The sequence below is a fragment of the Engystomops pustulosus genome, chromosome 3 (assembly GCF_040894005.1).
Source record: "Engystomops pustulosus chromosome 3, aEngPut4.maternal, whole genome shotgun sequence".
In the NCBI taxonomy this organism is placed as follows: Eukaryota; Metazoa; Chordata; class Amphibia; order Anura; family Leptodactylidae; genus Engystomops; species Engystomops pustulosus.
Genome location: NC_092413.1, coordinates 194,926,522 through 195,049,386, shown reverse-complemented (window position 1 = coordinate 195,049,386; position 122,865 = coordinate 194,926,522). Strand labels below are relative to the sequence as shown.

Genomic DNA, 122,865 nt, shown 5'->3' with positions numbered 1-122,865 from the left:
CTCGCTCACCACCCTTTGCTCCCCGCTCAGCTCGCTCACCACCCCCCGCTCCGCTCGCTCACCCCCCCCCGCCCGAAACATGCACCCGCCAACCCCCCCCCCCCTTCCCGGCCGAATAAGCAACAACCAACCGACTCCCCCCCCCTGGCGAAAAAGCACTGGCAAGACCCCCGCCTGAACAAACAGGCACCCGGTCAACCCTAACAGGTAAGTATATACATATGTGTTTTTCTGTGTGTGTATATGTGTATATACAGTGTATATACAGTGTATATATGTATATACAGTGTATTTATGCATCTACTGTGTATATATTCATCTACTGTGGATATATATGTATATACTGTGTATATATGCATCTACTGTGTATATATATGTATATACTGTGTATTTATGCATCTACTGTGTATATATATGTATATACTGTGTATTTATGCATCTACTGTGTATATATATATGTATATACTGTGTATTTATGCATCTACTGTGTATATATATATGTATATACTGTGTATTTATGCATCTACTGTGTATATATATATGTATATACTGTGTATTTATGCATCTACTGTGTATATATATATGTATATACTGTGTATTTATGCATCTACTGTGTATATATATATGTATATACTGTGTATTTATGCATCTACTGTGTATATATATATGTATATACTGTGTATTTATGCATCTACTGTGTATATATATATGTATATACTGTGTATTTATGCATCTACTGTGTATATATATATGTATATACTGTGTTTATACACGCATATATGTGTGTACATATATGTGTGTACATATATGTGAATGATGTGGTTTTTGTATATACTGTGTATTTGGAATGTATGTATATACTCTATATATATACATATATATATGTTTTGTGCTGTCGCCGCTGTATGTAGCTGTGTTACTGGGGATGAGGCGGCTGTATGTAGCTGTGTTACTGGGGGTGAGGCGGATGTATGTAGCGGTGTTACTGGGGGCGAGGCAGCTGTATGTAGCTGTGTTACTGGGGACGAGGCGGCTGTATGTAGCTGTGTTACTGGGGGCGAGGCAGCTGTATGTAGCTGTGTTACTGGGGATGAGGCGGCTGTATGTAGCTTAGTTACTTGGGGGCGAGGCGGCTGTATATAGCTGTGTTACTGGGGGGGAGGCGGCTGTATGTAGCTGTGTTACTGGAGATGAAGCGGCTGTATGTAGCTGTGTTACTGGGGGCGAGGCGGCTGTATGTAGCTGTGTTACTGGGGTGAGGCGGCTGTATGTAGCAGTGTTACTGGGGTGAGGCGGCTGTATGTAGCTGTGTTACTGCTGGGATAGTGGAAAGGAAGCAGGAGGACGTGTGTGTACGCTACACTTAGTGGGGGCCTCCACCAGATTTTGCGCCCAAGGGCCCCCACCAACCTTAATCCGGCCCTGATCTTATACCACATAAAACAATTAACTTCTGCCTTGCCAGGCAGGATCTACCACTGCAATGTTCCCTTGTGTCCTATAAGGACTATGTAGTGTGATGTAGTGACATGCTGTGGGACGTATTCGCAACCACCGCTCTGCCTTGCATCGGTGAGGGTGTTGCATGTGCAACTAGAACAGTTTTACCTCAGACACTTCTGATAAGTCCTGCTGCAAAATGAACTGTGATTGCTTCTATTATTGATGTGGAATCTGATGGCGCAATATAAATAAAAGTTATGATTACTATTGAAAGCATTCAGCCTGAACGTATGGAGAATATTTCCTCATCCACATAGCAAGACATTCCCAACATAAGTTAGACAATCCATGATGACAATCCCTGTGGTACACACTTGTACACTGAGTATTTCAGATGATATTCATTGGAATGCACTTTAGCTGCTGCAAGAATGAAACTATATGGCGGCGGCGCACAGCGTCCTCTGCTCAGTATAACAGAGCGCTTGCAGTCCCTCCCGCCTCCAGTAGATGGCGGCAGCGCACAGCGTCCTCTGCTTCGAATAACAAGGCGCTTGTAGTTCCTCCCGCCTCCAGTAGATGGCGGCGGCGCACAGCGCCCTCTGCTCAGTATAATAGAGCGCTTGCAGTACCTCCCGCCTCCAGTAGATGGCAGCGACGCACAGCGTCCTCTGCTTCGTATAACAAGGCGCTTGCAGTTCTTCCCGCCTCCAGTAGATGGCGGCGGCGCACAGCGTCCTCTGCTTCGTATAACAAGGCGCTTGTAGTTCCTCCCGCCTCCAGTAGATGGCGGCGGAGCACAGCGTCCTCTGCTTCGTGTAACAGAGCGCTGCGCTTGCAGTTCCTCCCACCTCCAGTAGATGGCGCACGGTGCGGGCTCCTTATAGCCGGGCGCAGGGTGCAGGAATGTGCAGAGTGCGGGCTGTGTGGGCGCGGGCAGGACGTGCCTCCTCTCTCCCTCCATTATATATATATGCCCTCTCCCCTCCCTCAGTGAGCTGCCAGCATGGAGCTCTGCAGAGGCTTGTGGCTGCTCCTCGGGGTCTTCCTGGCCTCCCCCCAGCAGAGCCTCTCCTGCCCCAGCCGCTGCCTCTGCTTCCGGACCACGGTGCGATGTATGCATCTGATGCTGGAGACCGTGCCCGCTGTGCCCCCCCAGACCACCATCCTGTAAGTACCGGGGGATGGGCAGGGTCCTGCGGGAAAAGTGTTACACTGGTGTCCAGCAACTTTCCTAAACTCCTTTGTGTCCTGGTTTTTAAGATCTCTGCTTGCTTTCCATTAACTGGTTGTACTTTATCATATCATTGTTTCCAGTCTTGCAGCAGCTGTATCAATGCTTTGTGATCCCAAATACAAAGGATTCTGTTGCTACTTCGTTACAGTGTGTCAGTTTTGTGTCTACAGTAATTGTCTGGACTTCATACAGTTGTTTCAATACTTTGTGATCCAAATACAAAGGACTATGTTACTACTTTGTTACAGTGTGTCAGTTTGGCTGTACAGTATTTGTCTGGGCTCCACACAGCTGTATCACTGCATTGCAATCTGAATACAAAGGAATCTGTTACTACTTCGTTTCAGTGTGTCATTTTGGGTGTACAGTAAGTGTCTGGACTTCATACAGTTGTTTCAATACTTTGTGATCCGAATACAAAGGATTCTGTTACTACTCTGTTACAGTGTGTCAGTTTTGGGTGTACATTGTTTCTGGACTTTATACAGTTGTATCAATGCTTTGGTGTTTCGAATACAAAATAATCTGTTTCTACTTTGTTACAGTGTGTCAGTTTTGTGTGTACAGTAAGTGTCTCTACTTCATACAGTTGTATCAATGCTTTGCGATCCGAATACAAAGCATTCTGTTACTACTTCGTTACAGTGTGTCAGTTTTCTGTGTACAGTAAGAGTTTGGACTTCATACAGTTGCATCAATGCTTTGCAATCCAAATACAAAGGATTCTGTTACTACTTCGTTACAGTGTGTCAGTTTTGGGTGTACAGTAAGTGTCTGGCCTATACACGACTGTATTGATGCTTAGCAATCTGAATACAAAGTAATCTGTTACTACCTCGTTACAGTGTGTCAGTTTTGGCTGCACAGTAAGTGTCTGGACTCCATGCAGAAGTTATTGGGTTTTGTTCACATGACCGCAGACGATTCTCATCGCGGAGTATTAGACCCGGAGATTTATTTCTGTGTTCTCCATCTGTAAAAATAAATAGTGGAACATGGACGCATTTTGTGCTTCTCGGATAAAACAAGAGTTACAGGAGCGTTTAGGGCTTATTCACACGACCCATCCATTTCTTTTCTCTGTTTTTCAAAGATCACATATTGAGCCTTTATTTTCTATGAGTTTTTTCACGTCCATTTTTATTTTCCAACTGATCTGTGGAAAAAACATGTAGAGCCTGATTTTTATTTTCACGTTTTGTGGATCGCGGACAACAATAGAAGTCTTTAGGTGCGCAGAAAATGGACGTTATATGCCGTCCGACTATTGATAAACCATCTGTTTTATTTATTATTGCGGATGTGAAAAAAAAAAAACCCGGAACAACTGAATGCTGAACGGACATGACGGAAACGGATGCGGATATATAAAACGTAAACGCAATGGATACGCCTGCATGTATAAGCCCTTAGGTTTAGGTATTCTCCATGACCACAGTAGTAGGGGGGTCGGGACTCCCATAACATGTCCTGTGACGCTGACCTAAGGCCGGGGTCTCGCCCTGGAGCGGAGATTCCTAGGAATGTGTAATTCCGACTGTTTGATGCATTAACCTGTTCTTATTCCTATAGTAACACCGCTAGGATAAAGCGTGCCACAAGGTCACTCCACTTATTATAACAATACGATTTTGCAGTTCAAGAACCTCCCGTAATTCTGTCTCCTCTTAAAGGAAATCGATCATCAAAATACATCATGAAAAACCAAGGACACTGTGACTGTGGTAATCTTCTTATATTTGTCATCCTCCGTCTCATTCCTTCTAAAATCAACTTGTAAAATTACATGAGATTCATAGGCTGTTGCACTGAACAAAACATGGGTCACCCCCCCCCCCCCTGCTCTCTTCCACTTCCCTCTACCTATGTAATCTAGCAGCAGCGGGAGGGGAGACCTGCTCTGCTTATTGTAACAACCTGTGAAGCTACAGCACGGAGGGGCGCTGGTAACAACTACAGTAGCCTTTCAGGCTCATTAGCATAATTTTAAAAGTTGATCTTAGAAGGAAAGAGGCCATTGATAACAAATGTAAGACACTTGTCACAGTGCCTGCATCTACATCTGGCAGCCACAGATGGGGGGGGGGGGGGGGGCTGCTGTATACAGGCCTCTGGCCAGGTGATTAAGACCCCGGCTTTAGACTTATTACGGAATGTTGTATTCATCTGTGTGCTATATATTTATTTTTTACCTCATTAATTTTAATGGATCCATGAAGATGTTTTTCACGGATCTGTGTGGAGGCTGTAGAAAACTCTGAGCAGGTCCTATTCCTGACAATGTTTGCGTCTGAAATTTTCTCATACAAGTCTATGGGGCCCTCAATGCTACCACAATCATGTGATCCTTGTTGGAGTAGGGACAAGGTTGTGACATCATCTACCAGCCTTTCGCAAAAACGGATGACATCCGGAGCGATTTTGTAGACCTACAGCTTGGCGATGGATCGTAAAAATGTTTTAACAAAACCAGACCATGGGGCCATTGTTTGCATCCTGATGTGCACTAGTTCTGTAAGATGTAACTATAGTATTGCTTAAAGTATAGAGATTGGCTTCTATTTAAAGGTCCATGACTGTAAGCGATGATGATGGGATCCCCAAGACCTGTGGCTTCTGCATGACTTTCCAAAATGTAATAAAACTTGTCATATGTTCATGAATTCTCTATGTATGGATTGTAGTCTTTGTGTCTCTACTTTAGAGGTGGTTTCAGGTACTTGGGTGGGGGAGGGGAGGCAGCGAGGGTTAATACTAAACAGCTGGCACAGCTTGATGGCAGAGATCAGGGTGGGACTGGACTTGATCCTTCTTTTGCCTGGTCCTGTACTTCTTGCTTGTCTCCTTGCTTGCTGACTGTTCTGAAGCCTCATTAATTTTTAACTTCTCGGCCTCCTCTGTGGGGGTGACCCTGTAATAAGACTCTGCCCGGCACAATGAGGAATTCCTTGTGATTTTATGTGAGATGAGGGAGGAGCTCTGTGATAAGTAGGTGAAAGTGATCGGGGATAGCAATGCTGAGCTGTCACTGGAGTGGATTTCACCAAAATAGTTCAAACAATATTATCTACTATCACATTATTATGGTCTCCAGTAGAGCAGAAGAACCATCACATAGACCTTACCCCTCCACAGAGTTATAAAATAATCCTAGAGAATACTTGGGAATTGGCAATGCAAGTTTACAGAAGGTGAAATGTGCTGCAGATCCTGAGCCAAGTGTGCATGTACTCGCTCCATAAATAAATCCTATGCAAGTGCCGGAGATGTTGGGGGCACATTTACTCACCCGGTCCGCGGAGTTCACAGAAAGTGCATTGTCCATGATACTGCACTGTGCAGCGATTCACTAAGATCGTGCGCCCGATATCCTGCATGTGTCGCTTCCCCGCTCAGGTCCGACAGAGTTCACCTTCTTCTTCCCGGTGCATGTAAGTGCTGATCTTTCCAATCCCGCACTCAGTCCGAATCAGTCGGATCATCCAGCGGCACGCTCCCCAATTTGTGTTGCATGGAAGCCAGCGCCGCTGTGCCAAAAACCCAAACGCGTGTGACACTATCTTAGTGCAGGCAGCTTAGCGCAGGTAAATACCTGTCAAAGTCGGGCCAATCCCGAAAACGGTGCAAAGTCTGACGAAAGTGCGATCTGCGATCTGGAGGGGATGTATTATCCTGTGTAGTCTTGGAGACCTCAGACATACACAGGCTGATGTATATAGACACAACCTAGAAGGAGATGTCTCTTACATAGTGAAGTGCGCACAGATGTAGCAGAGCTGGAATCATTCCCTGGGTTTGTATATATTGTTGTCCGGAGTCTGGCCGACCACAGATACAAGTGTCATAGTAACCCTTTCCTATTTACAGCAATAGTCTGCTCCAGGATGAGTGTACACTCCCGGATACTGTCACACATGAGCGTGAGCTCTCCATAAGTAGTAACATGCGGACGTCCCCCACGTATTCCCCAGAGATCCCCCCCCCCTCTGTTATCTTTTACTTTGTGAAATGTGGAAACAACTGTGGATTGTCAGGGTAATGTGACCCGCATCTCACGGGACCCTGGATTTATATTTTCTCATCATTAATCTTTCCTGGAGCTTTATAACTCTATTATGTACACAGATGTAGCAGAGCCGACCGCAGAATACTGCTATAGTAGCGGAGATGGTAGTCTCCTTGATTTACTTCTAGGGATAGTAGTGCCCAGGCTATGCGTTTAGAGATAGTAGTGCCTATGCTGTGCTTCTAGGGATAGTAGTGCCCATGTTACACTATACTTCTAGGGATAGTAGTGCCCATGCTGTGCTTCTAGGGATAGTAGTGCCCATGCCGTACTTCTAGGGATAGTAGTGCCCATGCTGTGCTTCTAGGGGTAGTAGTGCCCATGTTACACTATACTTCTAGGAATAGTAGTGCCCATGTTACACTATATTTCTAGGGATAGTAGTGCCCATGCTGTGCTTCTAGGGATAGCAGTGCCCATGTTACACTATACTTCTAGGGATAGTAGTGCCCATCTTATACTTCTAGGGGTAGTAGTGCCCGTGCTGTACTTCTAGGGGTAGTAGTGCCCGTGCTGTACTTCTAGGGATAGTAGTGCCCATGCTGTGCTTCTAGGGATAGTAGTGCCCATGCTGTGCTTCTAAGGGTAGTAGTGCCCATGTTACACTATACTTCTAGGAATAGTAGTGCCCATGTTACACTATATTTCTAGGGATAGTAGTGCCCATGCTGTGCTTCTAGGGATAGTAGTGCCCATGTTACACTATACTTCTAGGGATAGTAGTGCCCATCTTATACTTCTAGGGGTAGTAGTGCCCATCTTATACTTCTAGGGGTAGTAGTGCCCGTGCTGTACTTCTAGGGATAGTAGTGCCCATGCTGTGCTTCTAGGGATAGTAGTGCCCATGCTGTGCTTCTAGGGGTAGTAGTGCCCATGTTACACTATACTTCTAGGAATAGTAGTGCCCATGTTACACTATATTTCTAGGAATAGTAGTGCCCATGTTACACTATATTTCTAGGGATAGTAGTGCCCAAGTTACACTATACTTCTAGGGATAGTAGTGCCCATCTTATACTTCTAGGGGTAGTAGTGCCCATCTTATACTTCTAGGGGTAGTAGTGCCCGTGCTGTACTTCTAGGGGTAGTAGTGCCCGTGCTGTACTTCTAGGGATAGTAGTGCCCATGCTGTACTTCTAGGGATAGTAGTGCCCATGCTGTGCTTCTAGGGATAGTAGTGCCCATGTAACACTATACTTCTAGGGATAGTAGTGCCCATCTTATATTTCTAGGGGTAGTAGTGCCCGTGCTGTACTTCTAGGGATAGTAGTGCCCATGCTGTGCTTCTAGGGATAGTAGTGCCCATGTTACACTATACTTCTAGGGATAGTAGTGCCCATCTTATACTTCATGGGGTAGTAGTGCCCATCTTATACTTCTAGGGGTAGTAGTGCTCGTGCTGTACTTCTAGGGGTAGTAGTGCCCGTGCTGTACTTCTAGGGATAGTAGTGCCCATGCTGTGCTTCTAGGGATAGTAGTGCCCATGTAACACTATACTTCTAGGGGTAGTAGTGCCCATGTTACACTATACTTCTAGGAATAGTAGTGCCCATGTTACACTATATTTCTAGGGATAGTAGTGCCCATGCTGTGCTTCTAGGGATAGTAGTGCCCATGTTACACTATACTTCTAGGGATAGTAGTGCCCATCTTATACTTCTAGGGGTAGTAGTGCCCGTGCTGTACTTCTAGGGGTAGTAGTGCCCGTGCTGTACTTCTAGGGATAGTAGTGCCCATCTTATATTTCTAGGGGTAGTAGTGCCCGTGCTGTACTTCTAGGGATAGTAGTGCCCATGTTACACTATACTTCTAGGGGTAGTAGTGCCCATGTTACACTATACTTCTAGGGGTAGTAGTGCCCATGTTACACTATACTTCTAGGGATAGTAGTGCCTCCCATGCTGTAATCCTAGGGGTAGTAGTGTCCATGCCGTACTTCTAGGGATAGTAGTGCCCATGTTACACTATATTTCTAGGGGTAGTAGTGCCCATGCCGTACTTCTAGGGATAGTAGTGCCCATGTTACACTATATTTCTAGGGGTAGTAGTGCCCATGTCGTACTTCTAGGGATAGTAGTGCCCATGTTACACTATACTTCTAGGGGTAGTAGTGTCCATGCTGTAATCCTAGGGATAGTAGTGCCCATGTTACACTATACTTCTAGGGGTAGTAGTGTCCATGCTGTAATCCTAGGGATAGTAGTGCCCATGTTACACTATACTTCTAGGGGTAGTAGTGTCCATGCCGTACTTCTAGGGGTAGTAGTGTCCATGCCGTACTTCTAGGGATAGTAGTGTCCATGCCGTGCTTCTAGGGATAGTAGTGCCCGTGCTGTGCTTCTAGGGATCGTAGTGCCCGTGATGTGCTTCTAGGGATAGTAGTGCCTATGCTGTGCTTCTAGGGATAGTAGTGCCCGTGCTGTGCTTCTAGGGATAGTAGTGCCCATGCTGTACTTCTAGGGGTAGTAGTGCCCATGCTGTGCTTCTAGGGATAGTAGTGCCCGTGCTGTGCTTCTAGGGATAGTAGTGCCCATGCTGTACTTCTAGGGGTAGTAGTGCCCATGCTGTGCTTCTAGGGGTAGTAGTGCCCATGCTGTACTTCTAGGGGTAGTAGTGCCCGTGCTGTACTTCTAGGGATAGTAGTGCCCATGCTGTGCTTCTAGGGATAGTAGTGCCCATGTTACACTATACTTCTAGGGATAGTAGTGCCCATCTTATACTTCTAGGGGTAGTAGTGCCCATCTTATACTTCTAGGGGTAGTAGTGCTCGTGCTGTACTTCTAGGGGTAGTAGTGCCCGTGCTGTACTTCTAGGGATAGTAGTGCCCATGCTGTGCTTCTAGGGATAGTAGTGCCCATGTAACACTATACTTCTAGGGATAGTAGTGCCCATCTTATATTTCTAGGGGTAGTAGTGCCCGTGCTGTACTTCTAGGGATAGTAGTGCCCATGTTACACTATACTTCTAGGGGTAGTAGTGCCCATGTTACACTATACTTCTAGGGATAGTAGTGCCTCCCATGCTGTAATCCTAGGGGTAGTAGTGTCCATGCCGTACTTCTAGGGATAGTAGTGCCCATGTTACACTATATTTCTAGGGGTAGTAGTGCCCATGCCGTACTTCTAGGGATAGTAGTGCCCATGTTACACTATATTTCTAGGGGTAGTAGTGCCCATGTCGTACTTCTAGGGATAGTAGTGCCCATGTTACACTATACTTCTAGGGGTAGTAGTGTCCATGCTGTAATCCTAGGGATAGTAGTGCCCATGTTACACTATACTTCTAGGGGTAGTAGTGTCCATGCCGTACTTCTAGGGGTAGTAGTGTCCATGCCGTACTTCTAGGGGTAGTAGTGTCCATGCCGTACTTCTAGGGGTAGTAGTGTCCATGCTGTGCTTCTAGGGATAGTAGTGCCCATGCTGTATTTCTAGGGGTAGTAGTGTCCATGTCGTACTTCTAGGGATAGTAGTGTCCATGCTGTAATCCTAGGGATAGTAGTGCCCATGGTACACTATACTTCTAGGGGTAGTAGTGCCCATAAGTTTGGGCCCGTTCATATTTTCAGCAGCTCTGCACTTTTGCAAATGATCAAGAATGAAAGCTTGTCATCACAACCATCCGCCACCTACATCTCCTTATTATACAGTATGATCCATTATACATTGCCAGAAAGTCCTACACCACATATAGGAGTGCCACACGATACCGCTATATAGTTCAAGAGTAACAGCAGCATAAAGGGCGCAAATGGCCACATGTATAAAGCAGCCTACTGCAATAAGTGCTCCACCAGTCTACCAATAGTTTGACCGTACACAGCTGCAGCCTAATGTGATCATACCTGTGCGTGCATTAGTAGCAGCAAGGCTGTGAAATATTTGAATAGTATTCCAGGATTGTTCCTGGACAGGGAACACTCTGGGAGTCTCCTCCCACTGCCTTTTTCTTTGATCTTTGCTTTCTCTGCTCCCATCTGCTTGCTTCAGAGAATAGATTCCTTATTACAGTGCACCAGAGTTGTCCAAGTCCAGCTACAATACTGGAATATAAATGTATTTTTCACAGTCCTGCTGCTACTCATATAAAACACACATATGGTTACATAGATATCGATGGTCAGCAGCTAACACTCTCTCTGCAGCTTTGTATTGTAACATCTTCTGGTAAGAGCAGTGTGGGGGTGCATATAGTTCCCAGCATCCTCTGCTCTATGGAAATGGATGGGCGCTTCAGCTGTAGCTAGACCTCTGTCAGATGCTTGAACACGCTGTTACAGTGTTTTATTGGGATCTGGGTAGTGCAGCTGGCAGACGGTTCTTACTTCTCCTGGCATTGTTTAATTCCCTACAAATCATAACACACCAGTTTCCTTGCGGAGGAGTTCATGTTCTCCTCAGGATGTGGAACAAAAAACATTTTGGATTTAACCCTCGGGTGGTAACGTGCTGCACATTTCATGAGTGAGAGATGTATGAGGCGTGGATTGCTCTTTGTTCTGTTGTGTGTGTGGTTTTGCTGCTTTCTCAGTATTTTCTTAGATGTAGTAACTCCGGAGCCAAGCGCAGGGATTTATGGAGAGACTGGAGCTGCCTGGAAAATAATGGGGGAAATATTGGATAGAATATAAGTACAGCAGAATATCTTAAAGGTTCATGGCTATGCTCGGGATTTGGATCCATGCCAAAAAGTGCTAGTAGAGAGTCCGGACATAAAACCACTGATCCTAAGGCCCCTTCCACACTAGCTTTTTTCACACGCGAGTTCTGCGCGTCAAAAGCACACGCAGAACTCGCGTGTGAAAAACGCTAGTGTGGAAGGGGCCTTGCATTGCACTCTGTCCCATTGTTTCCAATGGGTCTTTCCTCATTTGCGTTGTTTTTCACGCGCGTGCTTGCGTTTGCTTTGACGCGCGTCAAAATCGCAGCATGCTCTACTTTTGCGTTTCACGTGCGTTTTTCCCGCCCCATTCAAGTCTATGGAGACGCATCAAAAATGCATTGCACTCGCAAGCATTGCAAGTGCAATGCGAGTGCAATGCGTTTTAAATGGATGGGTTGCTAGGTGACATGAATAATTCCCCTGCTCGAGATCGAGCATTTAATTAAAAAAACACAGTGAAGAACAGTGAAGAATAGAATAAAAACAGTGAACACAGTGAACACAGGATCATTTAAGTGAAAAACACAGTAAAGAACACAGTGAAGAATAGATTACAGCACATCCACTTACTTGTCGGGAGATACGCGCGGAACAGTGCGAACAAAATAGCATGTGAAGAACAATATATATGTGTGTAAAGAACACATTGCAGGTGTTTCCATACATCTGCAATGTCTTCTTCACACATATATAGTGTTCTTCACATACTATTTTGTCCGCACCGTTCCGCGCGTATCTCCCGACAAGTAAGCAGATGTGCCTAACATCTGTAATCTATTCTTCACTGTGTTCTTCACTGTGTTTTTCACTTAAATGATCCTGTGTTCACTGTTTTTATTCTATTCTTCACTGTTCTTCACATCTGCTAACTTGTCGGGAGATAATATACGCACGGAACAGTGAAGAATAGATTGCAGATGTTTGCATACATCTGATAACTTATCAGAAGACATTCTTTTTCAATTAAATAAAACATTTTATTCCCGAACCATGGTCCCTTTGAAAAAGTCCCATTGACTTAAAAAACACGCGTGAAAAATACACCGAAAACGCAAAAAAAAAACGCAAACAACACATGCATGAAAAACGCAAAAACGCTAATGACTCCAAGGAAAAATGGAACAAAAACGCAGCCAAAAACGTCAGTTTTTCACGCATTGCACCCTGACGTGAAATGCAACGCTAGTGTGGAAGGGGCCTAAATGAGTATCTACTGAGGGTGTATTTAATGACATTGTAAAAGTTAGCCATGAAAAACATGGGGGCACATTTACTTACCTGTCCAGAGGAGTTCACAGAAAGTGCATTGTCCAACAATAATGCCCTGTGCCACGATTCACTAAGATCGTGCACCCGATATCCTGCATGTGTCGCTTCCCCGCTCAGGTCCGCTGGAGTTCACCATCTTTTTAGTGGCACATGTAAGTGCTTGGGCTTGCGACACAATTTGAAAGTTAAATCCCTATCTCAGTCCGAATCAGTTGGGTCGCCCCCTAAATTGTGCCACATGGAAGCCAGCGCAGCTGTGCCAAAAAAGAGGGTCGCGTGCTACACAATTGCAATGCACCCGCTACTTCAATACCTGTGCAATACATTTTACCATTGAAGAACAGGCACAGTCCGAAAAAAGTGCAGTGCAATGCCTCAGTAAATGTGCCCCATTGATATCTGTGTGGCATCCAAAAAAATTAGTGGCCGGATTGGGGTGGGCTTTTTAATAAAAACTAAACGTATATCACCTCCTCCATCACTCCTGATGTCCATGGTTAATCTAATCCGTGCCCCTGTAAAGAAACCGCTGTGCTCAGGGGAGCTTCTGGCAGGCCGAGGTAGCCGTCCACGACCACCCGTCACCATATCCCAGCGCCTGATGCAATGCTTGGAGATAAGGGGGATGGGAGTGGCCGACCACCTCGGCCAGCCAGAAGATCCCCCGAGCACAGCTTCCGTGCCTCTGTAAACAAACAGGGACACGAATCAGACGGACTGAGGCGCAGGATATCAGGAGCGACGGTGGAGGCGAGTACACATTTATTTTTTTAAAAAGCCCACCCCATACTACTTTTTTTTAAAACTCTTGGACAAACCCTTTTAATGTATCAATTAAAAATCCCATTGACCTCAATGGAAATGTTATATAATCCGTTAGGTTTAGTTTAGGCAGTCATCCGTTTTCCATGTGTGTTTTTTTTTGGACAGGACAAATTACAGTGGCTCCAGTACTTTTCCTCAGTTTGAAAAAAAAATGGATAACAGATACCTGCCTAACTTACCATAACAGATGTATAATATTTACATTGATGTCAATGGGATTTTGAACTGAAATGTTAAACTTCAGTTCTTTATATTCTTTTAACGGATTTGAACGGTAGTGTGAGCTTGGCCCAACGGGTGCAGCAGGAGTGTCTATGAGAGTGCCGAAGATAGCCAAATGTTGTGTGCAGCAGTTTCCTCTCTCTACAAGAACCTTAATCTTTCTAAGACTGAACTTCTTGTCTTTACACTATTTACTCATCAACCTATCCCTGACATCTCCATTTCCTTCAGGGGTATAACCACTCCAAGGCAGCAGGTCCACTGTCTTGGGGTTGCGCTGAACTCTGACCTTGCACTTGTGCCTTTAATATAATCACTTTCACACTCCTGTTGCTTGAACCTCAAAAACATTTCTAGAATCTGTGCTTTCTTGACCACGGAAATCTCTAAAACCTTTATTGTCACTCATCTAAACTACTGTAATTCCCTACTAATCAGTCTCCCACTTGGTAAACTCTCTCCTCTACAATCTATCAATCCTAACGCTACACAGATGCCTATACTCAGTCACCGCACTGGCTGCCCATCACCTTCCATATCCAATTCTAATTAATTGCCGTCATCCACAAAGTTCTGCACAATGCTGCACCTCTACCCTCCTCTCGGGCTATCGCTCAGCTCCTGCTACGATCCACCAGTGATCTTGGATTATCTGGTGGATCGAACCTCTTACTCTTGTTTCCAGGACTCTTCCCGAGCTGCACCTATTCTCTGGAATGCGCTACCTCGAACCATCAGGCTAATACCCAACTACCAAACTTTAAAATATGCCCTAAAAACCCATCTTTTGAGGCAGGCCAAACACATTCCCTAACTGCATATTACTTTCACTAAACCTCCACTGATTTCTCCTCCCATCTGTGAAATCCCTCATCACTTGATACCGTTGAATAGGTTACTCACCCCCTAATCCTCATGTGTCCCATGATTATGTTATTACTCTGTAATGTCTTGTTTTTTTGTATACGTGTCCTATGATGTGGAATAATACTACACTATATAAATAAAGCTTTATTCTTATTTCCAACACTCCCTTACGATTAAATGGACCTGCATTACCCATGCTAGTCCTGTGGTTACTCTTTCGTGAGAATGAGACCCCTGTTCTCTGGATTGTTGAGGGTCCCAGTTGTCTGACCCTCACTGATAAGCTTGTTATACCCTATAATACCCTGGGGCTGAACTACAACACTAACCACAACTAAATGCATCTCTGTGCTTAGTAGACGGCTGCAGCAATCATCCGAATATCAAACAACTGAATGGCAGTGTCACCAGGCAATGACCTCATTTCACCTAACACTTTGCGTTTACCGCATGCGTTTAAAAACGCATTGGAATAGCTGAAGAGTGATCTACCTAATTATACAGCTGTTAACAGGTGTGTTTACAAAGTGCTACTGTAAACACATCGTTAACACATGCGTGGTTAACACATGCGTTTGTTAACGTAATATTAACACATGTGTTAACACAAACGTTAACATTAGCATTTTGTAAACGCAAGTGTTAACAGCTGTTTAATTAGGCAAATCACTCTTCAGCTATTCCAATGCGTTTTTAAACACATGCGGTAAACACAACGTGTGACCGCACCCTGAGGATAGGTGATCAGTAATGAACGAAATTCCAGATGACCTCATTAAGCTATTGCAGACGTCGAGCACAATGGTCGGGGTCCTTTGTATCTCTGGATCATGTTTATGCTTTTGTTCACACATTGCAATATGTTGCCACATCTGTGTTACATCTAATGCTAGTGGATGGGATTTGTTAATCTGGCCGGAGATATGAGATAATTATTGGACAAAACAATTGATGTAGGTTTTTATTTTTTGCATTCTTCAGTCATTCTCTGTTCTGAACCTTTCCAAAATTCAGCTGCTGTTTAACAACTGTATGTCTGTGCTGGACTATAGGGGACCTGGGTCTGCAGATGCAGGGGGTCATTTATTATAACGATTGTGCCAGAATTGTGTTCCTGTTTTGCATTGAGTCGCCACTAGAAGATAGCGCAACTTATTTTCATATGTGTTGCTCCTCAATTCTTACTCTTCTACGATTCTTCTCACATTTTTTTCCCAAGAAGGGGTGTGGCTTATTTTCTACGCTCTCTGCGTCTTATTTATATTTAATTTACACCTATTTGTGGTGCAATAATTGGCGCAATATTGCACAAGCTAAAACCTGGTCTAAAACAAACCCAGAAGAATATTCCAAGGTGTTGAACTTTAAACCAACTCGGACACCATATTCAGCAAACCTAAATCGCGCGTTCATTTGAATGCACAGGGATATCTTAATCTTTTAAAAAAAATTATGTACATTCTTCAGTAAATTGTTGACTTGGTTTCGCCAACTCATCTAATTTGGCTTGTGCTTGGAATTTGCTCTGCCTCCCTCTCCAGGCTACTTCAGTCATCCTGGCCTCTCCTTTAGCATACTTGTTTTAATTTGGACGCACAGCTGGTTCATAAGTGAATTTCCGGATGCGGAACTTGTTCTTCACCATAGATTAGAATGGCTTTTTTTAAAATTTTTCTTGCATCAAAAAACAGTTGCCCAAACATATTTAAAATCGTCAAAATTGATAAATTCTGCCCACAATGTTCTATTTTTACTGCGTTTATTCCTGTTTGTAGCATCCATTTTCCTTTGAAGGTTCTGTGCCCTTGGACAGTACACAGTAATTTTGCCAATAAGCAAGTAGTCTGCATAGAGTCTGGCAATGACTACAGGTGCTGCAGGGTGGCGCTGTGCAGACTTTTTGATGTGGATTGGACAAGGCCATATAGGCGGGTCTTGGACCTGTCTTATAGCCATTGTGCACTGACCAGTGGAAAGTACATTGGAGCCACAACAAACTAATAGTGGACCTGGTCACTAAGGGGAAAGTTGCATCCAGTCAGTGATACTAGAGTGGGAGATCCTGAGGTCTCTTTGGGTGTAAATCATATTCACGTTAACCTACACAGGTCTCGGACCTAGATTGGAACTTCCATATCAGAGTTAAACTAGATGCCCAGGACCAAGACGGTTCATTGTTTATGAGAAACGTTTATGTACAATTTTTATTGTCAGAAAAGTTGAATTTCAAGAGTTTATCTGCACAATCATCTAATTTTAATGGAAGACACTCGAGGAAGGGGGGTGGCAATTACACATTTTTTCTATTGGGCAAAGTCCGTGGAAACCTTTCAGACTGGGAACATGATTGCTCCCTGCTTAAGACCTTACTCTACTGACCAGAATAGATTGCTGCCTTTGCCGACCATGACTTCCCTGAGAGAGCCTGGTGGCTGACAGTAGTGAGTCTCGGTCCTCTTGGCTGATCAAAAGCCATGTTTTCAAAAAGGTCTGATCTTATATGGTCTTGTTGTTGGGGAACCAAATACTCTGACCTCTAGTGATCATAAGAATGGAACCGAGAATTGTCCTGTTTGCATGAAGCTGTGGTCCTTTGGTCCCCATAAATACTGTTAAACTTGTAATGTGGCAACCTATAGAATGATAGGAGCCCTATACTGGCATGTTCACCACCATCCATCCATGCAAATCGTGAGAGAGCTGACTTTCTTAAGGTCCCCCTAACTCTTCAAAAGAGGTTTCTGTAGACCAAACTGATGTTGATGTCACCACCTTATTGAAGGTCAGCAGACAGAATGACACTATCTCCCCTCTGATGTTTCCACCTGATGCTGGTACTTTACAAGTAAGAACTGATGATGGCTATAAAATCATCAAAGACCAGTGTCGGCTATTGTATATCTTGGCCGTGCTTCATATTTACTACTATACGTCATTGTTTCTGCTTTCTTATGAATGGATCCAGTCTCCATGTACAGTAGATAAGGCTAAAGATAAAGTATTCTGATAGTATGGGCTCTTTAATTTACTGCTCAAAGGAAATGATCCCCGTGTGGTCCCTTTGACGATGAAAGTTGAACCCTTTTAGTAGAAGAAGTTGCTAAATAAGCCACCTAGGACAGCTTTGATGTCTAATGAATGGCCTTCAGACTATTATACACTTTAATGACTCCTTAGTCTCTTGGATGTTTTTGGAAACCCTTCATCTAAGCAAACCTAGCGCTTATTTGTTTAATGCCCGGACGCACTGTGGTGTCTAATATCATGTGTCATTGAAACCAAAAGTATTAGACAAATACTGGGAGATGCATCTCATGGCCTCTGGACTTGTGAAGCTGTGAACCAAACACCTCGCTTCATTGTAGATGGTGATCATTGAGTGTGGAGCTTCCCCTGGAGGTGGATTATAAGAGGTCTCATTATTTGTGAGCACCCTTCCTAAATAAGGAACATTACCACAGATTTTGTATCCATTTATCTTTTTTGGGGATTTGACTGTTACAATTTATGCTGTCTTTTGCTACTTTGTAAGGCAGCCCCTCTTACCATGAAGCATGACATAGTGGAGCAGCAATGGCTATATGTTTTCATATGCCTGCAAGGCGACCTTAAAGAGAACCTGTCACCAGAAGTCAGAATTTTTACTTTTGACAGTGTACTATGCAAGGCCTATTCACAACTATGTGACACCTTGATTGACAGCTCGGCTCCCCTCTGTTCCCATAATATCCCCTTCTATAGATTACCTTGCTCTCTGCCAAAAGTCGTCCCAATGCTTGCTCCCTCATTAGCATAATTCTCTGCTCAGCCCCCGGAGCTGATGATTCAATTATTTCCACTTCATGTCAAGTCTCAAGGTGACGTCAGCTCAAAAACCTTGCGCCTGCGCGGTGAGCCGTATACCCCGGCACGTGCGTTGCTCGATGTGCCCAGGCCGCGAACTGCGAATGCCCGAAGTCTCTACGCACTTCAACTAGGCAGCACTCAGGTACGCAAACTACGTACAGAGTTACTTTCTCTGCTTAGTTGGTTGATACACAAAAAGCGTCTGAATCGCGTTAAGGGGTTATATGGGATTGAACTTTTTTTTTTTGACTATCGGACGAATATTTTCTCATTGGATATTCTCCAAATTTCGTATAACTGCTGCTTGTAAAAAGTAATAGAAAATGTGCACAATGGGCAGTATTTGGGATGACTGTGAAGTCCTGTCTGCCCCCATCGGAGATCCATTTTGGAATATATTATGTGCCTTGTGTTCTCCAGTCACCAGTGCAGCTGTTGGTGGCTGAGACAATGATGGGGACGCAGTCATGTGACCATACTGTATGACCTGATAATCCCTGGCACAGCTGTGCAGTCTTATCTGCGGTGGTGCGGTGGTTTTGTGCCTCCTCCGCACATCACATCTGGCGCTGACGTCTTCTCTCTCATGGCACCTGGAATCAGTTGGGTTTCCCTTATGCGTGATGTGACGTGATCCCGGGATCCAGGCTTGTGGCGGATTATTTGCATGTTTAGGCAAACATAAATGATGTGTATATATCATACCAGTAAATATTTCTCCTAATAGGACATGTGGTTTATGTTTGCCTCTATTTATTATGCTGTTCCTGGAGTAGATGGATTCGGGAAGATACTACAGAGAGACTGCAGGCAGCTTAGGCCTCCCTGTATTATTCATGGTCCGTTCTTTAGTTATACAGGCGGTCCCCGGCTTACGTAAAAGATAGGATCAACCGCTTCTCTGAAATTCAATTCATTTTAAGTGCAATGCGGGCTTATTAATGACTATTTTACATAAAATTTTTTAGTATGGAGCGCCATTGTTGGGTAACTGCTATTCGCAATCACCGCTGGTGGTGTCATCACAAAAAGCAGAACCGATCGACTCTAGTCTGGTGTCATTATTTATCTGGTGTCATTATTAATCTGTAAATTAATGTTGGTGATCCGGTGTCTTATCATATAGTTACATAATAATCTGGCCTTCTCTTCTGTTCAATATGCAAATAAGTTTTCCTAAATGTAACAAGTAGACCACACCTCTTTTCCTACCTTGTAAGGCTGCCAACTTACCGTCAAGTATGACTTTCTGGGAAGCCTAATTACAGGATGTGTGATTAAAGCCAAACCAATATATGTATTCCAGAAGGAACAGATTCCCAACTGTAGACAGCGATGTTTCAATCTGATTGGGTCTCCTCAGTACAGCGTAGGGTACTGGTTTGGCTGGGTGAGAGGCTTATGACAAGGGTCAGGTAGCAAAAGGGGCGTAGTTTTCCTTGTTTTATCAAGGAAACTGTATTTGCATATTTCCCAGAATCCCCTAGTAGACCATCAATGACTAAAACTCCTGCAATGCAGCCTTAATTGGTAAAATTTCCGTAAGGAGAACTTGTACCCCCCTGACCCTCCTGCTCTATAACATGCTGCCTGCAGATTGGACACTGTGTCCAATCTGCTACACTCCTCCTGTTCTATAACATGCTGCCTGCAGATAGGACACTGTACAATCTGCTAAGCTCCTCCTGCTTTATAACATGCTGCCTGCAGATAGGACACTCTGTACAATCTGCTCAGCTCCTCCTGCTTTATAACTTCCTGCCTGCAGATTGTACACAGTGTCCTATCTGCTAAGCTCCCCCTGCTCTATAACATGCTGCCTGCAGATAGGACACTAGGTACAATAGGCTCAGCTTCTCCTGCTCTATAACAGCTGTGTCTCAGGATATATGTCTTTTTAATCAATTGTTACAGAGTGTGGGTTAGGATATGAGATGTATCCACTATATATTTTCTTTAATGCCTGTAGTAAAAGGTAATATTAGAAGTGCTTTAAAGGAACTGTTATATTAGTGTAAAGGATTATGTCTATAAATACACCTCCTATGCAGGTGAAGGCCCCATCTCGCTGTAGCTGTATTAGTCGGTGTTGGCACAGAGTCTACAGATGTAGAACATGTATGAACACATATTGGCAGCGGCCGCTTGCTGTGATAGTAGGGGTAGTGTTTGCATTGCCCCGGGGCTGTTATACCTGACATGTATGATGAATAATGTGCATACAAATCCAGCGGAGGAGATGAGGAGCTGTGGAAATGCGTTTGCCAGCTGTCCTGAGGAATGTCTGCCGCTCACATTTTCCAAGAATGTTTCACGTTTCTCTTCCAAGCTATAGGGATGTTTTTGTCAGAGGACATTGCAAAAAAAAAGTCAAATTTTTCTTTTTCTTTAGAATAAAAAAAAAACAACAAAATTGAATTTATTTAGTTAGTTCAGTGGTGGGAGGGTCACAAGATCAAATATCCTTCTTAAATGAGCTCTCCTAAAATATAAACCTAAAGTGGATTCTGTTTTTCTACACCAGTCTAGACCTGGCTAGTAAATCTTCAACTTACCGGTAATCCCAGATGTGTTTATAGTTAAAGAAAGGGTTTTTACTGAAAAAAAGCCCAAATTGCGTTTCATTTTAATAATCATGAAGTTCCAATATTTGATGGAGATCAGACATTACTTATTGTGTTGTGGTCACTGATAATCTTATCATGATTGATGTTTTGTGGAGGATTCCCTATAATATATGTGGATTTTCTTTACTGCAAAGACTAGTAGTGGACCAGGTGGTTAGGGCGGTAGCCCAGGGCCCAAGCCTTCTAAAGGGCCCATGGCCACCCAAACCACTCACCAAATCCATCCACCAAATTTTATACTGAGAAGGACCTTCATCCATGAAATCCACGTACATCTGTTCCTGCTCTCAATATACATGTACATAAGAGCCATTTCTGGACCTTTTGAAGGTCCTCCAAAGGTCCTGAAAATGCAGATTGGAAGCAGCAGAAGGGATGGATCCTCTATTACCAAAGAAGCTGATTCCAGTACCATATGTAAGAAGTGATTCCAGACTTGTAGGGGGTATAATATTCATACAGCCCAGGGCCTATGTTAAGTCTTAACATATGGGGGGGGGGTCACTTTTTTTCAGGAAATGGGACCACATAAGCTGGCCACACAGGGAGTTATGGTGGCGCATGCAAACATACATTTTTGTCTATGAGACAATGACACCAGAACCCATCCCTCCCTCCCACTGGTCCATGGAAAGAATGTGTGCCCACAGCCGGTCCCTGGGCAAAAAAAAGATTGGGGACCACTGCCTTAACCTATGTCCTGCCCCCACAATTGGCCTCTTAAGACCAACTTTTTGAAATATTTTTTTTTGTGGTTGATACTGATAATTATAGTAATATCTGTTTCGGAAGTGGAGAGGTCCGAGGGATTAATAAAACTGAAGCTTTTATAGCAATTATGCAATGCAAGGACACAGTGGGGCAGATTTACTTACCCGGTCCGTTCGCGATCCAGCGGCGCGTTCTCTGCGGTGGATTCGGGTCCGGCCGGGATTCATCAAGGCAGTTCCACCAGGTGGCGATGCTGCGCTGAAGTTCCCTGAAATGCACTGAAGTTCACGATCCTATCCTGGATGAAGGTGAGTGCAAGCTCCGCGACACAATTTCCTTTTTTAAATGCAGCGGTTTTTCCGAATCCGTCTGGTTTTCGTTCAGCCACGCCCCCCGATTTCCGTTGCGTGCATGCCAGCGCCGATGCGCCACAATCCGATCGCGTGCGCCAAAATCCTGGGGCAATTCAGGTACAATCGGCGCAAATCGGAAATATTTGGGTAACACGTCGGGAAAACGCGAATCGGGCCCTTAGTAAATGACCCCCAATGTCATCTGCAGATCATCGCTGCCAAAAATGTTCAAATCTTAAGGAAATCTGCTTGTCCTTAAAGAGAATCCATATTTTGCTCATGTAAAGCTACAGGCAGTTTTAGGTATTGGCCCTGGAGATCTGTGTAGCCATACCTTTTTATGTGTGTGTTGTTAGTAGCAGCAGGACTGTGAAAATTCATTTATATTCCAAGCTTGTAGCTGGACTTGGAGTTCTTATGCACTGGTATGTGAGATCTCTTCGCTAAACTGCTGTACAGACCCTTCCCTCTGCTCTGAGTAAGAGCTGCATCAGTCTTCCCTCTGAATTCTACATCAGTTACTCAGAAGTAAGGGTCTGTGCTGTGATCAGTAAAGAGATCTCACACACTACAGTAGTGCTCGGAGTCCAGCTACAATGCTGGAATGTAAATGCATTTTCATAGCCCTGCTGTTATCAACATCTGCTAGCTCTATCATAAGAGTGAATAAAGCATTGGTCATACAAACGCACTACCACTCTGTTTACACAGCACGAAGAATAGTAAAAATAAAATTACATATGGTAAAAATATGTTTATATTAAAAACCTCAATTCTTTTATGTTGCCTTTTTATATCATTTAGTTTTGCTGGTTTCTGTTGCCCTTTTGCTTTGTTGCTTATATGGTTCCAGGTGAACTCAACTTGGTTTGGGAACTTTTTTCTTTTTTGGGATATGTAATTGGTGCACACATGTCTCCGGTGACTTCATGAGGATTTATCTGATGAGTGGATGGTGTTTATACAGTGAACCTTACTTTGGGATGATGTCAACCTGTAGTGACTGGAATGTATAGTACTGGAGGAAGCCTTGGACCTGTCACGCAGCCAGCTGTAATAACACGTCTCCGGAGCAGGCTTGTCAGCGAGGGCCTCCTTGTACCTATTATTTGGAGCAGTCCATCACAATGTTATGTTAGATTTGCCCGTATCTTTTACAATGAGACCGTTCTATCTGATGGTAATGGAAAGTGAATGACCTGGTTGTAGGTTCCATCAACAAGGGCTGCATAATGTACATACACCTCCTATCTGATAATGAGACCATCCCTGTATGACAGCCATGAAAGTTCTGGTTGTATTTTTTGTTTAACCTGATCATACTAGCTAAAATTTACTTGCCTCTAATTTTGCTGTATTTTTTTTTCATTGCAACTTAATAACATTTTAAAGGGTTTGACTGAACAATTTAGGTTTTGCACCTGGACTGTTGGGTCACACGTATTGGACATGGCTTCAAAAATTCTACAGTGTGTAGTGTTTTATTCCTAATTTTTTTATTTATTTTTTTGTTAAACTGTGAATGCACCAGTTTAGGGGTAGCTGTACACCATACAGATCCCCATACGAGGAAACCAAATCGAAAAAAGTGCTCACTCAAAATCTGCACTAGCTGATAGTTTGCACCTGGACTATTAATGCTTACCTCATACATTATGGTTGTGTCAAGTGGAAAATCTGCATCTAAGGCCGCGGTCACACGTACCGCTAGACGTCCATTCATAACGCGACGCTAGCGCAAAGAGGGAGGTCCTCGGCCCGAACGCACATGCGTTTCCAGAGAAACGCATGCGATCGGCTTAACAATTGCATGCGTTTCCCTGGAAACGCATTTGTGTTCAGGCCGAAGACCCCCCCCCCCCCGTGCGCTAGCGTCACGTTATGACGGACGCCTAGTGGTACGTGTGACCGTGGCCTAAGCCTGAGGCCGGGTTCACACGCATTGTTCAGTTTGCGATTTGAAAGGAGAGGTGACACTTAGCCCGATTGTTGATGCGTTTCCACTGAAATGCTTGCAACCGGGAAGGAAGACCTTGAGGCACACGTATCATAAGTCCTGGCTTTGTCCTTCTGTTTAGTTTTTTTTGGCTTTTCTGCAGGTCAGATGTGTCTTATGTGTCTGTGTTTTCCCTTATTGATCCATGTGGGGTTTGGTTTTAAGTGTATTTCAAAATCAAAAGTCGCTAAATCTCTCCAAATGTCACAATCGGCTCATTTCTAGGCCTGGTAGATTTGCACCAAAATTTGCAACTAAGTTGCAACTTTCACATCTGGATTCAGGCAAAAAAAAATAGACAATGGCGAAGTTTGAAGGGAGACTGGCCTTAGGCGCAAACGAAAATGAGGAAAAATTTTAAAAAAAGGCAAGCCAAAAGTTTGATACATGAGCTCCCATGTGTTTTGCATTGTTTACATGTAGAACATGTGGTGCTTGTTCCTGATCACAAGCATTTAAAGGGGTTATCCGGGTATAAAAATTTACTTAGGGCCAGGCTGGGGAGGGCTATATAAAAATAACAAACTTGTACTTACCACCTCTAGCCCCGCTGATGTCCCGCGCCGCGGTCCATCTCATCTGTGAGCCGGTTTGTTTACAGGGGCACTCTGGGAGCTTCCGGCTGTCCAACACCATCACCCAGCGCTTACAGCGCTGAGAGATAAGGACAGATGGGAGGAGCCGGCCACATCACAGGCCGGAAGCTCAGTGTGCGCAGCTTCTGTGCCCCAGTAAACAAACAGGGGCACGGATCAGATGGACCACCATAAGCAACTTTTTATACCCGGATAACCCCTTTAAGTCGAAACGCATCTGCATTCAGGCCAAGACTTTACCCTCAGCCTTTCCTTCTTAAAACGCCAAACAAACGCTTCGTGTGAACACAGCCGAACCCGGCTTTTCACGGCCCACAAATAATGGTCCTGTGGTTACAGCTTGTGTGTCAGCGGCAGGTGAGCTTAGCTCATATGCCAACTATAATGGGAAAAAAAATAAAGGAATAGGACCAGCTCCATTATTTACAGCCCAGGTAGTGGGATCACGTGTGGCCATGAGTGTGAGCCTATCAAAGTGGTTTTTAACCTCCATCCTATTTATCACCTATGATCTGATTTCATTTACCGATTAAAATCTGTATGAAATCCACATCAATAGATGGCCCTCCGTTCCACCTCTGCAATATTTATCTTCTATCACTATCATCTATCTCTCCTATACAATCCTCCTACAGCCCCATATTACAGATACTTACCTACTACTGTGTGTAACTATAAAGTGTTATTACTGTGCCGGGCTAAAGGAGCCTCTTACTGACTGTGACTGCTCATAAAATAGTTATTTTGGGGCCCCACTTTTAGTTTTGCCCAGGGCCCCACTTTGTCTAAAACCGGCCCTGCTCAGGGATATTGCCGTCATGTAGTGGGGACCCAGCTAGAAACTGTATTTGTATTATATAGAACCAACTCTCTCAAGTGAATGTTTTTTCGTAGTTTTCTGTATGTGACAAGTTTCAGCCAGGAGTTTGCAACTTTTTGGGGCCACCTTTAAAGGACTCCTCTAGATCTTCAGGAAGCTCATTTTGAAGGACATTTCAAGATGTCTGCTACATAAATGTCACTTAGTAGAGCAAATAGCATTAGCGCGCCATTGACCTCATCGTGTCAGTGCATCGGGTGATTATCCTGGGTCTCTTTGAGTAGATTTCATGCTCTGCTCCCCTCTCATTGTGTTCCCTGTGCTGTTGGGTGTTTTGCATTTGCCGCTGTTCTGACCTTGAATGGGAATAAAGTAGACACGGTTTCTGCAGTCTTGCTGGCATCTGCAGAACTTTTGTTCAGAAATTAGAAGAGGGCAGCGGTGGGGTTTGGAAACTTTCGGCAGTTTTTTCCCCCTTGGATCCTGGCAGCATGATGCGTTTTTTCTTTTTATGCAGTTTTAGATAATTATTATATAAGGCGTTTATGTATGTGTTCATGTTTCTGGTCTTTGTATTAGGACTCAGTGCTAAGTGTTCTTGTTTTTTTTTTTTGTATGAAATTTTAAGAAATTAGATATGTTTAATGTTTTTTATTTTCATTTTTTGCAATGGTAACCCATGCTTTTAGGTGCGTGTAAACCTTACATTTACAGCTTAGTCTTAAATCCAATAGATCTGGTGCTGTATAGGAATTGTCTAAAAGAAAACTTGGACAACCCCTATTACCGTTATACCTGTTCTTAAAGGACACCTGTCATCAGGTCTCTGTCACTTGTCCTGTTACTACTACCTGTTGGAGCAGCTCACAAGGATCTATCCCAACCTTAATCTAGTCAATTCAAACATTAACCGTTATAAAATGATCATTTCTTTATTATGTAAATGAGGCTGGTCACATGGTCAGAGGCAGTGATGTCACCCCTGTTACCCCTCCCTTCTCCTCCCCCTGCTCATGTCTGTGTGTAATGTATAGTAAAGCATTGCTGGTGTCTGTGCTGCATCCTCCTATACACAGAGACACAGACATCAGCTACACAAGTACCTGACATGTTCTGCTATAACATAGCTGCCTGGAGCTGTTGTATCTTTCCTATACACACAGGCTGCAGGGGGCGCCAGCACCAGGAAGCACATCATTATACAGCCTAACATCATTATATAGGCTGTCAGTCATGCACTGGGGGTGTGGCTGTGTCTCCCACTCATGAATAAGGTGGACAGCTTGAATATGCTAATGACTCATTGGACATTTTACAGGTCATTTGCATACAGCTTTATGACCTCATTGCTTAGGTTTAGAGGCAGGTAGAGGGACAACGAAGGGATAGAGGCAATGCTTTCTAATGGCAGTTTATGAAAATATATTTAGTTTAGGGGGTTATTTTGCCTGACGGGTTCTCTTTAACAAGACCCCCTCCAGCAATTTGGAAAATGAAAGTTACTGCAACATCCAAGAATGGAACATTGAAGGCTGGTTGTACAAGTATGACTTTTTGTACACGTCTTGACAAACTGACTCTGGGGGGGGGGGGATTTATCAGAGCTTGTATCCCTGGAATCAGGTGTACAAGCCCTGAAATAGGCACAGTTCATGGATTACAGCCACCAATTGCACCTATTTTCCCCTCACAGCCACCTCCACGTTAAAGGGAACCTGTCACCAGGAGACCCATTTTTAGCACTCCCCCAGTCCCCACAGAGCATAGTACATACACTGCCAAAGTTTTTGTATAAAAAATAGGTTTTACAGAAAAAAAATATGTTATATTGTACCTTTCATTAGCATCTGCTGTGTGACTAGGCAGTTGCCAATTGGGAGTGGCTGGAAAGGAGCAGTTCCCCCCACCCTTGGGAAACATGTGACCTTTTCAATTATATGAATAACTCCCCACACTCGGGATTGGCTGTAGAGCAGCAGGGGGCGTCGCTAAGCCCAGTGATGAGTGTTTTCATATTTGAAAAGGTCGCATGGAGTAGCTGAATCCCAAGGGTGGGGGGGGGGGAACTGCACCTTTCCAGACCCTCCTAAAAGGCAACTGCCTAATCACACAGCAGATGCTAATGAAAGGTACAATATAACATATCTTTTTTTCTGTAAAACCAATTTTTAATACAAAAACACTTTGGCAGTGTATGTACTATGCTGTGTGGGGACTGGGGGAGTGCTAAAAATGGGTCTCCTGGTGACAGGTTCCCTTTAAGTGGGCATGCAGGGATGTGAAGAGCAGCATGGCCGGTCACGTAGTGTACCAGTTCCTGGCACAGGGTAAATTTAGTGGGCCAGGTTTGAATTAAGGAAGAAAATAATCTAAGCTCACGGGCAGATCGAAGAACAAGTGTTGGGCGATAGACTGAGAGGAGAGTTGGAGAGTTGAGAAGGTGCAACATTGTGCAGAGCTTTGTGGAACAGGGTGATTAATTTTAGCTGTATTCTGAAGGAGATAGACAGCTAGTGCAGTGACTGGCACAAACTGGAGCGTTTGGCTTGAAAGACGAGCCTGGCTGCTGCATTAAGAATAAATTGTAGAGGAGAGAGTTTAGTGAGTGGAAGAGCGATTAGTAGGGATGAGAGTGAATCAGCGCAATTAGCATTTTAGAGGTTTCAATTGTCCATCCGGCCAGAGCAAGAAACATATTAAATGTATTGTGCAAATGAGAGGTCAGAGTCCAGCACAATCCCTAGACAACGGGCCTGCTACTTTGGGTTATGGTGACATCTTAGCCAGAAATGGAGAGATCAGGGTTGGTTTGTTTAGCAGACGGTGCAAAGACGAGACGTTCCACTGAACATCATTGTTCTACATTGGATGGACACATTGGATTGATCAGATGATCACCTGGGATTACACACTTAGTATGGTGGGGTATAGGCACGGCAGGGGATATATAAGTATAACTCAAAACTATACATGGTTTTCTCGATCCCAACAGAACATGAGGTGCTTCTATGAGGGCTCCTGATGTCCATATGTTCTAATGTGGGTGTATTCAACCTGGCCTGTATAACACTTTCAAATTCTGTAGGGGATTTCTATGCAGCAGTCTCCCCCAGTAACATCTCAGGCAGGTTTACAATAAGGATAACGCCTCTATAGGTAACATCATCATTATATCATAACAATAGTATATCCACGCCTCATATATGCACTGAGCATACCTATAGAACTCTCCATAGACCTCTGAGTCAGTTCCAGGCTAATTCTGCCTATCCAGTAAAAAATCCAGATTTTCAAAGCAGAACTACAATTGCACTTTTTAGTGCTAGACATAGTCCTATAGCTCTGATTACATTCTATTCTCCCCACACCACTTGTAAGCTTGGGACCTGTTCACACAAGAGCGGTGTTACTTATACGTTTATCATTTTAAGGTAGAAGTTTGGCACACAATTATTTTTTTTATTGACCTTCTGATGTTTTTCTGGACTTGCAGTTTGAGCTGTAACTCCCTTGTCTTGCAATGAACTTTATGTTTCATTGTTTTTTATCTTTATTGTTTAATGGCCATGAAGCTTCAGTAAAGCATATCACTAAATGCTCTGACAAGAAGTCGACTCCCATCATGGACTGAAAACAGATAATAAAATGTATCACTTTTATCTTGTTTTATTAGTCTTCACAATAATTGGCGACACGTTTCCATCAAATATAGAAACACTCGGACAGTAAGATTTCCTTTAAAGGAAACCTACCACTTGTAGTGGCAGGTTTCCGATGGCAATACCGGGCACCAGTTCAGGGTGAGCTGGTGCCGGAGCTTATTTTAGTTAGTGTTTTAAACCGCGGTATCGCGGTTTAAAACACTTTTTAAACTTTATAGCCGGCGCAGGCAGGTACGCGCTCGGCGCTTACCGTGCACGCGGCTACATAGGAAGTGAATGAGAGCCGGGTGCACGGTAAGCACCGAGCGCGTACCTGCCTGCGCCGGCTATAACGTTTAAAAAGTGTTTTAAACCGCGATACCGCGGTTTAAAACACTAACTAAAATAAGCTCCGGCACCACCCTGAGCTGGTGCTCGGTATTGCCATCGGAAACCTGCCACTACAAGTGGTAGGTTTCCTTTAAGTCATTCTCCTATCATCACAATCCATCATGATATCCCAGGGACACTTACTCATAGATCCAGGCACCGGGACTGTGGTAATATTTGTATATTTGTTATCTAGGGCCTCCTTCCTTCAAAAATAAAGTTTTATAATTATGCTAATGAGCCGGAAGGGCCTGGATCTATGAGTAAGTGTCCCTGGGATATCATAATTAAATTTGATGGTAGATTTCCTTTACAGAGAACCTCACACAGTACCTTTTAGATGTCTTTATAAATGTCCCAATGATGCTTGAGCTTAGAGCGACTGTTCTTCTAAAAAAATACTTTTATTGATGTCCTCTGTCCCAGTGATGGAGGCAGGATGCTGACATTGCTAACCCAGCCCCCCTCATTAATGAGAGAGACATGTGTCAGTGGACACTCTAGACCAGGGGTCCCCAAACTTTTTACATAGGGGGCCGTTCATTGTCTCTCTCAGACCATTGGAGGGCCGGATAAAAAGCGGTACATGTGACCACATCTGTAATACACTGCCCCCCCCCCCCAATTAATTATTTAATATACTGCACCACCTTGTGAACTATTTTATATATTGGCCCAATGAATTAATTAATTGGGTCAATTAATTATTAAATATGCTGCCCCCCCCTATTAATTACTAGACTGGCCCTTAAAATTAATTATTTCCTATGCTGCCCCTTCACCATTAGTTATTTTATGTGCCCCCCCACCCACCATTAGTTATTTTATGTGCCCCCCCACCCACCATTAGTTCTTTTATGTGCCCCCACCCACCATTAGTTCTTTTATGTGTCCCCCACCCACCATTAGTTATTTTATATGCCCTCCACCCACCATTAGTTATTTTATATGCCCCCACCCACCATTAGTTATTTTATGTGCCCCCCACCCACCCACCATTAGTTATTTTATGTGCCCCCCACCCACCCACCATTAGTTATTTTATATGCCCCCCCTCCCACCATTAGTTATTTTATATGCCCCCCCTCCCACCATTAGTTATTTTATGTGCCCCCACCCACCATTAGTTATTTTATATGCCCCCCCACCCACCATTAGTTATTTTATGTGCCCCCCACCCACCATTAGTTATTTTATGTGCCCCCCACCCACCATTAGTTATTTTATATGCCCCCCCCCACCATTAGTTATTTTATGTGCCCCCACCACCCACCATTAGTTATTTTATGTGCCCCCACCACCCACCATTAGTTATTTTATATGCCCCCCCCCACCATTAGTTATTTTATGTGCCCCCACCACCCACCATTAGTTATTTTATATGCCCCCCCCCACCATTAGTTATTTTATATGCCCCCCCCCCATTAGTTATTTTATGTGCCCCCCCCTCCCCCCACCACCATTAGTTCTTTTATATGCTCCCACCACCCACCGACCATGAATTGTTTCATTATTAGGGCCCCCCAGCCGGCACAATGTTTTAACTGCTGTTTAAAAAAATTTAAAAATCCTATACTTACCTCTGTCTTCTCTCTTCTTGTGCCTGCCGGACAGGAAAAGGTGCGCGGCCGCGTGATGACGTCATCACGCGGCCGCGCATGCAGGTTCAAAGAGCGATGTGCGCCGGGGTTGTCTTCCGGCCACATCGCTCCACCTGCAGTAATAGTGCTCGAGCGGCCGATTCCGACCGCATCGAGCACTATGTTGTGACTGGCAGGAGCTTCCTGTCCGGACGGACGGAGGCTCCTGCCCGACTGCCGAAGTTTGCGGTCCGATGCGACGGGGGCCGCATAGAAACGGTCCGCGGGCCGCATGTGGCCCGCGGGCCGTAGTTTGGGGACCCCTGCTCTAGACCACTGTGGGAGGTGGTACTAGCCGACACCTGGGACCTGTTATCTAAGTGGCCCCTGGTCTTCACCAGAGTTCGCCGCAAAGCGGGACGGACTTGCTGCAGCAGGGTGCCAGGTCGTTTCACAGGTGCGACAAGCCCGTGGTGGCAGCCAAGGTCGAGGTACAGATACAGCGGGCAGTCTCGTAGTAGGATACAGGCATGTAGTCAGGGCAGGCGGCAGAGATACAAGGTCAAAGTTCAAGACCGAGGTCAGCAACCGGAGATCAGCAGAAACGGGAACAAGGAACGGGAAAGCAACAAACCCAGGGCAAAGAAAGCTTTCTCTTCTCACCATAGTTCAAAGATCTGGCAGGGAATCCTGGGAACAGCCGGCCTTTACGGGTCCCCAGAAGTGCCAGCGCCAATCAGCGGTGTGCTGGCCCTTTAAATCTTTGAGTCTCAGCGCGTGCGGGCCCTAGGGAGCGGGGACGGGAGCAGGAGCGTAGAGAAGTGAGTTTGCAGCACCACGGAGAAAGGCATGGGTTTGCCCGCGATCCGTGACAACATGTGACTCTCTGAAGACAATTCCTCAAGGCAACTTTAGGTTGAACACTTAAATAAAAACTATCCTTAAATGGTTCCTTTCTATGGCTGCAATATTAATTTTGGGTGGATTAATTTGCATTCAGTTTTTTGTTTGAATGGATTACTGGTGATGGGAGTCTCAGCTAAACCCACCGTGTAGCCTCAAACATGAGGGCTACATTGAGGCATCACTTCATTTTAGAGCATCATAAAAGCTTAAACCAAATGGAAAATAAACCAAATCTGGAGCACTAGATATTAGTTTTTGTGAAAAAAGGCAGAATACCTTCTTCAGTTTTTCTGTATATGAAGCCTAGAAGTTCTAATGATGAGGTAAAATGAGCTCTAGAGCACGAGAGGAATTTGTGGAATTGCTGGATACAGAAAAACAGTCAATTCTTAAGACTGATTACAACTCAGACTAAACAGAGCTAAATAGAAAAACCCAAAATCTGAGGCCTAAGCTGGCATATTTCCAGGAGTATGTAGGTACTATTAGCTTCATGGGTTTTCATAGCAAAATATTGGCATATGACCCTGCCCCATGCATATTTGAGAAGTTTGCACTGCTAAATACGAGGATATAAAATAAAACTAAAGCTGAGGTTAAAAGGACGGGGGGGGGGGGCCCTCGTTTACTGGACCAAACGATTTGTGGGAATCCAGATGCTCAACGTTATTCATATATGATAGGAGTTTCTTTCCCCCTATGGGATTGCGGTTGTGTACTATAATCATATTTTTATTACCGAACAACATAAGGGCAATTTGTTTTTTTGTTTTTTTTTAGGGTCTAATGCTGACCTAAACTCCAACATAATATACTTGTTGTAGATTTGGCTTCCGGCCTCCTTTAATTTGTAAATTAAAGCCAGGAGTGAATACCAAGTATCATGAAAATATTTTTACATCTTTTCAGTGTAGAAGAAATACTGAGCAGAATACTTCTGTGTGAAACTAGACTAAATCTCCAGGTTTCTTCACCAGAATTGTCTCCACTAGCACCAGCTGTCTTGGTATAAGGTCAAGTACTCAACTAAATGTAAACTAAATGACTAAGCGACATTTCAAAAAACTTATGATATGTTGTAGGGCAGGTAATTTTAAGCCCTTTTGCAATTGGATTAGTTACCACCGAATCTTGCTCCTTCCGCTTGTATTCTGCAGCCTTCCCCCTGTTGTCAGTGACTCCTGATATGGCTGTTGCTAGGCACATTCTGTCTTCACTGAGGAGCTGACTACAGAGGGAGACACACCCCCTCTCCTATCTCTGCTCCAAGCTGTTTACCTCATAGCTCAGTGCTCCAGAACTCAGTCATGTGCAGAGAGAATCTCTAACTAATTTAATAACCACACACCTACACTTATCTCTCCTTCAGCTTTCCCTACACTTGTATGTAAACAAATAATCCACATAGACACAAACTGCAGCCCCCCCTTTCCCCATCACCTCACACTCCACAGCAGGAAATGTCACGAGAGACTCTCCATGTCTTCAAGTTATCCCCTCATGTCCTATGCTTAAGTTTTACATAATTAGGTACACAGATGGAAAGATAGGATATACATAGATGGGTATGTAGAATATAGATAGATATGGTGTTATTGGTCAGCAGTACGTGCTTGTTATAATGTGACAGGAGGCAGGTCCCGCCCCTCCATCTTGCTCCAGAATGATAAGGTTACACTTTAAGTCTTTTGGAACCCAATGGAACCTGTTGCTCAGGCATTGGAGTGAAATGTTTGAACAAGTCTTGATGATCTATTTTTATGGTTGGTTTCCTCTTGCTCTACTGTGCTACTAGTCAAATGGACCCTCTTGATGCTCTTGTGGATTGAAAACATATGTATGAAGCCAATTTTCCTCTGCCTCCTTGACTACAGATTCCATAGCTTCCTCTGTGTAAATGTGATCCGAACTACATACTGTGGGCGTGCGGTGGTCTTTACCACAATCAACTTTGTGATTTAGTGAGTTGCTGTCCAAGCAAATTTGTTTTATTAAACTTGAGTCCATTTGTATAGTTACTTATGCTGTTGATAATATCGGGTTAGGGTTCAGGTTAATATCTACAGCACAGGCCTTTTTTTAACTTTCTGTTCGAAGCCAAGTGTCTAATAAATTCTCCACAAAGGAAAACTTTCGAGCCCTTTTAAGTGCATCCTCCTCTCCACAGAGGTCTCCTCACATAAATCAGTCAACCTCCCAGTTCTCTGTTTCTAAGCTTTTTTTCATTTTCTCATACCAGGAGAAACAAGAAATGAGAAACAAAAATGATGTGTTGTGTTATGATTGCATCAACAAATCTGTAGAATATCACTTCTAAGTGGAGGAGGACTCGTTTCCTGCTTGAGTATATATCGGGGAATGGGGATCTAGTTTCTCACAGTGCAAACATTCCGCAAAATAAAGGACATAAAATGTGTATAAAATTCATCCTAGTGCAGCACGGAGGCTGAGTGGGTAGCACTTCTGCCTTGCAGTGCTGGGATCCTGGGTTCAAGTACCATCCAGGTGAACATCTGCGAGGTTTCTTCCGGTTTCCTAACACTCCAAAACATGGTTGATTAGATTTTGAGCCTCTTGGGGGCAGTGACTGATTTGTCAATGTATAAATAAAGAAATTAGTATTAATTGTGCTTCATCCAAAAAGCTGAATATATTAAGCAGGAATGGTCAATGTACCTGGTCCCTCAGTTCTACTCCACGCGCATGGTGCTCCGTGCCCTACTCTGGTGCGCCGGAACGGATTTTAATATAAAGTATAAATCGGCGATCAGGGGTTTATTGTATTAATGAAAATATGCTCCGGCACCAGCTCACCCTGAGCTGGTGCCATGTATCTGTGGCTTAGAATTACCACTTTTAAGTGGTAGGTTTATTCAGAATAGAAGCATAAAGGAAACCTATCTAAAGCTACATTTACACGAACATATGGGGGACATATATACGGCCGACGTATATACGGCGTATATATATGTCCCCCATACACTTCAATGGCCTCACAGCACTGTACGGGAGCAGTACCGTGCAGCACACAGTCCTATCTTTCTACGGAATACGGCACCGTATGGTGCTCCTCTCCCCGATTCCAATGTATGCCCGCCGTGGGAGTCTGAACCCTATGATCCCCACTGATCATAACAATTCAGGTCCTCTGCACCTATGTCTCAGTGGTCGACCACATGTATGATCATTTATTTTGGACTTTTCTTCAACGGTCTATTTAAAATACATCTACCACCAGGGTTATGGTTTGTAAACTAGGCACACTAAAAACAAGGGCTTAAGAAGATAAAGGAAGAACTGATCCTGACGAGGGGCACACACCATGATGTCATTGCGCTCGGTTTATAAACCTGGTGGAGATGCTCATGAGGTCTCTTATGTTGATCTTTGTAAGACCTCTTCAGGATATAAACCACATTTGGCGCACCCCAAGATGTATGCCTCAACCCAAAGGAGGGTTTATATCTTGGATGGCTGCATTTCTGGAGGACAATGGATCATTAACCACTACCACCATATGTTGCCGTACATGTAGGCCGGTGGTGGCCACTAAGAGAATCATTATTATTGTACAGTGAGAGTTGTCCTATTGGCTTTCCCAACGTGTTGATCTGTTTTGCAAACTGTAGAAATCCTAAAGACGGCTACCCTTCCTATCAGATATATTATAGTTTTTGCTCCTTTGTAGAGTGTCCCTGTGGATCATTCCTTGACTTATTACATATACAGTCTGCAAATTCAAAAAGTTTGGCTTCACCCCACCACATTATTGTGAAGCCTTCAATAACCCGTGGGATTAACAGACTTCCTTTTAGTTTGATGAAAACAAAATTTTTTTCTTGATTTGCCATGACCGGATGCTTTCCACTGGCTCCTGATACAAGATTATATGACTTGCATCTGCAGAGTCATTTTAGGAGGCTCCCCTCCCCCACTGTGGCTGTATATAGAGTTTATAGGTCTGATTTATGGTAGTGAGCCTTGCAGATCAAGAGTCTGCTATGTAACGTTCAGGAGGTAGAATACTGCTTGGTTTCTTCTATAATTTTGACAACGGAGTGTGAATGATATGCCGCAGCTGGCTACTAGCGCACGCTTACATGCAGGTGTCTCTGCAGGTGGGTGAAGATGGGATGTTTATAGTGACGGAAAACATTTTAGGCAGTCTTTTTTTGAACAATTACTAATTTTTCATTTGTAATTGTTCAAAAAAAGTTGGCCTTTTTCTGAAAATAAAAGATACTAATAAGTAGCTATAGTTTAACAAATGGGTAAAATATGGCTAAATATCGAGACTGCCTAAAATGTTGAATGGTGGAGCATTGCCCTCGAGTGAGGTGCTGACTCCTGACTACGCCAGTGAGGGTGATATTGTGACCCGAGTGTGTACATGCCGGGGCATTAACCTGGATTGACTGCGTGTGACTGTGCTGCTGGGTCAGAGCTAGGGATACGTTAGGAGACTGAAGCGGCTGTAGGCTAGAGGACATTGCTGCTTTAGGTGTTTCTCCTATGGATTGTTAGTGGTGATACAACAATCGTATCAATTACAACCAGGTGGGCATTTGGTCTTTGGATTACACGTGCTATGCACCAGGAGTGTGTTCTCTAAAATGTGGTTGAAGCCTCATTCAGAGACTTTGTAACCACCAGGCTAGTTGCCTTATGTAGGACTGGGCTGCAACCATGAGGGCGCTGTCCCACGTTGCGTTTGCAAACGTAGACGCAGACCAAACCACGCCCACCGGGGCGGTCCGCGGTCTGATCGCATCGGTGTTTCTATGGAAACGCCTGCGATCGGGAACGAGCCGCGCAGGCGTTTCCATAGAAAAACACCGATGCGATCGGACCGCGGACCGCCCCGGTGGGCGCGGTTTGGTCTGCGTCTGCGTTTGCGAACGCAACGTGGGACAGCGCCCTTAGGCAAGCTACTTTATTGTGTTTGAAGACTTTGTTTTAGTTCAATTGCTACGCCATCCTAGAGTTGGGATCCGGTTATACCATTCAGTTGGCCAAAAATCCTAGGTATGTCTGACTAAAGGGAAAATAAGAGACTGACTGTCATCTGTGCCTTTTAGTGTGGATCATCCAGATCCTTTCAGTGTGAACTGTGACCTATGGCTGTATATATACATAAATGTTTTATGCAGTGCATACTCTACTATACAGGTAGTCCCTAACTTATAGACCCCTAGCTAGAGACGGACCTATGACCTCTGGTGAAGCTCTCTGGATGCTTTACTTTAGGGTGCAACCACACGTTCAGTTTTTCAGATGAAGTTTTTGATGCCCAAACCAGGAATGGAGTAAAAGTAGGAGGAGGAGCAGCACCTTTCAATTATTTGTTTCAACCCATTATGATCCACACCTGATTTTGGCTCCAAAAACTGCATCTGAAACACTGATAGTGTGGACACACCCTGAGGGTGATGCCACACATGGCGTTTTGAACCCGTTTTTTGGTCCGTTTTTTAAGCAATCCGTTAAACGCATCCGTTTCTGACAGGTTTTACCAATTATCTTAATTGAAACTGGTCAAAAAGGATGCGTTTTAAAAAAATCGCATGCGTTTTTTTAACGCATGTGTCTTTTAACGGACTGCTTACAAACGGACCAAAAAAGGGGTTCAAAACGCCATGTGTGGCATCACCCTTAGTCCCAGGGTGCAGCGATCAGTTGTAAGGAGTCTATAACTATACTGAAGCTTTATTGTTGATCCTTGTTCCTATGATGGCACAAAATGTTCAAAATCCAATTGTCACAAGAAAAAAATTTGTCCGGAGTCACAATTCTAAAATACCAGGCGGTCCCCTACTTGAGGACACCCGACTTGCAGACCACCCCTAGTTAAAGACGGACCCCTCTGCCCACACTCTGGTGAAGTCTCTGGATGTTACTATAGTCCCAGGCTGCAATGATCAGCTGTAAGGTGTCTGTAATGAAGCTTTATTGATAATCCTTGGTCCCATTACAGCAAAATAATTTCGAAACTCTGGGGCAAAAAAACTTTTTGCCTGGATCTACAATTATAAAATATACAGTTTCGACTTAAATACAAATTCCACTTAACAACAAACCTAAAGAACCTATCTTGTACATAACCCTGGAACTGTCTCCTTCATCTTGCTGCTATTGTGGGGCGCTGGTTTCTTGACCTTTTAGGAATACCTCTCCTGTCTCGTATCCCTTCCTTCCATATGCGGAGCCTTTAGAAAGCTCATTGTCTGTGTTATTTTTGTCCATGTTACAGGATATGTCTGAATTTAGCTTATGTTGATAGACAACCTTTTTCTGGTGACTAGGGTTATTTATTAGTGCTTTACGTTTTCATCTCTTGTACTGTTCCTCTGTTATTTTTCCTAACAAAGTTGCTCCACATTTGTTCTGTTATGGGGTATATACCGTTACCAGCTAATACAGAACACGCAAGGAAAGATCCTCTTAAAATGTTACGTCTTTTCATGTGCAGGACCTTGTGTGTATTCCTTCAAAATGGCTGCCCATCCCGTTCACACAAACCGAAATAAATTGTTATAGTATGTGTTAATTTCCAGTCCCGGAAATGCTTTTTCCATCTTTTGTAAAGTCAAGGTTATCGGGGTTAAATTCCCTATAAGATCAGACTGATTACTTTGCCTCCCCTGCCTCTTCCCATCATTAGGGCTTCCTGTTCATCTCCGTCACATGCCCTGAAACCAGATTTCATGAGAATATATTTAGATATTTTCAGCTTAAACCACATGTGTCTGAAGACCTTTTTAGGACTCCTTGAGACCTCTATTTGTGTTTTTCATGTTCAACACCATTGAATGACCTGCTCTTGGGCTTCAAGGAAGCCTTTTCGTCTTTTGGGGGAGGGGAATTTTCTATTGTGTGTTATTGTAGATAATGGCCCACATTTATTAAAGTGTTTGCACCAGTTTTCTGTCTGACTTTGCACTTGAAAGAATGTGCAAACTGCTCTCACATGTATTTATAAAGTGACTGCGCTAGTTTTGTGTCTAACTACACTGTGTCCGGCAAGACAGAAAAATGTGCACCAAAAGGGGCGTGTAAGTTCATAATGGGATCGTGCGCCACAATTCTGTAGCATGATCAAATGTAGCAAAAAAAAAACCAACAATGGTGCACATTTCCCGAGCAGTGCAGGGGACGCCAGATTAATAAAGACCGTGCACAAGTGTCTGGCGCCCCCTGCACGCTCCACAGGTCAACTGCACCTAGTACAGACTGCACTAGTTTTGATAAATGTGGATCAGTGTGTCTACAGAGGTATACACTTATATGTACTAATATATTCTTTTGTCTTGCAGGGATTTGCGGTTTAATAGAATAAAGGATATTCAGCCGGGGGCTTTTCGACATCTGAAGAATCTTAACACTTTGTAAGTATAGCAATTAATATTTATACCCCATCTTCTATACATAGGTCATTAATTTTTATTTTTATTTTTAAATAAGAACTGTGCCATAAGAGTGCTACGGCAGGTTCATTGACTGAATAGCGGAATCTCCTTGGCCAAATTAAACATCATGGTTAGTCCTGTGATATAAAACAATCCCTTTAAATTGGTTGCTTGCTTCAACATACAACCTCCCGTCCTACAGAATAGTATGGCTCAAGATGCACTGCACATGCCAAAGGAACCATCATGTACGTTGGCGTAGAGGATTGTTTGCTAGTAGACTAATGTCAGACGCAAAAGGTCTCTTACAGATTTTCTGTACAAATGAACATGCTGTGGTATTGCCGTGTATATATAGGCGTTTAAGCCGAGGCACCTGATTTTAACACAAAAAACCTATTGACTTGAGTATAAGCCTAGGGTGGGAAATGCATTGGTCACAGCCTCCCCAGTATATAGCCAGGCAGCCCGCCCCTGCCCCCTAGTATATAACCAGTGCCTGCACCCCAGTATATATCCAGTGCTTGCCCCCTTGTATATAGCCAGCAGCTCCCTGCCCAGTTTAAAAAAAAAAAAAAACTCTGCTCACCTTTCCGACGCCCCTGCAGGTTCATTTCTGTCTTCAGCTCCAGCTCCTTCTTCGGGTCCCCGCACGGTGCCGTCACATATACCATGACATTAGCCGCTTGCTGACATCATAGTGTGTGTGCCAATGGCGGCACACACACACTATGATGACGGCTCAAGTATAAGCCGAGTCCGTGCTGAAAAACTCTGCTTATACTCGAGTATATACAGTATATATAAATGATCACAATTCCAACACTAAACTGAAATCTACCATCAAATTCAAGCATGATAAAGTTGATTTTGGAAGGAAGAGGCCATGTATATCAAATATAAGAAGATTACCACAGTCCCAGTACCTGGATCTATGTGTAAGTGCCCCTGTTTTATCTTGATGGATTTTGATGGTAAATTCCCTTTAAAAATTAATCAAATTATGGTTACATACAGAATGTCTATTGTTCCATAAGTAAAAGCTATGCATTTGAGTGTAATAACTCTTCACAATGGCCGATTCAACCAGACGGTTTCTTTCCTTTGCACTCTACCGAGTCGTACTACAAGCCCTAACAGGTGGGATTACTTCCTAGGAGAACCTTCCTATGCGATGGAATTGGCGATCTTCATGCAAACTCCAGTTTCCATGTTGATCTTTTAAGTATTCAAAATCCTCCTGAACCATATGTAGGTGGTGTAAATAAGCTCTGAGAACTGGATGTGTTCTTCAGCATTAGGTCTTTGGGAGCAAATTCTGGGACTTCATCTTCATAAATACAACTTCTTGGACAAGGTTGAAGTCTTTTCAAGTGTCCTCTCACTGATTATGATGAATATCCCTTTAGCTGGACTTCCCAAGCGCTGTAGGTAATCGGAAAGTAATTATTTATATTGGGACTAATAAAAAGATGCAAGACTTGTAGATGAATGTTCTGCAGAGTAAGCAGATGTGTCTTGTGCGCTCATACAGTATTAAGAAATACTTAGATGAACTCCTTTTTTGCCAGAAAATTATTCTTTCTGCTTCCCTCCCCTCATTCTCATGTCAAACTAAATCCTACTCATAAAGAAAGTATGTAAACATCCATAATCAGTGAAGGCAGATTGGCTTTGCTTTCGGGATGTTGCAAAAGTAAATTGTTTTCTACTTTGGGCTTTGTTCACATCTGCTTGAAAGGCTTCTTGAGGATCCTGTATCACCTCATTATAGGTGAATGATGTCCATTGGTGTTGACCATGCCAGGGATCTGGCAGATCCATAAATCCGTTGTGAACACAACCTTGGAGCAATCAAATGTTGTGTTTACCATAAAGATTTACCCCGGGAGATGGTCTACTGCTTTAGACCAGACCCGATGCACCTTCAGTAATTCCATATGAGAAACCTAAACTTAACTTAACCAACACTTTACGAGCCAACCATAACATCACAAAGGTAATTTTCTTTGTGTATTGACTTATTGTCTTTTATTTTTAGGCTTTTAAACAACAATCAAATCAAACGGATCCCAAGTGGAGCTTTTCAAGATCTAGAGAACCTCAAATACCTGTAAGTTGCGCTTCCGTTGGCTTTGGTAAAACTGTGCATTGTAAAGGATTCAGCTTCCAAAAGTTGTACTGACTTGTATTATGCTTTGGAGTTTTGACGGCTGCATCCTGGTGATGAATGGAGTGGTGTACATGAGTGTTTTTTTTTATAATTGAGTATTACAGAACCAAACAAGCGTGCTTGGGCTCGATGAGGATTTAAAATGTGTGACCTTTACCGTATCTTCATTTGGAGGAAACTAATAATGATCAAGAACCATGTGGGAAAATCCAGGGGGAAGAAGAATTTCTGTTCTTCCACATGTCTCTGGGAGGGAAGTGCTTTTGTACAAAAATTTTGTACAATTTATAAAAAGTTCAAGTAGTTCACCTTTAAACCCTTGAGGGATTATGCTATGCCCACTTTTGTAGATGAGAAGACCAAATGAACATGCTACCAAAATAATGTGCAAATCAATCATAAATAAGACGATCACCTGAGAAACCTTAAATCCAGAATGTTTTTTTTTTTTTTTTTTGCTCCATCGCCTTTATAACTTCCCACCCCCCCCCCCCCCACCCCCAATTGCTGTAGAGCTCATTGTTTAGAGCAACCACTGCATTCTGTACTTTATCGGTATGTTGCCGTCTTGTATTTAAGGGGTCATTCATTTTATCAAACTTTTTACATTTTTTTTGTGACTTTTTTTAACAGCACACTGATTTATCATTAAAGGAAACCAACCACTTATATAAAGTAAAATGAAACTAAACGCACTCATCTATTGCCCTTCTTTCCCTGATCCCGGTGTTTCATTAAGCTTGACATGTTGGGATCGCTGAAAAAAAGTTAGGAAAAGCAGCCTGGGCGTGATGTTTGGGGCTTTGGGCTGTTCATTATTCACACCGCCTCCTCACTCATAAATATTCTCCAGTCCAGAGCAGGAGCAGACAAGGGGCTACTTAAATATTTGAGACTTTTCAGATAAAAGTCTCAACAAACCAATAGACTCACTTGCCTCATTTAGCATCTGTCAAGCCTAAATCCTTAGAAAAAAACCCTAAAAACTAGACAAGTGTTTCCAGACTTCCCCCATTGAGTAATGTTCCCCGCCTAGGCGCTTCGCTTTTGCATTTCTTGTGGACGGTTCATGACCCATTAAGGGTTATTTATAATACCCTGGCGCTGGTGCGCAGGTGTTTGACATCCCTGCCACATACACCAAGAGGTTTAGGTGCAGGGTGCTCCATTTCTATGCCAGGTCCTACCTGCCGTAGAAATAATTGCAGTAAAGTCGCTGGCTGCAGCGAGTGCGCCGGCTCCCTTCCCTGCCGGCTGCCCCCCCCTGCATACCCCTCCATTCCCCTTAGGCAATTATTTTCCCTTTTCCACCACCTTCATGCCAAAGTCCTAGCGATATGCTAGCATTTGCGACTATTTTAGTTCTTCTACACCAGTGTTCTGGCACAGAAGTCCTGATAAAATAAGCCCCATTTTTCTTTTTTTTTATTTTGTTATTTAAGTTGTTTTGTGTAGAACGTGAAATATTTAGAGCCGACCATGGCGTAGATCACTTCATTAGGAATTGGAAGGCATAATCCTACTTTAATTCTGCATTTCATGGCCACACAAGTTGAGGTTATCTGTATAATCACCTATAATTGGTTTAACTGTGAATTTGAGTCACATCAAATTCTTAGTTATTACAAACTTCAAAAGCGATTTAACTGTTCATCACAGATTTGTGAAAAAAATATAGAAAATTACACCCATAATTTGTGCTTTCAAATAAAATGAACCATAAATTTACAGTGTGTAACATCCTTTCGAGAGTTTTTTTTCCTCCTAATCGTGTCCAGTTGCAGCTGCTGTCCCTCCGGTTTTGTATGGACAACGTCCAAAGTTTTGATCAGTCACAGACCTACTGATATGGAAGAGTGGAACATGTTGTGGGAGCCAAGGATAACCGGGCAGGAAGTGTGGTTTCTGTTCCCACTACAGTATGAAACTAGGAATACCATTGTGCATGGAATGTAATGTCTCCTTTTTTAAGAACTCCTAGTATGTCCTGTATGTGGGATGGGCGTAAAGCTTGGACTGAAGACTCTCAGTAAAGTAAAAATAAAATTGAGTGCAAATTCTGAGACTCAACCTTGGATGTGCCAGTGGATCTGCAAATGAGGCCCATTATCATGTATTGGGCAATTCTCTCCTATATGTACAGATTTTACACATATTATGGAATATTAAACGGAACAAATTTTCACAAAATAATTAACTGTTGTATTCTTTTCAAACCTCTACTTCCTTTACATGAGGATTTCAGGTGACCGCACCCTAAACAGGCCATAGGCTCTGATTGAAGAACACACGTGGTACATGTTAAGCCTCATCATCCAGAGGGCTCATAGATTTAATAGGCTAAACCTATTTATAGTAAACTTTTTGGACATTACAGTTGGCCTTATAGTCTAATGTACGGTTAAAGGGATTTTCTTGTTAATAAATTTATATTTGGAAGGGTTCTGCAGTAGGCCAGTTCCAAATGCCACTGAAGCCTCCACTTATTCGGCGGCTTCTGAAATTTACTAAAATTGCTCGTTGCAAAATCTTAGAGGTTGTACTAAATTTGATTGTTACCTCCAATCCAAAAGATCTGATTGGTTGGGGTCAGACTGCTGGGAACCCCTTTAATCATGAGAATGACAGTCTTACTAATTGGTGGAACTTGCAGTGGGTAGAGAAAAAAAATCATTGGCTTGGTAGGAGCGACACCAATGTTTGAGAAATGTGCACATAACTTTTCCAGGATAGGATAAGGGAAACATTCTGTCTTGGCTCCTTTGTAAGGCAGCTCCCTTAACATCAAGCATGGCTTTCAAGAAGCCTATTTACATGATGCGAAATAATATCCACACCAGTATAGCTATTCCAGAAGGAGCAGATTCACAACTGTAGACAGCGCTGTTTCAGTGTGTTTTCATCTTTAATACAGCGTAGGGAACTGGTTTAGTTGAGTGAGAGGCTAATAACTAGGACCAGGAAGTAAAAGTTCACCCTAGGGTACACAAACGTCAGCGCGCTGGAGAGGAGGAGGGATAAGCACTCCTCACCCCTTTCCTCTCCATAGAGCAGCGCAGGGCCGACCGATGTCCTATTTTTTGCCGTGCATGGTCACGGGGAGGTGAGACGATGTGTGCTCACTCACCGCACAGTGACCGGGCACCATAGTGAGAACAAGACCCCTGTTTCCATGATGAGTAGGACCCGCTGATCACATTGTTATAGCAGCCAATTGGGTACAACCCCTTAAACGTCATGGTGCAGCTTAACCCCAAGATAGACCCTACTCCCCTGCAATTTATTTTATCTTTTTTTTTTTTTTAAGGTGAGTAAGTCCAATGCAACCAATATGGCCAATGCGGCAACTACTATGTGGTCTTGTCATGATGCCTCTGTCCCTTAAGCATTGTGTGATGGAAGAGTAGTGACAACATCTTTATGTTCTGAGGGCAGAAGGTTCATATCACTGGCATGTTTTTTTTACTCATAGATGTCTATATGATTATATGCAGCAGCTCACGTCTTGGAGAAATGCAGGTGTGACACCAGCCCTACGATAGCAGAATCTCTACCCCAAGGAGCTTACATGCTTCTCCCAGTATCACACATAATAAATGATGGCATGTTTGACTCGATCAGCCTCTTCTACCGTAGGCTTGTTGGTTGACGTGAGGTGTCTGGACCCTCCGGCGTCTTGTCTTGTTGGAACGTGTCAGATATTATTTCTCAGGATGATCATGATGTCGATGAAAGCACTGAGGACTTGTGTGGCTGTGTTATACTGTATTACACGCTTGTTATTTGTGTGTGGCTCATTAAAGCTTTGTGTTCATGTGTTTGATGACTTACATGCCTGTGTTCACATATGTCACGTGTGTGGTCTCATTGCTGTAAAAATGAAGAATTGCACAGCTGGAGGATCAGAGGAGTCACAATCTGAGTTCCATTGAGTCCTAAACCAAACCCAATGCTGAGTTAACAAATTTAATAATAGATCTTTGTGTATATAGCGCCATCATATTCCGCAACGCTTTACAATTGTGGAGTTGTCCATTATAAGAATAAAAATACAAAGTAACCACAAAATAAATTTATCTGTTCATAAGACCGGCTGCTTGAACTTTGGCAGTCATCGGCAAGCATCAGGACACTAATTCGGGCTATGTTGGACACCCCTTAAATACTCATGAATTATCGTCATGACAGACACATTTTTATTGTGGGGACTTGGGCAGCCTTGAGCCCTCTGGGTGCCAGAGGCCTCAGGTGACCTTCAATGTGGCCTATTTGGGGTTTTTCCATTGACGGATACCCTAAAGTAATTTGGAGTGCTTCCATAAATATCAATATTTCCTTTCCTATGCGATCTCTGAACCCAGTCATGGGATATCCTCCAATTTACTTACATATAATTATGATATCATTTTTATGGGCTTCTTCAAATGTACATGTCCACTCCGTCACAAGTTTGTTGAATACCTTTCGCTTAATTCTCAAAAATTCTAAATTTTCATAAGTTGCCTCCCACGGGGTGTAGTTTACGGTATTGTTTCATGTTCATTCTGCTTGTCCTGTGCATCACTACTTATGTGTCTTTACTAATCCCGCTGATTGTTTCTTATTTCAGCTATTTGTACAAGAATGAAATCCAATCCATTGACAGGCAAGCGTTTAAAGGACTTGCCTCTCTAGAGCAACTGTAAGTGTCTTTGTACTGTGTGGTCATGTCTAGTGTCTATGTAACTGCTTAAATAGTCAGTCATTCACATGTTTACCATATATTTTATGTTATCACTTTATCTATTTTATGTTCAGTAGATGTTGTTGCATATTTATTGTATTTTACTTGTTCTTAGACAGTTATAGCTGCATGCTATATTCGGCCATCTAGCTGGATGCCAAAAATACCCCAGAGATTACAATGTTGGATGAAACTAGTATTAGACCGAAATTTTACTCTAGGATAAATGGTGTTCCCCACTTTTTCCACTACCAAAACTTTTGATCACCCTTGGGTGTCCTTGCCATGAATCTAATTAGCCCTATGGTTAGCACCTGGCTTCCAGGACTCAATCCCCAACCCCCAATAATCACATCTTAATATGTGACAAATCCGTCACAGCCTCATTGCAGGTTCTCTGCTCCTACGACACAGTAGAAAAAGTGAATGTTCTAAGGAGCTTGAACTTTCGACTGCTCTAAATGCCCCGAGGGAACCGTGATGTTATGCTTTGCCATCGAGGAACAAAATTCTGATTTTTTTTTTTGATCTTTTAGTCCAAGTCCATTCCGAATTGGAAGTATTAGATGTGTCTGATAACATGAAGGTTTAACCACTGGAACCTCTACCAGTCATGAAAATGGGGGACCTTTCTCCATGATGCTTTCCGAATAGTCCAAAGTACTAGTCCCGTTCTCATTCTTTGAAACAAGATCACTCATTTAGTATTGTATCTAAACACTACAGTATTTAATGAATGAAAAACTTACCCTCCTGTTTCTGACTTTGTTTCATGGGAAATACATGGGGAATACAATCTGAACGCTTACTGTAAGACATTCTTCTGTTCACTTGCTTTAGGCAAGAAATTACAGAAGATTAAAGAACAGGATAATGTACTGCCGTAACCTAATGCCATGACCTCATTCATCTATATTGCACGTTACTGGCACAGAGAAAACCACAACTGACAAAGGAGCCAATTCTTACTATTTCTGTTTATATGTGCATTTCTTTGAGCAATCATTTTATATACAGTTTCCCCTTTGCTGGATATACTGTATAGTATCTGTGTATATGGATTATGTATATTGATTGATTGCCAAATGTTGTCATGGATCAGTACTGGCTGTTAGTATTTGGAAGTTTCTAAGGTGGATAAATTGCCAGTTTAGGGCTGTGATGGTGAACAATTTTAGGAGAGAGACGCTCTTGTGATAGATGGAGATCCTAGCAGCTGGACCGCCACCAATCAGATTGTTATCCCATATCGTGTGGATAGAGGATAACCAGTAATTTATTGCTAACTGTTCTGCCATAACTTTCATTGGTATCTGTGTTCTAAGGACATCATTACCATTAAATAAAGAAGGGGACATCCAAATTTTCATTGTAGCTCCCTTCCATGGCCCCCGAACTTGAAGAATCGCAGGGCTTGGAGCGGAAACTTCAATGATAACCCGAATCTCTCCACTTCTCACTATTCCTACAGTGCAGTGCGCTTAGAGTGGCATGTCCTGGGCTGCAGGAGGTTACCTTGAGTCCTAGTCCTGTCTTGGGTGATGACCTGGACGCCCACAGAGGGCTTTGAGTAGCACCTCTGGCATGCTAGGTTTGCTACCAATGGTTTAGGAGGTCCTTTAATTCGGTAGTTGCAAACATGTGAAGGAAAATTATCATCCAGGACAAAAGTGATGTGGATGGTGTAACAGTAAATATTTCTCCAATTCTCCCTTTAATCTTTGCGATTAGTTGGGATTTAACCTAAGGGACCACTTCACCTTTCCATGATAAGATAATCCCTTCAATGTCTTTTTTGGGGGGATTAGATAGCACCCCATCACTTCCATAAATCATAATCGAGGTGGCCCATAATCTTCTCCGGTGCTGTAGAGATTTCCCGTTTCTGCTGATACGCTTTATGGCTAGGACTCGGGAGTGGAAGCATTACTGACAACTTCTGAATTTAGTGAGTGGTCTAACGTTACTAACCTCTTTGTTACATTTCGGGCAGATTTATGAATGGCTTTGTTGCCCATAGCAACTCCTCACAACACGGCTTTCCTTTTATATTGTGACACTTTTCTTCCCTTATAAATCTCACCCTTGTGACCCACTTGTGAAATCCTCTTTTTAGAGCTATTGTGTATGGATGTCTATTAACTCTTAATGTCGGTCTTCTCTCTTTTACTCTAGTGCTCACTCTGCAGCAAACTGACAACACCTGGTATGGCTGTCCTCCGTTCTTTGTTCGTTCTTTGTTCTTTAGTTTGTTCATAATTCCATCCCTGCTGTTAATCTAATCCTTCCTTTTAATTATCAGTCAGTAGTCAGAGGACATGTGTGCATTGTGCGTTTGTTTTTGTTATTCCTTTTCCAGGTGATTTGTTTAGGGCCTTCAGTTAGAATAGTCATTTTAGCCATATTAGTTGGAACACAGATTTCCCAAAGACTGAGATCTCTCCCAATAGTAGGATAGATTTAGTTTCACTGCAATTTGTCAGGATTACTCAAGACCCTAGATATACATTTAAAGGGGTTGGACACTTTACTTTACGTTTTTTGTATTGTTTAGGGAGCAGGATGTTGGGTCACCTGCCAATATACATCTACCGATAGTTCTGCTCTGCTTTTCTGAAATGTAAAGTCAAGTCCCTGTTCAGAAATGTCTTTTACCTCATCAGCCACCCATTCCTGGGTGCAGATAGTCATGTGATCCTTACTATCCATGACCAATCGCCCTTCCAGGACCTAAAGATGATATTTATGAATACAAGCTTAAGGTCCTACAAGGTTGTTTGGTCATGGACAGTTGGGATCACATGACCTTCCATTTGTGGCCATTTTATGGACAGTAATGTTTGGCAGATGAGTTAAAAATACATTGTTGAATCAAGGGGGGGGGTTACTTTACATGTCAAGGTAGTGGACGGAATGTTTAATAAATTTATAAAAATATTCTTCCCCCCACAGTATACAAAAGTATGATGCATAGTGGCCAACTCTTTTAAGGAAGTTACCAATAAGATGAGCAGTGATGGACACAAACGATACTCCGGTTTCAGGAAGACTGTTAGGATAGTCTGAAAATAAAGGAGATGCAGATAAGAGGGAGGTTAGAGAAGGGTTAATAACTACATAGTTATAACATAGTAACATATTGTGAGGCTTAGTGGTCTCTTAGGGCAACAAATTTGGCATTTTCAAGCAATATTGTGCTAGGTAACACATACCCCCTTGGGGCAACTATGACCTCTCTTTAGTTTACAGATTTTATGATGAGGAGTATTCGAATACATTTTCTAGAAAAAAAATATGCTTCCAGTGCTACCTTAAACCAGGAAGTCTTTTACTCCAAACAGTATAAATGCTGTCTTTGCAGCTCATCAGTACAGTATAGGAAATATTTTGTCTAGGTAAGAGGCCATAGACATAGGTCAGGAATGGAATTGTTCTCCTATGTATATTGCCTTTGCAGAGGTGTTTATACCTTGTATTTAAGATGCCGGGTCCCCTATATTGTATAAGGTCTCCTGATAGACTTGGCTACATTTGCATTTCATTGCCATACATGTATCATATCTACATAATAAGAAGTGTATGACTGTACGGAGTTAATGGTATACAGCTGGGCCGCACGATGAATCAACGTCTCTGGTTTCATGGTTGAACTTGTCATTCTTGTTCGGTTTTTTTTTTCTGTTCCCCTTGGCTACATTATTCTTGTATGAAATTCTCCAGCTCAGCACAGTTACGAGTAGAAACATCGCCAGTCAGCAGTTTTTACAGATTTTTTTTCCAATACAGTATCGGACAATGTATTTTCTTTTTGTCTAGGTATCTGCATTTTAACCACATCGAGACACTAGAACCGGAATCTTTTGATCATCTTCCAAAATTGGAGAGACTGTGAGTCCCCCTTCATAACTGCTTTGAAATGTTACGGGTATAGCTGGGGCTACACGGTGACTTCAGCACTGCTCACATTTTTGACACTAGAACCTTTGCTGGCAACTTCCTCAGGATCACAAAGTTGTTTGGTTTCTTTAACCTTCATTTTTATTACACCCAAGGAATAAAGGAAATCTACCACTTGGATGAAGGATTGTAAACCAAGCACACTTACATGGTAATGTGTGCCCCCTATGACCGTATCTGTTCTTCTTTTAGCTTCTTATGCCCTGGTTTTTACGAAAAAGACTTTAAAATTATGTAGATGAGCATGAGGGGCTCCGGGTTCCATAGATATTATATTGAGCCTGGAGCCCCTCATTCTCATTTGCACAATTTTAAAGCATTTGTTTCGTAAAAACAAGGGCATGAGAAGCTAAAGGAAGAGCAGATGTTGTCACAGAGGGCACACACCAGTATGTAAGTGTGTTTGGTTTACAGTCCTTGATCCAGGTCGTATATTTCCTTTAAACAGCTCTTTATCTAATATTTGTCTAATTCAGACTAGCTTTCAAGTTGTAAAAATTTCTCCGCTCTGATTGGTCAGCACTAGCTATCACTGAAACGGCACTTACTGTAGTGCAGTGGTTCTCAACCTGTGGGTCGTGACCCTGGCGGCGGTCGAATGACCAAAACACAGGGGTCACCTAAAGCCATCGGAGCCATGATTTTATTGCATTTTTTGGCACAAATACAATATTTTTGTATATGGTTTGGGGTCACCGCAACATGAGGAACTGTATTGCGGGGTCACAGCATTAGAAAGGTTGAGAACCACTTCTGTAGTGGAAAACGGACCACATGATTCAAACTCATCCAGCTACAATATCTTACCAGGCGACGCATCGACCCTTAGTCATGCAACAGGTTTCATGGCTGAAGTCACTACGTGGCCCTACCCCAATGATGTCTATACAGATATTTACTCTGGTTTTTATCCCCTTAGGTTTTTACATAATAACCGAATCACTCACCTGGTACCTGGAACTTTTAGTCAGTTGGAATCTATGAAAAGACTGTAAGTATGTGACCAGTATGTCTGTCTGTGTGTGTGTATATGTATATGTGTATATATATATATTAGCTGCTGTAAGCTCTCTGAATCTGGATAACTCTGTATTTTATTGTACGTAATTCCATTGGTTTCAAAGATAAAGGATGATGTTATTTGTGTTTTTACCCCGTACAGTCAAAATGATGTTTGAGAAGGACCTTCACCACTGCTACTTTTCTTTTTTTCCTGTAGCTTCTACTTATTTTGGCCAATAAGTGCCTTAAAGGAAATCTACCATCAAAACCCCCGACACTTACTCGTAGATCCAGGCACTGTGACTGTGGTAATCATCTTATATTTGTTATCCATGACCTCCATCCTTCAAAAATCAACTTTTAAAATTATGCTTATGAGACAGGAGGGCTCTGGAGGCTGTTACCATAGCCCCTCCATGCTCTAGATTCAAAGGCTTTTAAACTGTGCAGGAGCACTACCCCTCCCACTGTGCGAGATTACAGTAGGTATAGTGAGGGAAGGGTGGGTGAGACTTCCCAAAAGAGCCCATGTGTGCCCAATAACATCATTGTAGAAGATGATTTTAGAAGGAAGGAGGCCATGGATAACAAATATAAAAAGATACCACCGTCACGGTGCCTGGATCTATGAGTAAGTGTCACTGGTTTATCATGCTTCATTTTGATGGTAGATTTCCTTTTGGTGCACAATTCTAGACAGCAGCCCTGGACTACCCATCGGATGGTAGAGAGCCGATCAGCAAATTGGATGGCAAAATTAACAGAACTTGTTTTTTCGGATGATGCACGCTAAGGAAATCATACAATTACTGGAAAACCCCTTGAACCCCTGAAAGATTCTATACGACCATCTAATTTCTTACATTTAGCCATAAAGTGGTGTGAACAGAGCTTTATAGTTTATCTTCTCAGTCCTACTACCCTATAGGACTTTACTGTCTGTGTTTTTTGTTTTCTATAATGAAGATTGCCCTATTGTCTTTGGTTCAGGCCGCATCTTCAGAAACCATCATTTACCTGTGTGTGTATGTATATATATACTTGGCATTACTTATATTACTTAGTCCTCTCCTTCTGTAGCGCTTTTTGTTGTTGTTCACATGATGTCATAACATTATTACGGACACCGTGTTGATGGTCTTGTCCATCGTAAACAGGCGATTGGATTCCAACGCTCTTCATTGTGACTGCGAAATCCTTTGGCTGGCGGATCTTCTGAAGATCTACTCAGAATCTGGTAATGCCCAAGCAGCTGCTACTTGTGAGTACCCCCGAAGACTCCAGGGGAGATCTCTATCCACTATTACTCCGGCTGAACTGAACTGTGGTAAGTCATTTGGGAAATAAGTGGGTTTTCTTGTGTGCTGATATGAATAACCTACACATATTCATAAAACAATTTTGGAATTTGTTCCTGGGTCTGAATTATTCTTTTGTAGAATAGGAATTCCATTAGGACATCCCCAGTCCATACTGGTTATCAGGGGTGTAACTACAGAGGTAGCAGCGGCTATAGGGCCCACAGTATCAGGAGGGCCCTGGTATCTGGGGTATTGGATGTGAATTGGGTTTATATATGTTGTGTGTGTGTGTGTGTGTGTGTATATACTGTGTATTTGATGTATGGGTGCATACTGTATGTATGTATGTGTGTGCTATATTGAGCCGTGTGACCATGGTCAGATTTCATGATAAGTTATCACAAGCTAGCTTCAAATCCTGTGCTTGCTGGCCATAGTAGTTGTTCTAGAAGCAGTTTGGTTACATCTAGTTCATGTACAGGCTGTAGATTAACCCAATAAAGTAATAATTTGGAATCCCGCCCACACCAAGCCTGAAACGGTGTAGTCAGGGACCAGCCCATGCGATTCCTCAAGGGAGTAGCACAACCGCCTTGCCACCGGAGCTTTATTTTGCAAATTGCCTGTGAGGTGATCATACAGCAAGGAAAGATTATGCTAGATTTACTTGTCCTATAAAGTATTGTTGGTAGTTTAAGATGAAAAAATGTTGTGATGGCTCCCTATTCAGAGTACTGCTCCATCTGCCATGGCTATGATGTCCATGGCTATGCGGTAACCAATGTAGAGAATATGTGACTACCAGTATTGACATCCAAATTCTAGGAGTTAGACCAACAGCAGTGAGGAATGTAGCACACCGCAATCCCAAGAATCTTAGTGCAGAGTTATGAATAGTTGACCATCTCAGTGTTGGGTTTTTTTTACAACTATGTATTATCCACTAGGGGTTACATACAATGGGTCTAAAATTATCTCCATTTGCAATACAGAACGTCCAAGAATTACATCAGAGCCTCAAGATGTGGATGTTACCTTTGGGAACACTGTGTACTTTACATGTCGAGCTGAAGGCAATCCCAAACCAGAAATCATCTGGCTCCGCAACAAGTATGTTTAATAGAAGACGGCTACAACTTATTGCCAAATGACCCACTTCATCGGCTCCTGTTACTTTTTGTAATTCTTTGTGTGTTTAGATATTGATACAAAGTACAAACTATAATGTTCTGGTCACTGGAAGGTTAACAGTACTAGGAGAAGAGGGTTGCCCACCTGTAGAGTCAGGGCAGGAGCAGAGCGATTTTGGATCGCTGAAACTGAAACTTGTGTCCTCAGCTATTGAGGTTAATAAGATTAACATTTTTCTGATCCTGGATGGGAAATGTGAGCTTTCCGCTATAACTGTTCTTATAATATTAGTAAACTGCACTCATACACATGTATACAAGAGCCATTTCAGGACTTTTGAAGGTCCCTTTAGGGTCCTGAAACCACAGATTGAAAGCAGACAGGATACATTCTTCATTCCCCAAGAAGCGGATCTTGTACAAGATGTAGGAAGTGAATTCCAGACCTGTAAGGACTATAATATTCATACAGCACAGGGCACATAGCAGTCTCAAATGGATTCATACAGAGTAAGAAAAAATTGTGAGTTGGCCGGGGAGGGGGTCGGCACAAAAAAATAAACTTGTACTTGCCTTGTACGATGCTGACGGTGTACCGTGCTGCAGTCCCTCCTGTTTGTTTATAGGGCACATAAGCTCCTCGGGCACACCCACCTGTGCCTCAGGGTGCACCCGGCCTACCAGAAATTCTTGGAGTGGAGCTTCCGTGCCCTGTAAACAAACAGGGAAACGGTACGGAGGGACAACGGAGCGCCGGACAAAACAAGTACAGGTTTATTTTTTTCTTACTCTTGGACAACCCCTTTAATTCGCCCCTGATGAAGTAGCCTGAGGTATAGCCAGTAAACCCTCCAAAACCTCTTCCGCCTGGTCTAACATTCCCTAAGTTAAGTCAGGGCTACGACATGTGCTTCAGCATCAAAATCTACTAAAAAAAAAACTTGTGATTTTGTAGTCTAAGTGTCAGTCATTGGCAGGCAGAGTAGGGTTGTATTTTGGAGCTGTTTTTATGGATGAAGAATGTCTCACAATCCACTCCAAAAAAAACTTTGTCCAGGGCCATATTTACAGCTTATGCTACCTTAGGCACTGGGTGTGGTCATGCCCTCACTAAGGGCCTGTTTATACTCTACAATTATTATAATTATCGTGTTTCTATAAAAAATATTATGATATTTAGTCAGTGTTAATGAAGGGTAAAGTATACAATTAGACTCTGACCCACTCCCTACCCGAAAGGTGTTCCCAGTTCTCTGCACTATGACCCCTCGCCCATACGTTATGAATTGCTCTCTCCTCCAATAGACCATGAATCACTTGGCCCACACTTCTACCGACCATTATATCTATGCATTATAATCTGGACAAGTTTAACAACAAAAATAAATGAATAAATATAATTCTCCTGAGGACAACTAATGACAACTACAGCCCTGACTAGGTCAACCTAAACGCTCATTGCAGAAAACAAATAAAATGTTTTTAATCCAGAAATGAACTGAGCATGAAAGAAGATGCCCGGCTGAACCTCCTGGAAGATGGTACATTAATGATCCAAAACACTCAGGAAACTGACCAGGGAATCTATCAGTGTATGGCCAAGAACGTAGCTGGGGAGGTGAAGACCCATGAGGTCACCCTTCGATACTACGGAGCACCAGGTAAAGCTATGTACCGGTTATGAAAATACTATATTCTATATATGGAGTTAATTTACTTCATTTATATCTGGTTCCTATTCCGTTCAGTTCTTTATGTAATGTTGACAGATGGAATTTTTCATGCTGCTGTTGTATATGTAGAACATAAGTTTATTACTATAAATTTCTAGCTTTTATCTTTCGGAACGTCATAATTGTCTCTTCACTTTGGCCAACGACTAAAACTCCCCCCTACTTCTCTTGGCTCTCAGTTTTGTGGTCTCTGTTAAGCCATGTGTTCTAGTTCCCTGCTGAATAAATCCAAATTTGAGGGTTTTGCCCTGAATAAATTAAAGGGGAGGCCACCAGCCAATCACTGATTGGAGCGGTTACACACCTTAACCAGATATTGGCTGAACAGTCTTTTTTTAGTATTTTCTCTGCTGTACCAAATTATTTAGGGGTGGTAGCTGATTCTTTGTTCAGATAAATTTTGGTATGTGGAACGCTAGTCTTAATAGATTCCCACCACGGTTCTTGCATGTGGTGCCTTCCGGAGAGTTATAAACCATATAATGTAACCCGAGGTAGAGATTGTGGTGTACAGTAGTGATTACTGGTTTCATATTAGAACAAGGCAGCAATTTTATTGAGCTACTGATGCCAAATTACCAAAGAAAGTCCATAAGGTATATGTAGAAGCTGGGATCTATCAATGCTACTCCAGATTACAACTCCTGGTTCCACAAGACATGGCGTTTCACCTCTGTGTACAAAATTCTCTATGGTTGGGTTATTAATGGGCGGAGGACACATGGTTCAGATCACAGTGGTATATCATTGTGATGAGCCAAAACATATGCACTTCAGTAAAATATCATAACTTCTTCAAATGCTTCGCTCGAGCATGTGTTTCGCTTGTTCGGGCTTCCACAGAAGAAGAGGAAACCCAAGGTCAGGCGAGGTGCTTGGCATTTCTATAAAGTTACGATTCCTTTTGGGTGGTGGGAAACCATCAGATGCAGATGTTGGAATCGGGACACTGGAGACATTGATCGATCCTGGAATAAGCTTCTATCTTTGGCTACATTAGAGTGGTGACCCACTTGGATGCCATCCGTTTTATTAGACTTTGAGTCAAGCCTGACTGCTTTTATCTAATTTGTTCATGGAGTTTGTATTTTCTCTTCATGATCCCAACAAAAATGGCAGACCCATTGCCTGTGTGTCTCTATGGCAGTGCTGGACACCAGACTAGGCTTTCATCTAGACAGTGACATTCTACTCCACTCATGTGGATATGGTGATCATCGGGGTCTTCCTCCTACATGATCACTTTAGAGGGATTGGGCCAAGTTATATAGAGCAGTTCTCATTGACTCTTAGAGCTACGAAGAGGTGAACAAAGTGTATACGTACAGAAATGTTCATTTCTTTTTAACTTTCATCCTGAACAGTCGGGCCAAATTTTGTGATTCAACCTCAAAATACAGAAGTTCTGATTGGTGAAAGTGTCACGTTGGAGTGCAGTGCAGTTGGTCAGCCACAGCCAAGAATAACATGGACCAGGGGGGACAGGACACCCCTACCCAGTGATCCTCGCATCACTATCACACCTTCTGGGGGACTCTACATTCAGGAAGTGAACCAAGATGATGCTGGGGAATACACATGTTTTGCATCGAATACTCTGGATACTATTCACTCAACTGCTTACATCATAGTCCAAGGTAAGTGCTCAATTGTAGACAATAAAAAGTGAAAAAAAATTATATTTTTAAAAAATTTTGGTTGGGGTTTGATTTTCTTGGTCTTCCCTTGTGTTTTTTTTTTTTTTTTTAATCCCTAATATTTATCAGATGACCCATACATATTGTGGAAACCAATTTGGGAATAGTTGTTTAATGAGCTATTTCATCTTGGATTCCCCACACATGTGTAAGCGCACATTGACCACAGGATATTATGCCTTTTCATTGACATATTCTGCATGTCCAGTCCTTATTTTTTGGATATCTTCAGTTATATGGGAATTGTTACACTCTCGTTTTAATGATCAAACACTCCACCAAATCGGAAAACATGGTCCCATCCTTTTTCCTTGAGGTGTTTTGAGGTGGCTTTTTTAATCTCCCCATCAGGTCTCTGCCTACTTCATGGAAGCTTTTTGTAAGTTGTAAAAAAATTCCCCCTCAATGGTACAAGCTCATATAAGCGGGAAGGCATATTACAAATTGCTTCCCCGTAGAAGTCAAAGGCCATTTTAGAAAATACCCAATGATTAGATGAAAAACCAAAGGAGACCCCGAAGCAGAACATTGGGAATGTTGACCATTTATACCCTTATGTTGTGTCAGATTTTGTCCTTGTAAAAACCATAGCATTGGAACATGTGCCAAGTATCTAACTTGGAACAGCAGTGACACTGCTACATCTGGATCTCTCCGAACATGGCTACTCTTGTGTAATTGTGTCCGCATTTGTATGTTTAGTTGTCTAATACAGACACGCTTAGTGTGCAGTATAACAGCTGTGAGGTCCGTGTCCAGGATGAGCTGTCCCACCGAATCGCAGTCTTGTTTTCATCAATGTCCTCCCCTCACCTTAAGTGCTTTCAAATAATCTGACTCCCACGTGGGCCAGCTGGCTGCTCTCCACTTTTACAATCAACAAGACCTCCCTCCATATGGGACTGTTACTTCCTTCTCTTAGTCGAAATCTGAAGTTATGATGAGCTTAGTTAGGATCCTCTGACCCAAAAACTGACTGTGCAGCAAAGATCATGTCTGATAAGTTGTAACGATGGAGTTAAAAATGTTCTTCTCATCCCTGCTACTCCCTTTTCAAAGTGACCTTTGTCATTTATTACAATGGTCACAATATATACAGTCAAATGAGAATATATATACTAAATTTGTATTAGCAGGGTGACAACGCCCCCATGCTTGTGCAGACAAAAGAGTTGCACCAGGGATGTAGACTCCCCACTTATAACACATAAAAGTCAACCAACTGAAGAGAAAAAGGGAGGGAAAAATGAAGACTAAAAAACCGTAAGATAATGATGAAAAAAGTGCACAGCTTTATTAGGTTACAAAGTGTTAGATAAAAACATGTGTCTAAAAAACAGATTGGAAATAGGCTACAGGAGACAGAAGTTCATATAAACCAGGGGCCAGAGATACAGGCAATATATATCACATCATGAAGGGCGTGTTAGTAACACAAACATTGCGCAATAGTAGTATGTATGCCCAAAAGCATTAACAATAATAAGATGTTACTAGCAGCATCTGCAACCTCACATGGGTTCATAACAAGTTTTCAGTAATTGCATAATAGCAGTATGTATACCCAAAGGAGAAAGGTTAACAATAGTAAGATGATATTGGCATAAGTATCATTCGGTGACTAGAAAGTCATTAACCCTATATAATATACATCGCTAAAGATGCCAAGCCTGTGCTCATAGCTACCTGGTCACTAGGAAATGCCCCAACGCGCGTTTCAACCCGCCGGTCTTTCTCAAGGAGAAGGAGACCGGCGGGTTGAAACGCGCGTTGGGGCATTTCCTAGTGACCAGGTAGCTATGAGCACAGGCTTGGCATCTTTAGCGATGTATATTATATAGGGTTAAGGACTTTCTAGTCACCGAATGATACTTATGCCAATATCATCTTACTATTGTTAACCTTTCTCCTTTGGGTATACATACTGCTATTATGCAATTACTGAAAACTTGTTATGAACCCATGTGAGGTTGCAGATGCTGCTAGTAACATCTTATTATTGTTAATGCTTTTGGGCATACATACTACTATTGTGCAATGTTTGTGTTACTAACACGCCCTTCATGATGTGATATATATTGCCTGTATCTCTGGCCCCTGGTTTATATGAACTTCTGTCTCCTGTAGCCTATTTCCAATCTGTTTTTTAGACACATGTTTTTATCTAACACTTTGTAACCTAATAAAGCTGTGCACTTTTTTCATCATTATCTTACGGTTTTTTAGTCTTCATTTTTCCCTCCCTTTTTCTCTTCAGTTGGTTGACTTTTACATTTATTACAATGGTGTAGGGTCAGTTAGTTTTCCAGTAATTAGTTCTTTAAAAAAAAATCTAATTTGACCATAATTCTGATGTTAACCTTCAAGGGAGTTAATTGTTCCCGAATCTTCACCAAGTAAGAGCTGTTTCGGACACGTTAATACGTTTTCTAAGCCAACAGACATTTTCGAGAAATAGAGTTGCATGTGTATAACATTTTTGTAAGTGCTCTAGGGGTTTGGCTACAACTTCTTGTGCTCCCATTTTCTTCTCTCCACATCTTCTAGGCTGCAACTACAGACATGGCCATCCCCATAGTGCACCGAAAAAAAAGATAATTTGCCTATGGTTATTTCGGAGCAGATAAACAGATTTATGGCAGGATAATTGCCGAATGATTCATCGTTCTTTGTGCAATGATTTTACGTTGACAGAAAAACATGTCTTAATTTAGCAGGACAATGACTTGTGTAAATGGAAATCTTCCTAGCAAGAACAGAAATGGGGGGAAAACATAATTATTGTCCAATATAAAAGCAAGTCTAACAGTTTGACTTATTGTCGATCCATATTTATTTCGGGGGATTTATCTGCACCTATTTCTTTTCAGCTGTCCCACAGTTCACGGTTGTTCCTCAGGACCGCAATGTCTTTGAAGGCCACACCGTAGACTTCCATTGTGAAGCACAAGGAAACCCACAGCCAATAATTGCATGGACCAAAGGAGGTAAGAAGAAAGCCATAATGGGGAGATATCAGATGTTTGTCGTACAGGCTATCCAGTATACTAGACAATCTATACTACACATTTGCTTTGGTTGATACCAAAAACATTGTAGTCCTTTTTGTTGGCAACGGAAATGGATGCATGAGCTGTTCATGCAAAAGAAAAAACTTGTTGGGCTGACCATTATCTTGTCTGATTACGCTACAACTATGGTTGCTGTCAACTTTGGTTGAGAAGCCTATGTATCTACCATCAAAATCCAGCATGATAAATCAGAGACACTTGCTCGTAGATCCAGGCACCGAGACTGTGGTAATCTTGTATTTGTAATTTAAAATTCTGCTAAGGAGCCTGTAGGGCTCTATTCTACGTTACCAAAACGACTCCTTGCTGTAGCTTCACAGGTTATTACCCAATCTACCCCGCCCCTGCTCAGCACTTCACACCTCCCTCTGCTTGCTGTGATGTCATGGTTGCAGGCAGTTTTACCACTCAGTGGGAGAGGGATGTGCTCCTGTATAGTGTAACAGCCTGTGAAGCTACATCAAGGAAGGTGACCACACAAATATAAGAAGATAACAACAGTCATAGTGCCTGGAATAAGTGCATGAGTAGTGCATGCGTTAGTGTCCCTAATTTATCATGATGTATTTAAGGTTAGATTTCTTTTAGAGTGGAAAGGAGAAAGGCACTACCACTTTCTTGTGGCAGAGTGTAATCATCTTGAGAACAAAACGATCAGGTAGATTAAATTTTATATGCCCGATCCTTTTGTTCTCTTCCTGGTCCTTTCCTTCTGACATTTGCTGCCTGGCCCGAGAATCAGGTGGACCCCACATACATTTGATGGTCAGGTAAATCCACCAAAATGTTCAGATTTGGCCACTCACCTCTGTTTAACGCTGTGCTCCCCTCGCAGGAATGGATGGCCTGTTTGAGTGTCTGGTTAAATGTATATTTAAGTTTTTTGCACTATTTCCCAGTAAAGATTAGTAAAATAAAAATATATCAGTAAGGAGTCCGCAAGAAAATGACCCTCTATAGTCAGAATGATACAAGTTTGGAAGCGGCAAAGTAAAAGAATGCAAAGTGTTTGTAGGGAATCTGGAGTGCGGCTCATGTGTACCAGCCCGCGCCTTCCACCGACCACAACTCATTTATCACTTCTCATTTCTTCAAGTACATACATGGATATTTGCAAAGAGCTTTTAAATAAACCTCTATATGAACAGAACATTGTGCAAGATATAGTATGTAAGAAGTTCTTTTGAGTTCAGAAAGTTTTTATTACTTAGATGAGCTGTTTGGTTAGGTTGTTAGGCTCAGTTCACACTTTGCCCAGGCCATGTATATGGGTTGATGGAACCTATACACAGCTTTTACTCCACAAAACTACCTGCCTCCTCAGGTAGGATGTTAAATATCCTCTCTATACTTTCCCTTTTTGCTTAATCTCATCCCTTTACATCTAAAAAAATATTATAGATGAAGCGGAGAAGAGCCACTATTTGCCTGAAATGAGTCTGAAGGAGGGGCGTCACTTCAGAGGTCTACCTTGATCTCTCTTGTAGCTAGAACCATTCGTTTTATATCATACTAAAGATATAAAGAATATCATGTTTCAAATCACATCAGGTTTGAGGTTCTGTGAGCTGGTGACGGTATCCCTTTCGGTGACTATGGATTTAAATAATTTGGAGAGAAATAGTTACCCTTTTTTACCCCTTTATCACTTCCATATGGCTATGTATATGTCATATTTGCATTTACCCTGTGCAGATACTGCGTGTATAGAGGTCCAGCTATATCTTCTGAACAGTGACACCTATACCATTAAGTTGTCAAGCAGCTGAACACCTTCCAGATCCTGTTTCTTTCATGACCCAGTGTGGTGGCATCATCCCAAAAATCTATTAATATGTAAATTGGTTGTTTAATGTCAAGGACTTTGAGATTTTAAAACTGAAGTCAAGCTCTCAGAAAGCCCCCTTCTCTGTTATTGACAGTCCTGCATCCAGGGACATCACTAACCAGATCTCCTGCAGTCTGATGCATGATTTTAATCACAGAGGAGGAGGCCTTCAGAGCTCCCAACCTTGACTCCAGTGTTAAACTCTCCGCCTCCTTGACTTTCTACAACCAATTTACATCTCACTTCAAAGTTGAATCTTTGGATGATGCCACCACACTGGGCCATGAGACAAACAGAAACTAGACGGTTCAAGCAAATAAAGACAAGAGATAGCGGCACTCACCCAGTAATCTTCTTTATTCTGCTTAATGCATGTGACAGGGAGGTGCAGCACAAGAAGGACTTCGGCGACGGGCCGTTTCGCGCACTCCTGCGCTTCGTCAAGCCGTATGGGGGACGCCGGTGGAGGCGGGATTAAATACCTCCTCCTCCTGACGTCACCCATAGAAGAATCATGTGATTAGGAAAGTCATGTGATTAAACGAAAACAAAGGCAAACAAAGAGTATGTGTAGAGGCGTGGGCGGTGCCCGCCCAGGATCGTCAGCTGACCGGTCACGGTGTGGGCGTCGCCATGACGCGTCAACCTCTCTCAAGCGCCCACAATGAAGGGAAAGTAATGGGTAAGTGACTATTAATATCACATAATTAAAAACGATTTCTTTGAAGTGTGACGTATCAAAAGGGGAGTTACAATAAACAAAATAGTTTGCAATACATCTTATGTAGCAGCTAGCAGACTAAAGAAAAACTGCCATATCGTTTTTATCATTCAGTCCTGCCGGACCTTCAGCTTCAGTTTTGAGGATCCATCGAGCCTCACATCGGAGTAGTTCCCTATGTCTATCTCCCCCATTGGTATTCACTGGTACCCTTTCTATGCCCGCAAAAGACAATACTTTGGGGTTACCCGCATGCTTAGTGTGAACATGTTGTATTAATCTTGGAGATCCTTTGCCCGTAGTTATAGACCGGAGGTGCTCCCTAAACCTGATATATAAAGGTCTGATGGTCTTTCCTATGTAGAATCGTCTACATGGACAGAAAATGACGTAGACTACGTAGTCTGTTTTGCAGCTAATGAAGTGTTTCACGGTAGTTGTCACCCCTCCTATCAGGAGATTTTTGTCCCTTATGTGAAATTTACAAAAGTTACAGTGGTGGCACGGGAAATTACCCTGCGGGGTAGTCTTATCTAGCCATGTAGTTCTGTCGTCTCCAAATCTACTTCTAACAAGGAGGTTTTTCAAAGTGGGGTTACGTCTGAAGGCCTCTATAGGTCTATTGGCCGTGAGTGTTCTAAGTTCTGGGTCTCTTTCTAATATATTCCAGTTTTTCTGGATGGCTTTACGGATATTGGTCTCGTTAGGTCCGAAATCGAAGGTGAACGTAAACCTGTTTCCCCCCTGTTCCTTATTATGACCTTTGTAAATCAGTTGCCTCCTCTCTAGGCGTGAGGCCCTCTCAAAGGCCTTACCGATAATCTCATCTGGGTACCCTCTGGCCCTAAGTCTGTCCCTAAGTTCCACTGCTTGTTTCAAAAAGGATTGGTATGTGTCGTTGATGCGTCTTAAACGGACAAATTGGCCGTAGGGAATGGCTCTCTTTACGTGGTCTGGATGGGCACTATCGTAGTGCAGTAGAGCGTTAGTAGCTGTGGATTCATCCAAGTAAGTGGCTTCCGCAAATCCACAGCTACTAACGCTCTACTGCACTACGATAGTGCCCATCCAGACCACGTAAAGAGAGCCATTCCCTACGGCCAATTTGTCCGTTTAAGACGCATCAACGACACATACCAATCCTTTTTGAAACAAGCAGTGGAACTTAGGGACAGACTTAGGGCCAGAGGGTACCCAGATGAGATTATTGGTAAGGCCTTTGAGAGGGCCTCACGCCTAGAGAGGAGGCAACTGATTTACAAAGGTCATAATAAGGAACAGGGGGGAAACAGGTTTACGTTCACCTTCGATTTCGGACCTAACGAGACCAATATCCGTAAAGCCATCCAGAAAAACTGGAATATATTAGAAAGAGACCCAGAACTTAGAACACTCACGGCCAATAGACCTATAGTGGCCTTCAGACGTAACCCCACTTTGAAAAACCTCCTTGTTAGAAGTAGATTTGGAGACGACAGAACTACATGGCTAGATAAGACTACCCCGCACGGTAATTTCCCGTGCCACCACTGTAACTTTTGTAAATTTCACATAAGGGACAAAAATCTCCTGATAGGAGGGGTGACAACTACCGTGAAACACTTCATTAGCTGCAAAACAGACTACGTAGTCTACGTCATTTTCTGTCCATGTAGACGATTCTACATAGGAAAGACCATCAGACCTTTATATATCAGGTTTAGGGAGCACCTCCGGTCTATAACTACGGGCAAAGGATCTCCAAGATTAATACAACACGTTCACACTAAGCATGCGGTTAACCCCAAAGTATTGTCTTTTGCGGGCATAGAAAGGGTACCAGTGAATACCAATGGGGGAGATAGACATAGGGAACTACTCCGATGTGAGGCTCGATGGATCCTCAAAACTGAAGCTGAAGGTCCGGCAGGACTGAATGATAAAAACGATATGGCAGTTTTTCTTTAGTCTGCTAGCTGCTACATAAGATGTATTGCAAACTATTTTGTTTATTGTAACTCCCCTTTTGATACGTCACACTTCAAAGAAATCGTTTTTAATTATGTGATATTAATAGTCACTTACCCATTACTTTCCCTTCATTGTGGGCGCTTGAGAGAGGTTGACGCGTCATGGCGACGCCCACACCGTGACCGGTCAGCTGACGGTCCCGGGCGGGCACCGCCCACGCCTCTACACATACTCTTTGTTTGCCTTTGTTTTCGTTTAATCACATGACTTTCCTAATCACATGATTCTTCTATGGGTGACGTCAGGAGGAGGAGGTATTTAATCCCGCCTCCACCGGCGTCCCCCATACGGCTTGACGAAGCACAGGAGTGCGCGAAACGGCCCGTCGACGAAGTCCTTCTTGTGCTGCACCTCCCTGTCACATGCATTAAGCAGAATAAAGAAGATTACTGGGTGAGTGCCGCTATCTCTTGTCTTTATTTGCTTGAAATATCTACCTAGTGTAACGGCAGAGCACCACCCGCACAGTCTCTCCCACCCGGTATCAAGTTGCGTGTCAACCATCTTCTTACCAATCATCCACGTTTAGGTCTGGCAGTGCCGACATCCTAGTCGGGCGAGTTGGGAATCCCCGGCATCCTACCTCTACAATTGATATTGTGCTGCTTCACAATATTCTGGTAGTGGTTTACTAGGGCAACTGCTGATGACAGGTTATCTTTAAAGAAGAGATTTTCCTTTTTTAATGTGACAGAAGGTGTTTGAAGTGTCCTCGCCTCCAGTCTGTCAGCTGAAATCAGAATGGAGAAGGAACTGCAGGGAGACAAAGCTGGCTGCAGAAGTACATGCACCCTCTGCATCTGTATCTGAATTCAAAGAATTATACCACATACCACAAGTCTGACATATTTTGTTGAATGTTTACTTAACTTTACTACTACTTAAAAAAAATAATAATAATGAGGAAATTTCCAAAAACACTGCCAATTCTATATAAAAACATAATTAATAAAAAATAAGGAAAAGTCTCAAATATCATGTATTTTAATTGTAACGATTTACTCTCCGAATATTATTGTATACTTCTATCCATGAAGAAGTTGTGCTTTGTTTTTCTATCCTTTTTCCTAATCCCTTAGAGATTAACATCAAATAAACTTTCCCGAGACGCTTATTTGGATAAGATATCAGTGTTTATTGGATAATGACTGTGTTCCTTGTTAGGAAACCAGCTGTCTGTTGACAGAAGACATCAAGTCTTACCCACTGGGACCCTGCGGATATTGCGCGTTGCTCTACATGACCAGGGACAGTACGAGTGTCAGGCTGTGAATATCGTGGGATCTAGAAGTACCTCGGCCCAGCTGATCGTACAGGCTAGAGGTAAGAGATGCTATCAAGTACAAGGCACTATGTATAACTATGTATATTTTCGAAGCCCTTGTTGTATTGCATGTAACAGCAGGACACATGCTTGACCTGCTGCTCTCTTCAGTTAGTGAGAACGGGCCCCTTTTATTTTGAACGGCAGGGGACAATTCTCAATATTACAGGGGGTCCCAACATGGGAGCTATCACCAATCCGATGGTTATCCCTTATCCTGTGGAAACGAAGAGGTTTTCCGACCAAACAAGTTAAGCCTTATCCACAGGATACGGCCCAACTTGCTGATAGATGAGGATCTCAGTGAGGAGACCCCCACAGATCTCTAGAACATGGGATCTTAGGTGCTTTCCTCCCTGAGATGAATAGAGCACATAAGGGGTTCGACGGAGGGGCCTCAGGTCCCATTGGACCCCTCGTTCTCATGATCTGTGGGTTCTTGTAACACAGACCCCCACACATCAGCAAGGGAGGCCCTATTAACTTGTTTGGTGGGAAAACCCCTTTAACCGGTTAAGGACCGGGCCCTTTCCTGTTTTTTCATTTCCATTTTTCACTCCCCACCTTCAAAAATCTATAACTTTTTTATTTTTACATGTAAAGAGCTGTGTGATGGCTTGTTTTCTGCGTAACAAATTGTACTTCATAGTGACGGTATTGAATATTGACAGGTCTGCTTTATTCTTTGGGTTGGTACGATTACGGGGATACCAAATTTGTATAGGTTTTATAATGTTTTCATACATTTACAAAAATTAAAACCTCCTGTACTACATTTTTTTTTTGATTTTTGCCATCTTTTGGCGCTAATAACTTTTTTATACTTTGTTGTACGGAGCTGTGGATGTGGATGTGACATTTGATAATATTTTCAATGATATCATTTTTAGGACTGTACGACCTTTTGATCGCTTGTTATAGATTTTTTTTATATTTTTCAAAATGGCAAAAAAGTGCCATTTTCGACTTTGGGCGCTATTTTGCGTTATGGGCTTAAACGCATTGAAAAACCGTTAATATATTTTGATATATCGGGCATTTTCGGACGCGGCGATACCTAATGTGTTTTATGATTTTTACTGTTTATTTATACTTATGTCAGTTCTAGGGAAAGGGGGGTGATTTGAATTTTTAGGTTTTTTTATTATAATTTTTTTTTCTTTTTTAGCTTTTTTTTTTAATTTTTCGTTTTACTATTTTTCAGACTCCCTAGGGTACTTTAACCCTAGGTTGTCTGATCGATCCTATCATATACTGCCATACTACAGTATGGCAGTATATGGGGATTTTCCTCCTCATTCATTACAATGTGCTATCAGCACATTGTAATGAAGGGGTTAAAACGATTAGCCTCGGGTCTTCGGAAGACCCGAGGCTACCATGGAGACGGATCGCCGCTCCCCAATGACGTCACGTTTGAGGCTGCCAGCAGCAATCGCTGTGATAACACCCGCGATCGGTGCTAGCACCGGTAAGTCTTTGCTGCAATATGCAGCAAAGACTTGCTGGCTATGGAGAGGGCTCAGCCAGTGAGCCCTCTCCATGCAGTGGCACCCGACCGCCACCGTGAATACACGGCGGGCGGTCGTGAACCAGTTAAGGGGTGTTCCAGGAATAAACATAATTAATATCCAAATGTGTCATTAAAATAAATATAAGCTAATATGTAATTTGTTGTTAAATAAAATTTAGCTCACCTTAGCAGGAAAATGTTGTAGACGCTATAATGAAGAATTAAAATGCTACTGGCCCTTTACTCCACTGGGAGAAAGTCAACAAACATTAGACACAGGGCTAAAATGGCTGCTTGTCACATGTCCTGCACCTGTCTTGGCAGGTCATGTGATCACTATATTTGGCTGTAGATGGTTGGTTATAGTGGGTTTGATGTCACTGAGGGGACAGCCCCTTTCACGATTAGGGGGCAGGGCCATCATGAAGGGGCAGAGAAGCCTCCGATATCAAGGACGGGACTGGATGTGCAGGGGGAATGGACAATAGTGATTATTGAGTCTGGATGCACAAGAGGGGTGTATTTGGGACTGCAGTTAGAAAGCTGGAGGGAGCATTTACATGGGACTGCATGTTTGGAGGCTGGAGGGAATGTTGTTGAACTTTAATGCCAAACTTTTCCTATTGAAAAGTGGCACTGTTTTTGGATGAAAATGCAAACTAACCTTTGAAGATAACAATCCCCACTTTGTCGGATGAAATGTATATGAATATTCTAGAGTCCCAACTAACGGTGTCCCCCTTCTGCAAACAACAAAATAATACAACTTTTCTTCCTACATCAATGCTACCTAATTCCAGCTAGAATACATAGAACGGGGTGAATTCTGACTTCTGAATGTAATGCTCCATATGGAGACTTTTGGCATATGGTGTGGATGTGCCTGACTGCCCAATCCTAATGGGAATTTGTGACGTCCCTCCTGCCTGATGTGCTGGGCATTCTGGTACCGCAGACCCCTGAATTGTGTTTGCTGGGGGTGATGGATGACGAGATGTGGCGGCATCATATCTGGAAATTTTTGAGGAAATCTCTATTTCTGGTTAGGAAGGAATTGGCATTGCGATGGATGGTCATCTCAGTGATCCCATTTAATTGTTAAGTCTACAAAAGCATTTGATCCCCCGACAAATTTCCTAAAGTATGGGGACTATCTTTGACTCGTTGCTTGTTAGATTCATTTATTAATCAGGTTAATGCTTTGGTGAACATTTAACATCTTTCTGCTAGACTTGGTGAGATGCAGTGAGGAAGTGCTGAGGTCTTGGCGTGTCACACTGTTTTGTTTTTCTCTCTTATATACAGTATACTGGGTTAGAGTGATTTGTATACCCCTTTGATAATGCCTTGGCATGACTCTACCAATTATTATAAGTCATCATAACTGATAGCAAAGTCTGATTCTGTTCCGTGAGATCATATTCTTTTGTGTACTTACCACCACTCACCAGACCCACCAAAAATTTGCTGCATGTGGATTTACATTTGCCAAAAAAACATTAAACATATGAGATAAATAGTTTAGCAATTTGAACCGATTTCATCATTTTATTATTTCCACTGTGCTCCAGACTTGGAATAAATGATATTTACCAGCTCCAAGTTTTTCCCGCAATAGAGATCATCTAAGTTGGGCCAAGAAACAGCTGCTGTGGTAAATGATTCCCACATAGCCACGGAGTGCCGAGGATGTCTAGGAATCTCTAGATTGTAGATGGCTTCATTCCTAGTGCACATACTGGAGCAGTGATCTTACAAATGTTTAACCTTATCCCCATAAAGTGTGTGATGTACTATTCCTTCATGGTAGTGGAAGGGTGTGTGAAGACGGCAGCATCTAATTTTGCTACCATTTTGAAACTAATTTCTGCCAACCCAAGAACGCCAAATAACACAACAATTGGTTCCATGACAGTCAGGAGCCTATCAGAGGCTCCGACCTATCGGGGGCTCCACGAGGTGTAGTAGAAATGCAGTAAATTCACAATATTCTGCAAGTAATGAGTGTATATTGTAGCGCCCCTCCTCTCTCTAGGGTCTGAGACAGTAAGGCTGCATTCACACGAACGAACTAACTGAAAAATGTACACAATGGTGCACAAACCTCACTTTGTAGCCTGCTATAATGTACTTTGTCTAGATAAGTTATACCTGTACTTTTATTCAATGAAAATGTGGGCTAGGATTTGCCACAGGATTATTTTTTCCCCACTAAATGTTTTTTGTTGTTTTACCAGTGACCCCTGTTTTCGCTACTGTCCCCAGTGACATGACTGCTGAGGTTGGGACTGAAGTTCACATACCTTGCAGTTCCCAAGGAGACCCTCTGCCTGTTATAACCTGGAACAAGGTAACCCAATATTGTATACATAGAAGGGGGAATTTATCAGTCCAGTTTTTTTAGTTTTTAACACTTTTATGACTAGTACAACTTATAAAGCCCAGCCTCTGGGAAAGGGGTAAGGTCTCTGGAAAAAGGGAGTGGCCTTGTGGCAAAAAGTCTGTGCCCCCAAAAATGAATTGGCGCACCCACTAGACCAACTAAAAAAAGGTGCAAAGTAGGACTTGCTGCACCAGAATTATCATCTTGGCGACACATTGATAAATTTACCCCAGACTCTCCAAAGCTGAGATCTTTTGCTCCCTTTTAAATTGTAGGACACCCCCTGCCAGATATGATGTTGATGACCGATCCTTCAAACTATTGTGTTTATTGCGTCTTTACCTCAGCGCAGTATGTGGAGCTGTTGCTGTCCTAGACTGATCTGTTATTTGTGACCTATCAGAAGAATTTGTGATCAGTACCAAAATCCTGGAAAACAAACCCCTTAAATGCCCATCCAATTAAATTGAAATCTGAATCGGGGAAGCAAAAACATTTTTCAGTGGGGAGTCTTGTTTATCCTCTCTAGTAGGGGCCCCATTTTGCTGGCCCCTTTGGTCAACCTGATATGAATGACCCCCCCCCCCCTGTTTTCTTGTTATAGGATGGCATACAAGTTACTGAAAGTGGAAAGTTCCATATCAGCCCAAACGGCTATTTGGCTATCCGTGATGTTGGCCCAGCAGACCAAGGCAGATATGAATGCGTTGCAAGAAATAGTATAGGCTATTCTGCCGCAAGCATGGTCCTGTCTGTGACAGGTAAGACACTCTTCATACTGTTTCACTTTAGGTGCCCCACCATGTGCGTAGTGTCTAATTCCATCTGGAATAAGATGGCCTCTTCTGTGCAAAATAATAGAGAGATGGCCATCAATTGGGATTAGTAGGAGCTCACTGTGCTATACCAGTTCTTTAAAGGGGTTGTCCAAGAGCGTAAAAACCCATTGGTTGCGGGAGAGGGCTTGTTAAAAAATAAAATTTTACTTGCCTCCACGCTCCCTCCTGGCATCCTACGCTGCCATCTCTTCAGCACGGAAGCCGAGCTGTGTTCAGGGTCGTGGCTGGCCACCTTGGCCGTCCGGAAGCTGGACACAACGCGGCTTCCATGCCCCTGTTTGTTTACATGGGGCACAGAGCGGAGAAATGGCAGCAGGGGGCGCGGGAGGGACCCTGTAGGTAGGTAAATGTTTGTTTAATTTTTTTTAACCAGCCACCAGTGGGTTTTTTTACGCTTTCGGGCAACCCCTTTAAGTCCCATATGCGGGATGCTGCCACTGCAATCCTTGCCTGCACCCACCTGATCAACTTCTAGATGTCACAGCATTCAGACAAGCAGTGAAACTTTTTCATCCCTTATCACACTTAACCCAATTTAACTAAAGGCTACATGTTGGCCACGTGACTGAATATGAGGTGAAAGGACATCTCGGAGCATCAGTGAAGCCTAAACATTGGGGTTATGAGATGTTGGCTCCTTAGTAATCTGATATTGGGGACTTTTTCTAATGATGGGACATCAGTATTAACAAGAAAAAACTCCTTTAATTATTACTATTTCTTTCTGGAATAAAAAGGGTGGATTTTATATTCAAAATTTTTTTTTTTTTTTTTTTTTTTTTCGAAAACATTACTACACAGTTATGGTAGGACCTTAGGCCCACATCCAGCATGACATGATACCTGGTTCTGAGAGGGAAATCCAAGTGTTACTCACTGTTGCTGTACATCTCCGTCTTGTTCTATAATATAGGAATGAAATACTGTCTTTAGCCTCAGGGCGCTGTCCTTTTGTTGTAGTTTTTAATGCTTTTAGTAATTGCTTAAGTTTACGTTGACTGACAGATGCACCTGGAGGTAATGAGGCCTCCATAGAGAATTTGTTCAACTTTGATCTTTTAGCTTTTTAGGGATGGTTAACTTTATATGAACTTGTAGAAGCTGTTGGTTGTTATAGGCTGGTTACACCAAGTACGACCTACAAGACATCAAAAAACATGATGTGGGATTAAGTCAAGCCAGTATATTCCTGGTGTTAAGAAAAACCTATTTTTAGCATTCAGGTTTATAACAAGTGACTCCTCCCCTGATGCTGCCACCCATTTTGCTGCAGGTAGTGCTGCCTGAGGCAAGTGTCTCAACTCACCTCATGGATGGAGGACCCCTTCCTGTAGCAAGTCTAATATCAAACAGTAGTACCTGCCTCCTATGTGCCACCCTATACAGAACTATTTGTAATATAATTGGAAACCGCATGACACACGGACCTTGCTACCGTAGTGGCTCATTATTCGGTCACAATTTTGGGCCTACTGGAGCTTTGGTTTAACAGTCAGACCTTGATAATGGTTTTTGCTTTTCCAATTTTTTTCAATATTCTCAATTATTATTGTTGTTTTCTTTCTTTAAGTTCCTGAAGTCAGCCGTACCGGCGACCCCTTTGTTACGGTATCGATTAATGAAGCCATCGCCACAATTGACAGAGCGATAAATTCCACCAGGTCGCATTTATTTGACAGGTATTGTTTTTTTTACTTCACAGCAATGTTTATACGGTCTCCCACAATGAAGTTAGACCACATTACCCCTGCAGTCTCTTGTAGTATACAGAAGCGCTGCCAGGAATACATTGTTTACATTTCTAGACTGGCATCAGCGTGGTACGAGCTACAAAGACTTTCCCAAATAAGGCCTCCCTGTTGCTGGCACTTGTGCCTGTATTCAAATACTCGGACGTTGCTGCCAGATTTACTAGGTGACTAAGGATTTCATTATACCTAGTGATGGAAAAAGCAACAAGTCAAGGCCATCATCATGTCATACCTCACCCAGGCTGCAGTACATTTATTAAAGTCCACACACTGCCAGTGCTTTATAGCTACCAGGGTGGAAGGGGCTTGAGGCAGTAAACTTAGGCCATTTTATTGTCACCTAGTAATGAGAACCAAATACGTGCAATGTAAATATCACACATTTTGCCACATAGAGCAGAGGGTCCTTGTGCATCAACTACATCGCCCATACGCTTTATGGGGAATCCACAACCGGAAGTAGAGCTGCCTCTGCCCGGATCTGTAATTTAATAATTCTGGAATCTAACTTGTTATAAACTTTATTTTAGTAATATGTAAATTAACTGCAGAGGCTACTGGGGCGTGTACTAGCCTGGCCGGCCACTGGGAGCTAAGACTACTCCACGCCCCAGTAGCCTCTGCAGTTAATTTACATATTACTATAATAATGTTTATAACAAGTTAGGTTAGGTTCCAGGATTATTAAATTACAGATCCCAGACAGCAGGAGGAACTGGTACATTCCTCATGGTAGGTTTCCTTTAAGGAGAATCCCGTTATCAACAAACGATGATAAGGCACCTCCTGTACCTCCTGGTGGAGCATGACACTGTTTTCAGACTGATCCTAAAAGTCCACAACAAAGTACATTATAAATGAGGGTAAAATCTAAAAACTGTAGCTCAGCAAACTTCTCCCTCTTTCACCAAATAGATTTAGCATAAGGTTTTTTCTTATAGCGTCAAAATTCCAATTGAATGGTGGCCTGTTTTGTTTTTTTTTTAGACAATCCTGCCATGCATTTTTTCTCCTTTATTTGATCTCACCTTATTTGATCCACAATCCTTGGAGTTCCTTTTCTAGAGGAAGTAATAAGAGCACCTATCATAGCTGTAGATTGAAGTAAAAATCTTTTTAATATACTTTACTCACACTTTTTTTTTAGTTTCAAGAAAACTTTATTGAAAGAGCAAAAAGACGCCGTACAATAGAACAGGTGAAACATATGGCCCTCGCATGGGGAACAAATCTAAAACCATCTCATTGTATTACTCACATTTGGTTTTGTATAAAATTATTATTATTATTTTATAAAATCCTTGCATGCGGTACGTTCAGCATCCCACACTCCCAACCCTGTGTAAGAAGCGGTTGTGCGATAGTCCTACATAACAGAAACACGTACTACTGACCAGCCAAAACATTGGACATACACATCCTACAAGCAGAGCACAGAGGATGGACAGTTTTGTGCAGTTTTTTGCTCGTGAATCATTTGAAATGTATTTTTCCTTTTCTTTCAGCCGTCCCCGTTCTCCAAATGATCTGCTGGCCCTCTTCAGATATCCCAGAGATCCGTACACAGTGGAACAAGCAAGAGCTGGGGAAATCTTTGAGCGAACCCTCCAGCTTATACAAGACCATGTTCAGAGTGGTTTGATGGTTGACCTCAATGGAACCAGTAAGTATTTCTTTAGCCAAGTAGGTATCGTTACTTTCAAGTTCTCTTCTTAAAAGGAACCTGTCACCACCTTTTTCACAAATTCAGCTGATGAAAGTTTTCCCATGGAGCCCTAGTAACACAATGCCAACCTCCCTTTACCTAAAAAATGTTTGCCTCACAATCCCATAAAATGTACTTTGTGCCAGATCGAGCATTGAGTTACCTCAACCGAGTCCAGTGGCCCCTCCCATTCTCGCTACTTTATACTCCACCCCATAGGAGGTTACCATTGTGTTAATTGGGCTCTGTGAGAACCTGTCACTAACTGAATTTGTGAAAAAGATGTTGACGGGTTCCCTTTAAGGTAGAGTCACTGAACCAATAACTGTTCCTCCCAATCAGACCATACACATGAACACTTGGTTTTGCTAAGCATGTATGTGCTTTCAAAGTCTTATTGGGAGGGGCAGCAGGTGCAAAACACTGTTGGTGGCCTTTTTCCCTACAGAACTAGCGATCAGGTATGATGTTTTAAATGCTTAAAGGACACCTGTCATCAGGTCTCTGTCACTAGTCCTGTCACTACTACCAGTTGGAGCAGTACTAATTTCATACATTAATCATTATAAAATCATCTATTCTTTATCATGTAAATGAGGCTGGTCACATGGTCAGAGGCAGTGATGTCACCCCTGTTACCCCTCCCCTCTCCTCCCCCTGCTCATGTCTGTGTGTAATGTATAGTAAAGCATTGCTAGTGTGTGTGCTGCATCTGCTGACATGCTGCATCCTCCTAATACACAGAGACACAGACATCAGCTACACAAGTACCTGACATGTTCTGCTATAACATGGCTGCCTGGAGCTGTTGTATCTCTCCTATACACACACAGGCTGCAGGAGGCGTGGCCACCAGCAAACACATGGAGCAGCCATTACATGGAGCAGCTGTCAGTCAATCACTGGGGGTGTGGCTGTACCTCCCACTCATGAATAAGCTGGACAGCTTGAATATGCTAATGACTCATTGGACATTTCACAGGTCATTTGCATACAGCTTTAGGACCTCATTGCTTAGGTTTACAGACACGTAGAGAGACAATGAGGGGATAGAGGCAATGCTCTCTAATGGCAGTTTATGAAAATATATTTAGTTTAGGGGGTTATTTTGCATGACGGGTTCTCTTTAAGTGATTGCACACATAAGAAGGACACATACAAAAGAAATTGGTCTATCATGTAGATTTTGGTTGGACTAAATTAAACCTATACGGAGATCTCACCCTCTCTTTATGTGAAAACATGCATACTCGGCTAGGCGTGTGTATGTGGTTCGCAGGTTGTGGTTGTCTACTATGATCGTGCAAGCAACATCCAAGATCTATGGCCACTTTTTAGGTTACCTTTGATTCTTTTGTCTTTGCTTTGTCACTGGTATTGAAATGGATATGAAGACTCTTTCAAGTTAACCTTTTGACTAGAGTAGCGCAAATTTTGGAAATTTTTTATTTTTTTTTTTCTTGAACAAGTACATGGCAGAAGCCAGAAAATATTGTAGTGATTAGTTGATCATTTCTGGGATAGATTTTTCCAATGTTACACTTTTTTTCTTTTATTGCTTTTTAGGTTATCACTACAATGATCTGGTATCACCTCATTACCTGAACCTAATTGCCAATCTCTCAGGATGTAGAGCTCATAGACGGATAAATAATTGCACAAATATGTGCTTCCATCAGAAGTACAGAACCCACGACGGCACCTGCAATAACCTCCAGCATCCCATGTGGGGAGCATCTTTGACCGCTTTTGAGCGTTTGATAAAATCTGTGTATGAAAATGGATTTAATTTACCAAGGGGCGTCTATTTTGATAGATTATATAATGGACACCCTCTTCCTCTGCCACGGACAGTCTCTACGACTCTGATTGGAACTCATACAGTGACTCCAGATGAACAATTTACTCACATGCTAATGCAGTGGGGACAGTTCCTTGATCATGACCTGGACTCTACAGTAGTTGCACTAAGCCAGGCCAGGTTTTCTGATGGCCAGGATTGCAGTTCAGTCTGTACCAATGATGCCCCATGCTTCCCTGTCATGATTCCACCGAATGATCCCCGTGTCCGAAACAATGCTCGTTGTATGTTCTTTGTGCGTTCCAGTCCAGTTTGTGGAAGTGGAATGACCTCCTTGCTCATGAACTCTGTCTATCCTCGAGAACAGATGAACCAGTTGACTTCTTACATTGATGCTTCTAACGTCTATGGAAGTTCGGATCATGAAGCCCAAGAGATCAGAGATTCAGCAAGTCACAGAGGCCTTTTAAAACAGGGAATCGTTCAACGGTCTGGGAAACCTCTTCTACCTTTTGCAAGCGGTCCTCCAACTGAGTGTATGAGGGATGAGAATGAAAGTCCTATCCCGTGCTTCTTGGCAGGTGACTTTCGAGCTAATGAACAGCTCGGTCTGACCAGCATGCACACGGTGTGGTTTAGGGAACACAATCGCATTGCTGCTGAATTACTCAGATTAAACCCTCATTGGGATGGTGACACCATCTACCATGAGACTCGCAAGATAGTTGGAGCTGAAATGCAACATATTACCTATGCCCATTGGCTGCCAAAAATATTTGGTGAAGTTGGGATGAAAATGCTTGGAGAGTACAAGGGTTACGACCCAAGTGTGAACGCAGGGATTCTGAATGAGTTTGCAACAGCCGCCTTCAGATTTGGCCACACGCTTATCAACCCTATTCTTTACCGACTGGATGAAAACTTTCAGCCTATTCCTCAAGGTCATTTACCTCTACACAAGGCCTTCTTCTCTCCGTATAGGATTGTAAACGAAGGTGGCATTGATCCTCTTCTTCGAGGTCTTATTGGGGTTGCAGGCAAAATGCGTGTCCCCTCCCAGCTGTTAAATACAGAATTGACAGAAAAACTCTTCTCTATGGCACATGCTGTGGCGCTGGATTTGGCAGCAATCAACATTCAGCGTGGACGTGACCATGGGATACCGCCTTACCATGACTTTAGGGTATTCTGTAATCTCTCCTCTGTGCACACTTTTGATGATCTGAGGAATGAAATCAAGAATCCAGATGTTATTGAGAAGCTGAGAAGGTAAGATCCTTCTAAAATATCATCACTGATCACATCCTGGACAGGGAGCAAGCAATATGTGTGAACTGCTATAAGGTTTTGGCTGTTGGCCATTAGTTAGTGCCTTATTACCGTTTGCCAACATGGCATCTGTGTATTTTTTTCAAGTGATGATTTTTCTTTGATGTTTCTAGGTTATATGGCTCCCCACTAAATATTGATCTTTTCCCTGCACTCATGGCGGAAGACATCATTCCCGGTAGCAGGCTGGGGCCTACACTGATGTGCCTGCTAACTACTCAATTCCGAAATTTAAGGGATGGTGATAGGTAAGAATAAGTTACTACCATTGGTTTTTTTAATGATTTTTTATTTTTGTAGCCCAGGTTCCTACATTTAAAAGTAATGGGACCTGTCTGCTCTTGTGACTTGTGTGATTTAGTACACGCTTGCATGTATCCCTTATGAAGGTTTAGGCATTAGAATTTACAGACGACTCCTAGTTACAGACAGACCTCTGGATGCTGGTAATATACTGTACTTTAGGACCAGGTTGCAATGATCACCTGTTAGGCCTTAAACACGCTGCCGTTTGCTCAGCATGGCCCGTGGAGAAGGGAGGGGGAGTGAGCGTACCTCACCCCTCCCCTCTCCATTTAAAGACGATTGGCCAGCCGGCTCGATCACGATGCAGTGAGACACAATGTCCTCACTACACTGTGGCCGGGTTCCATAGACTTCTGTTGTGACCATGATCTGGATGCAGTTGTGGCCACAGTTACAGCAGTGTAAATAGGGAATAAGAGCTATGAAATGTGTCTACAATGCAGCTTTACTGTTAAAGGGAGAAGGCTAGCTGACAAACGGCTACAGATGGCTAATGAGTGTCAATGAAAGAATTGCTTATTTTGACATCGTGCAGTGCTAGACAAAAGTTTTTATACTTTACAATTGTACCTTAATTGACACCTGGGTGTTACCAGCTGCAGGTCTGTCCCTACAAATTCTTACCCTGTCTGTTCAGTGTTGACCATGTCCGACCCTTACATGTGTGTACGAGACTTGATTGATGTTTGTTTTGTTGTATTAGGTTCTGGCATGAGAATCCTGGCGTCTTCACCCCGGCTCAGCTAACCCAAATCAAGCAGACCTCCCTGGCCAGAGTCCTGTGTGACAATGGAGATAACATCACCAAAGTGCAGCCAGATGTGTTCAGAGTAGCAGAGTTCCCACATGGTTACATTAGCTGTAAGCAGATCCCCCACATGGACCTGCGGCTCTGGAAGGATTGCTGTGAAGGTATGAGCTAAAACACGGATATTAGTTAATGAGCTTCAATTTTTTTTTCTTTAAACTTGATTCTGCTTGAAGAGAACCTGTAGTCATGGCAATATTGGACACTAAACATCCTCTTATGTGGTTTAGTATCCCACATCACCCTTTAGTTTTTCAACTTTGCCCACTGAGACAAACTTGCATACTTACTCTGTCCAGAGCACCCTAAGCCTGCGAAGTCACACACAAGGTAGCCAGCCCAGCGTACTAAGATCCGGCTTCACTGCATATGTTATGTGAGTTCGGCAATTGCTCAAAGAAGCCGGGGAGGACCAGGGAGCACTAGAGATGGGTCTGATTCACCTCATTGGACCCATATCTAATTAAGCATAAAGGTTTATTTTTTACATAGAGCACATCGAGAGACCTCAAACATGGCCATTTGAAATAGTAAACCACCGATCCACAAGGAACCATGGTTCGTTTAGTGTTCCAAATCAACCTGACAGGTCCCCTTTAAAGGGGTTGTCTGGGATCAAAAATGTTTTCACTATTTGCCCAAAGTGCAATGGAGTGCTAGGACGTATCCGCCTGTATAACCTATACTAGAAGATATGTGGTCGTGTTTCTACCCTGAAGAAGGGCCCTGGGGAGTGTTTCCAGAGCCCCTCAGTGTTCACAGGCTGTTACAATGAGCATAGTAGGTTTCCCCTCCCACAGGCAGAGGGAGAAGGGAGAGAGCAGGGGGAGACCTATTCTGCTCATTGTAACAGCCTGTGAATCAGCAGCAGAAAGTGGCTCTGATAACACCCCCAGAAACCCTTTTGGCTTATTGGCATAATTTTAAAAGTTGATTTTAGAATCATTACTAAATGTACATGTCAAGGAAGTTGAAGTTTTCCAATGTGGACAGTAGTACAAAACAATTAGATGGCACTAGGGTTTTTTTGTTTCTAATCTACAACTTCGGAGTATTGATGTGTATTTTGCGTGTTATATCTCATGTGTCCTATTTTCTCCCAGACTGTAGGTCAAGGGGGCAGTTCAGCTCTTTCTCTGGTCACTTCAGGGGTAGACGCTCCACAGAACATAGCTACAGAGAAGAAAAACCCCAGGAGACTGTATCCTCCAATGAAGTATCCAAGTAAGTAATGAAAGTTGGGAATACTCAGATTTGTGTGTGTGTGTGTGGGGGGGGGGGGTTCTTTTATTTTAAGAATTCTGAGGATGGTTATTGGTTAAATTCGATGTGTAGGTGTTATTGACCTTCATCATATTTCACTTTTTTATGTTTGCTTTTTTCTTTTTATGTTATGTTTTATGAAATGTGTTTTTTTCCAGCAATATAAATGGCACTTATAGCACTGAAGAACCAAAGAATATGCCACTTGTCAGCGACTTTAAGGATTTTGTTCTCGATATGCAGAAGACAATTACAAGTCTAAGAAAACAGGTAAAATGTGCTTGAGGATATAATACATTTTCCTATCCATCTCCTCTAGTATTTCCCATAGGTCAGTATTTAGAACGGCTCTCTGGAGTATGTGGCATTAATAAAGTATAGAGGGGATATACTAGCATGACTCTTCTCCACCCCCATGACTCCTTACAGGTCGTTTATATGCAGCGTTCAAAGATCTATTTCTGCATAATGCCAGATCTCCCAGATTATAGAAGGACATGATTGTAATTCTGTCAGTTTCTTGAATCACAGGTATGTGGGCCTAAATCCACATAACTGGATCTCTTTTTTTTTTTTTTTATGTTCTTGGTGGGTGCCTCCCATCCCAACCCCCCGAGTAACATACACTAATTTTACCCACATCAAACTGACATGTTGTGTTTGTATATTCAGTACCTGTAAGTGCAGATTTCAAGTAATTTATTTTCCTCATTTTTAGGTTAAGCTTATTGATGCATAGGTTTAAGGGGGTTGTCCACTTTCAGAAAACAAATATTACTTATTGTCTAATGAAAAGTTATACAATTTTCCAATTTACTTTCTGTATCAGTTCCTCACTGTTCTCTACATATCTGCTTGCTGTCATTCACCAGAAAACTTCATTATTTTTTTTTCTGTGGATAAAAACTGATCCCTGTTCATGTGATGTCACACAGGTGCATGGCTCGTCATATGTCTGGTCATGGGATGTCACACAGGTGCACAGCTCATTATATCCCTGGTCATGTGATGTCACACAGGTGCAAGGCTCGTCGTATCCCTGGTCATGTGATATCACACAGGTGCACGGCTCGTTTTATCACGCAGCTCTGATTCCTCTGCACCTGTATGACATGACCATGGAACGGTTTTTACCCACAGAAAATCAAAATTAAATTTCCTGTTGAATGACAACAAGCAAAGATGTAAAATATCATGAGCACTTGATACAGAAAGTATTTTATTATTTATTCATTCATAGAGCACTAATAATTCCAAGGTGCTGTACAATCAAAAAGGGGTTCACTTACATTACAAGACCAGAACAAATGCAAATACAAAACTACAGAGGTCTGGGGAGGAGGACCCCGGCAGTGGGGGCTCAAAATCTATATGGAAGGATAGATGGGGACATGAGGTGAGGGAGCAGTTATTGTGTGTTGTAGGTGGGTTTATAGGTTATGTTTGGAAAGTGGGGGACAGTCTGACACATTTTGGTAGAGAGTTCCAGAGTATGGGAGATGCAGGGGAGAAGTCCTGGATACAGTTGTGAGAAGAGCGCATGGTAATTGAGTGGACATGAAGGTCCTGTGAGGATCAGAGATTATGGGGGTCATTTACTAAGGGGCCGATTCGCGTCAGAGAAGCCGCCGCTGGATCACGAATGGACCGGGTAAGTAAATGTGCCCCTATGTGTGCGATGATATTGGTTGATTAAGTCAGAGATATATGGAGGGGGCAGATTGTGGATGGCTTTGTAAGTCATCGTCAGTATTTCAAATCTGGCAGAGAGGAGAGGCAGAGGAGAAGTGAGGAGACAGATGGATTAGCCGGGCAGTAGATTTAAAGGGAACCTACCACCACAAATCTACCTATAAAGGTAGATTGTGTGGTAGGTGGATCAATGGGACGTGAGGATAGCCCTTTTAAGGGCTAATCCTCACGTCCCCACACTTTTTTGTTAACTTTTATTAGACATATATTCAAATTTACTTATGCGGCTACTGGGGCGTGGAGTAGCCGCATCTGAGGTTACACGAGGCGGCTACTCCACGCCCCGGTAGCTTCTTTTCCCTTCCTACTCACCCATCTTCGGCAAGCAACTCCGCGTAAAGTAAATTTGAATATATGTCTAATAAAAGTTAACAAAAAAGTGTGGGGACGTGAGGATTAGCCCTGAAAAAGGGCTATCCTCATGTCCCATTGATCCATCTACCACCCAATCTACCTTTATAGGTAGATTTGTGGTGGTAGGTTCCCTTTAAGGATGAATCTGAGGGGTGTTAGAGAGTTAGCTGGGAGACCACAGAGAAGAATGTTGCAGTAATCCAAGCCGGAGATGATAAGGGCAATTTTGTAGCAATTGAGGAAAGGTCGGAGGCGAGATATGCTCTTTAGATGGATGTGGCACGGTGTAGTAAGGGCCTGGATGTGAGGCTTAAAGGATAAGGCAGAGTCAAAGATGATTCAAGGTAGTGGACTTTAGGGACCGTGGAGAGTGTGTAGCCATTAATTGTGACGGTTAGGTCTGGTGGGAGGAATGTGTTAGGTGGAGGAAAGATGATTTACGTTTTGTCCATGTTTAGTTTTAGAAAACAGGAAAAGATGGAGTATATGGCTGATAGACACTCTGGAATTCTAGCTAGAGGACACGTGATATCTTGGAGAATAGTATAACTTTTCATTACACAAACAATAGCAATTATTTGCTGAAAGTGAACGACCCCTTTGATATCTGACTTCTGATTAGCTGCAATGTCTCCAGGGAGTCTGCGGTAGTCTTGGACACACCCCCTGACTCATCATTGTTGCTTTCTGCAGAGCTGATTTAATGTCAATCAAAAATAAAAATGTTTTTCTTTCCATCCTTTAGATCAAAAAGCTTGAGTCTCGGTTAAGTAGCACAGACTGCACTGATGAAACTGGAAGGATGCGCACCACTAATGAAAGATGGAACACAGATCCTTGTACAAAATGTGAATGTAAAGTAAGTAGAAATATTCCTGCTGTAAAACGGGAAAAAATGGCCAAAAAAATTTGAGGCAAAAACCTGCAACTAAGTTATTTCTATTCTATATTTGTTCCTTAAATGTTATTGTTAATCTTTTTTGTTAGACTTTATTATGCATGACCATTTCTACTGAAGTTGTAGGTCGATTGTTGATGGTCCGACTAAGATTACTCTGATGGTGAGGCACGAGTTGTAATATTGCTGAGCAATCCTTAGGTCATCGTGAATGATGTAATTGTTCTTATATGGTCAGTGGCATCACTCAGTGGCGGCTGGGGGTGGTGCCCATAGGCTCCAGTGGCCTCTGGTGAGCATATACGTCGCTCAGCAGAGGAGTGCGGGATGGAATGACCATCTGCTGTGTCTTTCCATCCGGTGCTTCCCTCAATATGCAACATATTCTGTGCCGACTTTCCTGGAGTATATTCTGAATGTTCACATAAAAGGTGATGTGACTGTGGCTTAAGTAGTGTTCTTGGATCTGCAAATTGGGTATCTGGCTTAAAGTGTAGTCCAATACAGACCCCCATTATTGTTGTCCATCATAGGACCGCTTTCAACCATCACTTTGTCTGACGGAGCTGAAAAGCTCATGTAAATGTAAGAAGGATCCTTAATGTTTACCTCTCCTATATTTTGCCTTCCAGAATGGGTCCATTACATGCTTTGTTGAATCCTGTCCACCTGCTCCATGTTTAGTACCAAGTAAGAAAGAAGGAAGCTGCTGTCCTGTCTGCACAGATCCCACGGGGACCACATAATCCACCACATGTCTACGGCTCAGGAGGAGCAGAAGTCGACCAATCCAGGGTTACAGCAGGAGACAAATCTACACTGTGCCATTTTTTTTTTATTTTTGCATTCAACACTCCCACAGTATTGTACAATGGTTGTTTTTGTATCATTGTTTCTTTCTTTTATACATAGTTATGCCTAAAACGGTCTCTTTTAAAGGGAAGTATATAAATCAGCGACAGGATATTAACCTTTGTGTCAGCCATATTTTATTGGTTCAAACGCTTCTCAGGTTGGGAATACAAACTGGTGCTAATCCCAATACTCTGTAAATGTCACATCCCAGGTCAGATTGTAGCGACCCCACAAATGGAAACTTCCGATATGTATAAAGATTTTATAGCAATTTTTTTTATCCTGTAGTGATGGCAGTCAATTATTTAAGAGAAGATAATTGTGTTTGCTTCAAGGAAACTGTACGTTTGGTCTCTTTGAGGGGATCTCCAGTTTATGTTATCTCAGGCCCAGCTTTGGTAAGAATGTGGAGGATATATTTCTGTTTGTTTTTTACCATACATATTGGGTTCTGTGCCCATGATCAAAAAATGTCTATACAATTAAAGGGCTATTCCAGGAGAAGAAAAACCAGCAGCTCCGCTCCACCCAAGTGAATGGGGTCTAGATGCAATACAATATCCAACCTGTAGATGTATGATGTGGTGTTCTGACAGAAGGCGGCCATCTCTGTCTGATCTTGGACCCCCATAAGGGGGTTGTAACAAGGGATAGGACCCCCACTATCAAAAGAATGAATTGGCTATCTCATGTACTCTTAATAGACAGTAGTTGCTGTTCTCTGCCAATCCCAACACTCCCGTACCATGGTAAATAACTGAAGGGCACATGCTGGACCAGACACTCCATTGATCCGTGAGATCAGAATTGTCTGGGGTTCCCAGCTATTGGACCTAAACCAATCAGATTGGATTGTATAGGGAATAACTATCAAACTTTGTACAACTCCTTTAAGGAATTGCACAAATGAAGTGTTATGGCTTGACTTTGTGTTTTCAGTAATTCCCTTGTTTTTCCTACTATTTTTATATATTGTGCCGCAAAGTGATGTTGTACCTTTTTATGCAGTCAGAATTCTTCATCGTTGAGACATTTTATAGTCTTAAGTTGTTTTTTTTTCATAGTGAACTTGTCTGCTACATCGTGAAGGCAGCCATTTTGTTATCTTGACCAGTATTGAATGAAAATACACTGTTAATAGTGGCCACTAGAGGCACTGTCTTATAGTAAAATTCTAAAGGAAGTTTTCATGGTAATAACATACAAATGGGTGACTTTTAAGAATTGTGGACTCCTTGGTTTACTTTTGAGATATAGAGATAATATTGGTGGCCTAAAAATGCATTTTTACTTGTTATTAAAGAGACTTGCCTACAGAATAAGTGATAAATATATCATTCATGGGGGTCTAAGGTTTGGGATTTGCAATGAGGGTCTGGATCCCCCTTTCTAAGTCTATGGGATGGACAGAGGTGGCAAAATATTGTGATTATCCATGTTCATCCATTTTAATGGATGGTACAGTTCCCCCATTCTCATGATTAGTAGGGTTTTCAGTGGTCAGACCACCATTTGTCATGTCCTGTGATGTGACCATAGCCAAACCCCTTTAATGATTTCGGTTTAGACTTGTAAATTAATGGAAGGACAACAGTTATACCTCATTTCTCCATTGAATGGTGCTTGGTATAGACACTTTTAACATGGACTGATGACTGATGTATTATATACTTGTGTTTATTACATGTTATTACCATCTTTATAATATACATCTGTGTTCCATGTTTTTATTTGTATTTGTCGGAGGAACATGGTTTCGAGTTCAAAAAGGCCCAACACTAGAAATACCTAGGACTAGAGATGAGTGGATCCGAAGTTTGGGTTCGGCAGCTCCTCATAATTTGGACACGTCGCTTGATGGGCTGAAGAGCAGCCAATCAGGCAGCTTTCTACTATTATCAGTTAGGCATGGCTGTGATTTGTCAGATGGACATAGCTGACAAATCACATCATTGCCTAGTTGCTGGGGTCATAAAGCCGCCTGATCGGTTTCTCTGCAACACAAAACGGAGGATGGCACAGTTTGGCAAAGTTTGGGTCCGCTCATCTCTACCTAGGACCCATGTTGAAGGTTTAATATTCCTCAGATAATTTTGATCTTTTTGGATGGCCCTCAAGTTTGTTTTACTTGTATCTAGATTCCTAGCTATAATTTTGAGTCTGCAGTAGACGGCACATCTGCCCAGTGGCCACATGTAGAATAGACCTCTCCAAACACAAGATCACATAATCATAGGGGGTGAGCTTCTCTCTTCACACATTATAGGTGATGTGAAGGACATGTCTGGATTTGGATACTCTGAGAACCCAACCCCAGATGTCCTTCTGTTGGGCCCAGGCTCTAACCCAATACTGAGCCCCAGAGATCCTGAGGAATAACATCCTATTTGGAGGATTAGAACGGTTTCTTTTCTAGGTGTTGATGGAGAAATTGATTCCTAAACTATTTCAATCTGATTTGCTCAAGAAACCCCAGGCTGGCACAGCTATAATTGATATAAGTTATCATGATTTATAACTCTATACCAGAAATATCAGCACAAGTATTTGCATCCTTCACCTCATAGCTGAAGCATTGTCTGTCCGCTATTCATGTTAGAACTGTCTTTGAGGTTATCTTCATCTATTGGATTGAAGGATAGAAGTTGCTTCTGACACTTGACGTGCAGCTGAGAAACCACTTACACTGAAATGAAATTTTACGTATTGCAGAGTCTATTCTCAGGAGGATGTCCTTTTTTGGTCCTTCTGACCCATTGAATGGTTTACTGTAATAAGATCCTCAGTTCTTAACCTGTTTGGGCCACTGATTTTGTCCAGTCTGTAAATCGACACCCTTTAGATTTCCAGCCAATACACCCAAAGGACTGCATGTAAGTCGTATATCCAGGATGAGTAAAAAACCATCTGCCATTGCAAGTTTGTCCATTGGCTATTGGCTTGTATTACCACTCATCCCCATTCAATGAAATAGCGCTCAATAGTAATACCAGACATCAGCCAAGGACCCTGGTGGCGCCGTTTCTCCTCCTGGACAATCCCTTCAATCCCTGCCTGAAGAGCTTATGCATTTTTTTTGTGTGTCTTAGCCACAGATAATAAAGTTTTTGCTTTTAAAAACAAATAAACCAAAGAGTTTTCCCAAGAAACATTCTATGTACAGGCAGTCACAAGCCTTGGAACACAAAACTGCACCTTCACTGCCAAACTAGTCCAGCAAAAGTGGTTCTAGAAAGGAGTGAGTCATCCCCATGTTTTTCTTACACTTCTTTGTGAATAATGTTCTTTTGTTTTGTGGCGATACCTCTGAAATGCTGAAAACTGTGCATATTTATTGTCGGATCTTACCGTTACCAAACATAAGGAGTGCCTTGATCCTATTTTTTATTGTAAACCGTGATTTTTACCAAAGAAGAAATGTTTGCACTGTGTAAGGAATGCTTCTTAAATAAATAGGCCATATCTTAAAATTGTGACCTGTGTTATTTTTTGTTTTTTTCAAATTACCTTCTACAATGAAACTCTTTCAATATAATTTTGTGTGGGAGAGGGAAAAGTACTAAGCAAAATTTGATTGCATTCTGGTGTTCTGCGTACCAGGAACTTTAAAGTGAACCTGTCAGCTGGAATGTCATTTTTAGCTGATGACAGGTTACAATAGCCTATGCCATGCTGATTTTTAAAAAAATGTTAGCATTCTGAATAATTTCAGTACTTTATTTTAGTTTATTTTAAATTATCTGGCTCCCTGCCAGCAGCATGTGGTGAGTTCCTGGGGGGAAGGGGCAGCTGCAGCTTGTGTGTGCCTTTGTCATTGTCCTCTACTCCACACTCCCTCCCCACTTCCTGTCATGTGCATTGAGGAGGGAGGGGGATGGTGTGGAGGAGATTAAGGCATGAGGAGACACAGGCACTGTGATAAAAACACCCTGAAGCCCTGTGATTACAGTAGGCAAAGAAAGTGGGTAGTGCTGAACAAACCAGGAGAGTGTGAGACCTGTTCCTGCTTAGTTTAACAGCCTGAAAAGCAACAGCCCACCCAGGCCACTTGTGGCTATTACCACAGTCACGTTGCCTGGATCTATGCCTAAGTGCCCCTGGTTTATCACTATGGATTTGGATAGTAGGTTTTCTTTAAGGACATCTACCACTACATTAGTGATGGTAGAGTGTCCTAAAAAGGCTGCTTGTTAAGTCTAGGGGATTGGAGGGGGGGGGGGCAGTGTTTTACATGTATTTCTGCTTTTTAATTGCCAAAGTAATAACTTTGTAAAAGTGCCAGAAGCGCTCGGCTGATGGTGCCTGAGCACCATCTCAGCTTCTACGGACTTTATAATATGCACTCCCCCTGCTGAAAGCGTTCTCCTGGTGAGGAACTAGGAGGGACCACAGCCTCTCTCCACACCCCAGCTCTGACGTCACTGCTGGATCCTAGTTCCCCAGCTGGCGGCAGGAGAAGACTTGCTGTGGAAGGTTGTGCATGAATTAAAAGTCGGGGAACCTGGGAGCAGCGCCGGCGCCATCAGCCTGAGCACCTCTGGCACTTTCACAAAGTTATTATTCCAGGCAAAAACATGTAAAACACTGTCCCCCTAGACAGAACGAGCAGCCTATTTAGGAAACTCTACCACCAGTAATCTGGTGGTAGATGTCCTTTTAGGGCCAACAAACAGACCTTGTTGTTTATAGCTACTGTGTCACCGGCATGTGAGGTCTGCTCAAACACCAATCGGTCATAAGGCGACCGCTATTTTGGACTAATCACCAATAAAGTTTGTTTTAAATAGGGTACACGATATACAGTACATCTTCTACTATACATTTTTGGGGAGATACGCTGTTATCCTTTGGGGTCACATCCCTAAATTCTAATGGATATCTAAAAATTGCGTCTAATACATTCTGTGCCTAATTTTACATACTTGCTCTACCCAATGTCCCTCCCAGGACCCCAACATTTTGACATTGTGTAAGATGTATTTCACAATCACTTTAATAACTCTATGATGTCATTAATCTCTGAGTTCTAATTTATTCCTGTTTCCTCTAGAGGAATTTAGTGTTTTTTGCAGTGCATTCAGCCTCAACCCCTTCCCCCTCCACTATGAAAATGGGCTATAAACAGGATGTTCTCGTAATGTCAGGGGGCCAGGGGTCAGTGAAGGTGAGACTTGTGTACTTGTTCGTTGCTGTGGCTTTGTAATATACAATACATTGGGGGTCATTTACTAAGGGCCCGATTCGCGTTTTCCCGACGTGTTACCCGAATATTTCCGATTTGCGCCGCTTGTACATGAATTGCCCCGGGTTTTTGGCGCACGCGATCGGATTGTGGCGCATCGGGGCCGGCATGCGCGCGACAGAAATCGGGGGGCGTGGCCGAACGAAAACCCGACGTATTCGGAAAAACCGCCGCATTTAAAAACCGAAATTGTGTCGCTTGGGGAGCGCTCAACTTCACCTTCTATGGGATGGTGCATTCCGGGGCGTTAAGATTATTTTCGGCGCTGCAGCGCCACCTGGTGGACGGCGGAGGAACTACCATCTTAAATCCCAGCCGGACCCGAATCCTGTGCAGAGAACGCGCCGCTGGATCGCGAATGGGCCGGGTAAGTAAATGTGCCCCATTGTCTTGTAGGAAGCAAGTCTATGCTTTTTTTTCCCCCTCCTTAGGCTCACAACATTATATAATGGTAAGAACTATAGTTTACTGTCTTTTGAAAAGCAATGGTTACAGAACGGCGAGCATGAGGTGTAGACCTAAAACCTTCTTCACCGATTCCGTTCATAATTACTGTAGAAAACCATAGAAAACGACAGGTCTGGCCACATTTTTTACAAAAATTGTGAACATTTTTATGAATCATTACTTGATTTTTATTAAGTTAATAAAGGTTGAAGTTGAAGGTTGAAATTGAATAATTCGCTTTTTTTACATTTTTTAAAAAATTTATTTAAAAAAATTAACATTTTAAGCACATAAAAGAATAAGTTAAACATATTTTACAGGTTCAATTCTTTTTTCTATATAGCAAAAATGTCCACTGTATCTTCCATTTTAATTTCTATAAGATTATTGTTAGTTGAGACCCTTTTATGGGTTTCCATCCGTAAGGTTTTATTAGACGTCTATTCACACTAGAGTGGCAACATATCCAAGTTTTCAAATATTGTCCTGTTAACTATTTAGCAGATCACATATACTATTTACAAGTAAATTTTTAGTAATAAAAATTCAATTTCTGAAATGAATAATGCAGAAAGAGTAGCGGACACTATTGAGGTGGTTGTTCAAAATAAGTGCACTTCTAATGGTAGCCATTGCCTAGTGGAAGATCAGAGCCAAATCCAACCATCTACAGTGAGGCTAGAGCCTAACCCTAAGGAAGAAAGACCTGCTTTCGAGAATGTGTCGGTGGATGATGTTTCTCCCACCGAATTCTCCGTAGCTGCGGTGCCATCACTGGTACCTCCAATACACAGGGTAGCACAGCCACCAGTCAGGGCTTCCACGCTAAGCGTTTCTTTGTGAGGATCACCACGAGGACATCACTGTCCAGCCGTAATGCTCAACAGAGTATGGACATCTATGGATGAACATTTAGAATTGTACTTACTTGGGAACGTGTGTTGGAGCCAATTTGGTACAACTTTATTGCCACATAACTTTGCGTTTATCCAGAAACATCTACCCACGGGTTGGTTGTAGTTTACTGTCCCCATACACCAGCTTTAGCGTCCTATGATCCTTATACAGGCAGTCCCCTACTTAAGGACACCCAACTTACAGACGTCCCCTAGTTAAAGACAGACCCCTCTGCCCACTGTGACCTCTAGTGAACCTATCTGGATGCTTTACTTTAGTCCCAGACTGTAATGATCAGCTGTAAGGTGTCTGTAATGAAGCTTTATTCATAATCCTTGGTCCCATTGTAGCTAAAATTTAGAAAATCCAATTGTCACTGGCTGGAGTTACAATTATAAAATATACATGTTCGACTTGCATACAAATTCAGCTTAAGAACAAACCGATGGACCCTATCTTGTACGTAACGAGGGGACTGCCTGTATATCATACGCTTATGTATTTCTTTAGTGTACACCAGTACATTGCTGTTTTTTGCTTCTGTGTTTCCTTTTACTCTGTATCAGTATTGTTCATTGTTGGCTAAGTGACCCGTTAAATGATTCTGGTATATCCGGAGCTCACAGCACATCCAGACCCAGACACATTGCAGAGCTAGCACTGGCCATGGATGTTTCATGTTAAGTGATAATGGGAATAGCAGAGCTCCCCGGCTTCCTGCTTGACTCATGTTCTGCGACTAGTTAGCACAGCTTGGCTCTCGGGTCGGTCCTGCCTTTGCAGTTTGTTTACGGAGAGTGACTGTATCGTTGCGAGCAGTAAATAAAACCAGATTTCTTTTTTTTTTTTTTTTTTTTTGCTGTGACCTTAAATTGAGGTGTCATAAATAACACAAAGCTTACTCTATGAAGCCCCCGCTCTATCAAAACCCTGAAAATCTGAACAGAGAATGCCGAGAGCTAAATCACAATATACAATGCAAATTGTTAACATATGAAAGGGCTTTCTGGCAATTTCAAATCTATTATAAACTATTTCTAAAGGCAGGAATTATCTGTAATTTAATAAATTCTCTGAACTTCAAAGACGTTTCTGTGTATAGCTGCCATCCAGAGTATGACATGGGGGAGCAGGAAGTGCGGACCTATCCAGGACCATGAGCCTAAGGGGGCCCTAAAGAATCTTTTTTAAACACAGACACCAGTACTATAAACAGTATATGGGGGTCTGGGTCAGGTTTCACTTTCAAGTTACACCTCTGGCTATATATAAAATATTTAAAATAAATTTTATATTTTAAGAATGTATAAATGTATTCAAACTTAAATGGAACCTGTCATCTCATTTTTCACAAATACAGCTAGTGGTAGGTTCCCATAGAGCCATGTTTCCCACACATCCCCATAAATTCAACTTTGTTATCTTACCTGGCATACAGCCAGATCCAACAGCAAGTCAGAAAGGACATGTTTTTGTCAGCTGAGTCCACTGGATCCTGTTTGGTCAAATCCAATGGATCCTTCCCATGCCTCCTCAACATTCAGGACTTTTTTCTGTGACCAGGTTGATGTCACCTAAGGTTCTTTGCCCACTAACATTTGCAAAATATAACCCATGTATGTATTTGATTACATGAAATCACAGCACAGCATGCCTCCATGGATCTCTACTTCTCCCAAAGCCTCCATTAACCCATCCTGTCATTACATGCGATCAGATTCATACATGGGGTAGATTTTGAAAATGTTAGGAGGTAAAGGACCTTATATGATATCACCCTGGTCACATGAAGTGCTGAATGGTCGCATGGGACATGGGAAGGAGCCACTGGACTCGGCCAAACAGGATACTCCTCCTCTGACCGGTAGATCTGGCAATAGGCCAGGTAAGATAATAAAGTTGATTTTATGGGGATGTAAGGGAAACAATTTTTAGATAAAAGAATGGTGGCGTTTAGTTAATGGGGCTGTGTTTGTGAAAAATGTGGTGACAGGTTCCCTTTCATAATATTGTAGTAAACTCATCACATCTAAAACAAATGTGCTTTACAGTCAATATAAAAAGTTACACATATAAATGACAAAGTTTTTTCATACATACTTTTAGGGCACATTAATCTATCAAAAATGAAACCCTCTCCTCAGTTCACACCTGCATCATGGGTTTCTGTTAACCTCTTTGTTTTAGAACAGGGTAACGAGTACTAAAAGGAGAAGTCTTCCCCTTTGACTTCAATGTCAGGAAAGTTACCTTCTGTTAAAGGGGTTTCCCCATGAAACAAGTTAACTTGATAATTTCCCATAAATATAGACATATGGTCAAAAATGAGACGTCATTCATTGTAGGTGCGCTGCTTGGGAACCCGAAGAGGAGCCAAAGGGCCCGAAGAGACACTGGAGCTTCCGAAGTAAGAAGAGGACCTGTGGGGGGCGTTGGAAAGGTGAGTACATTGTTAATTTTTTTTTAGTCTATTTATAGTCTTTTATATCAAGGAACGGCCAAATAAGGTAGAATTTTTTTTTAATATGTAAATTAACAGAAGGCGGTCCGGGCTACATAGGCTACTCTGTGCTATTAATTTATTCACATCCCTACCTTGTTCACTGTAGTCTGACCCCGCTCTTCACTGGCTGTTTGCGAGACTGATAGGCAGGTCCAGGCTACAGTGAACAAGGTGGGGGCGTGAATAAATTAATAGCCCAAGTAGTGTTTGTAGCCGGACCGCCTCTGACTCATTTACATATTTTTAAAACGTTTACGTCTATGATATTTGGCCATTCCTTTAATTTTATCTTCCAAATACTGATCTTGTGAAAATATTAAGTCCTGTGGCATTGTACTCTGCCATGGCACTGGTTTTCTGCTGGCACCTACAGCTCATATCCTGCCAAGGTGCTGTGCCTTTGGCTGCCAATCTAGTGGCGTTGGTTAATATGTATTAAATGCTTTTCACAGTACAGATATGAACATAAATTGGGATAATGGATAAGACATGTCAAGGAGCTGTTCTTGTCATTTGTGAGCTTAGTAGTGTCTAAGGGGGTTATATCTAAGGATACCATCGGGGGAAATGTTAGAAGATTTTATTACGTGAAAGTTTCTTCTAGGACAGTGATGGGCAACCTTTTGAGCCTGGTGTGTCAAAATTCGCCAAAAAACCGAGCATAACTCGGGTGGTGTGTCATCTTGACAAAAAAACCCATAATTTTGTGATATTTATAGTTTAAATAATAAATATGTATACTATTTAACTTCTAGGGTACTTTAACTGTAGGTTGTCTGATTGATTCTACCATGTACTGGCATTCTACAGTATGGCAGTATATGGGGATTTTCCCAATCATCTATTACGATGTGCAAATCACACATTGTAATAGATCGGTTACAATCAGACACGTGTGGAAATGCTTAGTAACCTGTGAACTTTCAGTCATGAAAGTTCACAGGTTATAGCGAGGGCGCAGGCGCCGCTGTCTGCATCTCCCTTATGCCCTCTTGGCATGAAGAAGGTGTGAGGAGCACTGATGACTGTCTTCTATCATACAGTGCACTGACCTTACTTACTATATGATAAGAGTGGTTGCCCTCCCTTGCTCCTGCTGTGGAGATGGTCAGTGTAGAGGTGGCAGCTGCTGGGATATCACACAAGGCAGCAGCGATGTGACCTCTGACTGTGCTGCCATCCTCCCCCCACCACAACTATCAGGAGCTGCAGAGGAGCCTCCTGGGTGTATGGCCGGGTCACCTCTCCTGCTGTGCCCCATGCTGATACCTGTTCTGACTGGAGACACTAGGCACAGCTCACACATGGGGAGAGGTCGGCCCGGGGAGGAGGAGAAGGAGGGGGGAGTGCTGGAAGCTCAGTGCAATCTCTCAGCCTCCCGGCTACTGCACCTGGTCATGTAGGATGAAACTTAACTCTCAGGCAGCCATGTGTCAGTGAAAATGGCTACGCGTGTCATAGGTTAGCCATCACTGTTCTAGGATATCAACATATTAGCAGTCAGCTTCTGAAAAGCAGACATAAAGTCTTAACGCCTCCCGGTGTCAGACGGGGCTCCTTGGGGCCACCAGATAAAATGTTTCCTGAGGTCCATCATATAATTGGCTTTGGCTGGACCTGTGGGACCCATTCTTGAAGTAGAGCATGGGCCCACAGGAGGTTCTATAGGTGCACTGGTGGGCCATTGCAAAGCCGAGGCATCAATATACATTAGATGATGGCAATTGGCTGAATTTACCAATCTCAGCAGATTCTCCCAACAATTTAATGGGCATTCGGCCTCCTGACTCTCCTCCAAAAGCAGATATAATTGTGAGGGAGGGAGGAAAGACACTGTAGCTGTTGGATGAATGATCATTTGACCCACAGATATCTCATTTGTATGGGGGCCTTTAGAAACAACCAAAGGTAATTTTGTGTATGCAGCTACCATGCACATCTATGTAGCTCCATGGTTTCAGACCACAAACAAATCCATTGGGGGTCATTTACTAAGGGCCCGATTCGCGTTTTCCTGACGTGTTACCCGAATATTTCCGATTTGCGCCGATTTCCCCTGAATTGCCCCGGGATTTTGGCGCACGCGATCGGATTGTGGCGCATCAGCGCCGGCATGCACGCGACGGAAATCGGGGGGTGTGGCTGAACGAAAACCCGAAGGATTCGGAAAAACCGCCGCATTTAAAACAAAAAATCTGTCGCGGAGCTTGCACTTACCTTCACTCAGCCCGAGCCGGTGAACTCCAGTGCGTTCCGATGCTTTTCAGCGCAGAAGCGCCACCTGGTGGACAACGGAGGAACTACCTTATTAAATCCCGTCCGGACCCGAATCCACCGCAGAGAACGCGCCGCTGGATCACGAATGGACCGGGTAAGTAAATCTGCCCCAATGTGTTGTCTGATCCCATATGAGTCTCTTTCTTTCTCTTTTGCGTGTAGGTAAGTAATCAAAGGGTAACATAAGGACTGAAGAAATATACCAGCAGAATCCAATCACAAAGGGTTTACTTATAGTCTTTAACACTGGAGATTTGTACAATGGTACATTTTCTTTAAATTAGTACTGATGTTTAATTAGATTTTTTATGATACATTGTCCCAAACAACAAATAAAAGATACATATAGGCTTTGATATGCTGTGGTATATTACATCTGAGTAAACTAAACCAAGAAAGAAGGATGAGAACCACAGAGCGTCAGGTGATCGCAGCCCGAACATGATAAGAAGGTGACTGTCTACATAAGCTTTGGTGGAGGCCTATCCTCGGGCACAATGGACTGTCAGATAAGCAAAATCCACAGCCACAGATTTAATTACATTCAATGGTCGGCTGCCAGGAGTTATTCCCAGACCTCAGGATGAGAGCAGGAAATCCCACAGCTGGTAAGGTATTTCCCATTGTTTACCTTGAAGAGTCACCATCCGTTTGCAATTAGCAATGATGTTTGCATGTGGTGAACACACCGAGACCTAAGATACGGACAATGTCATGAGAGGTCTCTGCATTTTCCATGAGCAGATCCAATCCGATTTTTGATCATTTTTATTCTATTTTCTTTTTTTTTCAGGTTCGTTATTATAATCTTGACGCACAGAGATGTATCCATACTTGTATTCTGGAACCTTGGAGTTCTGACGCCTTGTTCACACGTCTCATAAGTGCCTGTTATAACTGCTGCACACTAACAGGGGTTGTTGGGGATGGGTTTGTTTTTTTTTTTATGGGTCCCAGGGTGTTTAAAAATAACAAAGAACCAATATTATCCTCTCTCCATTGCTGCAGTCCAGCGCCACATTGACTTTGGTAATCTTCTTATATTTGTTATCCATGGCCTCTTCCCTTCTAATATCAACATTTATAGTTATGCTCATGAACCTGAAGGGCTCCCGTGTGTGAGCTTCACAGACTTTTACACTGTGCACTCCTAATGTGTGTAATTACAGCAGGCAGAGGGAGGGGGAAGTGCTGACGGAGCGGGGGGGGGGGGGGCAGTCTGACAGCCTATGAAGCTCTAGCACTTAGAGGCTCTGGCAATGACCCCAGAGGCCTTCTGACTAATTAGCATAAGTTGATTTTAGAAGGAGGGAGGCCATGGATAACAGATATAAGAAGATTACCACAGTCACGGTGCCTGGATCTATGAGTAATGTCCCTGGTTTATCATGATGGATTCTGATGGTAGATTTCTTTTAAGTATACAGCTCTTATACTGACTGGGGTCCATAGAAAAAAAGCCACACACCTGACAACCCCTTTAAGGCATCCACACTTGAATGATATGCCAGTAAATTTTGGTGTGACAGGTCCACCGTCTAATGTGTTAAAGGGGTTTTCCCACAAAGGCAAGTTAGGCCCTATGCCGTGGATAGAGCATATCTTGACTTTGTGGGTAAAACCCTTTAAGTAGGATGGTAGACAAGTGGAATTTCTATTCTTTGCTTACAGTAGACATTCTGGGAAAGAAATATTTGGAAGTTGGATTTCAACATGCCTGATCCTTTGTTTAAGGCCTCATGCACATGACTATTACGGAGACCTTGATCTGGCCGCAAAATTTGTGGCCTAATCACGGGCCCCATAGAGATCTATGGCAATGGTTCATGGTGCGTTAATGGTGCACTCTGTGTCTCACCGCACCGTGGCCCCTCCAGGCAAGATATATGACATGTCCTATATTCTTTGGCTTTCTATGGTGAAAGGAGGTGTGAGGAGCGCTCGCCCCTTCGCTCTCCTGCAATTGTTCGTATGCTCGCGCAGGTTATGGATCAGGGGGCACACGTTCGTGTGCATCCAGCCTAAAACGGAGATATGTCACCACTGGAAGTATATGACCGAGCCAAGCACGTGTGTGTTTAGCATTCAAGAGGAGCAGCTGTTGGCTGAAGAAGCATCTGACAGCTATCTAGTGAGTAATGGCGCACCACCAGCCCCACTACATGATCATCTCATCACTGCACATCATGCATAGGACAAAAGGGAGCAGAAGTTTTCTGCAGGACCCAGTTATTAAAATTTTTCTAACATTGAGCTGTGGAATGTTTTTGGAACATTGATGTTAAGACCTTATTTGACTGTAATGACTCTTTAAGTACCTTTAACATCCTATATAAACACTTGTGTTATTTTCTATATGTTAGATGACTCAGAGGGATGGATGACTCAAGATAGAACTTATCTTCAGGGCATCTCAGGAAAACACAGCGCTTTGTTCCATAACTTATTATGTTTAACGTACATGGAATTTCCTGTGTTTCAGCAAACAGACTAAAATCCCGGAGAGCCCATTTATTAAGTGCCTGGGATTATGGGAGCTGAGACTACAGTATGTACTGAGAGACACAAATATCTAGCGAAACAGCGGCCGCCAATATGGAGACTTCACTTACATTATACAGCTGACACTATTGTACACTATAGGTGGCATGAGTTTCATATCCATTTAAGATTGTGATAGTTGAAAGGGTTGGTAACATACGTATGCACCCATCCATTACGGAGTGACATGTATTTCTCTACAAAAGAGAATTGGATCTTTATCTACAACTCGTGCAACACCCCTGCCGATGCAAAGGGTTAATAGGTGTTGCAAAATTGGTCCCTCACCTCACTTGATCACCTCACTAAGGGGTCCCAAGCATGGAAATCTAGTATGGAGCTGTAAGTCTCTGCCTAGGAGGCAAGTGTTAATCTCAGTGTCCCATTGTTTGCTCTGTGTTACTATGATGGTAGGAGCAAGCTGGTTGGACAGGGGAGCTGCCAGCTCACAGTGGGAGGTTATAAAGTGGCTGGAAAGTTCCATGTTAGTCCAGGGGATTCCAGTTTAAAGTCAGCCCAGGAAGAAACAGTGTCTAAGGCAAACTGCCCCCACACCTGACCAGAACAGTACTCCACCACAAAGGACTCCTACACCACTAGTCCAGCCTGAAGCTATTTACCAGGTTCTGTGCACACCTTCCTGAGTATTTGAGCTCAAAACAGCTGAAGTTTTGCTGCTGTTAATGCCATTACCTGTTCCAATAGAAAACAGCGCCTCTGAGTGATCCATGGATCTGGCTGTACACCATCAAGAGCAACTCATCCTTCATCTTCAGGGATCCCTATCCACACACCGGGGTTGCCTCAGGGAGAACACTGTTAGCCTTGCCCTCAATTTTCTTGCACGCACCACCTGCTGAAGATCTTCCAGGCTGTGGACGAGGCATCTGCTGGTTTCGAGGACCCTGTCTTCCTCTAACCACCGAAAAAGGTCAGGCCCCGGAGGGGGATGTTGCTCTTGCACAAGCCCGATGTCACCTGAAAGGTGAGATTCTTATCTATATTATAACCGACTGCATGCATGGGCATCATGAACTTGGAGTGGCTGGTTATGATGGCGGCTAGGCTGCAGGTGGCACGGAAGCCTCAGGTTTTTTTTGTAGTCTTCATCCGCTTCCGCTTTGGCCTGCAAGGTGAAGCAAGAAGAGGGGGAAGCCATGTGTGTAGAAGGTAAACCACTGGGGCATTACCGATGTAGGAGTCTAATTTCCTAGCAGATGTTATTTGGGAGGCGTATATTTTTAGTAGCAGGCCAGGGACCAGGGACACAAAGAGTGAAGAGGAGATCTTAAAAAACTCAGTTCCTTTTATTGGCAGGCTGGTAACAGCAGCACAACAGCAGACTGACAATTATGCCTTGCTTTGGAGGGCTAGCAGGAGTGTAGTCTGGCTGACCGTGGCAGTAATAAACACAGTTGGCTTGATGTAACATCAGCGTGCATTCTACTATGGAGCCAGTTTGGCTTTGCTGCCCCAGCAGCACATGCCAATCAGTGTAGAGAAGTACTATCTCCTGACAGAAGTCAAAGACACAAGACTAAGACTAAGGAACCAGAAGTCCAGAAAGAGAGCAAATTTATAATCTCTCTATTCTGGATCATTCTGAGTTCCCAGCCAATCAGTCTGCTTGCTAAACTACAGGAAGGTATCTTTTAGGGTAAACGGAAACATTGGCTCTTTCAGGATACAAACAGTCATATAAAATACATTCAAATATAATAATGGCTGAGTATCTGAGTTGGGAAAACCCAGTGGGACGATAAGTCCTACTTGGTCCTTAGACAGAAACTCCATGGACCATATTTTGTAATACTGCAACTCCAGGACATTACAAAACCAGAATTGAATATAGGGGTGTCTGAAGTTTAAGAGGGTAACATCCAAAGACAGATCGAAAATAAAAACATCTTTAATAAAAGTTGGCTAAACACTTACCTGTACCACTGACTCAGTTTAGGAACGCATATGATCGGTGACCAGCACCCTGTGTCTTGTATTGTTTAAATGCAAGACAACGGGTGCTGGTTACCGATCACATGCATTTCCAAAGAAGTGCAAATACGATCAGCCTACGGCATGTCACCGTTCACTTTCCATTTTTGGGGTGTCTTTGATTTAGTTTCTAAACGGTATGTGTGACTGCACCCTTCTTTGTCCAAAAGCTATTGCTCCCAGCCCTCTCATACACATGCACACATGCACACCTTGACAGCAGTTTATTTTGGACATGTGAAATCCATATGCCATAAACTGACATAAGCTGATGCCCACTGGTCGTGGGTACGATCTCCAGTGTTACTTCTTAGTGCACTAAAGTTAACATATATGTATTGTACTTCATAAATTTGTCAGTGAGATCTTTGACAGTCGTTCACTATTTCTAATTTCTGTTAATTTCTGGTTAAAATTGTAGTAAAACTGTAGGGCTGCAGGAGACAATTTTTTTGGGAAATTCCTTCCATGGTCATAAAACACAATTAATATGATCAGATTTTCTTCTACTTGGTATAGGGTCATTTGTAATCTCAACTACTTCTTTGTAAATGTCCTTCTTGTCATGTAATCACCACATACTCATATTCCTAATCCTTTAAGCCTTTTCTATCCTATGAATATTCAGTATAGTGAAGGTTTTCCTATCTTTATGTGATATTTTATCAGAGAGGGAGCAATAGGAATTATATAGTAACTGATGTCATCCCTTTAAAGGAAATTCTACCATCAAAATCCATCACTATAAATTACGGAAACTTATACTCCTGTGGTAATCCCCTTACATTTGTTATCCATGGCCTGCTCCCTTCTAAAATCAACTCAAAAATTGATGCTAATTAGCCTGAAGGGCTCTTCTGGCCATCAAAAGATTTTAGTTTTCTTAAATGTAATAATAATTATAATAATACATGTGTAAAACATAATAAAACCTTCATACATTTGGGATCTCAGTGATTGTACTGACCAAAAGAATGAAGTAGAGGTTTCATTTGTAGCACACAGTGAAAGACCTAAAAAGCCCACAAGAAAATGGTGCAAGCTCCTTTACATGGAAAAATAATAAAAACTAAGTAGGGGATCAGAAAAAACGGAAATCACAAATGGAAAAGGACATTGGTAGCAAGGGGATAATAGGAGTAGAAACAATGCAGGGATAGTTTCATCTTTTTTTTATAGGTATGCAAATTAGACTGCAGGTGCAATGTGGGCGGGCCTGAACTGTAAGAGGTCTAACTGTTCTGTAAAATTCTTGAACTGTGATGGACATTTTCTGCCTCTGTCCTAGGTGTCTTGTACACAGATCTGGCAATTTTGGACACGCCTCTATTGCACTTGCAGGTGTATTTGCATATTCAGAAGAAGATGATTATCTCTGAATTGGTTTGTGACCACTGGTATGTTTCTGTTCCTATTGAAGGCACTAACATTGGAAGAAAGAATCCCTTTAAGGAGTAGAAGTTTTCACACAACACTTAGAAGTAAAGTTGTGAAGCCCTTTGTTCTCCACCATATGACGGCCCGTTCACAATCTTCTCAACCTTCCTTCCACTGAGAACCTTGTGTTACTCTCCATTATGTCTGATTAAAGAGAAAGCCTTGTTAGTGATTTGTGGGAATGTGCAGCTCAGCAGAATACGCAGGACCCGCTCCATAGCGACAATCACACAACTGGGACTTGTTGGCTGACCTCGCTCTACTAACTGTATAAAGTATGTAAGCTCCATAAATAATGGGAGATGGACGGAGTAACCGGGTCACATATTCAAGATTCCATAAAATACTAAAATATTGTTTATTAAACTGAAATATCCTGCAGCTTTTATAGAAAAATCTCACACAGATGTTTTTGTTTTGTGCGCGGAATATCCTGGATTTGCTCCTTCTCCTAATCAGTAGACAAAACCGTTTCTCTTTTGAGGTTTAGTACTGGAGGTTTCTAGAAGTGAAGCCTTTGGAGGAGGAGGATGGAGACTACAAGATTACTGGATTTCATCACTAATAGATTATTATTACTTTTATGCTGTTTAGATGTTATCTGAAAGGCTTTGCCCTGTACTGAAATTAATGGAGAGCCCAAGGTTAGTTGCTCACGACTTAGGTCACTGCTTGAAACTTGGTCTGGAAGTCGTTCACATTTTCCATCTACTACTACTTTTTTATTATTTTCATTTCTATGTTATTTTGCCATTTTCTATATATTGGGTTAGTTGTAACTTTATGTATTATTATATCTTATGTTCTGTATATATCCCACATGTTTTAAGGTCACCAAACCGAAACGTTAAATTGATGTTTCAATAAAGAAATTGTAATCTTTTGGCACAAGTCTTGAGTTCCATAGTCCAACTTTTGTAAATCCACAAGAACTTCTTGGAATATCTGAGTTTCCAATAAAAATGTAGCAGTAGAGTCCATGTGACCCCTCTGCATTACATTTTGTAGTCATAGAAGTGAATTGAAAAGTGGTAGGACGAGTTCTCCATTCACACAGGGTCTGCATTTCAAGGGGTCCCAGCACACTTTCAGGGTCCCAGATTACACTTGGGAACACTAATTTTCACACCTTAAAGGAAACCTACCACTGGATGGTAGGTGCCTCGATTATACTTGAGGATAGCCCTTTTAAGGGCTAATCCTCACATCCCCTGTATCTTTTTCTAACTTGTATTGCCCTAATATGCTCATTTTCTAATGAGGCTACTGGGGCGTGGAGTAGCCGGAGTTGAGACTACACGGCATATCTACTCCATGCCCCAGTAGCCTCTTTGATCCTCCTAGCAGATATCTTCAGCGCGCAGCTCCCCTTGTCAGCAAAGCACATGCGCAGTAGCTCCGGCTTTGGAGAAGTGACCATGCAGCCACAGGCCTGCTGTTCTGCACATGCGCAGTAGCTTCGGCTTTGGAGAAGTGACCATGCAGCCACAGGCCTGCTGTTCTGCACATGCGCAGTAGCTTCGGCTTTGGAGAAGTGACCATGCAGCCACAGGCCTGCTGTTCTGCACATGCGCAGTAGCTTCGGCTTTGGAGAAGTGACCATGCAGCCCAGGGCCGGCTCCAGGTTTCAGTGGGCCCCTGGGCGACAGAGCCTTAGTGGGCCCCTTCTTGGACCGCCCTCCAGTGGCCACACTGCGTCCCCTCCCCCTGCGGACACACTGACCCTGGGGACACACTGATCCCCCCCACCCCCCACGGGGACACACTGATCCCCCCCCCTGCGGACACACTGAACCCCACCCCACCCTCCCCTGCGGACACACTGAACCCTCCCACCTGCGGACACACTGAACCCCCCCCCAGGGGGAGGGGAGGGGTTCAATGTGTATGGAGGGGGTCATTGTGTCAGCAGGGGGGGTTCAGTGTGTCCGCAGGGGAGGGGGGGGGGGGTTCAGTGTGTCCGCAGGTGGGAGGGTTCAGTGTGTCCGCAGGGGAGGGGGGGGGGGTTCAGTGTGTCCGCAGGGGAGGGGGGGGGGGTTCAGTGTGTCCGCAGGGGAGGGGGGGGGGGTTCAGTGTGTCCGCAGGTGGGAGGGTTCAGTGTGTCCGCAGGGGAGGGGGGGGGGGTTCAGTGTGTCCGCAGGGGAGGGGGGGGGGTTCAGTGTGTCCGCAGGGGGGAGGGTTAACCCTCCCCCCTGCGGACACACTGAACCCCCCCCTCCCCTCCGGACACACTGAACCCTCCCCCCTCCCCTGCGGACACACTGAACCCCCCCTGCTGACACAATGACCCCCTCCATACACATTGAACCCCCCCCCCCTCCCTCTATACACACTGACCCCCGCCCCCCCGCGGACACCCTGACTTCCATCCGGAAAAGAAAAAATTTACCTTTCCTGGTTCCCACGGAGCAGCGCCTGCAGCGGTCTTCGGCCTGGGCCTCCCGTACGCGCCGGCTCTGAAGCCGGCACACGTGATCCGATGACGTCATCATGTGCGCCGGCTTCAAAGCCGTCGCATACCCTGCGGAGCGCTGCTTCGTGGGAACCGGGACAGGTGAGTTGTAGATTCTGCCTCTATGCTGCGCTCCCGACCAGCGCAGCATAGAGGCAGAAAAGCGATCGATCCCGATGGTGATCAATTGTACCAGTGTCTTATAGCGACACTGGTACAATTGATCCGGGGGCCCGAGTGGGCCCCTCCAGTACCCCGGGGCCCCGGCACTTGCCCGGGTTGGCCGGGTGCTGGCGCCGGGCCTGATGCAGCCACAGGCCTGCTGTTCTGCACATGCGCAGTAGCTTCGGCTTTGGAGAAGCTTCGTGGACGAGGGTGCGCTGCTCCTATTAGCTGTGCGCCGAAGATATGCTGTTAGGTGGGTCAAAGGGGCTACTGGGGTGTGGAGCAGCCGCGTCGTGTAGCCTCAGCTCCGGCTTCTTCACGCCCCAGTAGCCTCTTTAGAAAATTAGCATATTAGGGCAATAAATGTTAGAAAAAGATACAGGGGATGGGAGGATTAGCCCTTAAAAGGGTTATCCTCACATACAATAGAGGCACCTACCACCTGATCTACCTTAATAGGTAGATCCGTGGTGGTAGGTTTCCTTTAAAAGTTAGACCTGTCTTTAAGTGTTTTTGATGCCCTGATTCCGGAGATGACACCCGGTTTCCCGCATCACCTCTGCAGTCACTTTGTGTAGTATAGGCAGATCAAACTAGTTGTCACTCAATATTGTGCTAAAGAAGTTCTAAAAATTAATGTCAGCTAAATAATGAATGTCATATTGCTGCTAACACTCGTGGTCACTCAATATTGTGCTAAAGAGATTTTGAAAACTAATGTGATATAGTGGGGCACATTTATTAAGGGTCCGAATCACGTTTTTCTGCTGGGTTTTCCAAATTTTACAGTTTTGCGCTGAATTTCTCCAGGATTTTGGCACACGCGATCGGATTGTGTCGCATTGGCACCGGCTTGCATGTGAAGAAAAATTGGGAGCGTGGCCGTCGGAAAACCCGACTGATTCGGAAAAAAGCAAAGAGTTGCTTGAAACATACTTACATGCACCAGGAATAGGATGGTGAACTGCGGCAGACCTCGGCGCAGCAGCGACAACTGGTGGACTTCGGGCACACGACCTTAGTGAATCGCTGGAAGACCCGAATCCTCGTCGGACAACGCGCCGCTGGATCGCGACAGGACCGGGTAAGTAAGTGATTTAGATGTAGATTCTATGAATGAAGTATTTTAAACTCCATTCATGTTCACATCTGAATTTTAAGATTCATATATTAATTATTGCCTCAGATTAAAAAAATATTCCAATGGGGTGTATCCACATTTGGGGACACTGGACAATGCATGGTGGCAGAAATCTGAGTTTTGGCTTCCCATCTCACCAATGGAAGTTGATAGGACACGACAGACAGAGGCGAATAAATTGTTGTCTAATGGTGACAAAAGTTTCAATGACCAACCTCAAACATCATGTCCTTCAATATCCAGCTATCTAAAATCCCTAATAGATGGGCAGCTCTAGGCTATCTACAAGTCTAGATGGGACATGTCAGATCCAATCACAGTCCTTCCAGAAAATACCAGAGGATTAAGGACAAAGAAAGTCTCAAGTCTCATTTGTTTGACACTTGCTCCTCTTTGATCTTACATGATAGGTGTGATCTCATCCAATGTCCCTCACCCCATTGACTTTAGTCCAATCCCAGACAATTGATGGCCTCTTTGATGTGATGTATTTTCATGGTCTGAGAAAAAGTCTATAATTAAAAAGTGATTTTATCTTCTGATCTTCTTTGTACTTGTTAACTTAAATGTTTAGAAATTTTGATTGGATGATGGAAAGAGAACTGAAGGTCCCTGTACAAGAACAATGTATGGGCCTCTTCCATTGACAAGTCTATGGGGCAGATTTACTTACCCGGTCCATTCGTGATCCAGCGGCTCGTGTGTGGAGGATTCGGGTCTTCCGGCGATTCACTAAGGTAGTGCGCCCAATGTCCACCAGGTGTCGCTGCTGTGCTGAATTCCGTCGGAGTGCACTGAAGTTCACCATCCTACCCTGGGTGCAGGTAAGCGCGTGTCAAGCGACACTTTTTTTAAAAAAAATGCGGCGGTTTTTCAGAATCCGGTGGTTTTTTTTACGGCCACGCCCCCGATTTCCGATCGCGTGCGCCAAAAACCCCGGGCAATTCAGGGAAAATCGGCGCAAAACGGAAAAATTCAGGTAACCCACTGGAAAAACGCGATTCGGGTCCTTAGTAAATGACCCCCTATAAGTCTTACCCCCAATTTACTATAGACACTGATACCAGCAGTACCTGTTGTCTGGATTAGACTAACTACAGGGGTAGCAGTCATAGCAGCTTCTATGTGGCACTCAATATCAGTATTGGGTGTGAATGCGTTTGTGATGTGCATATGCTGTATGTATGTGTATATGATGCATAGGTGTATATGGTACTGTACGTATGTGTGTGTGTATAAACTGTATGTATGTATATGGAGTGTATATACTGTATATATATTTTGAAGGGGTAAGTGGAGCCCAATTCAGAAGTCCTCTCCTAGTTACGCCATCGGCTCTAATCTGTTAGGATCAGTGGATCCTCTGGACCACCGCGGGAGATGTAACTAGCCAACACCCGGAACCGGAGCCCAGCGGCACCTGGTTTTCACCAGAGCCCGCCGCAAAGCGGGTTGGACTTGCTGCGGCAGGATACCACTAGGTCGTTCCCAGGTGTGACTAGCCCACGGTGGCAGCCGAGGTCGAGGTACCTTAACGGATGACAAACTCGTAGTCGGGTCCAGGCACAGGGTCAGGGCAGGCGGCAGAGATGCAACGTCAGGTTCAAGTCCGGGGTCAGCAACAGGAGGTCCAGGCAGGAGGGAACGGGAACACAGGCACACAGCAACAGGGAGGAACACAGGTAACACGGCAACACAGGACTCAGGAACGGGAACACACAGGAATACACTGGAACGCAGGAATACAGGGATACGCAGGAACACAGCAATACTCGCTAGGAAGCTTTCTCTAAGGCTAAGAGGCACAAAGATCCGGCAGGGAATGATGGGAAACAAAGGGTTATATACAAAACAGGAAATGACCAATACTAATCACCTGTGCGCTGGCCCTTTAAATCTTGAGGCAGTGCCGCGCGCGCGCCCTAGGGAGCGGGGCCGCGCGCGAGACCCAGTCCGGACGGGAGCGGGAGCCAGGAGAGGTGAGTGCACCGGAGCAGCAGTGGGGCAGCGGAGGGAGGCACGGGTGCACCCGCGATCCGCGATATGGATCGCGGGGGTGCCCGCAACGGAGGCACGGGTGCACCCGCGATCCGTGGTATGGATCGCGGGGGTGCCCGTGACAGTACCCCCCCCCTTCGGCCTCCCCCTCTTCTTCTTGGTCCCAAGAAACCTCTGGAGGAGAGTCCGATCAAAAATATTCTCTTCAGGCTCCCAGGATCTCTCCTCAGGCCCGAACCCCTTCCAATCTACAAGGAAGAACCGCTTACCCCTTACGAACTTCATGTCCAGAACCTCCTTGACTTCATATACATCTGGAGAATCAGCCTCAGGAGCCGGAGGAGGGGATTGCTGGGAGAAGCGGTTCAAGACGACTGGCTTCAGGAGGGATACATGAAAGGAGTTCGGGATGCGCATAGATGGAGGAAGGCGGAGCTTGTATGCCACTTGATTAATGCGCTTGATTACCTCAAAGGGGCCAAGGAACCGGGGCCCAAGTTTATAGCTGGGTATCTTAAGCCGGACGTATCTGGAGGATAGCCATACTTTGTCACCAGGAGAGAAGACAGGAGGAGCTCGACGTCTTTTATCAGCCTGGGTCTTGGTACGGTCAGAAGCTCGTAGAAGGGACTGGCGGGTCTGGTCCCAAACAGCCTTGAGATCCTGCACCAGATCCTCCACCGCAGGGACAACAGAGGGAGTAGACAGCGGGAGAGGTGGGCGAGGAATACGTCCATAGACCACGAAGAACGGAGCCGAACCAGTAGATCCCGAGTCCAGAGAATTGTAAGAGAACTCAGCCCAAGGTAGAAGGTCAGTCCAATTGTCTTGACGGGCTGAGACGAAGTGGCGCAAGTAGCAGCCCAAAGTCTGGTTCACCCTCTCTACTTGACCATTCGACTGAGGGTGGTAAGCAGAAGAAAAGTCAAGGATGACCTGCAGTTGGTTACATAAAGAACGCCAGAATTTAGAGACAAACTGGACTCCTCGATCGGACACAATGTGAAGCGGAAGGCCATGCAGACGGAAGATATGTTTGAAGAACAAACTGGCAAGCTGTGGAGAAGACGGAAGACCTGGAAGGGGAATAAAATGGGACATTTTGGAAAACCGGTCCGTCACCACCCAGATGACAGTATTGCCCGAGGAGACAGGCAAATCAGTAACAAAGTCCATTGCCACGTGAGACCACGGGCGACTGGGTATCGGCAACGGGAGTAACAGTCCAGCCGGTTTGAGACGAGAGGCTTTATTGCGGGCACAGGAGAAGCAGGATCCCACAAACTCCCGAACATCTTTGACCAGGTCTGGCCACCAGTAATAGCGGGAGATGAGGGCCAAGGAGCGCTGCACCCCAGGGTGCCCAGCCAGACGAGAAGAATGTCCCCAAGACAGAATCCTCTTCCTGAGAGCAGGTCTAACATACGTCTTGCCAGGAGGCAGCTGCCGAAGGTCCACCGGAGCTGCAACAACAAGCTGGTCAGGAGAAATTATGTGCCGAGGAACTGGTTCATCTCCAACAACATCTGACGAACGGGACAGAGCATCAGCCTTGACATTCTTGTCTGCCGGACGAAAATGAATCAGCAAGTCAAAGCGGGAGAAGAACAAAGACCACCGGGCTTGCCTGGGATTCAGGCGCTGGGCTGTCTGGAGGTACAGAAGATTCTTGTGGTCAGTGTACACACAAACAGGATGGAGAGCTCCCTCCAGAAGATATCGCCATTCTTCAAGAGCAAGTTTGATGGCTAATAGTTCTCTGTCTCCAATGGAATAATTTCTCTCAGCTGGAGAAAAAGTCTTGGAAAAGAAACCGCAAGTCAAAGTTCGGCCCTTGGGCCCTTTCTGAGTGAGCACCGCTCCAGCTCCTATGGAGGATGCGTCCACCTCCAGAAGAAAGGGTTTGTCCGTATCTGGCCTAGAGAGTATGGGAGCCGAGGAGAAAGCAGACTTTAACTTGGAGAAGGCCATTTCAGCAGCTGGAGACCAGGCACGTGGATTGGCACCCTTCTTGGTGAGCGCCACGATGGGGGACACCAGAGTGGAGAAATGGGGAATAAACTGACGGTAATAGTTCGCAAACCCCAGGAACCTCTGTATGGCTCGGAGACCCTCTGGACGTGGCCACTGAAGAACTGCAGACAGCTTCGCGGGGTCCATCTGAAGGCCTCTGTTGGAAATTATGTAACCAAGGAAGGGAAGGCAGTGCTGGTGAAACAGGCATTTTTCTAACTTGGCATAGAGGTGATTGGCACGAAGTCGACCTAGAACTTGTCGTACGTGTGCCTGGTGGGACTCAAGGTCTGGAGAGTACACCAAGATGTCATCGAGGTAGACCACGACACAAGTATAAAGAAGGTCCCGAAAAATGTCGTTCACAAACTCCTGAAAAACAGCAGGGGCATTACACAGTCCAAAGGGCATCACTAGGTACTCAAAGTGCCCGTCACGGGTGTTAAACGCCGTCTTCCACTCATCACCTTTGCGGATCCGGATGAGATTGTAAGCACCACGGAGGTCCAGCTTGGAGAACACCTTGGAACCACGTAGGCGATCAAAGAGTTCTGTAATCAACGGCAGAGGGTAACGGTTTTTTACCGTGATCTTATTCAGCCCACGATAGTCTATACAGGGACGTAGGGAGCCGTCCTTCTTGGTAACGAAGAAAAACCCTGCGCCAGCTGGAGAGGAGGACTTGCGTATAAAACCCCTCTGCAGATTCTCCTTGATGTAGTCGGACATGGCTAGAGACTCAGGTACAGAAAGAGGGTAGACACGACCTCTGGGAGGAGTGGCGCCAGGAAGAAGATCCACAGGGCAATCATAGGGACGATGTGGTGGTAGAATCTCCGCCTGCTTCTTGGAGAAAACGTCCGAAAAGTCCCGATAACAAGCTGGCAGACCCTCCAGAGACTTGGGAGCCAGAGTCGAAGTCCTCACAGGTAGCGGACGGGGAATCTGCATACAACGTGAAGCACAGTTCGGACCCCAACGGAGGATATGCCCGGAGCACCAGTCCAGTACAGGGGCATGAAGCTGCAACCAGGGGAGACCCAGCAGTAGAGCAGATGTGCTTTGGGGCAGCACAAAAAACGAAAGTCTCTCTTGATGTAGGGCACCAACTTGCAGAAGCAGGGGCTCCGTGCGAAACCAGATGGGTACGGAGAGAATCTGACCATTGACCGAGGCAATAGACAATGGCTTCTCGAGACGAACCACCGGGAAGTGATGCCGAGAGACCAAGGCTGCATCCACGAAGTTCGCTGTAGAGCCCGAGTCCAGGAAGGCAGTAACCTGGATCTGGGTACCGGTGCCAACGCTGAGGAGCACGGGAAGAGTCAGACGTGGAGAAGCTGTATTTACACCTAGGGACGCTTCTCCCAAGAAGCCTAGGTGCTGGCGTTTCCCGGACGTTGAGGACGGACAGGACAGGAACCGATGAAATGCTCAGGGCTGGCACAGTACAGACATAGGTTCTCCTGTCGGCGTCTTGAACGCTCTCGTAGAGTGAGCCGGGTTCGGTCAACCTGCATGGGTTCCTCAGCAGAAGATTCAGGCGGACCCTGGAGCGGCCTTTGGAAGACTGGCGCCAGGCGAGGAATGCGTCTAACACGGCCTTGAGGATACTCGGAGCGTAGTTCCTCAGCTCGCTCCTTAAACCGAACATCAATTCGAGTGGCCAAGGTGATGAGGTCACTCAGAGTAGATGGAAGATCCCGAGCTGCCAGTGCGTCCTTGACCTGCGCAGAGAGCCCTTTCTTAAATGTAGCGATGAGGGCTGCATCGTTCCACGCAAGTTCAGAAGCCAGGGTGCGGAATTGAACTGCGTACTCTCCCACCGATGAGTTGCCCTGACGCAAGTTCAACAATGCAGACTCCGCAGAGGAGGCTCGTGCTGGTTCCTCGAAGACAGACCGGAACTCAGACAGAAACGCAGTGAGGTTAGACACAACCGGGTCATCTCTGTCCCAAAGCGGAGTAGCCCAGGCCAGGGCTTTCCCGGAAAGAAGGCTGAGGACAAATGCCACCTTGGACCGCTCTGTGGCAAATTGCGACGGCATCAGTTCTATGTGCAAGGAGCACTGGGTTATGAAGCCCCTGCACATCTTTGGATCTCCATCATACTTGCCGGGCAAAGAGAGGCGTAGCCTGGGTTCAGCAGCAGGAAGATAAGCCGGGGCAGCAGGGGTCGCAGCGACCGCTTCAGGAGACTGTTGCTGATGTTGGGTAGCAAGTAGTTGTTGGAGCATGGCGGTGACTTGCTCTAGCTGATTCCGCTGTGCTGCAATCTGCCGGGACTGGTGGATCACGATGGTGGCGAGATCAGGCTGACTGGGAGAAGGAGCCTCGGCGGGATCCATGGCCGGATCTTACTGTTAGGATCAGTGGATCCTCTGGACCACCGCGGGAGATGTAACTAGCCAACACCCGGAACCGGAGCCCAGCGGCACCTGGTTTTCACCAGAGCCCGCCGCAAAGCGGGTTGGACTTGCTGCGGCAGGATACCACTAGGTCGTTCCCAGGTGTGACTAGCCCACGGTGGCAGCCGAGGTCGAGGTACCTTAACGGATGACAAACTCGTAGTCGGGTCCAGGCACAGGGTCAGGGCAGGCGGCAGAGATGCAACGTCAGGTTCAAGTCCGGGGTCAGCAACAGGAGGTCCAGGCAGGAGGGAACGGGAACACAGGCACACAGCAACAGGGAGGAACACAGGTAACACGGCAACACAGGACTCAGGAACGGGAACACACAGGAATACACTGGAACGCAGGAATACAGGGATACGCAGGAACACAGCAATACTCGCTAGGAAGCTTTCTCTAAGGCTAAGAGGCACAAAGATCCGGCAGGGAATGATGGGAAACAAAGGGTTATATACAAAACAGGAAATGACCAATACTAATCACCTGTGCGCTGGCCCTTTAAATCTTGAGGCAGTGCCGCGCGCGCGCCCTAGGGAGCGGGGCCGCGCGCGAAACCCAGTCCGGACGGGAGCGGGAGCCAGGAGAGGTGAGTGCACCGGAGCAGCAGTGGGGCAGCGGCGGGAGGCACGGGTGCACCCGCGATCCGCGATATGGATCGCGGGGGTGCCCGCAACGGAGGCACGGGTGCACCCGCGATCCGTGGTATGGATCGCGGGGGTGCCCGTGACATAATCATTAGTCCTGAAACAGTAAAGGTGCAAAGCCAGAATATTGTCGCTATACAAAGGTTTCCATTGTGTGTTGCCAAGATGCCCACAAATATTAGACTGCTACACAATGCCCCTATTGTCCATAGCAAAAAGTGCCCTATAACAACCTGTACTAACCACAGCTATGAGTGTGTGCCCATGTAACAGAGTGTAGCTGTCGATGATGCCCCTACAACATCCCCCGCCGGGGCCTAGCTTTTTCTTGGGGCCTGGAGGCAGCCGGGACCCAGAATACTGGAGTGGCTGGCGGTTGCGGCCTAGGCACGCTGTGGTCACAGTGCTTGGTATGGGGACTGGAGGGCTGTCCTACAGCCTGGCAAGTCTCCAGAAGGTGGTGTGTGCAAGATATATGGATGGATAGGCTGGTTCTCCCTGGGGCAACCCCTGAGTGTCTGTAAGATAGATCCCTGGGTAATGGATGGGGAAGCCCGTGGTGGTAGAAAGCCGTATCCAGGGATCAGACGGAGGCAAAGTTGTGCAAATCAACTCACGGTTCTTTATTAAACAACAGGAAATGGCCAGAAAAGGGGAACAGCAGATTCAGATTCTGATACTGGAGTGGTCCTCAGGTATAAAGCACCAGCCCGGTAGTAGATGTAGTAGATACAGGCTGGGATAACTGAGCTGTGTTCAAACTGTGGAAGCTGCGGCTCTGTATTAGAGTCTCCTGACTTAGTTCCTGGGATTGGTTTCTGTGGCAGCACTAAAGGTGTGCTCTGCACTGTCCCTCTCTTCACTCAGACCATGTGGTCTGGACTGCTGACAGGCAAAGAAGACCTGAGACTAAGACCATGTGCTCCCCCTGGTCAGGTGGTAGCACCTCTCCAATCACACTTCAGTTTACAATACAGCCACATAATTGGATAACATCTTACACCCATTTAACTATTGCCTCTTCAGGCAGGATCTACAGCTGCTATTACACAATGACCCGGTTCTAGAACCTTCATAGAGGGTTTGCGACTCCCCCTAACAGCTCCTGACCTGGAGAGGGCGCTATTCGCAACTACCAGCCTGCCTATGTATTGGCAGGGGTGTTGCACCCCCATAACATAGCATGTAAACCAAATGTGCAACTTTTTGCAGAAAATGTAATTTTACTGTTTAGTAAATTAAGCTATCATGTCTACTTATCAAAAGTTGCAATTTCCTGGCCATACAATTTTGTTTGATTAAAACATTCTTACATTTACAGTATCTATTCTTTGATATTTGTGTACACTCCTGCTTATGGCCTTCTGCAGTATAAGAGGTGCAGAGCGGGTTCAGATCAGGGAAGTGTTAAGAAGTTATCCCTCTTTCTATGAAAAATAGAATTAATCCAGGTGTACTAAAACTACATTAGGCTCGGGGTCTATTGACAACAGTTGGTAAAAGTGAACAATAATAGATTATTAATCTTCACGTAAAAGATTATAAAATTATTATTATATTTCTTTTCTCATGTAATGAGATAATGAGGTGCAGCCCCCACTTTCATGTCCTTTGTTCTGGGGCTTTTACTGGTTTATGAAGTAATTTATCGCCATCTAGTGGTCATAATAGTAATAGCTTCACACTGCATTATAGTAACGCTATACATCGAGTTGTATTAGTATCTTTCATTCTGTACTGCAAGGGCCGGATTAAGGTTGGTGGGGGACGATGGGCGCAAAATATGGTGGGGGCCCCCATTAAATGTCATCCAGACAGGGAACAGCAATCGCTATATACCGTCCCCCAGCAATCACTGTATACAGCTCCCCCAGCAATCCCTGTACACAGCTCCCCCAGCAATCACTGTATACAGCTCCCCCAGCAATCCCTGTATACAACTCCACCAGCAATCACTATATACAGCTCCCCAGCAATCACTGTATACATCTTCCCCAGGCAATCACGATATACAGCTCACCCAGTAATCACTGTATACAGCTTCCCCAGCAATCACGATATACAGCTCACCCAGTAATCACTATATACAGCTCCCCCAGCAATCACTGTATACAGCTCCCCCAGCAACCACTGTATACAGCTCCCCCAGCAATCACTGTATACAGCTCCCCCAGCAATCATTGTATACAGCTCCCCCAGCAATCACTATATACAGCCCCCAGCAATCACTATATACAGCCCCCAGATATCACTATATACAGCTCCCCCAGCAATCACTGTATACAGCTCCCCCAGCAATTACTATATACAGCTCCCCCAGCAATCAATGTATACAGCTCGCCCAGCAATCACTGTATACATCTCCCCCAGCAATCACTATATACATCTCCCCCAGTAATCACTATATACAGCTCCCCCAGCAATCCCTGTATACATCTCCCCCAGTAATCACTATATACAGCTCCCCCAGTAATCACTATATACAGCTCACCCAGTAATCACTGTATACAGCTCCGCCAGCAATCACTATATACAGCTACCCCAGCAATTACTATATACAGCTCCCCCAGCAATCACTGTATACAGCTCCCCCAGCAATCACTATATACAGCTGCAACACCCTCGCCGATGCAAGGCAGAGGAGTGGTTGCGAATACGTCCCAGCCTGTGTAGGGTCTGACTAGCCCCACAGCATGTCACTACATAGTCCCTAGATAACACAGGGGAACACTGCAGTGGTAGAACCTGGCTGGTAAGGCAGGAGTTAAGTGTTTTTTGTGATGTCATCTGTGTCAGCCAATCACATTTGTTACACTCTGTTTCTGTGAGCTGCGATGTAATTGGAGGAGTAGCCACCACCTGACCAGTGGGAGTAACAAAACCCCTGTTCAGGAAACTTCTAGAGGTCAGTCAGACCCAGGAGTCTGCTGAAGCAGACTGGAGTTAATCCAGTACAGACTCTGAGGAGTCTGTGCAGCTAGCACACCAGACTAAGAGCAGGTGAGCCAGCTCCCTGCTTGAAGCATGGAGCTAATAGCTAGTTAGCAAGAGGAAAGGGGTATCATCCTACCTTTAAGGGTGATACCTGAAGCAATCCAGGATAAAGCTGAAGCATCCTTCCAGGACACAGCTACCTCCCAGCCTGCCCTTTGCATCCAGGCTGAGGATCCATCCTGTGGCTCCCTCCAACTACATCTCCAGCATTCCACCATCCTGTTAAGGCACGTTGCTACTGTTCCTGTCGGTTCCAATAAAGAACTGTAAGTTATTTTTGTTCAACGTCTGCCTCCGTCTGGTCCCTGCTACTACGGCTGTCACCATCACAGGCACCCTGTCCACCACACAGAGACTCATACCCTAGACCCCAAAGGGTTGCCCCAGGGAGAACCGCTATAGCAGCCTCTCCCTCATCATTTGTTGCCAACACCACCCTGCTGGAGACCTGCCAGGCTGTACGACAGCCCTCCGGTTCCCCCGTACCAAGCACCGTGACACTAGCGTGCCTAGGCCGCAACTGCCAGCCACTCCGGTACTGCGGGCCCCGGCTGACTCCAGGCCCCAAGAAAAGGCTAGGCCCCGGTGGGGGATGTTGCACAGCTCCCTCAGTAATCGCTGTATACAGTTCCCCCCCAGCAATTACTATATACAGCTCCCCCCAGCAATCACTGTATACAGCCCCTCAGCAATCACTGAATACAGCTCCCCCAGCAATCACTATATACAGCTCCCCCCAGCAATCACTGTATACAGCCCCCCCCCCAGCAATCACTGTATACAGCTCCCCAGCAATCACTGTATACAGCTCCGCCAGCAATCACTATATACAGCTCCCCCAGCAATCATTGTATACAGCTCCGCCAGCAATCACTATATACAGCTCCCCCAGCAATCACTGAATACAGCTCTCCCAGCAATCACTATATACAGCTCCCCTAGCAATTACTGTATACAGCTCCCCAGCAATTACTGTATACAGCTCCGCCAACAATCACTATATACAGCTCCCCCAGCAATCACTGTATACAGCTCTGCCAGCAATCACTATATACAGCTCCCCAGCAATCACTGTATACAGCTCCCCCAGCAATCACTATATATATACAGCTCCCCAAGTAATTACTATATACGGCTCTACCAGCAATCACTGTATACAGCCCCCCAGCCAGGGGCGTCGGTAGGTCAAAAGATCTGGGGCTCGTGCATCATCAGCCCCGCTGCCCGGGGATCCTTCCCTCTCTCATCGCGATCTGTGACACAGATCATGATGAGAAGGAGTGCAGGCACTGCTTTCCCCTGCAAGGACCTAGCCTCTGGGAGAATAAGACTTCCGAGGCTGAAGGACCTTTGATGATGTCATGGTGACATGACTTGCCGGGGAAAGCAGTGCAAAGAACTGCATCTGTGAGGTGAGGAGGGAATATGGGGGGCTGTGTGAGGACATTACTTACTGGGGGGCTGTGTGTGAGGACATTACTTACTGGGGGGCTGTGTGAGGACATTACTTACTGGGGGGGGGTCATGTGAGGACATTACTGGGGGGCTGTGTGAGGCACATTACTGGGGGGGGGGCTGTGTGAGAACATTACTTACTGAGGGGCTGTGTGGGCATATTACTTACTGGGGGATGTGTGAGGACATTACTTACTGGGGGCTGTGTGGGCACATCACTTACTGGGGGCTGTGAGGGACATTACTTACTGGGGGGGGGCTGTGTGGGCACATTATTTACTGGGGGATTGTGTGGACACATTACTTACTGGGGGGCTGTGTGGTCACATTACTTACTGGGGGCTGTGTGGTCACATTACTTACTGAGGGGCTGTGTGGGCACATTACTTACTGGGGGGCTGTGTGAGGACATTACTTACTGGGGGCTGTGGGGGCACATTACTTACTGGGGGGCTGTGTGGGCACATTACTTACTGGGGGCTGTGTGGGGACATTACTGGGGGCTGTGTTGGCACATTACTTACTGGGGGCTGTGTGGGGGCATTACTGGGGGGCTGTATGGGCACATTACTTACTGGGGGGCTGTTTGGGCACATTACTTACTGGGGGGCTGTGTGGGCACATTACTTACTGGGGGGCTGTGTGGGGGACATTACTTACTGGGGGGCTGTGTGGGCACATTACTTACTGGGGGGCTGTGTGGGCACATTACTTACTGGGGGGCTGTGTGGGCACATTACTTACTGGGGGCTGTGTGAGGACATTAATTACTGGGGGGGCTGTGTGGGCACATTACTTACTGGGGGCTGTGAGCGACATTACTTACTGGGGGGTTAGTGTGAGCACATTACTTACTGGGGGGCTGTGTGAGGACATTACTTACTGAGGGGCTGTGTGAGGCACATTACTTACTGGGGGCTGTGTGAGGCACATTACTTACTGGGGGGCTGTGTGAGGACGTTACTTACTGGGGGGCTGTGTGGGCACATTACTTACTGGGGGGTTGTGTGGGCACATTACTTACTGGGGGGCTGTGTGGGCACATTACTTACTGGGGGCTGTGTGGGGACATTACTGGGGGCTGTGTTGGCACATTACTTTCTGGGGGCTGTGTGGGGACATTACTGGGGGCTGTGTTGGCACATTACTTTCTGGGGGCTGTGTGGGCACATTTCTTACTGGGGGGCTGTGTGGGCATATTACTTACTGGGAGCTGTGTGGGGACATTACTGGGGGCTGTGTTGGCACATTACTTTCTGGGGGCTGTGTGGGCACATTTCTTACTGGGGGGCTGTGTGGGCACATTACTTATTGGGGGGCTGTGTGGGCACATTAATTACTGGGGGGCTGTGTGGGGGACATTACTTACTGGGGGGCTGTGTGGGCACATTGCTTACTGGGGGGCTGTGTGGGCACATTACTTACTGGGGGGCTGTGTGGTCACATTACTTACTGGGGGGCTGTGTGAGGCACATTACTTACTGGGGGGCTGTGTGGGCACATTACTTACTGGGGGCTGTGTTGGGACATTACTGGGGGCTGTGTTGGCACATTACTTACTGGGGGCTGTGTGGGGACATTACTGGGGGGCTGTATGGTCACATTACTTACTGGGGGGCTGTGTGGTCACATTACTTACTGGGGGGCTGTGTGAGGCACATTACTTACTGGGGGGGCTGTGTGGGCACATTACTTACTGGGGGGGCTGTGTGGGCACATTACTTACTGGGGGGCTGTGTGGGAACATTACTTACTGGGGGCTGTGTGGGGACATTACTTACTGGGGGGCTGTGTGAGGCACATTACTTACTGGGGGGCTGTGTGAGGACATTACTTACTGGGGGGGCTGTGTGGACACATTACTTACTGGGGGCTGTGTGGGCACATTACTTACTGGGGGCTGTGTGAGGACATTACTTACTGGGGCCCTGTGTGGGCATATTACTAACTGGGGCTGTGTGAGGACATTACTTACTGGGGGGCTGTGTGGGCACATTACTTACTGGGGGCTGTGTGAGGACATTACTTACTGGGGGGCTGTGTGGGCACATTACTTACTGGGGGCTGTGTGGGGACATTACTTACTGGGGGGCTGTGTGAGGCACATTACTTACTGGGGGGCTGTGTGAGGACATTACTTACTGGGGGGGCTGTGTGGGCACATTACTTACTGGGGGGCTGTGTGGTCACATTACTTACAGGGGGGCTGTGTGGGCACATTACTTACTGGGGGCTGTGTGGGCACATTACTTACTGGGGGCTGTGTGAGGACATTACTTACTGGGGGCCTGTGTGGGCATATTACTTACTGGGGGCTGTGTGAGGACATTACTTACTGGGGGCTGTGTGGGGACATTACTTACTGGGGGCTGTGTGAGGACATTACTTACTGGGGGCCTGTGTGGGCATATTACTTACTGGGGGCTGTGTGAGGACATTACTTACTTGGGGCTGTGTGGGCACATTACTTACTGGGGGCTGTGTGGGGACATTACTTACTTGGGGCTGTGTGGGCACATTACTTACTGGGGGGCTGTGTGGTCACATTACTTACTGGGGGGCTGTGTGGGCACATTACTTACTGGGGGCTGTGTGGGCACATTACTTACTGGGGGCTGTGTGAGGACATTACTTACTGGGGGGCTGTGTGGGCACATTACTTACTGGGGCTGTGTGGGCACATTACTTACTGGGGGCTGTGTGAGGACATTACTTACTGGGGTGCGGTGTGGGCACTTTACTTACTGGGGGCTGTGTGGGCACATTACTTACTGGGGGGCTGTGTGAGGACATTACAAATGCTGTGAGGCAGCATTTAAAAGACAGTGGCGTGTGGGCGCAGGTTGGACTGTTTTCTGTTTTCCGAATTTGCACATGTATGACAGGTATTTAACAGGTGTCTGCGCTGGGATTGTGTCGCACGTGATTGGATTTTGGCGCAGCTGTGGTGTCTTTCATACTACAGAAATCGGACAATCCAACTGATTCGGACTGAGCGCGAGATTTAAGTTTCAAATTGTGTCGCAAGACAATGCACTTACATGCACCGGGAAGAAGAAGGTGAACTGTCGGACCTGAGTGGGAATGCGACACATGAAGGATATCGAGCGCACGATCTTAGTGAATCGCCGCACGCTGTATTACAGTCGGACAATGCACTTTCTGTGAACTCCAGCGGATGGGTAAGTAAATGTGCCCCATGATGTCCTGTTCTGAGCTTTCTACTTTTGCTTCTAACCTCATAACACTGTCATCTAAGGAAAAACTTTGGTACCAAGAATGGCCAGGATTCAGGAGTTTGGATGGAATTCCGCTTCATCGAATTCAATTTCCTCCTCTCTACCTAAGTTATAGGGACCAAAATAACTTGTAAAAAAATGCTATGGATAAGGTGTTACGTTTCCTTCTCTTGAAGATGCTTTCAATATAGCGATGATTTCATCCTATGGTTTCCATGTCCTTCCTCCGCTGGCACTTGTTCAGTCCGAAGATGACACTGGGTGAAATAAGGTAAGTATAATAAAACTACAAATGGTTCTCTGACAGCCGCTTGTCCGGAGATCTCCTGAACCGTACGAACATAAATCTCAGGTCAAAATCTTAAGAAAGTCTAGTAAAACAAGCTGCGGCATACACAGACCCTGACATGGCTATATGTCAGAACATGACGGCTGGATTTATGTGGCGAGCCCCTGACTTTTACAGTTGGCAAATCTGAAATTAACTGAGTGGTACACACTATAAATATATATTTGTACTGTGAAATAAGCCCAGAACATAGTCATTTCTACATATAGGAATTTTTACGGCTTTTTGAGCGTTGCAGTATTTCTTCTTGATGCAGTGCTGTGATGTAGAGGACTCCGAGCTCGCTCTTAGAAATTCTAGCCTTAGCTCAAACTCTTCACAAGTTTTTATGCTTCAGTTATGTTCTCAGTGGCTTTATCTCGATGTGTATAAAGCCACGGATTATACTGAGCGACCTTCAATACTTGAAGAATGGCGGAGATTATGTGATACTACTAGAGCCCTGGAGGAGACTACACAATGTCTATCCATCCTGAGACTACACTAGAATAGGATGGAATGGCCTTGGTTGTTAATGAATAGATGACCTGGCCACCCCAGACAATGGAGAGATGTAAGTCTATTCTTCAGATATGGAGATTCTCATAAATCCATCTGTGTACTTACTAATAAAGCTTAAACTGCAAGAGCGCCCAAGGTTATTCTGCAACTTCACGATCAGCATTTCTCCAGCTAATTCATTACATATATTATTGCTACACAGGGTCTTCCCAGAACTATTATATTGGTGGTTTCACTTTGGAATGGGTTATCAAAACCGGTACTGAAGGGGTCTAATACCTGTCAGCCCTGTTGACCAGCTGTCGTAAGTGGAGGCAATGTTTGTCTTAGATGGTCTTGCTCCAACTCCCTCTTCTTGCCAGTATTGTCCCCTGGATCCGAACAAGTTCAGATCATACCTGCTGACTCTGAGTTTGGGTTGTATCTGGACCATGGGTGCACCAGCCATGAAGTGAGTTGAGCCTGTTGCCTCAGACAGCATAACCTCCAGCAAGGTGGGAGCAGTATTAGGGATGCAGTCACTTTCTGCAATGCCGATGCTGATTGAACCAACAGATGGGGTGGCGGGGACAGCATAATACTCTGGCAGACCATGTGCCAGCATATGGTAAATCCCCCCTTATTCCACAATGTGGCGCACTGTTTTTGGTGTACAGATTATTTTCTGCCTGGTCATGACCAATTTTCCCTTGGTTGCAGTCATTGAAAAAGTGTCTAAAAAAGGTCTAAAAAACATAAGTGTGGCGCTAGGCATTCGTTTTGTGATGCAAATGATGCCATAAGTCTCTTCCGGTTTCAGTAGGCCCCTGGGCAACAGAGCCTCAGTGGGCCCTTTTATAGTGAACTGATGTGGGGGCATTGAGAATTCAGAAACTAAAATATTCCCTAATTTATCATACCAATCAGCCCCTCATGGTTATTTTATATAAAGCCCCCCTCACCCCTTGGGTTCCTTATGTACCGCCTCATGTGGGCCCCCAGCAGGACTACTGGGACATCCGCAGTACAGAACCTTTCCTAGTAGCCAGCCTTAGTCCTGTCTGGCTAAAGATTCAAATTTTGAGTATGTTATCCACATTGTAATACTCAAAATTCCCTCAAACTCAAATTGGAAGAAGTTTGTATCCATAAATGAGGACTTGTATGGATAAAAACTGATTTATTTAGAGATGAAATCTAGAATGAGATAACAGTAATAGAGTGATAGCTCCAGCAGATGGTGCTGTTCACTCACATCAAGTACCGCTCCACTTTTCGGCTGTATTTTGAGGGTTAAACCCTCCATGTATAGAGCAGGCGGTGAAGACTTTTATTAAAGATGATGCGTCAGGGCTAATACATGCCAGGGAAGAGCAGTGCACTTTTATCTGAATGGAAGTGATCTTTTCTCAACTTTAATGGTAAAATTAATTGTAGTGCAGGATGCTGAGACTTCTGTTTCACATCGGCTGATGCCGTTTTATGATCCTTTACTATCGGATCTGTCATTATCATTTTTAGAAAATATTATAGCACCAAAGGTTTAAAAGCTAAAAGCTAATTATGTTTCCGAGGGATATTGGCGGAATCACTTAAGCAGCTATTTACTATCGCAGATTTTATCTCGCTAGCGGAATATGTGCTAATTAATAATGACCTCCGTGTCCGTGTCGTCTGCTAAATGAGAGAGGGATATTGGAGAACAAAGACAAAACTAATGAAAGTAGACCTGAGCATGAAAATTAGAAGCTGTACCATCTCCTGCGACATTTTATGGGTTATTGATGGAAGTGGAAGTGGCGCCTGTGTGGTGGAAATGGCGTGGCGGTCTGGACTGGGTGTGGTGCTGCGACTATTGGCTTAGATGTGTGGGTGTCACCCCAAGGCAATTTGTTAGCTTCCTTTCGCACATAGGGGCTCATTTACTAAGGGTCTGAATCGCGCACTTTTGTTGGGTATCCCAACGATTTCCGATTTGCACCAAATTGCCCCGGGATTTTGGCGCATGCGATCGGATTTTGGCGCATTGGCTTTCACGCAACAGAAATCAGGGGGCGTGGCCGTCAGACAACCCGACGGCTTCGGAAAAACCGCAGAATTTTAAAAATAATTTGTGTCGCAAGATCAGCACTCACATGCATCAGGACGAAGAAGGTGAACTCCGGCGGACCTCGGCACAGCAGCGACACCTGCTGGATATCAGGTGCATGACCTTAGTGAATCCCGGCAGACCCGAATCCACATCAGAGAACGCGCTGCGGGATCGCGACTGGACCGGGAAAGTAAAAGTGCCCCAGCGTGCTCATCATGTTGTAATCGTGCATAATAGAAGACAATGGCGGCTGTGAGGTAGCTGTCATTTATGCGATATAAGCAGACAAATTGATGGAGATGTTAGTTATCCCATAATCTCTCAAAATATTAAAATAATTTTCCTAGAATTATTCTACAAAAAAACACCCAAATGTCTGAATCACACTTTTTTCCATTTCACCATATAT

General features: G+C 44.1%; 1 protein-coding gene and 1 long non-coding RNA gene across 3 annotated transcripts in view; both read left to right on the top strand.

Annotated features, from left to right (window-relative positions):
- The first annotated feature begins 2,351 nt into the window (after positions 1 to 2,351).
- Positions 2,352 to 87,157, top strand: PXDN (peroxidasin). Of its 2 annotated transcripts, XR_011854338.1 has the most exons (24): positions 2,352 to 2,613; positions 39,368 to 39,439; positions 41,502 to 41,573; positions 46,243 to 46,314; positions 50,173 to 50,244; positions 51,233 to 51,304; positions 52,473 to 52,642; positions 53,609 to 53,726; positions 55,238 to 55,407; positions 56,844 to 57,116; positions 60,047 to 60,163; positions 65,971 to 66,129; positions 69,881 to 69,993; positions 70,631 to 70,787; positions 72,436 to 72,544; positions 74,122 to 74,279; positions 75,888 to 77,391; positions 77,565 to 77,699; positions 78,461 to 78,669; positions 79,669 to 79,789; positions 79,987 to 80,098; positions 82,680 to 82,793; positions 83,465 to 84,140; positions 84,235 to 87,157. XR_011854338.1 is itself a non-coding variant. In XM_072143488.1 (23 exons), exons 1-23 carry the CDS (start codon positions 2,450 to 2,452, stop codon positions 83,576 to 83,578), a joined length of 4,377 nt encoding a protein of 1,458 aa, XP_071999589.1. In that variant the 5' UTR covers positions 2,352 to 2,449; the 3' UTR covers positions 83,579 to 87,157. The 2 variants fall into 2 exon arrangements, 1 of the variants encoding a protein (XP_071999589.1); XM_072143488.1 differs by having other exon boundaries at positions 83,465 to 87,157.
- A 29,068-nt stretch (positions 87,158 to 116,225) lies between these two features.
- The window catches only part of LOC140120686 (uncharacterized), a 17,800-nt gene continuing 11,160 nt past the window's right edge, over positions 116,226 to 122,865 (top strand). The window contains exon 1 of the long non-coding RNA XR_011853944.1: positions 116,226 to 116,253. This is a non-coding gene — a long non-coding RNA (uncharacterized lncRNA). The remainder of the gene's footprint in view (positions 116,254 to 122,865) is intronic.

Coding starts and splice junctions, on each gene's coding strand:
- PXDN (XM_072143488.1), top strand. CDS start 2,450: ATGGAGCTCTGCAGAGGCTTGTGGCTGCTCCTCGGGGTCTTCCTGGCC. Junction 53,727..55,237: donor ATCATCTGGCTCCGCAACAA/GTATGTTTAATA, acceptor TTTTTAATCCAG/AAATGAACTGAGCATGAAAG. Junction 77,700..78,460: donor AATTTAAGGGATGGTGATAG/GTAAGAATAAGT, acceptor TTGTTGTATTAG/GTTCTGGCATGAGAATCCTG.